Below are 116,858 nucleotides of genomic sequence, written 5' to 3' on the forward strand. Positions count from 1 at the left end.
TTTGAAGATAAAGACTCACTGCTGTTGCTTAGGACTCTCAGGGCTGCTTGCATGTTCTCAGAGCTGGTAGCTCTTATAGTCACTACATACTCCTCCCTGGGTCCTAATATGTGGTGATGGTGGTGGTGGTGTGGTGATGTGGTGGTGGTGGTGGTGTGGTGGTGGCCATGGTGGTGGTGGTAGTGTGGTGTGGTGTGGTGTGATGTGTGTGTGTATACACTAGTGTGAGTGTACATGTGTGTGTGCCTGTGTGTGTGTATGTGTGCCTGTGCCTCTGTGTGTGTGTGTGTGTGTGTGTGTGTGTGTGTGTGTGTGTGTGTGTGTGTGTTTGTGTGCATGTTGAATCAGAGTTTAACTTTGCAGGAGTTGATTCTCTTCCTTCGCCTATGAACCCAAGGGATGGAACTCAGGTCATCTGGCTTGACAGCAGATGCTTTCCCACTGAGCCACATCACCAGCCTTAGGTTTTTTTTAATGTGAGGACTGTGAGAATATCAGCAGGTCTTTTTTTATATAGAAATGACAAAATGATCCCAGAATTTGTATGGAGTAGCAATGAGCTGGAAATAGCTAAATTATGTCAGAAGAATAATAACAAGGAAGATCATGGTACCAGATGACGAGACTTAAAAAGAAGTAGTGATTAAAGCAGTGTAACAAAATGCAGTAATACACAACTGACCCACAAAGCCAGACTAGAACAGAACCTCATGTAGGTGTGACAGAGATAGTATTTCTGGCCAATAAATGATGCTAGGGTAATTAGGTTTCCATGTAAAATAAAATAAAAGGTGACTTTGGATCTTTATTTTACAGCATTGAGTTAAATTGTGAATAAAAATACCAGACTAACTTTTATTTTTTTAAATAAATGAAATTGGCTCATAGTTTTCCTTTTTAACACTCTTTATCTGTGGATTTGAATTCCATAAAAAGTTGTATGTTGATATGGTCATTTGATTTTCGACAAAGAAGCCAAATCCATTCGATGGAAAAGGGATAGCATCTTCAACAAATGGTGCTGGTCTAACTGGATGTCTATGTGTAAAAAACTGCAATTGGACCCATATTTGTCACCTTGTACAAAACTCAAATCCAAGTGGATTAAAGACCTCAACATAAAACCAGAGACACTAAGTCACTTAGAAGAAAAAATGGGGAAGAGCCTGGAACATATTGGCACAGGAGACAACTTCCTGAACAGAACACCAACAGCCCAGGCATTAATGTCAACAATTAATAAATGGGACCTCATGAGGCTGAGAAGCTTCTGTAAGGCAGGAGACACTGTCAAGAGAACAAAGAGACAGCCTACAGACTGGGAAAAGATCTTCACCAACCCTACATCTGACAAAGGTCTAATATCCAAAATATATAAAGAACTCAAGAAATTAAATACCACTAAACCAAATAACCCAATTGAGAAATGGGGCATGGAACTAAACAGAGAATTCTCAACGGAGGAATATCAAATGGCTGAGAAACACTTAAAGAAATGCTCAACCTCCTTAATCATCAGAGAAATGCAAATCAAAACAACTCTGAGATTCCATCTTACACCCATCAGAATGGCTAAGATCAAAAATTCAAGCGACACCACATGTTGGCGAGGATGTGGGGAGAGAGGAACACTCCTTCATTGCTGGTGGAAATGCAAACTAGTACAACCACTTTGGAAATCTATCTGGTGCTATTTCAGAAAAATGGGAATAGGGCTTCCTCAAGACCCAGCTATTCCACTCCTTGGAATATACCCAGAAGATGCTCCAGCACACAACAAGAAAATTTGCTCAACCATGTTCATAGCAGCCTTATTCATAATAGCCAGAACATGGAAACAGCCTAAGTGTCCCTCAATAGAAGAATGGATAAAGAAACTGTGGTACATACACACTATGGAATACTATTCAGCTATTAAAAACAAGGAATTCCCAAAATTTGTGGATAAATGGATTGAGCTAGAAATGATCATAATGAGTGAGTTAACCCAGAAGCAGAAAGACTCAAATGGTATATACTCACTTATATCTGCCAAGGGGCATGTCCCACGAAAGCCTTCACTTACCAGGAAACTGAGACAGAGGGGAGGACATTCTAGTGGGACTCCAGATGAGAGAATCATGGGAGAATGGCAAAGTAGAAGGATCCAGAGGGTCCTAGAAACTTACAAGTAGAACATTATGATAGGCAGATTTGGGCCCAGGGGTCCCGCTCAAACTAAGGCACCAGCCAAGGACAATACAGGCGGTAAACCTTAAACCCCTACCCAGATCTAGCCAATGGGCAGAACACTCTCCACAGTAGAGTGGAGAGTGGGATATTACTTTCTCACATACTCTGGTGCCTCACCTTTGACCATGTCCCCTGGAGGGGGAGACCTGGTGGCACTCAGAGGAAGGACAGCAGGTTACCAAGAAGAGACTTGATGCCCTATGAGCATATACAGGGGGAGGTAATCCCCCTCAGGAACAGTCATAGGGGAGGGGAATAAGGGGAAAATGGGAGGGAGGGAGGAATGGGAGGATACAAGGGATGGGATAACCATTGAGATGTAACAAGAATAAATTAATAAAGAAGAAAAAATGAAAAAAAAAACAAAAACAAAAAAATTTACATTGGAATTTGGAAGCAAAAACAAAACAAAACAAAACAAAACAACAACAACAAAAAAAACCAACCAACCAAACAAACAAAAAAGTTATATGTTGAAAGCATGTTCCCTATTGTGTGGTGCTATTGGGGGATGGGTCTTAGGATGTTATGTGTTGGCACTACATCTGAAGGAAATAAAGGTGTCTCCTTATTTCTCTCTGTCACCTAGCCTCTGTCTCTCCCTCTACCCCCTCCCCCACCCACATCTCTGTCTCTCTCTTCTTTTTTGCCTCTGTCAGGTAAGCTGCTTAGCTTTAAGGAGACTGTGGGAAAAGTGTTTTCTCCTTTCTCGGATATTTTGTCATAGCAAAATAACCACCACAGTTGACTTTTGATGACTTGGGCATGTCTTCTCATTTTTATATTCTCATGCCCATGCTTGTGTAGATTTGGATCGAAATGATTCTTGACTGTGTGCTTACTCACAAAACTTTTAAAGTCACGGACCTCGATGGTAGCCATCCCAGCCAGACCAGAGCCTGCGCAAGCTTGGATGCACACATGCTCAGGGAGATCCAACTTTAATTTTATAAGGATAAGGGAAACCAAGGTATAGAAAGATTAGACAACTTTCTCAAGGCCTCACAGCTGCCAAACGGTAACCTAGGCATAGAACTCGGGCAACTTGGGCCTAGATCCTCTGTTTGTTTGCTTGCTTGTTTGTTTGTTTCTTATCAGATACTTGAACCTTAAGGTTTTAAGTATGAAGTTGTTTTATTTTCGATGATATCATGACCTAAGAAGACACTGAGTCCGAGTGATTTACAATGAAGTGAGATTCGCTTGGGTACCCATTTCTGGAGGTTGGATACTTTAGGCGCATGGTGATGGGAAGGGTCCCCTGCTGCTGTCCTTACTGCAGAAAGCAGGGGATCAAATGGACACATGTAAAATGGAGGATCGGACACAAGGGAATGGATACCTTCCAGCAGCTAATCTCCTGGGAGCTCATAAACCTTTTCAAGAGGTCAGAGGCCTGCTCTATAAAGATCTTAAAGGCCCCATACCCTCCCTTTGGTTTCATTGGCAGCAAGATTTTTACATAAGTTTGGACAAGTACAATCCACTTCTAAACTTTAGCATTTATTATATTTAATTAATGGATATAGGGTTTCTTAGGTTGAGCTCATGAAATTCAGGGCAGGCATTTGAGCTGTTGTGATCTACTGAAGAGTGGACTTCAGGAACCTTTCTAAGAAAGGTGGGAAAGCAGGACTGCAAAAGAGAAAGGGCCCAGGAAAAATATTGAGGGGACCTGGGTACTTCAGGCTGCTCTCCTCTGGGCCCCAGATTAGGCATAGATCACACCTAAATACTAATTTCCAAAACACAGCTCAAATACAAAAAGATTCTTTATTAAGCAAGTCAAAAAGACAAGGCTGCTGAATCTGAACCGGGCAAAACCAGTAGCAAATAGCTCTGCAAGTGTTAATTTTAAAAGGGAAAAGGGGGGAGTCTTGTGTTAGAATGAGCTAAAATGGGTTGGTAGGTTCTGACTAGGTATTTTAATTAGGGTAGCTACATGGGGATTTTGGTTCCTGAAGCTTGGTGTTTTGATAGTTGGACCTTGGTGACCAGCCTCAGGAATGAGTCACATATAATAAAGCGGCCAAATAAGGGAATAGACCTTGGCTGTAAAGTGGCTAGCATTAGGAATGAACTCTAATAGGTTAGCAAGGGAGAGGGAAGGGGGAAGGGGGAAGGGCAAGATCTGCCAGTGCCATGGTTACCATGCTTGGGTCTGCTAGAGCCCTTCAGATATACCCTGAAGGGACATGTTGCATGAGGAGATCTTCAGAGAGGGGCCGCAGAAACAATAAAAGTCACAATGGTATTGTTTCTCTGCAACGCAAGAAGCTCAGAGCTGCCATCCCAGCTTCTGACAGTGACAGATGTAGACCAAGAGAACAGGCAATTTTTTCTCCTATTGATCTGGGAGTAATTTTATTCCCAGAAATACGGAAATGTACAAACTGAGTGGTAAGCACACCTTGGGCAAGAGGGGGGAGTGCGGAAGGAATTTAGACAGGGTCCTTAAACAGGATCAGACACTGAGAACTAGTCTCGGCTCCTTCCGGAGTCAGACTTAAAAAGTTACATTATTTCTAAGAAATTACTCATTTCCCTCCTAAGGTTATCCTTTTTTTTGGCATAAAATTATTCATATTAATGTTTTGAATAAGATTTCCAAAGCTGCTGTTTCATTTTTGACTTTATTTAATTCTCTTGAAAGAGTCTTGTGAAGCACAAACCGTCTCAGCCTGGTAAAGCCCAATTTATCAATTTGTTCTCTTGTTACAGGTTGTGAATTAGGCCTTCTAAGAATTCTTTATGAAGAAGTCCAAGAGATAAAAACTTTATGTTTTCTTCTAGAAACTTTGTGGCTTTAGGCTGTGCATTTAGATCCACATCCACTTGCATGAGATTGTGCTTACGATGTGAGATATGGCTTTAGGGTCACTTTTTGGCATGTTAAAATCCAAATTTTCTGGCAGTATTTATTGTTGAATAAATGGCCATTTTGCATCTTCCCAAAAGGCAGTTGTCCACATTCATGGTCGGGTTCAGTTATACATACATTTTCTAGAAATTAATAAATTAATTTTTTAATTGCTTGGGAATGCAGCAAATGGCCTTCAAGAGCCAATGCAATGTCAAAAACAAGTAGAGATGGAAGGTTATCTTTACATGGCTGTATGCCTTATTAAAAAACTCTAGTAGCCAAGAAAATGTGGTGTTGGCAAGGAGATAGGCAAATAGACAATGGGGCCGATTAGACAGACTGGGAGTAGATGTATACAGAGCATAAGAAGTGAAGAAAGAAACAAACTATTGGCATACGCTAAAACATGGATGAATTTTAAAGTAATTAAGCTGAGTTTAAGAAAGCATGCTAAAAAGAGTGCTGCCATATGATGCCACTTATTCAGATTTCTGGAAAATTCTAGCATTGAGTCCTGAAAAATACATTATTCTGAGAGTGAAGTGGAGGTAGAGATGGCTTTAGAGTTGATGCACATGCTCATTTCATGATTGCGAGAGTGTCTTGTAGGTGTTCACATCTGAAAATTACACATTTAAACACTGTAAATATATTTATGTTGTTGTTTGTAGCTTATACCTGAATTTTCATCGAAACATCTTAATAAGTCTCCTTTTGTGGGTGGTTCATAAATGTTGATTTTTCAACTTGATAGGACCCAAGAGGCAAACCTTCAGGATCACCTGGTGGCATTATGAAGATGATTAGCTTCTGGGGATTATCTTGATTGGTTTGAATGCGGTGTGAAGACTCATTCTCAACAAGGGCAGCACCATTCCCTAGGCTTGAGTCCTGGACTGAAGAAAAAGCTGGGTGCACAAGAGCATTCTTTGTTCTTTGCCTCCTGGCTGTGGGTGTGATGTGACCATCTACTCTGAAGTACACCTTAATGGACTGTACCTGGAAAAGTAAGTCAAAATAAACCTTCTTTTCCTCAGGCTGTCATTGCCAGGGTGTTTTGTCACCACAACAGAAAAGTAACCAAGACACTCCAGGTTACGAAGGAGGAATCCAATGACAATTATATAAAGGGAGCAGTAAGACAGTGTCAAGGGTAGAGAAGAGGGGAGGGGTTACAGGGGCTATGAGTAACAGTGTGTCTCCATGTTGAGTTGGCGAGAAACAGTGGCCACAGACAAGAGTCATGGAGTTGGAAGTCACAGAGTGAAAAAAAAAAAAAAAAAAAAAAAGGAAAATGACAGTTCCTAGGTATGGTGGAGGAGAAAGTTTATTGTATGTATTTTTAAAAAGCATTGCTAGAGGTAGAGACATCTGGGAGAGTCAGCAAAAGTGCGGAGGGTAGAGCCAGGAGACCAGGAGACCAGGAGGCCAAAAGGCCAGGAAGGTGAACAAAAAAAAAAAAAAAAAAAAAAAAAAGGACCAGCATAATTGAATTACTGGATTATGCATAGGGAAGAACCACTCCAGGGCAGAAGTAACCAGGGTGAACGGTGAGGGATTGTGAGGACCCTGGAACGTGATATGAAATGGATACTATCTTTGAACTATTGGTGACTTGTTTTCGCATTGCTTAATCTTTTAGGTCCTTTACATATGTTACTGATAAAGTTTTGTATTCGAGTATGTATAATCAATACAAAAAGCTTGGGGAAGGCCGTTGTAAAGGACCCTCCATTCTTTGAGAATGAGTTTGTTGACTAGTCTATATAATGTGAGATATAATCATAACTGAACCCACTTTACTGTAAGGACTCTGTAGAATCTCTCTGTTCTATCTTTTCCTGATTATTTTGAGCAAAGGCACAGCTTTGGCTCTATTTTGGGTAATGAAAAAGAATACAGTTAAGCTTCATTTCAAACGGATGTTTTACTCCCTACTGTTGGGGATTGAACCAAGGGCCTTGCACAAAGGCAACCACTTACCACAGAGGTGCATTCCCAGGATTCCAACCTGCATTTCAGTGAACAAGGTCAAACTCTATTGAACCAGTGGTAAGAATAGGGATGGCTTCATAGAAGAGCAGGAATTAAGAAAGGTAAGTAAACAAGTTCATTACCAAAATCATGCTGTGGGGACCATCTCCCTAGGATGCAGGCCTGGCACTGGCTCTTATAACCTCTGGACACCCCATGCCATCAGTCTTCTCTGTGTTGCTTGCAGCTCTGAACCACTTTATGATTCATAGGCAAAAGCAACCAGTTGGGGGAGCCTGTGACACGCACTCTTGCTTTGGGATCAGGGAATATCTTTCTCCCCTTGGTTTGGTGATAAAAGATAGGATAGCTTCTTTTAATACAAAGGATGGCTAAGTGACTGACAACTACAAAAACATTGTTCTGCAGATATTGGTAAGACCCAGGAGGGCAGCAATGACACCACCACACCCTATTACCGAGGTTGCAAATAATTCCTACTTTCTCTATTATGTTTGTTTGGCATTGCTTATGGTGTCATGATAATACTAACTTGGTGAATTTTCTATTTGCTTCAGTCAATCCATATAGAGAATACATGGATTTATTTCTTTTCATTGCTTTATGGTTGACATAAGAAAAACCCTAATGTACAAAGTATCAGGTGTTCTTCCTATATTTTCATAATATTTCGTTTTGGTTGACCCTTCCTTCCTAAGCTTTTCTTTCGCCCATCTTCCTAACCCCTATTCATGCTTAACCCCTTCCACCTCCAGGGTTCCTCTTTCCACTTCAATATCACATGAATTCTATTACTCTCAACCTTCCTCAAAGCCTCTTTCCCCATCTCATGGGCCCTTTTCCACATCCATGGGCTCTATCCACACGCACATTTACATAAATACACATACTTATAAATTAGAAGCTGGAATCTGAATTTGAGGGTCAACATGCAGTGCTTGCTTTCTGAGTATGGCTCCCCTCACTTGACACAGGGTTTTTCAGCTCCATCCATATTTCTTCTTCATCAATGGCATGTGTGGATAAATGCTGATTTGGTTTCAAAATCCCAGCAGCCTGTTGGAGAGTGTTCCTGCTATGTGAGGTAAGGATAAAATGGCACAGATAGGCCAGTTCATATTGCCCATTTCACCTTAGTACACTTGTTCACCTTTTAAACTTTTATAACTACGAGATCACACACTGAGAAATTGTAAAACATAAATGAATGATTCAACAAAAGTCATAGTGTGAATCCCTGAGTCACCCTTGGGAAACAGCCGATTCTGGGTTTTATCTTTCTAATGCTTATGCACTTCTTTCTTTCCCTTGCCTTATCTTCTTGCCTGGAATTGAATGTGAATCTCCACTGTAATTATAGACATTTATGCTGTAGCCCCAACTTCAAAGGAAAGGTTTGTGTGTGAGTGTGTGTGCGTGTGTGTGTGTGTGTATGTGTGTGTGTGTGTGTGTGTGTGTGTGTGTGTGTGTGTGATGCACACATATATGTGGTATATGTTCACATCAGGTGCATGTGAGCATTCTTCTGTGTGGGTGAATGCTAGAAGAGAACATTGCTGTCCTGATCTGCCACCATCCATCTTATTCCTTTGTGACAGGGCCTTTTACTGACTTTGGAGATGTGGGGTAGCACCCATAAACCCTGTAGGTTCTCCCGTCTCTGCCCTCCACAGTGTTGGTGTTACAGGCCTAAACATGGCCATGCCCAGCTTTCTTTATGTGCGCTCTGGGATTTGAAATCAGAAGCTCACGCCTGTGAACCAGCATTCATACCCACTGAGTCATTTCTCCAGCTCCAAAGAGAAATATTTAAGTGTTTATTATGAACCATGGAGTTTAGTCCAGTTTGAATGGATGTTAATAGCAAAAGGGAAGTTATCTATTATTCTTGAGCCACTAAGAGTTTGCATCATAAACAATTATTGAATTTTGTCATATGCTTTTCCTGTATCTATTTAGACACTACATTTTAAAAAACAACTTCACAAGTCACCCCAGGAATAGGAAAGACAGATGTTATTTTAGTTTTCTTTAAGAATTTCTTCATTTTAGGACTTCCCAGCACATAGGAAGGGCTGTATAGTTTCAAAGGCACTTCAGAAGTGGTCTCACATTACACTCTGTAATTTAGCTCGTGAACCATCTCTATAGTATCTCCAGTAAATGGCTCTTCTCTTGTCTCTGCTCAAGTATATGCAGGGGTGGAAACTGTGCTACCCACTCATTCTGTTCCTGAAACATTTGAGTTCCCCGAGCTGATCTGAGATACACTGTAGTGCCGTTCATGCTTAGCATGCAGTTTTTCTATGTGGAACATGGAGAAATACATGACTCCGAGGGATGTGTAGAGGCAGTGTGCTTGTTGGGGGGGGGGAACAGGGCTTTCAGGATTGTGTAGCTCTGAGTTCAGCTTCTGGCTTAGCTATTGGTGAGGTGGGTGAATTTGAGTCCTGTCTAGTTTGTTTAACAAATGCCTCCCTTCCCCAAAGGCTCCCCCTATACAATGAGGCTTGACAACTTCTCACCTTAGAGGTAGGGTCTATTCTCCCTCTTCTTGTATCCAGGTCAGCTTTAAGGCTTGATTAGCCAGTAAAATGTATAGAAAAGTGATGTTGGAGGAATTCTGCAGCCTAGCTCTTAGAGAATCCTGCTGTCTGTGCCTGGATCCTCTAGGGATGCTTCTCTGAGCATGCCATGTAAGAAAATCAGCCTTTGAACATAGTCGAACAAATGTCCTTGTTGTATGGCGGAGCATCTTTCGGGTATATGCCCAGGAGTGGTATAGATGGGTCTTGAGGTAGCACTATTCTCAATTTTTCTGAGAAAGTGAATCTGGAAACAACCTAGATGTCCCTCAGCCAAAGAATGGATAAGAAACTGTGGTAATTTACACAATGGAACACTATTCAGCTACTAAGACGAAGGAAATCTTGAAATTTGCAGGCAAAGGGGTGGAACTAGAAATGATCATCCTGAGTGAGGTAACCCAGACACAGAAAGATATGCATGGTATATACTCATTTATAAGTGGATATTAGCCCAACATAGATGTCCTCTGAGAGTCTCCATTCAGTGGGGCATCAGGACAGATGCTGGGGCTTGCTGCTGGAGTCCAGGTGAGAGTGGTATGGCAGAATGGGGGGACGGAAGGACCCAGATGGTTCAGGAGCCCCACAAGGAGACCATCAAGGCTGGCAGATCTGGCCCCAGGGGCGCTGCACAAACTGTTGTATCACCAAGGATAATGCATGCAGTAAACCTAGATACTCTGTTCAGATCTAGCCAATGGACAGCTCATTCTCCACGGTTGTGGGGAGAGCGGGACTGCCTCTGACATGAACTCTGGTGGCCCTGATTTGCCCACTTTCCCTTGGTGGGGAGGCCTGGTAACACACAGACAAAGGGGAAGCAGGCTATCCTCATGAGACCTGATAGGCTGTGGTCATATGGTGGAGGACGAAGTACCCTTTTGTCAGAAGTTTAGGGAAAGGGAATAGGGCAAATGTAGTGGATATAAACATGTTTTGTTTTGAATCCACGTGTGGGATGGGGAACAGACTTGTGAGAGAGCAGGTGATGTTTATCCACTTGGAAGTTGAACCACCTCTTATGAGGACTTGGTTTTTGCCAGCTGAAAAACATCCTGGTATAGACTCAGAGAAGATATGTATGTATGTATGTATATATATCCAGAATAGGAGGTGGGGCTTTTTGGGTCTTGGTATTGTTTGGCTGTTCATCACTGCACTTCAAGATACTCCAAGAGAGAACTGCTTCAGCGAAGTCTTTGAGGCTCTGGGCTCTGGCTGCTTTTCCGGGTTTCCATCAGCAACCTTGGTAGGGTTGCTGGTCTGCTGAAATCCTACCAACTACACCAGGGGAATTGCTCCCAGGAACTTAACTCAACAAGGTCTACTTCTCCTGTCCCCCTAAATCTCCTATAGAGGATAGGTGGGTTGGAAGGGAGGTATAAGCATTTAAGGAACCCCAAATAAAGTAGGTTTGGAAAAGTTGGAGCCCACAGGCAAAAGAGGGAGAGAGGATGGGAACGGAAAGATACAAGTGAGGGGATAACAATCGGGTTGTAATCTGAATAAATTATAATAAAATAAATAAATTCTTAGTTTAAAAGAAAGAAAGAAAGAAAGAAAGAAAGAAAGAAAGAAAGGTAACCTAGCCTACCAGTGGTAGAAAAAAATATATTTGGAAGAGAAACAAGGTATATAACCAGTATCTTTCCCAGACATGCCAGTGGGGTCATCTTGTACAGCCCAGAGGGACTCAGGTTGAATGTAGCTTTGTGAGCAATTCCAGGGAAGACTGACTGCCTGAAGTTCAACTGCTCAGGTGACCTGCAAAACCATGGGAGACTATAGATCACCCCTGCCTTGACAAGTATTACTGAATTAGACATCCTAAGCACCTGTTTCTTCCTCGTCAAATAGGAACAAAGTTATTTGTTAAATACATGGCTGTTAGTGAGGACGAATTAATATAAACTACGTTAAGCTGGATACACAGGTGATTGTGTGTCAGGCACACTGTTAGAGCCAAATAAGGGTTGCTGTTATGTGAGCCCTTAGAGCTAAGGTTCCCTGTTGGTTTTAATTTCCCATGCTAAATCTTCCTTACTCTGGCATTCCCTTGTTGGAGACAGCTTCCTGGCAGTGTTTTATGTTGCCTTCCTTCTAATCACCTTCCTTTGTCTGGCCCCCCAATTTTGTTAATACCTCTCCTAAAAATAGTACAATAGACGGCACCAGATCGTTGTCAGGTAAAGCAGTAATTTACCCTTTAAAAACGCAGGCATCTCTCTTACATGCAGTTTGATGCTGATTCCAATTCTGCCTGCTGCAACTTGAACAGCTGTGGAATCAGGCCTCCTCCTCTGAACTTATGCAGAGTTTTTGTTTTTGTTTTTAACTTAAATGTAGCACTGCATATTTAATATGTAGGAACTTCTGCTCATTGATTTTTGCTATCTTTACTTGATTCTTCTAGTTAGATGGTTATAACTTTCACGTCTTCTTCATTAAAAATGTCCATTTGCCTTCTTTCCCTGCTTTTCCTTTTTTGTTCAGCCAGCCTCCTAACTACTGGGTGTGACGCTATGTCCCGGATTTCTCGACTACAAGATCTGGAGGAACACACTGAGATAGATGTACTGGTCTCCTTGACCCGTGGCAGAATCCATCGGTTTATAAGCTCGGTAGTGCGCAGGCGCAGCGGGAGGGAAAGACCCAGGCCCGCCTCCCGGGTATGCGGCTGCGCACTGGGTCGCCGCCATCCCGGAAGCGCTGTGCGGAGCTCGCGCCACGTCTCTCCAGGGGCCCCTCCCAGCTCCCTGCTATCTCTGTGTGGGAACTGCTGCTCGGAGGACCAGGCCAGAGCATCATGGGCAACGAGGCTCCTCGCGCTTCATCCTTCCAGATGCTGCTCCTGTTGCTTCTGCTCCTGCTCCGGGCCGAGCGACTGCGGGGCGCTGAGCTTACCTTCGAGCTGCCGGACAATGCCAAACAGTGCTTCCACGAAGAGGTGGAGCAGGGCGTGAAGTTCTCCCTGGATTACCAGGTGCGGCCCTAGCCGCGCGTCTCACTCAGGCTTTGGCGCCACTATCCGGAGAGGCCAAGATGAGCCACCAGAGGCTGCTGGGGGTCGGGTGGGGAGCGGGGGATAACCCTAGACCGGTGGACTTCTCCCTGAAATTGATACGTTTGTATCAGCCAGTGCCCACCAGAAGTGGGCCAGGGTGGTTGGGGAGTTAGGCAGGCTACAGGTGCGCGCCTAAGGTGGGGAGGCCTGCCCACCCCCTGCAGCCCCACCCACCCGTGTTCTGCAGAATTGACCAGGTACCTAGCCACAATGAACGTCGTCAGTATTAATTAGCTGGACACAGGCTGGCAGTCTGCCTCAGCTGTCTCTTGGGCTGCGTATTTTTGCAGGTGCTGAAGCCAAGTCCAGTCAGCATCATTTACATTTGGAGTTGGGGTGAGCTAGCAGTTAAGAGGCTTTTGGAAAGGAGGGTTCACACAAGGGAACTCACCCTTCCTCCCACCATGGTGTGGCTACCTGGCTTGCCTTTTTTTTTTTTTTTTTTTTTAAACCATATGGCTCAGTGAAGTCAGGTCCTGCACTTTTGCCTCTATGGACAGATCTCATAGCTAACAGTTGCTTTTGGTAATGAATGGCTCCGTCCCCTTGGGTTAACGAGCAGGTCTAGGGTCGGAGGAATGTGTGACCACGTTAAAGCAAGGCTTCTAGAAATGAGGTGACACAGGCAGTCCAATTGGTGCACATTGAACAGCCCTTTTGCGGTAGAAGCTCTGAGGGATTGCTTCTGCTTGGAGACAACGTCATGTAAGGTGGAGTCAAAGATGAGACCTTTCTCACATCTGTGGCCAACAAGCAAACTGTGTATGTTCCTGCCTTGGCACAGGCAGCCGAAGAACAAGAAGAGCGTTCTTAGTGATGTGGCCAGTGAGGCTCCAGAAGCCATGGGGGTAGGCATTCCTCATCAGTGAGGGAGGGGATCTATAATCGCCAAGGAGACACACCTCTGGCCATATCTGTGAGGGGGTTTCAAAATTAGACAGGAGTGGGAAGAGCCACCTTAAGTGTGGGTACCACCCCCTCCCCCCTCCCCCCTCCATTCCTTGGGCTGGGGTCCCAAGCTGAATTAAAAAGGAGAAATCCTGCAGGACATCAGTATCCATCTCTCTCCCCTTCCTGGCTCTGGATGCCATGTGACCAGCTGCCTCGTGCCTTCTCTGTGATGAACTGTGCCCTCAAGTTAGTGAGCCAGAACAAACCTCTCTCTCTCCCTGAATGGCTTCTGTCATGTGAGTACAGTGACCACTGCGTCTTATTTAACTGCTCAAGCTCAGCAGAATGGGAAGTGTCGTGGCCTTTGTGTTGGACAGTGATGAGGATTAAACAATAGGATACTTAGAGTGGACACTGTTTACGGTCAGCATTTCAAGGCATTGGTTGCCCCCAGTAACAGCACACTTTTTTTTTTTTTGGTTGTCAGGTTATCACCGGAGGCCACTACGATGTGGACTGCTATGTGGAGGACCCCTCGGGGAATGTCATCTACAGGGAGACCAAGAAGCAGTATGACAGCTTCACGTACAGGACGGAGGCCAAGGGCGTTTACCGGTTCTGCTTCAGCAATGAGTTTTCCACCTTCTCTCACAAGACCGTCTACTTTGACTTCCAAGTGGGTGACGAGCCCCCCATTCTCCCAGACATGGGGAATAGGGTCACAGCTCTCACCCAGGTGAGTGGACAGGGCAGGCCTAATGGGTCGGGTCCCTCCTGCTCTCAGCGTGTTCCTGCTTTTCTGTCCCTGTCTTAGCTTACATCTACCTGTAAAAGACTCCATCCCCCTCCTGGTCTCCTGGTTTCAGCCAGAGCCCTCTCATCCCTGAGGTTTTTCCCTCTCCACCCTTCCATCTGCCTTTCTCTGGCCCAACACCTCTTTCAGAATGATGCCACGTACCTGTCAGCTGCATGGTATGCTCAGACGGTGAACACCCAAGGCCTGCCTCAGGAGTGTGCTGATGAGGGTAGCACATGCTGCCATAACCAAACCCACCTGTCAGTCAGTGCCTAGCACACTGGGGAATCTCTTCTCAGCACGGTCTGGAAAAGGCTGTGTGGTGACTTAGGAATCCATGCTCTTTCTTTTCTTTTCTTTTCTTTTTTTTTTTCCTCCTGAACATGTGGCCTTGTCCATGCTAAGCACGCGTTCTATTACAGAGCTGTGTCTTGAGCCCCAAGGCTCGCTCTCACTGTCCTTCCTTCGGGGTTCAGACCTCTATGCCTCTGGATACCGAAAGAAGGCGAAAGGCGCAGCTGCCCCTTCAAACCTTGGCCCGTAGTCAACACACACCACCACTTCCACTCATGTCTCTTCGGTGAGCACCTGTGTAGCAAGTCAGGGTGAGAGGCTGGCTACCAAGTACAGTCTCTGAACAACAGATCCCACTGTGGCAGAGGAATCAAGGCATTTTTTGGAGGATGGGAGTTTTCATTGAGCCCCATGGCTCTCAAGATTATTGACTAACCCCAGTCTCCAACCTGAGTTCTCTCTCTCTCTCTCTCTCTCTCTCTTTCTCTCTCTCTCTCTCTCTCCCTCTCCCTCTCCCTCCCTCTCCCTCTCCCTCTCCCTCTCCCTCTCCCTCTCCCTCTCCCTCTCCCTCTCTCTCTCTCTCTCTCTCTCTCTCTCTCTCTCCTTCTCTCCCTATTTCAGCTCCTCCTTCCTTCTACACCTAGGCTGGGTTTCCCAAGGGCCAGGAATCTGGTATCTACCTACTTTTATATTCTTAATACCTCAGTGTCGGAGGCCTTGTACCCAAGGGAACTCACCAAATGTTTGTCTTGTGACTGATCGCCATGGCCCGGGGAACCTGTAAGACAGGAATAACCATCTATGCCATACTAACTCATTCCAGGACCAAAGCCAGAAAGTCTCAGTTCTCGAAGGAGGCCAACCTTTTCCTCGGCTTGCTCTCTGAGGCGACCATATGTTCTGTTTCTCTGCGGCTCATGCCCAGTCTTTCCCCATCTCTGGCCCGTCAGGGGATAGAGATGCACTGGGCAGCACTGAGATGTACTGTGTACCTGAGGCTTTTTAAGTAAAAGTTAGAATATCCAGCCAAAGGGATGGGTTGTTCTGTTGGTCACTGATGAAACCGTGGAAGTTTAGGAATCCCTCTTGCACCAGTGGGAGAAAGAGAGAGAAGGTTACTGAGTTAGGGCACTGGACAAAGCCTTTCCCAGAGCTTCGGTTCGAATGTGATCCTGTCACAGGGACGAGGGCAGGTGGAATTTGTCAAGTTCCTCTTTCACCAGCCCGTTTTTATCATATGGGTCCTCTTTTAGCCAGTGTCTGTTTTCCCACATCCCCTGAAGCAAGCTAGGGTATTACCTAACTGACAGTCTGTGGTAAGAAGCTGAAGAGCTTTGTGGTAGACTAACAGCGTTGGGAGACCCCAGTGCATGGGGGAGGTAGCGTGCATTTATAGGTGAGTGTGTGTCACTGTTGGTGATAAATTGGTTTGATGAGGGCTTATGCCTTATGTCCTAATCATGTGCTATGTTGGGATATGTTCTCCCCCACCCCTGGGGTTTGCGTGCTGGGATGCTTGGTCTCCACTTAGCAGTATGGAGCGGTGGTGGACGCGTGCTAAAGTGTGTGGCTAGGGCCGAGGCTTGGAGGAATTCCCAGCCAGTAGATCCAATGACCACCAGGTCTCCAAGTGTGCTGGGACAGAAGTGACCTTGGAGAACGGATTTCTAACTTAGAGAACTAAATGAGCCCTTCCCTGCTGCTTAAAAGACAAAGTACCTGTGGATTTATATAAATGGAAGCATGTGTGTGTGTGTTTGCACATATTTACATGTGTACATACATATATGCACATACACAGCCTATGACTGTGAACACACATCACACACGGGTGTGTCTTTATCCATTTTTTTCCCCTTCTAATGATCTCCTTTATTACTGAGTTCTCTGGCTTTAGCGGCCTAAAGTTACCCCAAGCCCACTCCTGTCCAGCACAGGGGCCTTTTTAATGCAGGTCTTCATCTTCTTCTGCCAGTGCTGATCAGCTGTGGGGCACTCTGGAAGTAGAAAGCGAGGAGCAGCAAGTCCATGCATGCTGCCATGGTTTCCGTGAACCAAGAGCCCTCTTCTGGTAGTTGACAACAATGGAGGTGCCCTTTGCAATCACTTCCTTTTTTGTTGTGTATAATTTGTTATTAGTGTTATATGGTTTTTTTTGTATAAAAACATTTTTCAGTTTATTCTTCCTCTTTTTTCCTTGCTTAAACTAGCATACTACATAACTCTTTATCTCTTTATTTGATTTTTTTTTCCTTTTTCTAACTGGCTGTCATAGAACACTCTTCAACCCTTTTTCTAATGTACTTCATTCTGAGACTGCACCATAGTTTATCCTATTACACTGCATCCAGCAGAGCTCCAGGGACTCGGAAAGACAAGTTGGGATCTGCTGGTCTGGGCTCTCTGATGGAGAAGGCTCAGGACCCTGGAAGTTCAGTGTGTTTGTTATATAGAGTTGAGCAGGGAGGTGGGGTTATTAGTCAGATAAACAAGGAGGCAGAGTTGTTACATTCCGCTGAACAAGGAGGCAGATTTTAGTTCATCTTGATAGGAGCAGTCTCTGCAAGGCACAAACTATAGGTTGTAAAGATCTGGGGGAGAAAGCTACAGTGGACATTTTCTGCATAGACTGCCAACATTTGCACTAGGAGCATGAGCGAAGGCTTTGCTAATTTCTCATGGGTCTAACACAGTGGTTCTCAGCCTTCTTAACACTGTGGCCCTTTAATACAGTTCTCACGGTTAGGGCAACCCCCATGAAAATTATTTTCATTGCTACTTCATAGCTGCAATTTTGTCACTGTTATGAATCATAATGTAAATACCTGATATTTCCAATAGTCTTAGGCAACCCCTGTTAAAGAGCTGTATGACCACCAAAGGGGTCATGACCTATAGGTTGAGAACCACTGGCCTGAGGCATTGGAGTCCTTGACATGGCCGTGCCCATGTCAACAGAGCACACTCACTCAGGATGTTATTCACTCATGGCTTCCTCCACTATGCCATTAACATTAGCCAATTCTATTTTGCATTTTTTTTCCTGGTTTTTCGAGACAGGGTCTCTCTGTGTAGCCTTGGCTGTCCTAGACTCACTTTGTAGACCAGGCTGGCCTCGAACCCTCAGCGATCCGCCTACCTCTGCCTCCCAAGTGCTGGGATTAAAGGCATGTGCCACCACGCCTAGCTGCATTTCTATTTTAAAAGATGTATTATTTTACTTTATGTGTATGAATGTTTTGCTGTATGTACTGCTGTGTATCATGTGCATGCAGTGCCCAAGGAGGTCAGAAGAGAGCATGACACCCTCTGGAACTGGAGTTACAGACAGTTGTGAACTGACTGCCATGCGGGTACTGAGAATCAAACCGTGGTTCTCTGAAAGAGCAGCCAGCGCCTTTAACCATAGGCTTCTCTATGAGCCATTTGTCCAGCCCTATTATCACTGTTTTTGTGAGCCAATGGATTTAGCTAGTTAAGATGACTAATAATTGTCCTTAGGAGCATGGGTAAAAAGGTTGTCTTACCTGAACATGAATAACTTACCAATTGCTGTTCCTCTTCCAGTAACAGTTAGCTGCCCATGGCTCTTCAGTTAGAGGCTGGGCCTCTATGATTGAGTGTTGACAGGCCCAATCTTGTGCAGGTAACCACAGCTTCTGGACTGAGGGCTCAGCTGCTCAGCAGGCCTGGCGCAGTGCTTGTCCGTTGCTGCAGACATGGTGGCTGAATGCCATACCTGTCGCTCACCTCACAGCGCTAAGTGCTGAGAGTCTGAGCAGGCTTAGCGGGCTTCTGCTCGTAGTCTCACAGAGCTAAGATGGAGCTGTTGGTCAGGTTGTGAGTGTAGCTAGAAGAGGAAGCATCTGCGCTCTTGTTAGCAGGTTGTTGGTCAGATGCCCTTCTATACAGGTAGATGGCTAAGGACCCTGTCCATTGCCAACCATTATGCTGTCAGTGCCTTGAAACAGCGCGCCGATTCTTGTAGGGGTTTTCTTCTTTCTTCCAGCCAGGAAGAGTCTCTGCTGTAAGGGCTTGCGTGAGTAGATCGGGCTGCAGGATCATCTTCCTCTCTGTCTTAAGGTCGGCTGTTCCGAGTGACAGTGTAACCACAGGAATGGTGGCTTTTGGTGTCTTAAATTCCTGGGTAGGGAGCAAGGCCTGGTGGTGGTGGTGTTCCAGATCTTTGCAGAGATGTGCCTACAGCATAGACTATTTTAGCAGTCATTAAAAATAAATTGAGAAGTGGTGTGTGTTTTATGTGAGCAACTGTGTGTGTGTGGTTGTTTGCACATGAAACTGTAGGCATCAGTTAATACAGTAGAGTAAGCAGTGAGTCCAAAGTCCCGCATTCTTGTGTCTAGTTCACACTGCTTGTTAATTACCTTGTGTGCCTTGGGGAGTTCATATAGCCTCTGAGCTCAATTTCCTCATCAGTGAGGAGAGGTAAGCTCCCCCGATCTGGCTGTCCTTAACTGAGGGTGGTGATGGTGTCTGTCAGGGCATTGAGAGGATTAAATAAGAGACACAGGGTAGGGCTTGCACACATAGGCTGATTCCGTCACTTTTTAAATGTGTGTGATCCTCTCTGAGCTCCCTCCAGGTTATCTGTAGAATTATGAAACCATATAATGTGCTTAACACAGACCCCTTACGGGTATCAGTCGATCATGCCTAGGATTCTGCCACAAACCTTGGCTGCTGGATCCCAAGCTACCTGACTCAGGGTTAACAACTGACCACTTTTCTCTTCCTGCCTAGATGGAATCTGCCTGTGTAACTATCCACGAGGCCCTGAAGACCGTGATCGACTCTCAGACACATTATCGCCTGCGAGAGGCCCAGGACCGAGCCCGAGCCGAAGACCTTAATAGTCGAGTGTCTTACTGGTCTGTGGGCGAGACCATCGCCCTGTTTGTGGTCAGCTTCAGCCAGGTGCTACTGCTGAAAAGCTTCTTTACAGAAAAACGACCCACCAACAGAGCGGTCCACTCCTAGCCATGCAGTCCCATGCCACAGCCCCTCACACCCCTAGGGCCTCTGGTTCCTGTAGGCATGGGGGTGTGACACAGGGCGAGGGAAAGCTGCAGGAAGAACAGAGGCCACACTTTGTTGTTTGTGCACATATCTGATTCTTGCACTCCGGCCACTGAGACTCACAGAGCCCAGGAATCTGTTTGGAGAGAGAGAGAGAGAGAGAGAGAGAGAGAGAGAGAGAGAGAGAGTGTGTGTGTGTGTGTGTGTAACATTGAGCAAGAATGTTTATGGGTCAGCCTAGGGATTGGCCACTATGGGACGGCAGTGATCCAGTATCCAGTCTGTTGGAGAACTCCAAGTACCTGGGCAGCTTAGAGTTCTGCCACTGCTCCATGACACATTGGTCATTAGGTTGTTGTATAGGAAGGGGAGAAAGGAACTCTGAGTTCTTGCCTTCCTGTCATGGGCTGCTCTGTACCTGAAGAAGGCAGATCTAACCTGGAAACAGTAGGGTCAGCCACTCAACCATGGCCCAAATGGAGAATGAGTGCTCTTGGTGATCTGTGTCTCCTGGAGGCAGAACCGTGCTAATAAAAACCAAGTTTGAGCGCTCTGCAGGGGTGTGCCTCTATTTCTTTGCCTCAAAAGGATCTTCTAACTTAGTATAGAGCACGGCTGTATATGTAACCAGTGTGATAGATTGAGTGGGTGGCTGTGTACAGTAGGGGGTAGAGATATGGAGAGGAGTCAGTGAACTGTGCCCCTCCCAAGGGACTGGCAGCAGGAAGACCCCTCCCATTCCTGTCACTCACCAGGCTGTGCTAAGGCTGTGTATAAATGGTTTCTTTTTGTGACAATAACTGAACCCTGTCTGCATGACCTGCTTTCTCATTTCCTGTCCATCAGATGTCATCTCTCAATTAGGGTGGCATCATATGTGTTGTCCTAATTCCCTTCCGTTAGAAGTGATTAATGTCTACTGTGGAGAATGGTGGGTCTGGAAGGAAGATAGGCTGGTCCATCTAACAGAAAGCTAGCGAGGAATCTGGAAACCCAAGCTGACAGTAGCACATTGTGGGAAAGAGGGGCAACGCAATCCTTTGAGAAAACAGCTTGGAAACCTTATTACTTAGCTTGATTGAAAAGAAAATGTGTTTCCTGTGTGCTTTTGATGGTATTTCTTTTGTCTCTTATTTTGAATTGAAGAACTGTGTACACCTAAAAGACTGTTTTATAAACTATAGGGCAGCGTGAGAGATAGTAAACTTTCATGTGCTTGCCTCTCAGATTAACAGCATACCTGGGCTGCTACTTTTGTTTTTGTTTTTGTTTTTTGTTTTTGTTTTTTTATGAGACAGTTCTTGCTCTGTAGGCTGGTTAGCCTGCCCCTCTCAATCCTGAGTGTTGTGTTAAGCGGTGTGCACCACATCTAGCTTTAACCTGTACTTCTTAGATGTCCCCCTAGCTGCACGACCGCTGCCAGCCCCAGCTTCTGTGGGAACTGCCAACCTGAACATACTGCTCTTCTGTCACTCAGGCGTCTCGGGAGCCCACACCATTGCTGTAATGCAACTTCTCATGTCATTCTTCACTGAGAGGGGGGGTGGGATGGGGGAGGGAGAGGGAGAGGATGTCCTCTTAACTTTTAGAAAACAAAATTCGTCTCTAAAACTTTTCATAATGAACACAGGGCTCTGAAAGACACAGTTTAAGCATTAACTTGTCAATAGTCACGACGATTTGGATGCATCAAAAAGCATGGAAGTGACTTGAGATCATCCACCATCCAGTGCCTGCACAGATTTTCCAGCTCTCCAGGTCCCATTCATCTCTCCCACACACCACACAGCTCCTGTGCCTGAAGTTGTTGTATACAAACAAAACAAAACAAAACAAGACTAGAATTGCTAGCGCCCTGTGCTTTATTAATATAACCTCACATAAGTGTCAAGGACACAGACAAGGAGACACTGCCCCCTTCATTCAGTTTTAGAGATAATGTTTGCAATGAAGCTTACAGCTTGCTTATTGCTGGCCAAATATTTTTGATCAGTTATACACTAGTAACAAGTCTAATAATTACCCTGTCCCAAAGGAAACAATTTTTAACCTGCTGAGTTTTACAGTTCTCCAGCCCATGAAGGAAAACTTAAAACAAAAGACCTTTAAACAGAGAAATCTAATAGGATACTGCAACTAAGAATTTCAAGCACAGGAGCTGTGTGGTGTGTGGGAGAGATGAATGGGACCCGGAGAGCTGGGAAAAATCAGTGCAGGCACTGGATGGTGGCTCTCAAGCCACTTCCATGCTTGTTGATGCATCCAAATAGTCATGACTGTTGACAAGTTAATGCTTAAACTGTCTTTCAGAGCCCTGTGTTCGTTATGAAAAGTTTTAGATACAGATTTTAAAACGTGGGAGCCGCCCATTTCACATGTTAGAAGAGGCCTTTTGATGCTGTATCGGAGTAGGAACTACTCAGTTGCTTTGGCACCCTTTGGGATTTGAGCCCAGGCTTACCATGCATCATTGAGCCATCACGGACAAGGTGGTGAGCGGCTTGCTCTGAGCAGCCCTTACTGGTGAAGTGGACATCAGGGAGTGTTCTAACTGGACGGGGGTTGGGCCATGAGCATTGCTGTTGAGCAGAATTCACTCTCTTACAGCAAAATGTATGTGAGTATAAGCCTGGATGCTGCTGTCAGGTGGGTCTTAAAGGCACATCTGTTCTCAGTGTCCCAGGTGGCTGAGAATCCCATGGGAAGAGGAAGACGGCTTCTGACTTCCTGTGAGGGTTAGTATTCTCAAAGCCAAGAGAGGCTTTTAAAAACCGAAGGCTGGCTACATAGACAGTAGAAGGTTGGCACGTTCAGGAACTTGTTTCTAAGCCTCACAGAGGAAGGAGAAGAAATAGAAGGGGAGAGGGGAAGGCAGTAAAGAGGAAGGCAGAGAGATCCAGTGAAACAGGGTGTGCTTCATACCACAGGTTTCCAAATCAAGTGGAGCTTCGGCAGGGACATCTCTAAAGCCATGAATTTGGACAGTCTGAGACTGTCCCTAAGACCGAGAGTTGGCCTAGGGCACTGATTCTGGCTGCCCTGGGGCACAGCCCTGTGCCAGTCACACTACAGCAGTGTGGTATGAAAAAGCTTGGATATTTGAGGCTCATGGCTGTCAATTCGAGGTGTCATTGCTGTCAGACCTCCTCCACAGGACCATCCTGAGTAGACATTTTTCTTTCTTTCTATTTATTTATTTATTATTTTTTATTGAAAAATAAAATCATTCATATTACATCTCAATTGCTATCCCATCCTGTGCATCCTCCCATCCCGTGCATCCTCCCATTCCTCCCTCCCTCCCGCTTTCACCCCATTCCCCTTCCCTATGACTGTGACTGAGGGGGACCTCCTCCCCTTGAATATGATGCCAGGGTATCAAGTTTCTTCTTGGTAGTCTGCTATCCTTCCTCCGAGTGCCATCAGAAAACACATTTTTCTAAACGGTAAAATCAAGAGCCTCCTGCCAGGTGTCAAGTTAATATATACTAAAGCGTTTATTGTGCTCCTGAATCAGTGGGGAATCTGGTCTCATAATGGTTCAAAAGAGAACACCAAGAACAGACATTCAGACAAAGCTATGAAGTAGGTCAAAGACCCTGAGGTGGAGAAAGCAGCCAGCCGACTTTCCTACTCAGCTCACGTCCCAGAAAGAAAAAGCCAAAAAGCCAAAAGCCCAAAAAGCTAAAAGCCCAAGGCCAAAAGCTTGCTGGCTCAGCTGAGGGCAGAGGAGGAAAAAGCATGCTAGCTCACCTGATAGCCCAGGAGGAATAAGCCAAAATCTAAAAAGCCAAAAAGCTGAAGAGCCCTTCTCCATGCTGTCTTAAATACCTTTTTCTCAAAGTCTCTCCTATCTACTTAATCTCTGCCAGCTGGTTTCTTGCTCTTGCCTCTTGACCTAGAGTTAACTTTATTAAATCCTGTATGCAGAAAGCTCTTGGATTAAAGGTGTTAGGGCTGAATCACACCATGATCACCTATTTACAGTTAAAAAAAAATTCTTGGATTAAAGGTGTTTGTTAGGGCTGCACCACACCAAATAAGAAACAGGTTTTTACAGTTCACAATCTCGGGGTTCACAATGGGATCAAATATCCTGCAGGATTCATCTAGCAAGTGGTAGAACCAGATGCAGAGACCCCCAGCCAAACATTAGACAGAGCTTGGGGGAACCTCATAGAAGAGGGAGATGAAGGATTGATTATAGGGGCTAGCGGGAGTAAGGACAGAATTTATTAGCTGGGGTTCATAGGGGCTCAAAGACTGATGTGACAATTATGGGACCTGTATGGGTCTGACCTAGGTTCTCTGAATATATGTTATGGTTTGGTATCTTGGTGTTCTTGTGGGACTCCTAACAGTGGGAGTGGGGGCTGTCTCTGACTCTTTTGCCTACTTTTGGGACCCTTTTCCTCCTACTGGGTTGCCTCATCCAGCTTTGAATGAGAGGGTCTGTGCTTAGTCTTTGGTTGATATCCCTGGGAGGTCTGCTCTTTTCTAAAGGGACATGGAAGAAGAATGGATCTGAGGAAGAGGGGAGGTGAGTGGGTGGGGGACTAGGAGGAGAGGAGGGAGAGAAAACTGCAGTTGGAATGTAATATATGAGAGAAGGATAAATAAAGAAATAAGCAACCCCCTACAGGCATGTTGAAAATAAGAAGATGAAAAGACTTCAGAAAATATCAACCAAGCAAAAAGAGAAGAAATGATTGTGAACATATAACAGAACTCAAAGCAAATCATCACAGTAGGGTGCAGTATTACATGTTGTGTCACAGGCGCTCATGAAAGGAATGATAGGCCAATGGATGCAACGGAGAAACAGTACAACACACAAGGAGCCACACAAGAGGAGGTGGTGGTGATGCAGTGACTCATACCTGAAAACTGAGATTCCAGTCAGAGCTGTAGACATGAGGCATCGTGTGTGTGTGTACAGGGAGCAGGTAACAGCTCAACTTGAATGAAGCAGGTGAGTTGGAAATGAGGATGGGGGAACACTGGGGCACATTTGAGACTTACTTTCCCCGCTCTAAGACATTTTAAAATTTGTTTTGGGCCAACAAGATGGCTCAGCAGGCAAAGGGCTTGGTGCCAAGGAGAATGTCCTGAGTTTGGTCCATGGAACAGACTCCCACAAATTGTTTACTCATCTCCACATATGTGCCCTAGACACATGTGCTAGCTCCCTCCCACCAACTAAATAAATAAGCAAACGTTTAAAAAGTCAAACAGTTGTGTATTTTCCTGTTCACAGCAACCCTACATTAGTATTCCTACCAATAGTCAAATAGTTTATTGCAATCAACAATTCTAAACAACATGGCCAGTATTGGGGGTGGGATAGGATGGGTTGATGTCTTGAAAAGTCAAACCTGCAGTCTCATTCTCCCTTACCACACTTTGCACTCACTGTGTGAGGCTTAGGGTTACCTGCTCTAGTCTAGAGACCTGGTTGCCATTTTCTACAGACTGTCTCTCTCCTAGAACACAGCTGGGCAAGGCTCTGTGAGGCAGTTTGATCTGAGTTCTGTTGTTGTATTGGAGTCATGTACTATGGAGACTAGTAATTTATTTCTCTTATTCAGCAGCTAGAGAGCACCTGTTGCTCTTGTAGAGACCTGGGCTTAATTCCCAGTACCCACATGGTGGCTCACGACCATCTGCAACTTCAGTTCCAAGGGATCTGATGCCTTCTTCTGACCTCCATGGGTACCAGGCATACACACACTACACAGACATACATGCAGGCAAAACACTCATACACATAAAATGAGAAATCTTCTCATTGTATTGTTTTGTTTTTTATTTTTCTCAAGATTTTAAAAATTAATTTATTTATATTACATCTCAACGGTTATCCCATCCCTTGTATCCTCCCATTCTTGTTTTGTTTTTTAAAAGGAGCCTTTGAATCCCAGTTGTGTAGCAAAAAGAGGCAGACTTCCTTGTAGAAGTTATAGTCAATTTGAAGACACCAAAGGAGAAGCTACTGGTCAGAGGAAGAACAACAAGGAAGCCCAAGGAGACTTCCCAGAATAGAGCAGGAGAGGAGCAGAAATCTGTACCATGAAGGCCATCTGTCCTTCGTGCAGATAACTGCTGTTCCTAAAGTAAACAGAACAAGCTTTAATAAAGGCACAGATGCCAATCCTTGGTTTCTACAGGCACTTTGTACTTTAGGAAACAGTGACACAGAGTGAAGCTGCTGGACTTCAGGAAATGAGGAAGGAATGATCAACAAAAATGAGAAGGGAGTCATCTTCTGAGGAACACTGTGGAAACTCAGTTCTGGGACACTTACTGGGAGAAAACCCTAGAGGGCTTTCTAAGAAAAGCTCAACCTAGTACAGACCTGAAATTGTTTCCTTCAGATTTATTAGACAGTCTCTCCATGTTCCTGGTTGTCTTTGAACTCTATAGGTAGATTAGACTGGCTTTGAACTTACCGTGATCCTCCTGCCTCTTCCTCCTGAGTCCTGGGATTACAGGCATGCACCACCAGGCCAGACCCATAGACCAAAAATCTTGTAGTTGACATGCAAAAGCTATGGGTGTCGACCTAGCATTTGAAGAAATTCAGGGGATAGAACACACATAAAACATTCTTCAATGAACTTCCCCCAGAAAAACTCTATTGAATCAGAGTAGGCCATTTTATGCAAGGTGGAAACATCCTGGAAAAAAAGATATACACCAGTTATGTATTATGACATGTAATTGGAAGTGACACTATCTGGGGAAAAGAAGAAGGCTCGTGCAGGGCAGGGAAGAATGCATAGGGATGAATATGATCTTAGCATATGACATAATTAAATAACAATGTCTGTATGAAACCCATCACCAGGTCAATGACTGTAAGCCAATAAGAGAAGGGCAGATGGTGGGCAAGCAAGCATTTTATCTACTAATTTCCACAGACAACAATGGGAAATATACTAAGAATACATTTTATATATCTTAATAATTTAAATATAGCAAAAAGAGAGAATTAAAGGACAAGGGAAGATCGGAGAAAGTATAAATGATAATCTTATTTTTACTGAGGATTTGGGGTAATAGTAATTTTAATGACTGGGGAAAATCAGAACCAGTCCGTGCTCTATACCAAGCTTAGTTCTCCTGCTTTGCATGCAGCATCTACCCACAAACGCTAATAATGTAGAATCTAAACATTCTTTTTTTTTTTTTAAGAGGAGGAACACAGCACAGTTATTTCAGTCAACCACCTGGGGGCCATGTAGCTAGGAAATGTAAGGTGAGGAAAATACTTACCTATCTTTCTAAAAAGTAAAATTAGCTGCAGCCACTCCTGATGTCATCTGATGAGGGAAGTGTAGGGTGGGTCACTGGAGCTGGGACAGTCAGCTCTGTCCTTTATAAGCCTTGTGCCACTGAGATGGCTACCTTTAAGCCTTGGGTAGGAAACTCCTGTCAGGCAGATGTTAAAAGAATTTGAGAAATAGGGACCCAGTGCTGGGGTCATAGCTCAGTGGGTAGAGTGATTACAAATACTTCATGAACAAGCATGAAGACCCAGTTTGGGACCTTAGAAGGCACATAAAACCAAGGGTCTGTGCACTTAATGTGCCCAGAGCTGGTCAGCTAGCCTAGCTGTCTTGGTGAGCTCCAGGCCAATGAGAGTCACTGTCTCAAAAATAGGTGGATGAGAACTGAGGACTGATCACGAATGCTATCTTCTGAGCTCCACATGTGCACATGTGCACATGCAAGACTCTCTTCTCCCTATGGTCCTACATGGTCTTGTGAAATATATGTATTTTTTCACACAAACACAGCTCAGCTCATGACCAGTGGTCCCGAATAGATAACCATCCAAATATCTCAATCTATGTTGCTTTAAAATTTAATTATATTCTAGTCAGAATCACCGTTGTATCAGGTTTGGGCATCTCACAGCATGGCTTAATTATCATTTCTCCCTCTTGTTTCCTTTATGAAATATTGACCTGCACAAATATGCTTAGAGGGTGGAGAAGTTTAATAATGATCCAGTTTTGACTGTCACATGGGAGCTGTCTGAGAGCTGTGTGAGGACAGGAAAATCACACAGTCTCTCCTTTCTGAGCCTCAGTTTCCTCATTTGTAAGTAAATGTGATATTAAGGGCCGTGCATGATGATGTGCATCGCAGCACAGTGCATGGAACGAAACATTGGGCATGAGCCAAATGCCCATCAGGAGAGGATCGGATAAACAAACTGTAAATGACTTACACGTGGGAATACTTTATTATGGTTGGAAACGAATGGACTGTTTCCCACACAGCTATATGAAGTGGTATTGAAGGCACACTGAAGGATGGAAAAACATTGCAGCGTTCCAGTGTGATACCCCCCATTTCTCACTAAAAGCATGAATAAAACTGTATTCTTAGAAGAAAGATATGCTTATGTGTACATATAAATACACTATAAATACACATTAAAATGATAAAAACACAGACTTTGTATAACGGTATCAAATGGAAACTTGTCCCTGGGATGGAAGATGAGAAGTGGGAGCCGGGAGGACTACAAAGGACACTTCCACTTCGAAGTAGACTGTTACTTTCTTCTTTTAAAGAACTGAGCTATATATGACAAAATATTATCACTTGTCAGTTCTAGGTGGCAGGTATGTGGAGGTTTGTTTTATTCTCTTTTGTATTACTTTGTATGAAAAAAATCTCAAAAGCAAAGTAAACAAAATGGTGAGAGTACTACTTGCTTTGTCTCTTAGAACTGCTGTGGGGCTTTGGAAATAAAATATCTGTGGAAGCTTTTAGCCAAGTAAAACCTCCCGCATAAGTGTTAGTTCTGTAGCTAATCTGATCCATTCACTGTTGCTTCTATTAACTTCTAATATAAAAGTTCACATTGTTTGGCAGCTCCAAATTTGGGGTGGTGTTTGCAGTAGTCATGATGAGAGTGGCAGTGAAGATGGCGGACAGTGGTGATTGAGGAGTTGATGATGACCATAGGAACGGGGGTATTCATAAAAAAATCTTGGTGGTGGTGGCACACACCTTTAATTCCAGTACTCCAGAGGCAGTGGCAGGCAGATCTCTGTGAGTTTGAGGCCAGCTGGGTTTACAGAGTGAGTTCTAGGACAACCAGGGTGACACAGAGAAACCCTGTCTCAAAAAAAAAAATCAAACAAACAAAAAAGGGAAGTAGTCATAATAGTGATGACGATGGTGTCTTGTGTGATGGTGGTGGTGGTGATCATACTGATGATGGTAATGGTGAGATGGGGGCAGTATTAGTGATGATGGTAGTGATATGGAAAAATGAGAGGGTGGTGATGGAGCACTGATTATGATGTCTGTGGTTATGGAAGAAGAGATTGTGGTGATGATGATGATGGTGGCAACAATAGAGACAGTGATGGTGGTGGTGGTGGCGGTGAGGGTGATATGTGTAGTGAGTAGAATTAGACTTCTGATCTATCTCACGGCCATATCATGTAGCATAGAATGTAATAGTTTGGGGGCTGAGTATTTTACTCTAGTAAGACTAAACTTTTCCAAGGCTTAATGACTAGGTATCTCACACTGCTCCTAATAAACACTTTTCAAAACTCTGCCCTTAGGGCTATACTTAGGTTTTTCTGCAAATAACTGGTGAATTTTTAAACATTTTCTTAGAACTGCAACAATATGAGGGATGACCACAAGAGGACAGCAGAGAAACAGCAATAGAGCCCAGCTGTGTCTCGGGGCGATGGGCATACACCATGCTCTCCAGGCAGGCTCTGTGCAGGGAGAAGCATGTCTCTCAAGGGACTCATAATTTGGAAATCCCATGACTATTCGAGGTGTCACAGGGTGCCATAGAATTTAAGAGCTGTTTAGAGCCATCTGTTTGATGTTATCAGCCTTAGCCAGTAGCGTTTTGTGTGTGACTTAATAGGAAACCTTGAGCCAGGACCACCTATATGGGTCCCATATGAATTTCCAAGCCACAAAAAACAACCATGACAATTTTAAAAATCATGTCCTGCTGACCTTGGGAATAATGTATGCTTCAGAAAAACAACAACAACAACGAAACAAACAAACACCATCACCTCTGCATGCAGCAAACAGTCAGTATATGTTAATTTTAGTTGCTGTTCACCCACCCATCACCGGTGTTCTCTCATTAAATGCAATAATTTGTACTCATTCATCTCAATTATAATGTGATTTGTAAGTGATAGCATTCATTCATTCATTTCAATATGCTAGACTGCTGTGTAGAATAACATTAGCAAGAAAAAGAAACCATCTCTTCATATACTCATTGAGTGCTTCCTATAGACGTCTACTCATTATGTATATAGGATGATAAAGGTTCAGTGGGAACAAGGCACAGAAGTTTTCTAGTTTACTGCTGTGTCACAGCCCTAACATACAGTTTGCTTTGTCATGGGGCCCCAAAGGAAAAGAAAATATAAATGATGATTTTTGTTGTTGGTTTTTGAGACAGGGTTTCTCTGTGTAGCCTTGGCCAGCCTGGATTTGCTTTGTAGATGAGGCTAGCCTTGAACTCACAGAGATCCACCTGTCTTTGGCTCTCCCAGTGCTGGGATTAAGGGCATGTGCCACCATGCCCAGCTAAAAGATGATTTTAAACACACAAAATTATCTTTATTTCTAGCTAAGGTGACTCTTAGTGTGGAAAACCCAAAGTAGTTAACTAAAGCCATAATGGAACTAACACAAATACAGTAAGGTGACTGGTTTACACACACACACACACACACACACACACACACACACACACCACACACACACCACACAAACACACACACACATCATACACACATACTGTAACACACACACGTAACACACACACAGACACACATACACACATGAGCGAGCATATATTGCATATATTCACACACCACATACATGCACACAAACAGTAGTTTCCTATAATCCAAAAATGGCTTATGCGAGAAATTTGGGGGAAGAAGATCTAATGCTTCTGGCAACAAAATCATATATATTATTTACCACTAGAGGAAAAATGATGCATTATAACATTTTTTAGTGTGATGAAAATGTATGGAGCAAATGACTTGATTGAGAGCCAAAAAGAAAGTTACAAAACACTAATTTTGGGAATAAATACCAAGACAGACAGACAGACAGACAGACACACACACACACACACACACACACACACACACACACACACATTTTGCACTGATAATAATTCCAAAATTTTACCACCAAACTATCAGTAGAGTTTTATCTGGATGACAGATTGTGTAGGACTTGTAGATTTTGTTTTGGTCCATTGCTCATGTGTATTTTCCACTTTAAAATAAACATATATTATTGCCCAATAAAACAAATTCTGAGGAAGAAAATATACTCTTTAATGAGGTTCCCTCCATTTTGTCTGGCCCCAAATTCAGACATGGCCATTTACCTCTAAACAGCCAATGATTCTACCTTCCCCTGGAACTCTTGTCCGGGAAACAATGAGCTGTACTGGGAAGCTGGAGTCTGCAGTTATAATAAATCCAGAACACTTACTAACCTAGCACCTTGCTTATACAATGGATTGTGGATGAGCTCTCTTCATTCCTTCTATATAGGCTGAAAGAAAAGTATATTATTACAAGGAACGATTTTCCACGAATACCTGGGTTATAGTCTCAGGCATTTCAAGATGAATGGAGACTCGTGGCTTCGATGACTTCACAACAGAAATGTGTGAAAAAATTTCATTTGCCTGATGTGAAGCTCTCAGTATTGTCACCAACTTTTAGAAAACGAAAGTTATGTTTCAGCTGTTCTCTGAGGCCAGTGGGGAAAATGGTCAGGCAGGAATTTGGATGCTTAATTTCTCTCCTGACAGTGACTCCAACTTGGAGAGATCTTGGGGGGATGTTTTGTTACAAAGTGAAAATGCCTCACTTCAGTACTACATAGGCTTTTCTCTAAACTCTGACTGGAGTCCCCACGCAAGGAGCTTGTGAGGAGCAGGCCATGTGGACCGTCTGTGACCGATGTGTGATGAGCAAGGCTTATGCACCTTCCATCGCTTCCATCTGGGTTCAGTTACATCTTGCAGTTCCCTGCAAGAACACCTTGAGAGGGGGAAAAGAAGACAACAGTAAAATGGCTCAAAGAAAGGTGCCTGAGGGAAAGGGTCTTTCTTAGGTAGCTGCAGGACCACTTGTTCTTTCCATCACATGCAAAATAGAATCACTGTGAAGATTTCAGAACTCTTAGCTCAGAATAAAACAGGGCTACTCCCTGTGGAAGCTTCACTGAGCTCTCTACGGTGAATCTATTTTTTGTTTAATCTTCCCCTTCACATCCATTTTGGCTTAACTCTAATTTATTTAGGAGGGAGTAGTGATGCAGGAGAGAGATGACATTGTGTTACCCTTGGAGCTCCGTAGCTGTCACTGAAGAGTTATTTCTTTTTACTGTGGTGAGTTGCGATGGGCATCAGTGGGCTATCAGTAGGCCTTGCTTACCTACTTTACCAATCCATATTTTGGGCATTTACATACCCACATGGTATCGGAAACACAGGAAGTTTTCTTTGAAGTTTTTGTGGATGCCTCATTATTGAGGACTTGAGAAAATGAGCTAGGAAAAACCAGATCATTTAAGTGACATTTCACAGAACGAGTGATCTGGAAGTCAGACTTGATGTCTGAGAGGCCACTTTTACCATGCAGCTCAGCAGTTACGTCACCAAACTGATGAAGAGATCCCGTAGAACCGGTTCAGAGCTTGGAGGTGGTAGGAGTGGGAACGTAGGCTGCCCAATCAGAGGGCGACTTGTAGTGGACGAACTTTGTGACAGGTTAGGGGATGGCCTGATTGATGAGACAGGATTCTGTGCAGAAAAATGTCACACAACTCACCTAAGTGAGTGACACAACCGGACAAATGTTCAGAGTCCTAGAAAAGCAGTTAGCCACCAAAGGCAGAGCTTTAGTTCCAAGTGTGCTGGGCTTTTAAACCAGATAACCCCCATAGCCAGTTATCCAATGTTATTTTGGCCACACTAAGTATTTATGCTTGGCTTGGCAGACAGCTACGATGCCAGACTTGCAGGTGGGAGAAGGAAGCTCTTGGGTTTTCACTCCTTTGTTTGTGCAGGATGCGGGGCTTGGGGCTCAAATGCCAGCAGGTGTGAACCATCCACAAACCCTGCTCAGAGGAGCCAGCCTCAACCCTCCCCTCTGTGGCACGCCCTCCCCTTCCCTCTCTGAACCTTCTCCATCTGTGGCTTCCTGAGTAGCATATGTTGCCCACAGTTGCAGCTAGTTTTTAATGGATTAAGTGATGATGTTTAAAAAAAATTTTTGAAATGAGAGGCTTAATTTTAGACGTCTGGGCTTCAGTAAACATCATTATTACAAGTTGGGTGTCAGAGACGTCAGGGAAATAACTGGTCCCATCCAGCATCTTTTCATTAGCAGGAGGAAATGGCTGTCATGGAGGATTCTGATGAGCTATTTTCTGCATGGCTTGGGCAGCCACGTATACAAAAGTAGACAGCCTTTGCACCCAGGATTGATCCAGAACCATGTGATTTTTTTTTTCTGCAACGATGGAACAATTGACCAGGATTTTGTTAGACGGAAGAGGAAATGGAATGGTCTTTGAAGTGACTAAAGAGTTTCCCAGGCATCTGTGTTAATAGAGTTCTCTAACGAAGCAAAAAATAAATAAATAAAATTGTTAACAAAGGAATTACTAGACCCACTGACAGGTCTCGTCCAGGTAGTTTAACCTGGATTAATGGCTAACAGTCTAACAGTCTAATGGCTGTCCCATGACAGAAAGACTGAGAATCCAGTAGTTGCTCAGTCCTGTCGTCTGGATGTCTCAGAAGTCCCAGTTTAGTGCTGGAGTCTAACGCAGGGGTGAGAGGGTTTTCCTGGTCTCTTTAGTACCACCTCCCCAGAGTTAGGAACCGTTGGCATGAAATAAGTGCTTCCTTCTTCCCTGTCCTTTGATGTGGGCTGCCACTAGAAGATGTGGCCCAGATTTTGGATAGATCTTTCCGCCTCAAATAATCTGATTACTAAAATGCCTAGCATCCCTGGTTTCAGTTGATTCCAGATGTAGCGAAGTTGGCAACCAAGATTAGCCCTCATACCACTCAAGATAAATCCCCTTTATCTGTTTAACGAAGGGGTGAAAGGTGTTTGTCTGGTATCGTTAGTACCACATCCGTGGAGTTTAGAATTGTTGGCAAGAAGTAGGTGCTCAATGTTTTGTAACAGATATGTGAAGGAACAAGTACAAATGGCATATGTTTATTTAGTAAATAGATTCAGGTTGTGGGCCAGTGAGATGGTTCAGTGGTTAAGTGCTTGCTGCCAAGCCTTGAACTTGAGTTCTAGCCCTGAGATCTACATGACAGAAAGAGAGAAGTGACACCAAGAATTGTCCTCTAACTACCACAAAAATACCATAGCACGTGTGCATATACATGGTCACACATGCGTGTATGTGCATGCACACAAACACACACACACACAGACACACACACACACACAGAGCAAATATAACAGTGATAATCAGGTTGTGATGGTGAACCAATAGTCAAAGTTAACTAACAAGTGAACCAATAGTCAAAGTTAATGGAAAAATAAACACCTAGCAAATAACTCTCTGCTACTGTTTCTGATGGTGGTGAATGCCATGATAGAAAATGCGAAACTCCATGTAAAGGGCTGGAGAGTGGGGGAGGTGCAAAGGCCTTTCCTGAGAAGACCAGGGGAAGCTATTCCAAACCCGAGTTTAACGTGCTCATTCATTTTTGTTTGTTTCTTTTGGAATTAAATTTTTTCTATTAATCCCTTGTGAGTTTTATATAACATATTCTGATGACGTTCACTCCCATGCCTCCCCCTAACTCTTCCCAGGCCCATATTTACCTCCTTACCCTCCTCATTTGTGAATTTAATCTACCAGACTCAGCAATGCGTGAAGACCCGTGTGGAGATGTTCACTGCAGTGTTATTATGGTTTCCCAAACAGCAACTTAACACCCAGGAACAAGTTCAATAAGGTATGAGAAATGCTAGACAAGAATTAAAAAGGAAGGACATTAACGTGTATTCACATAGATACAAATTCATATGAATCAGACAAATGTGATTAATATGTCACATGAAAAATAAAACAAAATTGCAGAGTAGAACATAGAGCAAGAGCCACATATACCTCTCTGTCTCTGTCTCTGTCTGTCTCTGTATCGCTCTCTGTATCTCGCTGTCTCTGTCTCTCTGTCTCTGTCTGTCTCTCTCTCTCTCTCATGTTCACATGTGTGTGTGTAGGTGCTCCTGCCTGGGTATGCACATCTAAGAGGCTGTAGGTTGACTTTGGGTATCTTTCTCCTGAGCCCTGCATGTTATTTTTGGCAACAGGGCTGGAGCTCATTAATTAGCTCCCCTGGGTGGCCAGCAAGACCTGGAGAGCCAGTTGTCTCTGCCTCCGTAGTAGTAGGGCTGCAAGTGTACATCACATGTCTGGACTTTTGTGTGGGTACTGGGGACCAGAACTCAGGTCCTCATCTTTGCACAGCCAGTACTTTACTCATTGAGCCATCTCCTCAGTCCACAAACCAATTTTGAATGAAAAATGTGTATGTAACATATACAAGAATGTGCCCTGTGTGCAGGCATGTGATATATATGTCCCACTGAAGCTTCAGATATGTGAGCTCCATTTCTAATATCCACAGAGGTCAGTCATTTAGTAATTGGGGGTGTTGGTGGGAGGTCCTTTCAAGGGAGGGTAATTAAAAAAAAAAGCAGTTGAGTGAACAGTTACAGAGAAATGGAACAGAAAGGGTTAAAATAGGGTTGGGGACAAGAGAGCAGGGTAGAGGAGTTCTCTGGCCCTATGGTGGTGAGTGACAGGTAAGTGGCTCTAGAATCAGATCTACTGACTGGCTGACTTAGAGCTGTCGAATTCCAGGCTTATGCTCAGTTGATGAGCTCTGGTCAGCTGCCCCTGAGGGAAGGGAGGAGCTACCTCTCCTAGGCCCCTGGTGTGTAACCTACCTCTCTCTCTCGCTCTCTCTCTCTCTCTCTCTCTCTCTCTCTCTCTCTCTCTCTTTTAAGTAGTCTCCCTCAGATGGTATAAGCTGAGTCCAGAGAGAGAGAGAGAGAGAGAGAGAGAGAGAGAGAGAGAGAGGGAGAGAGAGAGAGGGCGCACTTTCTCTCTACCATTAACCCAATAACTTGTCTGCCAGAGGAATCTTTAACCCATTAAAACATGCAACTGGCTTTGAGGCCTGTAATACTGTGGCCTTAATCTGAAAGCAGAACTGTCTGACTTTGTCTGGCTCACACTTTGGATATGGGGACTGCCCTGGTGACTGGGGCTGTTTGGCTGTCTTCTCTGGTTGCCCACCTTTCCGTTGGTGTGCTTCCAGGATCCTTTTACCTCCTTTCTGGGTTTCTGAAGCTCATCCTAATCTCTTTTTTGAATATATATATATATATTTTTTTTTCCCCCCATCACAGTTTCTCATCCCCCAAACTCCTCTCAGATCTTCTCCATCCTTCTACCCACACAGCTTCATGCCCCTCCCCCCCTTTAGAAAACAAACAGGCAAACAAAAATTCTGACTCTCCCCGTCACAAGCTCACACAGGGATCAGCCTCTTGGCTACCATCTTACATGGGAACCTGTATTTGTTCTGTACCTCTGTGAGTAGATACTTGACGCATGCGATCTGAAGTAGAGGGTTTCAGGAGCCCTCAGTCTGATCGGTCATGGTAGCTGGACTGTGAGGCAGAAGTTGTTTCATGGCTGTGAACTAGGAAGCACAGCTGGAAGCCGGGAGGCCAGACTACAACCTCTGAAAGTTCACCCCACGTGGCCCACTTCTGCCTGCACAGCCTCGCTAAACTCACTATTGCTTGGGGGGAAAAGAAGCTCAAAACGTGAGCCTGTGAGGGAACATTTTAAATCCAATCCATAGCAATGTGCAATAGCTTAGGTCAGACAAGAGGCATATTTTTTTTTTTTGTGGGCAACTTTTTACAGTGGTGATCAGAGCCCAGTACTCCTGTGTGGCAACAGGTCGGAAGTTGGAAGTGTAATGCTTTCCTGGCTAGAAGAGGCAGCTTTGCTTTTTTTTCAAAAGGAAGAAAACTAGTTTTCATCCCACACCTGAAGTCCCTTTTTAGCAAATGGCAATTACAGCTGTGGCTGTCTTGCGCAGGCTCTAGGGATCTGTTGAAGCACTTGTAATAGCAGCTGAATTCTAGTCCTAGTAGGAGCAAAATCTGGTGGCCTCAGGCCCGGGGCTTTGTTGTTTCCAAAGATGGAAGACTTTTGGTGTTCTGCCTATCAGTGTAAACAGGAACAGGATCTCAGTCTAAATGAGAGAACTGAATTATCGATGCAGTATTTTTCAAAGTGATGCCACGTATTCCCAGGGCCCCAGGAATCTATGAGTTACTAAGTGAGAGGCGTGTTGCTGAGCTGTTTGGCTTCTGGTGCTTCTATGAGTGACAGTCATGTTTAAGATATCTGTGCTCGGCATACACAAGGATCACATTTCTCCTTTGGAGTTGTCTTCTGTTTTCCGAACATCCAAGCAGTTCCCCCATAGAGCAGAGCTCAGGTCCTATGAAAGACATCTGTGAAGTTTTCCCAGCTGACTTCTCCAGGAAAGCACATGAGCTGCAAATGGTTTGAGAGTAAAGAAATGAAAGTTTACGAATCTAGATCTCCTGAAATTGCATTAAATATTAAAGTTTAGAGTTGTCAAGACTGTATCTATTAGGTCCAAACAAGACCTATTGCAAGGACATTGAATACATACAACGTATGTATACATAAAGGGGTTGGTTTAGCTCTGTATTTGAAAACACCCCTAAGGAGTTTTAGAGGATGGTGTGATAAATAAAAATAAATTTAATATGCAAGTCTCCAGAGGCATGCTGATGTTAATGGACTCCACACAAAATGCTTTCATTTTACTGATGAGAGTCTGGGACTCATGCTCTTTTGGGTGACAATGAGAAGTGGACCCAGGATGGGTGGGAAGTCGTGATATGTGGAAAGCTTATTGATGAAGAGGAAAGCATAGAGATAAAGTAGGGAGGAGTAGCTGACCAAAATAGAAAATACATATTTTACGGATCCAGGTGAAAGAGAGAGTGAATTAAGCAAAACGAATTCTTATTGGTCTGAAGGCTTTTTCTTCTTCACAGAGCTTTCCCTCCACACTCGTGGGATTAGCTGGGGAGTCAGTTAAATATTGTGGAACCTCCCCTTTGCTTCTGTAGTTCTGGAGATTGACTCTAGGGCCCTGGACACGCTAGGCAAATGCTCTACCCCTGGGCTATGCACTATTCACTAGAATTCTCCTTTCTTGTCCATGCCCCCATTTTACCTATAATGTATTCCAGGTGGGTTTATTTTTCTAACTAAATTCCAGGCTATGGATTCTCTTCTTAGTTGTCCCATCATGTTTAAAGAATTCTCCAACCTTTCTTGATTTACTTGATTCTTTAGGGCCAAGGCTCCCTTTAGGCTACACAGATGAGTGGAGTTAAATTCAGTATAACTGGCCTTATGTTGTGTCTTCGATCCATTTGGGGTTGAGTTTTGTGCAGAGTGACAGGTATAGATCTGTTTGGAGTCTTTTACATGCAGCAGTCGAATTTGACCAGCACAATTTGTTAAGGATGCTGTCTTCTTTTCTAGTATGTGTTTCTGGCTTCTTTATATATAAAAAAAAAATCATACCTATGGAGGAGTATGGACTTAACTCTAGGGCTTCAATTTGATTCAATTTATCCATGTTCCTGTTTGTATGTGAATATCATGCTGTTTTTATCACTATAGCTCCGTAGAACAATTTGAGACTGGGCATGGTGATACCTTCAGTACTCCTTTTATTATTCAGGATTGTATTAGTTATCCTGTTTTTGTTTGTTTGATTGTTTTTCGTGTGTGTGTGTGTGTGTGTGTGTGTGTCTTTGTGTTTCCACTTGAAGTTGAAAATTGTTCTTTAAAGTTTTGTGAAGAATTGTGTTGGAATTTTGATGAAGATTACATTGAATCTCTAGACTGTTTTTGGTAGAGTGGCCATCTTACTATATTAATCCTACCTACCCATGAGCACTGGAGATCTTTCTATCTTCTAATATCTTCCTTATTTTCTTTCTTCATCTTCTTAAAGATTTTATTACCTGTCTTTCACTTGCTTGGTTAGAATTAGGTTTTTTCCCAATGAGGATATCGTGAAGGGTGTTGTTTCTCTGATTTCTTTTTCAGATCATTTGTCTTTTGCATATAGGAGAAGTACTGATTTTTTTTTTTTTTTAGATAATTTTGCATTCAGTGACTTCGATGCAAGTGTTTATCTGCTGTAGGAGTATCCTGGTGAAGTTTTTGTTGTTGCTGTTGCTGTTTTGTTTTGTTTTAGATTTATTTATTATGTATGCAGTGTTCTGCCTGCATGTACATCTGCAGATCAAAAGAGGGCATCAGATCTCATTATAGATGGTTGTGAGCCACCATGTGGTTGCTGGGAATTGAACTCAGGACCTTTGGAAGAGCAGCCAGTACTCTTAACCTCTGAGTCATCTCTCCAGCGCCCTTGGTGAAGTTTTAAGGATCACTTATGTATGTTATCATATCATCTGCAAATAAAGATACTTTGACTTCTTCCCTTCCTATTTGTATCCCCTTGATGTCTTTCAGTGGACAACCTTGTCTTGTCCCTGATTTTAGTGGAAATGCTTTGAGTTTTTCTCCATTTAGATTGACGTTAGCTGTGGGCTTGCTGTAAATCACCTTTTTGAGGTATTAGCCTAGTATCATATGATAAAAGCCTCTCCAGGTCTTTTACCATGAAAGTGTATTGAATTGTCAAAGGCCGTTTCTGCATCTAATGAGATGATTGTGTGTTGTTTTTTGGTCTTGGAGTCTGCTGATGTGGAAGATTATATTTATCGAGTTATGTATGTTGAATCTGCATCTCTGGAATGAAGCCTATTTGATCATGGTGAATGATTTTTTGATGTGTTCTTGGATTCAGTTCTCAAGTATTTTACTGAATATTTTTACATCTGTGTTCATAAGGAAATGAATCTGTAATTCTCTTTCTTTCTGAGGTCTTTATGTGGTCTGAGTATCAGGGTAACTGTGGCCTCATACAAATAATTGGTCAATGCTCCTTCTGTTTCTATTTTGTGGAATAGTTTGAGGAGTACTGGTGTTAATTCTTTGAAGTTCTGTTAGAAATCTGCATTAAAACCATCTGACCCTGGGCTTTTTTGTCTGGGAGACTTTAAATTACTGCTTCCATTTCACTAGGGATTCTAGGACTGTTTCAATTGCTTATCTGATCTCAATTTGCCTTTGATTGGTTGTATATGTAAAGAAAATTATCCATTCCTTTCAGATTTTCCAGATTGGTAGAGTGTAAGTTTTTAAGTATATTCTTTTGAGTCTCTGGATTTCCACAATGTCTGTTGTTATGCTCCCTTTTCATCTCCAATTCTCCAATTTGGTTCTTCTCTTGTGCCTTTTAGCTAGTTTGGTTAATGGTTTGTCAATCTTATTGATTTTCTACAAGAGGTAGCTCTTTCTGTCATTGATTCTTTGCACTGTTTTGTTGTTGTTTCTACCTTATTGATTCCTATCCCTGACATTGATTGTTTCTTGACATCTATCTCTTCTTTTTGTTCTTTTGTTCTAGAGCTTTCCAGTGTGCCATGAAGTTACAAATAAGATGTTTCCATCTTTATGTAAGCACTTAGTCCTATGAACTTTCATCTTAGAACTCCATTGTGTTCCATAAGCTTGTGTATGTTGTGTTTTCATTTCTATTCAGCTCTAAAATGGTTTATGTTTATTTCTTAATTTCTATTTTTATCTTTTTGTTGTTGTTGTTCAGTAGAGTTGTTTAGTTTTTATAAGTTTGTAAGCTTGTTGTTGTTTCTGATAGCCAGCATTAATCCAGGGTGGTCAGTTAGGCTATAGGGTGTTATTTCAATTTTCTTATATCTGTTGAGACTTGCTTCATGTCAAAGTATGTGGCCAGTTTTGGAGACAGTCCCATGAATTGCTGAGAAGAAAATGTGTGTGTGTGTGTGTGTGTGTTTGAATGAAATGTTCTGTAAATACCTATTAGGTCTATTTTTTTTTCATAATGTCATTTAGCTCTAGCACTTCTCTGTTTAGTTTTCTTCTAGATACCCTGCCTATTAGTGAGAGTCAATATCGCTACCTGATTCCCAGGCCAGAGGAGGGGAAGCTGGGCCTAAGAAGAATCTGCTATTATGATCAGGACTCTCAGGTAGCTTCGAGTATCTTGGATGACTTAAATTACAAAGAAAGAAGAGGCTATTTGGAGATACTCTCTATATCCTATTATTGGTCATCCTGTACATGGGCTGTACAATTTTGTTAACTTGACAAGTAGACTCAGAGCTCTATTCTCACCCCACTGCCTTCCCATGACAGTGCAACTCTGTAACTACCTACCTATGTCTTCATGCTGAAATGAGAGCTGGGATGGGGTTCTGGAAGCATCAGTTTATCAGAGCCGTTTGCAGAGTGTGGCATCCAGGGCAGAACACATCCCCAAAGTCACTATCTGGCCAGCTCAGGCATTACAGCCCTTCAAGGCTCTGTCCCAGAGCTGATGCTTTCATTAACATCTCAAACTGCCAACGGCTGGTGGGCTCACTGAGCTGCAGACACATTGAGTCAGTGTCAACCAGGACCCCAAGTAGCCTTTTGTTTAGCTTTTTAATTGTTGTTTTACTGGGTTTTGATGTGTATATAGTTTGCTCCTTGTTGACATTATTCAACCAACCATTTTATGGTTCTTGTAGAACTCCAAGATTCAAATGGCTCCTGGGTACTTGGCCAGTCTAGGTGTACACTGTGGATGTCAATATGAGGTGGGCTCTTTACAAAGCTCAGGCTATCTGGGATTAGCTATTGCCATGGCTATGTTGGAGAGAGCTAGAAAAACTATTATGAGAATAGATTATAGTTATCCCACAGAATGTCTGAATGAGTGTTATCACTTTTCTTCACATATATTGGCTGAGTCATTTTCTTTCTTACATAGGTCTGTTTTTTCTAGGTGAGGTACATGTTTTAGTCTAGGTTTTCAAAATAGCAAATCTGTGTGTGTGTGTGTGTGTGTGTGTGTGTGTGTGTGTAGGGAGAGAGAGAGAGAGAGAGAGAGAGAGAGAGAGAGAGAGAGAGAGAGAGAGAGAGAGAGAGATTTAGGTTTAAATAGAATGTAAATGATATGCATAGTGAAATAATCCTGGTCTAGATGTGGTGCTGCCCACCAAAACCACATTGTCTGGACTGTAGTCTCATCTACAAGGTATTCTAACAAGTTGTCAGAAAGGTGTGAACTCTCTTCCTGGGAAACAAGGTCTTTCTCTGCCTGGCTGGCACCAGGCTTCAGCCTTTTCCTTCTAGTAACAGGAGACTCTTTGGGGGAGGGGAATTCATTTGTTGCCGTAGTTCTATAGTCAAAGGGAGACGCACAGGTGTCTCTCTTTGTAGAATGTCTTCCTCACCAGCATGGTTACAGAACCCTGTAGTTTTCCTTACCCTACATGGTATTGGAATGCTAAAGTTCATACCAGTGAACAGAGACAGCCTTTTAATTGTGTTTTATTCAGAAAGCTGGCAATCTGGGAAAACAAAAACACAACATCCCAGTTAACCATTCTAAAGTTTAGTCTTCTTCTGGTCTGGTAATCAATTCTTCCCCCAGAATAAATTCATGTTCTTGCTTCTTTACTTCCTCCTACACTTCTTCCTCATTAATTACCCCACCACCACCACCACCATTTAGGAGTTCCCAATTGCCAATGATACCCAGTCTCACATCTCTCATAAGGGACTATAGAGGTCAAAGGTTGTCTAAGAACAAATAAATGTTCTGAAATGGATATTAGACTCTGGAGGGCTTCTGTACCCCAGCTAGTTCCCAAATAACTGACACAGAGACTTTCTAGAATTATAAAAGCTTTAAGGCACTATAACTGGGCAGGTATCAACCCTCTAAGCTATTTTGATATTGCCTTAGCTGTATACCCCAAGTTACTTGCTGTAACTGTTCCTGCCTGGGCTGCTTCTGTTCCATCAAGGCATGTCTCATGGCCACGTGGTCATGGTCCATCCTACCCCATGGAGACTTTCTTCTCTCCAGCTTCTTCTCCTCCTGCAACATCTTCTGCTTCTTTTCCCTCCTCCAAGCCTTGAAGTCCTTTGGTGACTTTAAGCCCAGGAACCTAAACTCTGCCTACTTCTTTTCTGCCCAGTCACAGGTGTCAGCAACTTTATTAACCAATTAACTTTAAAGTAGGTAGAGTAAGGTGTACACAACAAAGACTTGTGTCCATGACGATGTACTCGTCTCACTTGCAACCAGGTCTTGGGGGCCAGTAATTTAGCATCTTAATGCACAGCAGCACACCAATCTCCAACAAATAAACTTTTAGTACTGTATGCATGCAGAGTTATTTATAATGTATGTGTTTAGATATCTTTTTAGAATATGAAATGACAAATGTGTAATTATTATATAAACTGAGTCTCTATTTGTCCCTCTTTCCCATGCCATTTCCCACTGTCAGTAGTAACTATTATATCTGTAAAACCAGGGTCATATGGAAGATGAAAACCTGCCACTATGGGCCCCATCCAGTCAATTGCTGGCATGGCTTCTCACTAGGAGTGGAGCTTCCTGGCATAAAGCTGTGCACATCAGAGCACACCATATGCTACAGGAAACAGTTAGGTTGATAATAAATAATAAAATGGAGAAGGATGTTTCTTTTTCTTACCAAAAGTTAAGAAAAGATATCAAAACTGAAGAAATTCCTCCCCTCCCCAACATAATTTTAAGTGCTGTCTTAACATTTTGTTAAATCTAAACAAGTTTTAGTACATCTGGTGAAAGTAACTCAAATTTTGGCAGATGAGAAACTTGTCACATCTCTCTCGCTGCTGCGGTGCTTGCATACACTGTACCTCAAATCGGAGCATCCCTAACCCAGGCCAACCCAGCTAGGCTCTGACGCCCACTTCACCATCAGAGAAACATATCCAAGACTTGAAGAGAGAACAGAGCTTTAAACAAGTCTATGTGGTTCCTTCATTAAAGAACTCATCTTTTATGATGCTATTTCAATTGTTCCTCTGCCTGTCACCTTGAGTAGGGTGGAACGCTGGGTGTGTTTGGCTCAAGACAATGCACATTCAGGCCTCTTTTTCCTGTGTGTGTGTGTCAGTAAAAAAGCTTTTTTTAAAAAGGCACTCAAGGCCGCAGGTGAGGCCTTTCCTTTGACTCTGAGGCTGAAGCCAGCCTTGCAAAGTTCTGATTCCTGTGAAAGGCGATTCTCACCACCAGGTGGCAGCAGATCTAAAACCCTGGCTAGTCTGTGTATCCAGTCTCGCTGAGCAAAGGCAAAGTTCCAGGTTCAACAGTTCTCTGGAGTAATAAGGAGGTAGCAGGTGATCCATAAGAACGTCCCTCCCCCTCCCCACTCCTTGGGAGGACCAGACTGCATAAGTGGCACTAAGCATCCCCCTTGTGTGTCTTTGGCCTAGAACGAGTGCCAGGGAGCCCAAGCTGGGAGGTCAGGCTTGGTGGTCCATCAGGATGCCTCCCGGAGGACTGGAGTTCCCGCAACCCTCTGGCCTGCCTCTGGTCTTCCATAGGGATGATCACATCACTTGCCTAATTCTTCTCCACTGCATGCTGTGTGATTGCAGAACCAGTGCACACTTACAAGCTCTGATTTAGCATTGGGCAGCTCTTCCTGTTTCCAAAATACCTCCCTTCTTGCTTGGAGGGCTCACCAAAATCTTGATGCTATCAGAGGCAGTGTGCTTAGGAACATCACACTGCTCACCTGGTGCTATATACAGTTCATGCCTGTAATCCTGGCATTCAGGGAGACCAAGGCAGGAGGATTGCCATGAGATTAAGGTCAACCTGGGTTGCATAGTGAATACCAACTCAGCAGGACTATATAGAAAGATGTTGTCTCAAAGACTAAACAATAAAGAACAATGTACTCTAACCAAGAGGTGACCACTGCTATTACTAGGCAGGAGGTGGCTTGTTCTGAGCTTCAGTTTCCCCATCTCTAAAATCATTTGCATTGTGCCCAAAGTAACTCCTTGAAAGGAGATCCTGTCCTCAATACCTCTTACAAGACCAGAGCTTAGATTATTCTAAGAAGTCTCCTCTAAAGCATCTAAGCCTTCTGGCAAGGTAAAAGGAAGGGTAGGTCTGCTCAGGAAGATGGCCAGCGAGGCCACTATGCTGGCATCCCTGCAGCCTGCAGGTTCCCTATGCTGATGCCTTCTGTCTCTGTACTTGGGAACTGGAATGAAATGAGCAGCTTAGTAGGTGCTGTGCCTAGAGGCAGCTTCTTTCTATGGAGGCTGGCGGCTAGGAGGACCACAGGCTTTCCCCACGATTATTCTAACAGCGGCAACAATAACAATAATAAAGTATGCCATGATGAGCCCTATCTTCTCATTGCTGGCGCAACATCCACTTAGAGCTGCTGCCTGCTGATGCCCACATCAGCAGCGTGCCACATTCATAATAAACCTACTGTTGCACGGTTGGGGGCAACCTTGCTGTGGGCCTCTAGTCTGTACTGGTAACACCAACTTTCTCACATACTCTGGTGCCTCAACTTTGACCATGTCCCCTGGAGGGGGAGACCTGGTGGCACTCAGAGGAAGGACAGCAGGTTACCAAGAAGAGACTTGATAACCTATGAACATATACAGGGGGAGGTAATCCCCCTCAGGAACAGTCATAGGGGAGGGGAATAAGGGGAAAATGGGAGGGAGGGAAGAATGGGAGGATACAAGGGATGGGATAACCATTGAGATGTAACAAGAATAAATTAATAAAGTAAAAAAAAAAAAAGAGGGACCCTGGCTTCAGGGAGCCTCCTTTTTAAAAATTATGTATTATCTTTCTTGGACACCATGTACCATTGTTCCTACCCAAAAGTGTATTCTTTCTTCCCATTGATCAAAGTCAAATGCAAGGTCATCAGTGTTGCCGAGTTTCTTTCCACGGACCCCAGTCCTTCACAGTGCCAAGACCATCCATCACAAAGGCTCCAGGAAGATCAAGTGGTAACCATCGATCCGCACTGCTTCCTGGCCTCCTGTGTGATCTCCGTGGGGTGGAGTGTTAATTTTCTATTCCCGAGTAAAGCAACATCTTAAGTTGTGAGGAAGCCTGAGGCCAGACATAAGTCCTGCACAAGTTCAAACCAGACAGAATCCTAGCATAGATGAAAAAGTCGGCACAAAGTCCCACCTCACATCAGGAAGCTGTGGGGAAATGGGGGGAAAAAAGTCAATTTTCTTCAATGGAGTGACACTGGGTTTATCAATCACCCTTGAGGGCAGAACCCATATCCAGGAATCGGGATTATTGTGCTTGTTTGTTTGCTTTTCTTGTGGTTTTTTTTTTCTTGTATTTTTGTCTCCTTTATTTGTTTTGGTTTTCTTTTTTCTTTTAGAGAGAAAAGATATTAAGAACATGAAGTTGGGTGGATAGGAAGTGGGGAAGATCTAAGAGGAGTTGGAGGAAGGGAATGAATATGATCAAAATATACCGTATAAATAATTTTAAACAAAAAATATTTTCATTAGTTCCTTGAGAGTACTCAGTGTATTTTGAAGTTATCTTCTCTGTCTCCATCTCCTTCCAGATATATGCTCACTTCCATACATACCCAATTTTGTGTTCTTATTTTTTTTATTATTTAGCTTTTCTTTTTTAAAAAATTTAAATGTAGGAGTGCTCTGTCTGCATGTCTGCCTCCATTCCAGAAGAGGCATCAGATCCCTTTACAGATGGTCTTGAGTCACCATGTGTTTGCTGGGAACTGACCTCTCGAAGAGCAGCCAATACTCTTAACCTCTGAGCCATCTCACCAGCCTCATGTTCTTTAAACACACACACACACACACACACACACACACACACACACACACACACACACACACACGGAGACCCACTAGCAATGCTCATATACTCTTAGGTATGTGATCAACTCCATTGTAAAGGGAGGAAACTGGGAAGAACCGGGGTTGGTGGTGATTACTAGGAAACAATGCTTTCCAGATACAACAGGGCAGCTGCACATGTGAACCCCACAGCTGTGGCAGCAGCCACAATACCTGCACAAGGGCAAGCCTGACAAAATCACAGCATGGAGCAGGGAGGTGGGCACAAGCTCCCACCCCTAGCTGAGGAGCTATTGGTCATTGATAGTTGCTGGGAGAAGGAGAGTGACTTTTGCTTAATAGAAAAGTTTGAGAGCCTTTTACCCTATACCATTAACAAATAACCTCTGTGAGTGTCAGAATTAGCGCTTTGGCTTTTCATGTCCCTTCAAGGTTTCACTCTAATAATTTTTTGTTTATCACTTCCCTTGAAAGACTGGCTACTTAGATTTTTTTTGTTGTTGTTGTATTTAGTGTCGGGTGGTTGAACCTAGGCCCTTGTTCGTGGTAAGAGCAGATTTTATCAGTGAGTTATACCTCCATATTGTTTGATTTTTGAGGGATTTAGGGGAAGTTTTTGCATAGAACTTTGGGATTATTTGGCCTATGAACAGAATTGGAAGTTATTTCTCAGCCTGAGTTCCAGGGAATGAAATGGGGCACAAGTAGTTGTATGCGTTGGGCATTAAAGCTGAGTCGTCTCCATAAACTACCGTGACTGTCTATAGCTTCCATGTGCAGGCTCCTCTGCTAAACGCCGCAGGCAATACGGAAATGAATCTGCCGCAGCGCCCATCCTCCAAGCCCTGTGGACCAGCTTGGCAGCCACTGCACACATCGCTGGTATAAAGCCAAAGATCCTAAAAGGCAGGTGTAGACAATAACCTTTGGAAGCTTACCTTCCGCCTCGTGGTAGGAGGGAGGCTTCAAGCAGAGGACACTGTGAGCCCAGGTGTGGAAGGAAGGAGGGACAGGGCTAGTCGGATTCAGGGTTGGAGACACAGAGAGCTCAGCAGTCAGCAGATGGTGAGTTCTTCCAGGGGACCCAGAGAAGCCAGAAGCGGTTCACTCAGGCCTTTCACACATGCATGCCTTCTCTGCTACGTCTGATTTCTAACAATTCTGGGATGTAGGTCTGGCTGTGAAGGGAACGTTCCCCCACAATGTGTGCTTAACTGTACTGCTAGGCTGCTGCATGCTACCGAGTGATTTAGCCAGGAGCAGAATGAGGAATGTTGATTTCTGCAAGTATTTCTGTGGGGATGGGCACACGAATAATGCATACTTGGCATTCTAAGTGGCATTTCTATGGCATATCAGTGGAGGTGTTTTAAGTTTTCAGAGGATTATTCCAGGCCTGGAGAGATGGCTCAGTGGTTAAGAGCACATGCTGCTCTTTCTGAAGACCTGAGTTTGAGTCTCAGCACCCGTACTGGGTGGCTTACAACTGCCTGTAACCCCAGCTTCACAGGAATATGACACTTTCTGACCTCTGTGGGCACTCGCATTCATGTGCATACACACAAACCCATACAGATAATTAAAATAACAAAAATAAAAAATTTAAAAGAATTACAACAACAACAACAACAACAACAACAACAAGGCACTCTTGAGGAAGTTAGTTGACCTACCGATTGTCAGCCAGTCTGTGTGGTAGGCCTAGTAGGATGCCAGCTCCTGCAGCCAGCCTATGATTCGTATGTGTTTTCTGTGACATGTTTATCTTGGCTCTGGTGTTTCTCTGGCTCAGAAGCCTGTGAAACTGACTCATATTTCTGTAGTCAACTTGAGAGTTTCTAAAAGAAAAAAAAAACAGGGGGAGGAATGTTTGCAAACCGAGTTTGCAGTTTTAAGTCCAACCATTAGCGCAGGAGCAGTTCTGAGATCCATAGGCTGGCATTCCTGTCTGACGTCTGTGCCATTGTACCTGTGAAATACCAATACCCAGACTCTGTCTCCTGAGGTTGGGGTTAGTATAGGAGAGTAGAGAAGAGGACTTGCTTTGCTTTCTCTTGCCATGTTGGAACCGAGACTATCTGCATACCAGTTGCTACCACCAGGACACTCTTATTTCCACAGTGGTCAAGTGTAATCATCAATTTAAGAATCCTTTCCAAGCCAGCATGGTGGCATGTGCCTTTAATCCCAGCAGTCAGGGAGGCAGAGGCCAGCCTGGTCTAAAAAGTGAGTACAGGAGAGCCAAGGCTACATAGTGAAACCCTGTCTCAAAAAACAAAAAACAAAACAAAACAAAAAAATCATCTCCAGGTATGTTCTTGTATATTTTTAGTTCATGTATGTCTTCACAACTGTTATAAAGTGTGGTGTTATTATAGGGTTTAAAGTTATATGAATAATGCTAATGATAATATTAATTGGACTTATTTTTTTCCCACCGTCTTTATTGCTTGCTTCTTTATTTTTTTTCTATTGGTTTTTTTATTGTCTTGATAATGCTTTCTGTTTTTCAGTCTGGCTTTGGGAACAATAGATGCTTCCATTTATAAATGTTTGTATCTAGTTTAAATATATATGTATCTACAGTGTATACAGATTTAACTTTGTTGAAAAATGGAAAAGTTTATTTCTATTGTTCACAAAAACATGACAGGTGGCATAATGCATCATGATATCTCCTGAATACCCACTACTTTTTGCTATTATTATGTAGAACTGTAGTTTACCTCTTACTATGAAACAGGAGATTTAAAAGTAGACATTCCATCAGGTTTATCAGCATATGTTATCAACTGTGTTTCATCCTTACTTTCCAACACAGCTTCCGTCTATGTTTAAACCTATTCTTGAAGACATCTTATAATGAAATGTGTACCAGCCTCAGCCTGAGAATGTTTATAATGCCTTTGTTTTTATCCTTTCTTTTAAAGGATGCAGTATTTACCAAGAATAACAGTTTCAGGTGAACACTTGGAATTTGTCACTCAATTCTCTTCTGGATCAATTGTTGCTGAGAAGTCCTGACCAGTCTGCCCATCAGCCTCCTGGGAAGGTATTTTTTTCTAGTGTTCACTGATATTGCTTCTTTTTAGGGAGCTCCTCAAGGAGGCAAAAGTTCATCATCCCTCTGTCCTCGTCTTTCATATGTAACATCTTTATTGCTTCATCTCTGTTTCTTTTCTTCCCCTGAACTTCAAAGCAGATTCTCAAGATTGCTGTCCACTGACATGTTATTTCTGGTAAAAAAAAAAAGCATTGCTACTCTTTATTATTTGTGTGGCACAGATATCTATGGCTGTATAAAAATAACTCCCTAAATTTTGTAGTCTAAGACAATGATTATTTTATATAATCCTTGCTGATTCTGAGTCACACGTTTCTTCAGGGGAGTGGATTTTTCGTGAGTCCACCAAGTCTGAGGTCCAAGCTAGGAGGTATTGAATGCCTGGAAATGCCTTGGCTGTTGAAGAACCAGAATCCTCAGTCATGTGCCTCAAACGTGGGAAAATTAAACAGTAGCACTAGATAGAAAATTTACCCCAAACATCTGTTTTTGACATCTTTGTAAGGCTTAACCCGTGTCACAGAGATGTATCCCAGCGCTCCCAGCCACACCATGGCTTTACTCTACATACAAAGCGCACATCCTATAGAAGTTAAATGTACATGGCCCATCCTCTCCATGGAGTCCTCAGAGATGCCATCATGGTCACCGGCTACTACTTGGGCTACCCATTTTGATCTTTATAAAGGGCAAAGCAGTCCAGCATCCATCATTAGGAGTCAGCTATTCTGTCATTAAAATTAGGACAGATCCACAGATAGTAAAGCACTGTACAGAGTGCATTCTCTGCTTTTGGTAACATCCTTTCATTTAAGACGATTTGTGACTGAAAATGGCTCCAAGGACTTAGGGACTTGTACACTGTGATATACACAGGAAGCAGGTGAAAGAGACATTGAAAAGCTGAGTGAGAGGCTTGCAAATGCTTGCATGGTGCTTGTTAGATGATCTAAGTCTCATAAGGAATGAGGAGCAGAGCTTGGAGCTTGGGCAAATGTGTTTACCAATGTGTATATCAAAACCTGGGCAACAGAGATGGATGGTGAACACCTTAAGGGTGCCTCTTGTAAGCGTGGAGCTGTCTGTGGTGTCCTCATCACGACTGATGAGGATCCTAAAGCTGTGTGTGTAAGCACAAACACAGCGTGGGTGAGACGGAAGGTGCTCAAGGGGAAACAATTCACCTTAGCCAAACCAAGAAAAGTGTGAAACAGGAGATGAAACCTGGGAGCAAATCAGAACAGAAGAATCAAAAGAAGAGCACCAGATGCCTGTGTAATTTCTTCCCTGAAAAATCTGGATACTAGCGGCATTGATAGGAGGTGCCTTGGGAAGTTTCTCTACTTAGCGAAAGCACGAGACAGTGCAAGGGCTATGGAGGAGCGTAGGTGCAGCAAAGGGGATGATTTTGTGTCCTTCTCTTTCCCCAAAGAAACCACCAACACAGTTGTGGAAATGAATGGTAGAGCTGTGGCCATGGAGCCACTGTAAGCAGCTGTAGCTTAGGGCAACCAAGAGTTTCAGGACTGCTTCACCAAGCAGTATATGCGGAGGATGGCAAGAGTGGGAGCTCTGCCCAGTCCTTCCATCAAGCCTCAGCAGCCAGCATTTTCAGTGGGTTACTCCATCATCATAGTTATTCCGTGGACTCAGAACAGAGCCCCCTCGTTATCACTCTAGCCAAACTGCTTAACCAAGTCCTCACTTGACTAGTTAAGGCGCCAAACATCACCATTCCAAGCCTTGCCCAGTGCTATCTGCCCAGCTGCTGCCAGATCTCTGTTTTGTAGTGTGAGACCAGTTCCCTCACAGATTCCATGGGTCACGTTAATGCAACATGTTACCAACGCTTCTGCAGTTATTCCTCCCTGCCCACACCATTTCCCAGTATAAATATGCTATGGGATTCTGCAAACTCCAGTAACTTCTTCACATTCAGCTGCAAACCGCTGTGCAGCGGGATGCCATTGTTGTCCAAGGTCAGGAACCTTTGACTAATGTCATGTTAGCATCTGTCCCCCACCAAGGGCAGAAGCTGGGTGAACAGCTGTTTCCTCTTCCTCAAGCCGCACACTCTCTTCTTGCTGGTAAATCACTGCCTCGCTGCTGGAAATTGATGGCACCGAACTCTAATCGTATACTTGAGTTCCCGGAGTCTCTCCACAGAACGGGTGACGTAGCTGCACTGCAAGGCCACCGAGCAATGAGTCTGTCTAGAAAGCGGTCAGCAAAGCCGCCCATAGTCCAGCTGCTGCAAGTTGCTCAGGGGCTAGGAGAGAGACTTGGACTTCACTGAAGAAAAACATCTTCAGTTTCAGTTTCAGGGAGTACTGAAAAACAACAAAATTATGAAAAATCACTGAAACTATAAAATAAAATTGAGCTAGAAAGGAAATGTTGCCCCCTTACAATCTGAGGAAATACCAGGTCCAGCAAACAATGCTAATTTTAGAATACTTTATTTAAGCTCAAATAAGGGGGTTTAGGGGTTGGAGACATAGTTCAGCTGTCAGGAAAATGCACTATTCTTGAAAAAGACTGGAGCTCAGCTTCCGGAACCCACGCTGGGTGGTTCACATCTGCTGGAACTCCAGCTTCAGCGGGATCTGATGTCTCTGGGCATCAGCGCTCACTTGTACATACTCATCCCCTGCATCACAAACACATAAAAGGGAAGGAGAAAGCCATGCAATTACATTTAAATAAAAAAACATTTAAAAGAATTAATTAAAAATAAAATAATCTTATAAATAAACCAAAGAGACAGAGGTCTAGGAAGCTGATTTAGTGAGTAAAGTGCTTGCTATGCAAATGTAATGTAAATGCATAAACACCAGGTGGGTGTGGCCACCCACTTGTAACCTCAGCACATAGGAGACAGGGGCTCCCTGGAGTAAGCTCTGTGTTCAAATGAGATACTTTATCTCATATGTAGTATGACATGTAATATATTTATTCCATATAAATATATGGAAAAAAGTCCCAGAGAAGCAAACAAGCAAACATCCCCACAGTAGTATAAGAAAATGAATGCTTTACAGTGTCTAGGGAAAACTTTCTCAGTGGTACACGCATATTTAAAATATCCTGTCCTGCATTAGGTTGGCTTACACAGTTGGAGGCACGGTGGGATAACAGTGGCTATCTGCAGGGTGGAAAGATCTCTGTAGTTCCTCAGGATAAGAAGCTGGAAGCTCCCAACAAGCGGATCTGATGGTTCACTCACTCTGGAAGAGGAGAGCTGGCAGGCTCTGGCTGGCTTCCTTTCTTCTCTTTAGTCTACCTGTGCACCCAGCCTACTGAATCCTGCGGCCCACATTCCGGGTTGGCCTTTCTCCCTCAGTCATTATCCGCCAAGTGTAGACAGTATCTGGAAACACCCTTGCAGGCAAACACAGGAGCGCACCGCTACTGTCTGCTGTGCCTCCCAACCTAACCAAGTTGATCAAGGTTAATCACCAAAAGCCTGCCTCTTGTCAACTTGACACCTGAGCCTGTCGCCCTAAACCATAATTAATCTCCAAATAAAGACAGCGACGAGGTCATCAGGCCATTTGACACGCTATTACTATCCCACGGGTGACAGAAAGCTTACTAATTCTTTCCTTGAGTTGGTAGGAAACGTTCTGCTGGATGCTTATTCTGTTAACACATTAGCTCAGTTGACATTATGTGATAAAAGAGTACAAGGAAAAGAAATGAGGGTATCTGCTTAATATAGCTATATACGTGTACAAAGATATTCTTAACAAATAGGGAAGAAACACAACCACAACCCTCACGTCTATAGCTGGTTGGGAAGCCATGTGTCTGAGTGCAGGTGCCTGCAGAGTTAGAGTTGGATTCCCCCTGGGCCTGGAGTTATGGTCAGTTTGTTGTGAGCTGACCGATGTGGGGTCCTCTGTAAAAGTAGTACGGAGTCTCAACCACTGAGATACCTTTCTAGCACCAGTTTTAAAAGATTTTTAAAGACAGGGCTTTGACTATGGCCGAGACTGACCTGGAACTCACTGTGTAGACTAGGAGGCCCAAGAACTCCAGGCAATCTTCCTACCTCAGCCTCTTGCATCCCCAGGGTTACAGATGTGGGCCACCATGCATGAGCCTGGCTTTAACAGAATTTTTTATATGATTCCATTTTCTCTCATCTGTGAGTGAGCGGACTATTATTCTCTTAAAACCCCTTTCAGTGGTTGCATTAGAGTTTGCAAGATACATTTACAGGGAAATTCACCTCTACTTTCAAACAAGAGTGCACTGCTCAGGGGTGAATAAGCCATTTTATAACAAAATATTCTTAACTCCCTGCTGACCCCTCTTTCAATGGTGCCATTTACTTCATGTAATCCTTAGCACACACAGCATATGCGTATTCATAAATTTAGTTATGAAAACATGAGCTTGAACAATCTTTTATTTATCTAATCAGTTAAAAATAATGTCTTATAGTATCATCACAGACTTGTCCTCCAGCACCATTCCTTTTTCTACAAAGATTTTATTTTTAATTATGTCTGTACATGTGTGTCTGTGCATATGAATGCTGTTACAGCAGAGTTCAGAAGAGCACATCAGATGCCGTGGAACTGGAGTTTCAGGTAGGCGTGAGCCACCCAGCGTGGGCACTGGGAACCAAACTCCAGTCCTTGTCAAGAACAGACTCTTATCCACTGAGCCAGCTCCCCAGCTCTGTTTTTTTTTTTTTCTTCTGATTCCTTTTTTATGTCATTTTTCTTCTTTCTAAAGAATTTATTTTATCACTTTATTTTCTGTCTGAGAACACCTATTGTGTTTCCTCCCTCTCCCCACTATACACTTGAAGGACAGTTTCATGAGGTTCAGAATTTTGGGTTTGTGGGTGTGCTTTCTCTCTGAACATACCGGCTATTTCTTAGCACCCTCTTCTCGCTCCCTATGGGCAAGTCAGGTTGACAGCGTTAACTGTCACACTGACCCACCTGATGTGTCCAGGATTCAACTTTGGAAGGTTTGTTTCACCCTGTGTATGCATGAGCAAAAAAAAACCAAAAACCAAAAACCAAAAACAAAAACAAAAGCAAACAACAAAAACAAACAAACAAACCAAAAAAAGCAGAGAATTTGAGGCTCAGCACCATGTGAAGTGTTCAAAGGAATTAGGAGTTCAAAGTTTGGAGGTGGGCATTGTACTGAGGGAGCATGTGCTGGAGTGACTTGGGTTCTGTGCCAGGCAACGTGTCCTTTTCCCAGCATATAATTAAGGGCTCTGAGCAAGGAGGGTGCACTCAGATTTGCATTTTGGAAAGGTCTCCAACCTGCCTTCCTATATGGGGCAGAATGCTCTCGGTATTCATTACCCAAATGTCAACCTAAATGGGCACTGGAAAGGCTACATCAAAATTGTTTCTGTAAGAACTGTCAAATATAACCCTGCTCTTATCTGTGGTGACAACTGAAATCTGGGATGTGCAGAGCCACAGCGGCTGGCCCGGAGTGTTCTTCAGTCCCTAGGAGATGGGCCCTCCTGTTATCTGGGAGCTCCATTTAGAGTGTGCAGTGAGCATGGTTTTCAGGTAAACTGTGGGACTCTGCTGGATAAGGTCTGACGTCTCTGGAAAGCCATTTTTGTGGTTGGCCTAAGGCTGTGGACTCCCTTTTTTGGAGTGGGCTCCTCACTCCACCTGATCTGGTGGTGCCAGATCTTGTAAGGAAATGTCACATAGCCTTCAAGGAAGATTACAGGCTGGACCCTTTGCAGATAAGGAACTTGTTCAGCAAGCACAGGAATTCCTCGAAGTACCCCACCCTATGCTGAGGAGATCCCAGCCTCCTCCCAGCAAATGACCTTTCATAGTACCTAGAAGTTATCTCCTCATCCATAGGATAAGTAAGTACTGTTTTCTCCTTCTTGTGATAGGACCCCGGCTTACTGCCTGTAAATAAGGCACTGTACCACTGCATGTAAATTATTTAACCTGCCACCCTTAGCTCCAGTGGACCAGATGCACTCATCCTCACAACCCCTCCCCACTGCCCAAGATTTAGAAATAAAGTCTGGCTGGCTTGCTCACTCTCTCTCTCACCATTCCTCTACCATGACTGTCTGAGATTCCATTTATTCCGCGGATGGGGTTGGAGCCTGGCGGTCAGGCAGCAATGGCACAACTGCCTTTGCAGCCTTTGGGAGCCTGCCTGCTCCATCGCTGCTGCTGGCTCAGTGCTGACCGCCATGAAGCATCCGTGGGCCTGCATCTCACCGGACGTGCCTGAAGGTTTCAAATGCCCACCTGTTTCTTGTGCCATGCTCAGCACAGAAGTTCAAGCAAGGAGCTGTAACACTTTTGGTATCATCACGAGCTTGTGGAGCTCCAGAGTCGCCGCTGCCTTTTGATACCATCGATCTCATTCTAAAAGAGTTAAGCTGTAACACGCCATGGAAAACTCATTTTCCACCTCCCCAGAGAGACCAGGAACCTGGCCTAGTCCCCGGGTCTCAGGCCTCACCCTGAGTGCTCTGAGCTGCCCCTGAGCAAGAATTGGGACCCTTGGGACCTTTGATCTCAAGGTCTGTTGGATCCAGGCCACACTGCCAGATGCAGAAGGACAGTAAAGCAGGTCAGGAGCTGCTCCCTCCTGTTCTTTCTGTAACTTCCGTGAATTCCCATTGCGTCGGGGACTGCGGTCCACGCACTCTGCACATCCTCTTGGCCAGACATGGCTCCCCCTTTCTCTCTAGTCTTTATCTTGCGTTCTGGTCAAAGGAGCCACTTTCTGTCCAACTTCATGTTCTTTCTAGATGCAGTTCTTTTGCCCCACCCCTTTCCTTGGCCTGAAGCATTCTGTTCCCGTCACTCACAGCAAGGGTTTCTTCCGGTCTTTCCTGCCCCAGCTTCCCTGTCACCTCACCCAAAGAGTTCCCCTCAGACTGCATTGTCTAAGGAAGTCACTTGTTTATTTTTTCATCAGAGTTTTTGCTTTTCCTCTTCTTGGCTCCTTTGGTAATCTGTAATCATGTCACCAATGCTGAAACGTAGTATCACGAAGGCAGGGACAGTGACCTGTCTTGCTTACCCTCAAGTCTCTACCAGACAGAATATTGCTTAATGAGAAATAAGCACCTGATTAACACTTGCTGACTAAATGAGCAATACCAAATTGATATTCAGCCTGAAGTTGATGAGAGCCGCCTAATTATCACTACAGTTAAATGTTCACTATTAGACATGACCAAGAGGCAGAAAATTGGAAAGGGAGAAATAATTGCAACATTGTCCAATTATATCACTTTTACAAATATTAGCTTATCTAATGAGAAGTGAGTAGATCATCTGCAGACTCACATTTCTTTGTAAGCGATTGGTGTTTTCTTCTGTATGCCTAGAGATCAGAGAGCTTAATGTCAAAGGACTCTCTCCTCTCACTCTCCAACAATGGAGTAAACATCTGTGATTAGTAACAGCCACGTCCAAGTCGTGAGCACTGCCTATGCCTGAGTTCTTCATATATTGGCTAGCTTGCATTGTAGGCATTGCAAGTTACCTGGCTGGAAACTAAGGCTCATAGAAACTAAATGCTGAAGGTGACAAAAGTGAAATTTGAACTCAGGTCTGCCTACTTTAAAAGGCCACACATCTTTTACCCTGTCATGTAGAGTAACTACGGCCAGATAGCTTTGGAATTTATGTTTTTCTTTTTCACGGATATATTTCTGGTGTATAGAACAATTCCAGTCATAGAATTGTTCAGTAACTATAGGTGAATGAATGAATGAATGAATGAATGAGATCAGTCCTTAGGGACCAGTGTTTCCTAATGGAATGTTTGATATGTATTCTGCGACATAACAGCTACTTCACATATATTTGCTGTTATTTATTATTAATTTTTTAGGAAATAAAATAAGAGAAAGTTTTTTTTTCTTTTATTACAAGAATACAGGAAAAAGACAGAGGCCTGGAGAAGGACCAGGGCATGTGTGTGTGTGTGTGTGTGTGTGTGTGTGTGTGTGTGTGTGTGTGTGCATGCATGTGCGTGCAATTGCTGGTCCTCTCTCAGGAAGGGCTTTTGCCCCTAGAGGATGTTTGGTAGTGTCTGGAGACAATTTTGATTGTTGTAACTGGGGACTTGGCATCCGATGGGTAGAAGTGAAGGATGCTTTAAACAGCCTGAGACATGCAGGACAGCCCTTAACAGATCAGCATCCACCAAGTGTCAGCAGTGCTGGGACTAAGGAGGGAAGGTGCAATGGTGGCGAACAGGACAGAATGGAGGAATGGAGGAGGTCCTTCTCATTTCTGCCTGTGCATGTCAATGTGCGAGAAAGAAAGAAGGTGAGAGGGAAAAAGAAGGGAGGGGCGAATGTCCAATGATCTTTCTGTCAAATAGTTTTTATTATAGAGGATGTCAGGTGCAGATATTTCATGCCACTTCCAAGCAGACGTGGTCACAGACTGCAAACCAGCAGTAGGTTTCCAGAGAAAGTTAGGGAGTCACTTTGGAGAAGGCATTTTTTTGTTAAGAGTATCCTCCTTGACTCTTCACTGGGAAACAGAAGCAGTGATGGATGTGGAAACAGGAGAAGGAGTGTCCTGCCTACAGTGGCCCCAGAAAGAAGAACATTCAGTTAGCACTTATGAGAAGAGGACTCGTTTTTGAGACATGATCTCAGAAGAGCAAGGGGAAGGAGGAAAAGCTGCTGAGCACTGTGCTTTTGAGTTGGCCATTGCTCCACTGAGACCTAGGGAACAGGACAGAATTAATTTATTAATATGTCCAGAGTGTGGGATTTGTGTGCCACTGGACAAGAAGGAAAAGAGTTACTTCATTGGCAAGGATCAGTGTCCCTGATTATCAAGACACACTGGACACATTCTGAGGTCTCTGGGCACATTGTGTAGAACGTGTCTGCTAGATGCAATGAGGAGCTTCTGCTCCTCATTGGACAGGGTTACCCTCATCAACTGCTAACATTCTTCTAACCCAAGGTTATACATGGAGGTGAGTGCTGGGTGAATTCCTGTGCTGAGGCTGCAGAGAAGCCCAGAGCCAGTCAGGACCAGCTCTGTCATAGCCCAGGCTGGATTGTGTTAGGTATTTGTATGAATTATTGGGGCAAAATCTTGGTCAAGAGAAGGTAAGTGGCTCCAATACAGAGGTGTTGGAAACATCCCAGACTGCAGGCCTCTTGTGTAAAAGAACCTTCACATTGGTGACCAGGACTCCCCTTGTTAAAGTGAGATAGATAACTGTTCAGGTTGATTAAGCAAGATGAAGTCCCTGCTTCAGTAACCTGCCCTCAAATCGGTATTGATGTGCAGTATTATTAATTTTTATTTTGTGTATTATCCAGAATTCCCAGACCTTTATCTAGTGGTTGCTTGGTGGGGCGACTTATTTGGTCATCCCAAAGCAGTCTGCACCCTTACTTCTCTTGCTGTATAGGCTGGGTCTTGCAACATTTGTCCTCTTACCATTATCTCTTGATGCTAAAGCACTAAGAGTATCCCAGCATGCCTCTGTGTTCTGTATATACTCCTCTGAGATCGAACCGCTATAACTCCAGTTTCTAGGGACTACCAGGGAAAATATACCCTGCCAAAGTGGAGGCTGTTTTCCTTACTTTCTAATCAATTGGCACACGAATCCAAAAATGGCTAGATCATTGTCTCAAGGTGCCAGTTTAGTGGAGTCTTAACATACTTGTGATTAAGTCTACTCTTAGACGTAATCCTGACAGCCCAGTTTAGTTATAGAAGCACAAGACTTGCCAGAATGTCTTTGGGAATGAAGGTGAATGAGATCTTTATTACTTCTGCCTTTAGGATTCTGGAATACATACACACACACACACACACACACACACACACACACACACACACACATATTCTACATACTCGGGGACATTACACCAGGTGTGGCCCTTGGTTTTGCCCAGATGCTGCACTGAAGAGGGAAGGACACCAAACTATACAGGTGTGGTCCCAATTCTACCTCTGGCTCAGTCTTTTAAGAAAACTTTCATTGTCTTCCTAGGATGTAGTAAATGGGCACCACATAGTCAAATGTCTCTTTTATCATTAAAAAAAATAATACAAACTTTGAAGTGAAATAATATTATTTAAGGTGGTTTGTACCAGCCTAATGTCCTGTGAATATTTGCATGTGCCTACCGTAGGAGGTACATTAGGTAGGTAAACTAATCTACTGTATGAGCTAGGTGACATTTCAGTAAGGTTGAATTTTGGTACCCTGCAATATGGAGGGGATTGTTATCATCACCCCAGTACACGTGGTACATGGATAGTGGTCACAACAAAGGCCCTGTCTGATGACAGGACAGCTACTCAACTGCAGGGGGAGTCATATTGTGTTGGTGAGAGAAAGCCCAAGCTGAGGCCTATCTATAATATCCATCCTTGCTTCTGTGCCTTCTTCATTTGTGAGCCATTGCTTAAACACAGATGAGAAAAGCTGGCTGCCACTCATGAGGCAAAACCTGGTGGTTGACTCGCCCTTTGGTGTGCATTCTCTGATGGGTGTTGATGTGAAACAAAAGTCTACAAACTGTGGGCAATGGCCTGTGAACCTCCTTAGACCTGACTGTGAGCATAGCATTTTCAGTGTAATTTAGTACATGTAAAAGCACAAACTTACCCCAGCTCTACCTTCATAGTTGCTGGAAATCCTGGCAGGAATCCAGACATGCTGGGTATTTTGCCAGAAGATGAGTTTCAAATGGGAAGTGGTTCGCTGCTGCAGGTGACATAACTTAGACCTAGAGAGCTAGAGGTTCTAGCTGCAGCTGTCCTGCTGGGCCTGCTAGAAATTCCAAAGAGCAGCCTTGCTCGCCACAGATTCTTCCAGCCCTATTGGAGTTTCCCAATGGGCATGAATATCTGCGAGCTTGCTACAAATTCATGTGAGCCAGGGTCTGCTAGAGAATCCTCTTTCATTCTTGCTTCACTCAAAGAAAGAACCCTTCTAGCATGTCTAATTACTAATTGGGCTGAAAAAATGTTCTCAAGGGCTCTACATGTTTCATTCAAAATAAAACAAACAAACAAAAAACCAAACCCCTCAAACCTCCAAAAAACCACTATCACCCACTACAAAGAACATATAAAAACACAATATCAGTGTTAGTGTGGGCAACAAACAACAACCTTGGAGGAAATAACAGCTTTGTAGGGTGGGGATGGGTTGAGGCAGGGTTTCTCTGTGTAGCCCTGCTATCTTGGAACATGTAGACCAGGTTGGCCTGGAACTCAGAGATCCACCTCTCTCTACCTCCCAAGGGCTGGGATTAAAGGTGTGTGCTACCACATCTAGCTTGGATAAGAGCTTCTAAGGTGATAATTTTTGTTGATTCTTTTCTGTATACCTACATTTCAGAGAATGGAAGGGGGGAGTTAGGAAAGGAGGGGAAGAGAGGTGTCAGGAAAACATATGGAAAATGGTTTTCAGTAGCTGGAAACCAGGGACTAGCTCTCCAACTGGATAGGTTTGCTGTGTGGCTGGATGCAAACCACTTGGATTCTCCCCAACTCTTGAATTTTCTCACCTCTAAAATGGAATTGGTGAGAATTCTTGCCTCTCAGGATTGTGAGACTCCAAAGGGAAAAAGATGCAAAGGTGTCACTGGTAGGGGCAGAGAAATCAAGTGCCCAGGTCTCTCTCTATTTACATTTTCACCAGGCTGGCCATCTCTCCTTTGGTCTCTGTTAACTACATTGTCCCAGTACAATGCAAACTAGGAAGATGAAGGGAAACTCAGTCTGACATCAATTTCCTTGTTAACTCAAGTGCATGGCCGCCCTCAGAAGCACTGGTCTGTTTTTTTTTTCTGCATCATTACTAAGAAGACAACAGGAAGGCCCTGGTGCCTAGCAACCCATCTCCAACTGTACTGTGAATCCTGTAATGAGGACAGGGTGAGGGGTTACATCTGCAGGTACGTGCAAGGCATTTCTCAGGAGCAAAGGCTCATTTACACACCGTCAAAAACCACTGTCTAGTTCTCCACTTCAGGGCTTGGATAGCCAATGCCAAGGCTGTTAGCCAAGGGACGTCTCTACAAGTCTCTATAGATAAAAACATTATAGAAAATCAATGTGCAATCTTTATTTTCCATTACCACTCAGGTACACTGCCCCAGATACAGCCAGCAAACCAGGCGCTAACAATTAGGGCAGCAGTGAGTGCAAGTGCAATCCAGGCTGTTTGCAAAGTCAGAAACAGTGCTCAGGGTTCATGCAGATGGGCCCACTCAACATTAATTTGCTGGATGATTATCCCCCAAACAAGTCTCAGTTTTCCTCATGTACAGACTGAGATTGTTAGAACAGATTTTAATACATGGCTTTCAAAACGAATGTTCCACACGCTTTAATTGAGCGTTTGGCCAAGTAAAAGCACTTCGGATGTTTTCTCCAGCCTTCTGCTTTCATTAGAAAAATCTTGAGTTGTACTATAGGAAAAGATGACTTCTTTTTCCCCCTTGTGGTATGTTGACAGCCACACACTATGGATGAAAGTGTGTTGCAGTGGTGAGGCCAAGCAAGGTTCTAATTTGGCTGGAGTTGAACTTTGAGTTCTAGTTGGCTGCATGTAACTGCAGAGGAATAATTTTTCCTGTTCCGAGCTCAACTTTCCCTAACTGTAAAATAAGCCATAGCAGCTACAAGAAATTACTGACCTTAGTTGCTCTCAAAGAGATAAAGTAATTACCTAGGAACAAGTTTTAGGACATTATGTGCTATATCTTATTGAAGCTATGCTTGATTGGACTGGTACTTTTCCAGATACCTTGTATACCATTTTTTTTTAACCTTACAAGTTTTACACAGTACATATTTGCCATCTATGCAAACAAATATTTAAAATGCAGTAAGCCCACTGACTATAAGCCTATACATTTCCTTCCCAAAGAAAAACCTAACCTATAATGTTATTTCTAGTCCACAATTCTATATTCCTTCATGACGTCTCCTTCATTTATCATCCTCCCAGACTAGTAAATAAGATTTTAGATGTCCTATCTCTCCAGCAAGCCAAGTGAAGTGACGGATGAAGCATTCCATTTTCATTCAGGTCATTAATAAGTGTGAAAAGGGCCAATTCTGATGGTCAGAATGTAGCATCCATCCTTATTAGTGGAGGCACCGGAGATGGTGACAACTGTCATCTAATTGCATCTTCTTAATCCGTGACAGCACTTGCAGGGATGGCATCCGAGGTGTGCCCAGCCAAGGACTGCCTTCAGTTCCAGGACAGCAGACAGGATTTTTATTGCCATCAAATGGAAATTGGTTTAGTTAATATAATAAATTATACCACTAACTTAATTTAGCAGGAAATGCCTGTCATTTGGGACCTACAAAATGCTGAAAATTTCAGCACACATGTTTGAACTTTGGCTTGTGGGGGAGGATAGAAGATATGTATGTGGCGTGCACACACATTCTCACAGATGTGCAATAGATAGAGATGGGGCCTCGTACAAGGAAGAAACAAGATGATGAAAACTGGTGGCAGTGTCTCAGAAGCAATGATTTGCAAGAGACTCAATCTAAATTATAATTTCCCATGTCTATCACACTAAGTTTTCAGAAGCACACCCTGCATTTTAAATAAGAATATATGGAAATAAACAGGCATACTTATGTCAGTGTGTGTGTGTGTGTGTGTGTGTGTGTGTGTGTGTGTGTGTATTTGCACATGCACATGTGTGCATGCGTACATCCTTTTGGCTTCTTACCTCAAACCATCCTCTTTATATTTGTTTCTCTGATTTAAAGGCCAAGAGACATTCTGGTTGTTCACGATTAGCACTGACAATGACATTTGTAGAATCTCAGAGCCAGTAATTTTGTTAAATCAAGTAAGGTGTGTGGAAAGAAGCTGTTTTAAAGAGACTGGGTAACTCATCTGGTGTCTGGCAGACACGAAGGGGCAAAGCGTAGAGCCTGTGCTGTGTGCCTTATGATTCAGAAGAACTCTGGTAAATGAGGGAACTTCCCAGCCATGGGAGAGACAATCTGAGGTGCTGTAAAGGTAAAGGAAAGGTCAAGTTCTTCCTAGAACAGCCTGAGAAACCAATAGAAGTAGAGCCTGCAAATGGAAGGCTTTTTCCTGGGCAGTTCATGTCTCCAAATTTCATTATATAAATACTTTCATCCTTTTGAATGGTGATACACCTCACAGAGGAGATATAGCTGTGGACCCAGGCTGCTCCCGCAGCACCGGCAAGTCGATCATGCTGCATCAGCAGCAGCTCTTTAGAGCTCTGAGTCACCCTGTCACTGGACCACCAAAGAGCATAGCCCACGGCAGGTGGGCTGCTCTGCAGAACTAACCAGGAAGCTTGGATCCAAGAGTCTGTGTCGACTCTTTCAATGCACGTCTTGGTTAGAAGAATTATCTCCCAAACATAACAGACCCAGGATGCTCTGAGGAGAGGAAACTGCCACTCAGAAAAGGAGCCTTTCTTTTGTCTCAGTTCACTATTGGTTATTATGTTTTTCTAGTGCTAAAATGTATTTATTGAACATAGATCACGTGTTCACCTACCAGACACTAGGAGGTCATGGTAGAGTAGACTTCATGTGCTTCCTGTGGAGCTGCAACTTTAAAATCATGTTGGGATGAAGAGATACGTGTAAGACTTGGGCAGCACTGACCAGTCCCCTCTGAGGTGAGGAAGCCTAATGTCACTTTGCCATGATTGTACAGTGTCAGACATAACTCACAGAACTGGACTCATTACACTGTTTTTAATATCGTGATCTTAAAAGTTTTGATCAGATTGCTTAGTTTTAATAAAGCAACCAATAAAACATCTTAAGATATTGTAAAACTTGAAGGAGCCTACACGTTGCTCAGCTTAGATCTCTGTATTTCTGCACTAGCAATTTCCTATTTATACTTGTTATTCTGATTTTGAGATAAATTTAATTAGTTATTGTCTCTCTGCTAAGGGAGGAGGCTAGATCTTTCGGAAACCACAAGTCAAAATCAACAAGAGTAGCGTCTAAAACGTTTGCACAGTGGACTTAATTAGAGGAAATTAGTGATGAATCTGGGCCAAGGCTCTACTCAGTTGGCGGGTGAGCAGAGGTAAGTCAGTGCTGGTGTGTTGAGACGAGACCAGGATCTTGAGGCCACTGGTCTCTTCCTTTGTCATTGATCTGGGGTGTGTGTGTCTCTATTAGCCATCATCAGAATAAAAGCAGTATTCCCTAAACTATGAGTCCTCAACTTTTATTACAAGGATGTATGTTGAGAACATAGTTGGACGTCTGGAGATAGTTGGCAGGGCTTAGCACACAATTCTCTGGTGTGGTGGGGAAGTAAGGTCTTCCTCTTTTAGTCCTCTTCCTAGTCTTACTCTTCTCACAGTGAGGTAATTCTTTTAGAAAACTTTTGTAAAAAAATCTTGAAACTGTTATGTTTTCTTCTCTATATGCTCTGATTCTTGCCCATATACTAGGGGAATTTCTTTGCATTTGGTTTCTTCAGTAGTTTGTTATTTTTTTTCAATGGCATATCATTCAAATCGTAGCTGTTTCTCTGTTTAAATGTCAGTCTTACTGGAGTGGGCCAAGAACTCATCGCCCAAGTAGGGGTACCGTACTTTTCAAAAACCCTTTCTTTAGCACTACAAACTGTTTTCTACCACAGCTAAAGCTGTTCCACACATTTGCCTCCCCTACATTCCCTTAAAAAAATAGGTCTTGCAACTCTTAGTTCAACTCAGAACTGGCAGCTGGTATTTGTGCTTCTCACTTGACACATCTGGAAAGGAGGAACTGATTTGTGATGGAACAGGTCTCTTGGACCCAGGCCAGTTAGTATCAGCTGCCTATAATGAGAAACTCAGCTTTCTAGCTCTGTCATCTCTTTCTAGGTGACACAAGTGTCTCATTTCTCCTGAACAGACCACCTTATTAATGACGGCTTCATTCTCTGATGGAACATTCCTTTCTTTTTTCCCTTTAGAGGTTCTCCAAACCTCTTGTGGACTTTGAACTTCAAGGTGAACAGTTGAAAGGGGTAAACCATCACGGAAATAGCTTGAGGCGCTGAAGGAAGTAAGAACAGAAAGTGGTAAAAGTAAAAGGAAGTCGAACCAAATGCCTCTGATGGTCATAAACTCATGATATTCTGCAAGACAGGCTGAGAGCATGGTAGCTGGCTAATGAAGATCACACAGGAACAGACACCCTAGTCTCAAAGGACATGGACCATACCCTACCGACAGATAAGCCATAGGCTTTCTATTCTCAGCATTCTTCCCTACCCATCAAACACAGCAATGGTCTGTGACATTGTATCCAAAAACACCAGAGTTCATGCTACTTGTTACCACAAAGGCCAATGAATAAAGACAAGAATTAAACTTTCAAGCCATGTTTTACCCAAAGAGCCAGTGATCTTAGAGAAGCCAGTAGGTCTTAGAGCTAGCCCATCTTTAGCCAGTAGATCATAAAAGGAAGGGAAAGCCAGTCAGTCATCCAAAATCTCAGTCTTGTCCCACTAGTTAAGTGGTCAGCCTTGTCCCCGAGATTCATGGCCTTGACCACCCTCTCCTCCTCATCCCATGTATGTATCCTTCATTATCATCTGCCCGGGCATCTGGGTTCAGAGACCCACAAGGATGCTGAGTTGGCATAGTGTGTGAAGTCTCAGCCTTACTGTCTGCTTGAGTGGGGTTTAAGTCAGAACAACAAATACATTAGAAGTGTGTGTTCGCTAAACTACTCATAACCTGTATGTGCATATTCTTTTCAATAACATGGAGTACAAATGTACCTTTATAGAGAGAATATAAAAGTGCCTCTACCTGTCCTTGTGATCCTCTATCAATGCCAACTACCAACGAACATATGTTTTAAACCATGGAATCCGGTAAGTCTGCATCTTTTCAGAAAACTTAAAAATCTCTGCTATGGAGTATTGTCCTTGGGCATGACATGGCCAACATGAAAACGAGGTAGCTGTGATCACTACTTGTGATGTTAGCTGACAAGGGGATTCCATTTATACAGTTTTCAGAAGGTCATCACACATGCTGGGACAGAAGATTTTCATGTGGTGGTCATTCTGGGGCCATCCATACTCGTGTAAATAAGCCCAATATAATCATTAGCTTAGCTGGATGTGTTTCTTTGGTCTATCGTCAATGCCATATCTAGGGTGAGTAGATATTTGTTCACATCTCCCTTGGAAAAGTAGCACAATAGTGATCTGCCCTTGGAAAAGCAGTTGGTAGACATTGCATGCAGCATGTGAAACTTTGAGTGAGCTGAACTGAACTTGTTCATCCCAAGAGTGAGGCAGCAGGCTCCAATTGTGCAGTCGCCTTATTATGCTCATTTCTTGATGGGGAATACTTTTCCTTCATTTGCACTCCAGATGTGAGGGTTTGAGTTTCAAATATTGCTCAGTCCACACAGTTCAGCCCTTAGTAGTCACACATAGGTAGACTACAGAGGAACCTGTTAAACTTAAGCACCTGTCTATTAAACTCAAGTAGGTCCAGACATCCCTGCAGGCTTGTTTTATTAAGTATAGTTAATGACTCCTTCTAATCAGCACCGTAGTTCTCCACAAAGGTTGGGCTGAGAAACCATCTATGGTACTTGTAACATATGGGTTTTGCAAACAAGCTTCTTCCTCTTTAAAGCTGAAAGGCTTTACTGTTGGGTTTAGAAGGCCAGTGCCCTCTGGAAGGGCTCTTCCTTCATCACTAGTGATCTCCTTGGCCCATTTCCAGTGTCTTCTCTCAGCTTCCTATGACCTTCCCATTAAGCAGGGGCAAGAGAGCTTAAAAATCTGTTTGTTATTGTGATGGGCAGATCTGGGCCCAGGGCTCCTGCTCAAACTATGGCACCAGCCAAGGACAATATGTGCAGTAAACTTTGAACCCCTACCCAGATCTAGCCAAATGGACGGGACATTCTTTACAGTTGAGTGGAGAGTGGGGTATGACTTTCACATGAACTCTGGTGCTCCATATTTGACCACGTCCCCTGGATGGGGAGGCCTGGTGGCACTCAGAGGAAAGATAGCAGGCTACCAAGAAGAGACTTGATATCCTATGAGCATATACAGGGGGAGGAGGTCCCCCTCAGTCACAGTCATAGGGGAGGGGAATAAGGGGAAAATGGGAGGGAGGGAGGAATGGGAGGATACAAGGGATGGGATAACAATTGAGATGTAATATGAATAAATTAATAAAATACATTAAAAAAATCTGCTGTTGCAGGCCCAGTGGTCCCTGTTTGTTTAATTTCTTACTAAATCTTCTAGGTGGTGCAGAATTATTTTCTCTTTCTGAAAACATGGAAGAAGCACATAGCAGGACCAAAGGACAAGAGGCTAAGTTTCCATCAGACAAAATCCTGATCACCAGACAGTTGGGGTGGTGGTCTTGGTTAAAAGCATACCCATGGTAGACAGAAATTCACACACTGAAAATGGTTTGCAGGGCCCTGCAACACAGCTGTTTCTGATTGACTCTTACTACTGGGTTATTGGTACTATTCATAGTTTATCTGCACACCTCATGAAGGTATAGCATACTAATAAAGATGGCTTTGGTGTAGTCACAGAATTTTCATATATTTTAGATTAATGTCACCCAACTTGATGAGTTGTTTTTAAGTAATGCCAAGAACAAGCTTAGCAATTGGGAAGTGGTAGGATTCATCCTATGATTCTCCTTAGAGATAAAGGACATCGAGGTTAAAGGTATTTATGGAAACAATTTAATAGGTGTTGTTGAGGTCCCCATAAAGGAATTGGCAGCCATGTAACTATTTGATTCATAGGAGGCTTCTAAAATGGTGACACTATGACGCCAGCCAAGCCTAATAGTGTATCTATATTAAAATAGTGCCATACATTTTTTGTTGTGCGATATAGTTTTCACATTCGGTTTCTTCACCTGATATGTTTATAAGATCTTTCGATGCAGATATGGCTTGGTTACCCTTTAGGGATCTGCGGTGGTCAATGGTAGTTGTTCAATTGCCTGGATTTAGAATCACCTGTGTTCTGTAGTAATTTCCTTCAAATGGAAACATCGCCCCCAGGAAGCTGATAAGATTCAGGAAGAAAGTAGAAGTCCCAAGTCTCAGAGACCAGAGACTAAAGGACTCACAAGGCTTTCCCCTAAGGCTGTACAGGCATGAACATTGCCTAGGGAGAGGAGCTTCTCTGATGGATCAGTTGCCTGATCCCAGTCATGCAAGGATCCCAGGGAGGCAGCTCTCATGAGTCCTCACCCAACCTGGGATGGCTTTTCTGGTGATACAGCTGCTTTTAAGTCATTCATATTCCTGTAAGTAAGTGATTCTCATCCTAATGCTGTGACCCTGTAATACAGTTCCTCATGTTGTGGTGACTCCTAACCATAAAATAATTTTTCATTGCTACTTCATAACTGTAATTTGGCTACTGTTATGAATCGTAATGCAAACAGCTGGCTTTCTATGGTCATAAGTGACCCCTGTGAAAGGGTAATTTGATGATCCACAGGCTGAGAAGTAGCCACAATAACTGTAACTGCTGTAAGTAAGCACAATAAATTCACAAGTTCACTAAGCCTGACTCAGGTGGGACTGTTTCTTTGTTCTTTCACTAGGGCTCTGGGATGGACAGACATTTGATCATATCTCCAGTAGAAAGGTCTCATAGCAACCCAGGAGACCTCTATCCATGTCTCTGTGTTTCCAGAGAGGTTTAAATGAGAACGGAAGACTCACTTTGAATCTGGGTAGGATCATGTTATGGGCTAGGGTCTCAGGGTGACTAAAAATAGGTGAGGAGAAAGTAAACTGAGCAGCCTAATCCATCTGTCTCCACTTTCCCACTGAAGTGTGACCAGCCACCTCCTACCATCATGACTTGTACCCCCTAAACTGTGAGCCACAGGAAACTCTTAAGTTGCTTGCTTTCATTTTGTCAAAAAAGTTTTCACAGTAACAAGTTGTCCCTTTAACTAATGCACACAAATAGGCCAAAGGGCAAAAAAAAAACAAAAACAAAAACAAAACAAAACAAAACAAAGCAAAAAACAAAAGAAAGGGAAGAAAAAAGAAAAGCCACCCTCGAACACTTCTTATCTAGTACTAGTGCTCGACCTTGACCAGTCTATTAACTTTTTTCACTATTGAGTTTTTAACTTCATTAGTATTCAATTTTTTACCGACACACACACACTACCTTCTGTGTGATAAGGACCAAGCTTAATACTGCTTTTGAGTTTTGTTCACTCCCCCAGTGTCAGAGGATCCCCTGTCATCCTCTACTGAACCCACAGAACAAACCATGGCACGGATGCCATATCCTTTGAGGTTGGGAGATCTTATGCATCAGCGAAGCACAAACGGTCCCCTTTGAAAAACCACTGTGTTTTTAAAGTTTCTAATTTGCTCAGACCAACACATTAACCTATTAAAATAATAAGCATGTTATTAGAACAGTAATTACAGTGATCATAAATATCATGAAAATTAATAACAGTAAAAAAATTATAATAAAATCAAGAGAGACATGCAAAAATAAGACAAGTTTTTATCAAAATCAATACACACATGCTGAGGTGTTAGGAAGTTTTCAAAGGCTTACTGTGGTCCCTCTTTCCTGTGGTGGCAAGGTGGCAGTCCAGGTTACAGCACCCTGCATGTCACTCTGTAAGCGACAGTGATACAGAGGCTGCAATGACCCTGCCTGGCAATACCCTGAGTGACCAGCAAAGAAAGGTTTTAAACATGTGCTTTCTCCTTCTAAGTCCAGGAAGGTTTTTGTTCCTTCTGCAAGTTTGTCACTACATGTGCCTGAAGACTGTCTCTCTTTCAGCCAGGGTAGAGTTCCATGAGATGTGCCCAGCACTTTCACTCCAGCGATGCAGAAGTTCTAAAGCTCCCCATCTCCTGCTTGTACTTGGAGAAATGGCCTCCAAATTGACAAAAATGACATAGACTCCATCTTTGATGAAAAAAGTAACAGAGCCAGGCAGTGGTGGCACACACCTTTAATCCTAGCATTGGGAGGCAGGTGGATCTCTGAGTTCTAGACCAGCCTGGTCTATCAAATCAGTTCCAGGATAGCCAGGGCTACCCAGAGAAACCCTATAAAAGGAGGGCTTCTAAGTGCCACATAGCTAAGATATATGAGTGTGCCCCACAAAAAAAAGATGTCGAGACACATGTACCCTTACATGTCCCATGCAGAATTAGACTTTCTCCAAGGCAGACAAGACAACCCAGTCCAAAGCTGACAATCCTGTGGTTGGAAGAAAGCAGGACAGAGTGTAACCTACAGCTTCTGGTGAAGGCTTGTTTAAACTTGCTTTGGTGTTGAGAGCACTAGTGGGGATCTGAGTATATGGGGACACAACCCCAGCTCAGTAAACAGCTTGTCACCAGAGGGAAGGAGCAAGACTAAACAGCACAGCAGCCTGGCAGGGGATGATCTCTCCAAGAAAACAGGGACAAACTAAAACATCTCCCAACCGTAGCCTTGTGTCTCCTCCAACCTTGTGAATAGCCTCCAGCCACATTCCTCAAGCAGAATGTTCCCTTTTGTCCACAACCAGGTAACATCACTTGAAAAGGTCCCTTCCCAAGTAGTAGCATCTCAAGACAAATTTCAGTCCAAAATGAACAAAAGACAAAAATCCACATGGTGAGGAAAGTAAGAAAGTAGGATACAGAACAGAAAAAAACCAAAACAAACAGATCCACCCAACCAAACACACAAACGACAAGCAAAGAAACTTAGTGGAAAAAAAAATAACATCACAAAATTGGCCTGTGTACATATCATGGTTTCCAAAATAAATGTAACATATCAAGGTCTTATAGATAAGCAGAGCTCAGAGAACAGAAGAGAAGGGTTAGAAAAGTGTGCCCAAACATTCGGAGAAGATAAGCTTGAGCCAGGAGAACACAAAAGCTAGTAGAGGAGAAACGAAACAGCTGCAGAACTGAAGTCTCAACCGAAGGACAGTGTGTGTTGATAGAACCTCAAAGAAGGGTAAAACTCCAATATTGATACATTAAACTTTCATATGCCCTTTGCCTCAGCAGTTATACTTGCAAGGACTTTACCTGCAGGCATTTAACCACTAATCTGTGAAATGCTGTGCACAAGGGCATCAGTCGCATCAAAATTTCCAGCAGTAAAAATCTGGGAATGATCTGGATATCCAATGAGAAAGAGTCATTAAGTAAAGGATGTGACCTATGCACTGGAATGTTAAACAGCTATAAAAGCAATAAGACAAATGCACCTCAATCAATCTCAAAATAAAGTTTAGGAAAAGAATAACACAGCTTTAGAGTATATGTACTATATACATATATTTATACACACATGTAAAATTTATACATATATGTATATCTATACATACATACATACACACACATATGTTGCTTATACAGCAAAGGAATTTATTGGAAGGAGTCAGAAGCTGACAAATCAGTACTCAGGTTGGAGAAACAAAGGAACCTGGAGGAGAAAGGAAGGGTGGCTGAAGTGTGTGTGTGTGTTGTACTCATATATAATACTCAAAACATTTTAGTGGTGGTAAAATTAATTTATAATTAATATGTAAATAATGTGTATAGGATGATTACCATTGGATAAAAATAACACTGCATTGGCTTTTATTTTATTAGTTACCTACGGAAGGGCATATAAAAAGTTGGCAAAGTGGTTTTTCCAGGAGAGGATAGCTCTTTTGGTAACTAATACTCGCTGCAAAATTTTATAGCATTGTATCTATTACCTATTCAAAACAAGAAATCAATTATCAACAAAGTGACACTCCTTTCTTTCCCATGACCCTTCAGGTCTTTCACCACAGCATTCTGGATTTAACTGATAACCCTGAGGTTTAAGAACTGTCTTGGTGTCTATCTCTCCCTGTGCAGGGTAGACATTTTAAAGCAGGAACCCTGTGCCTCTTACCCTCTCTCATGTGCAATAAGCTTCTGGACAACCCCTCCCCCACTCCCCCAAATAGTACTACCCTAGACAGGAAGCCGTCAAAGAAAATTCTTGAAAATTGTAATAAAGATATTGATGTGTAGGTCTCCAGAACTGATGGTTTCTGGTAGGGTGCAGGTGGGGAAGAAATCACTTTTCTTTTAGGGGCTGGCCACTGGGAGTTTGACCATGCTCTAGTGAGTATATAAGCAACACAAATTGAACTTGTGGATTTTTTGTTTGTTTGTTTTTATTGTTTTCTTTCTTTCTTTCTTTCTTTCTTTTTTTTTTTTTTTTTTTGTAGTTGGGGCAGACCTAGGAGGTCTGGGAAGTAAGTGTGAAAGGGGTGCATCATATGAAATTCTCAAATAATCAATAAAAATATTGTTGAGAAAAAAAAAGTAATGAGACAAAATGAAAGGCAAAAAGGAAATGCCTTAAAAACCTGGGCATGTCTTGTCCTGTTAAATGTTGTTCTTTGTGATGTTAAAGGGGGATTTAATTATTCAATTATTTCCTAGGGAATGAGATATGGTTAATATTATGTTTCTAGTAGTGGAAGTTGTTTATTGTTGGTTTTGAAGTTGCATTCCTACTTTGCTGGTCAAAAAGTAAATGATAAGAATATCTGTATCTTGTGTTGCTCCAATAGCGCATGGATATAACACCAAGATACATCACATGTACCAAAGGAAATATGTACCATATAGAAAATAAAACTTGTCTCCCAAAACTTAAAAACAAAAAAAGACACACGATAAAAGATACAGGACAAGTTCTAGAGCAAATCAAATATTTACATTCTGATTCATAAAAGCAAAAAAATCACAGTAATGAAAATAAGAACAAAATAATTTTAAGGCGGGGGGGTCACCACAACATGAGGAACTGTATTAAAGGATCACAGCATTAGGAAGGCTGAGAACCACTGTCTTAACTTCCTGTGCTCAAGTCCGTGGTCCAGTGTTTATGAACAATGTGACCCTGGGGAAAGAACTAAACTTCTCATTGCTTCATCATCTCATCTGTGAAATGGGACTGAGGACATGACCTGATATATAGGATTTTTTGTAAGGATTAAGTAAGATAAGTCCTAGGACAGATGTTCCACATATAATATGTTCTAAATAACCATTAGCTCTTGGTGACATCACTGCATTCAGAGTGTACTCAGAGTGTCTGTGGCTACCCTGAGGTCTATGCTGACAAAGCTGCTTTCCTTTTGCTTAGCTCAGAGATGATTCTGGGTAAAACAGGCTGAACAACAGCCTCAACGTTCTGGGGTGACAGAGTAACTGGTTATTTCAGCCTTAGCCTGGAGACACGTACCTTTGTGCCAACCTTTAAAATAGTCTTGTTTGTCTTAAAGATCCAGAGAACCCTGGGGAAATAGCAGGAGTCTCAGAGGAAGGCTGATGGAGAGGCCAGGCTTTAGCTGACCATGAAACACCACTCACTGCACCAGCAATCCACGCAGAACACCATGGCACTTTCATAGCTATTCTTCCGGATTAAGCTTCCTTTTGTTGACTTCTGTGAAGACAATCGTATTTAGTGTACTGAATTAAGTTATAGTTTCTTTTTGAAGTTCAGCCTAGTGGAGAAAGTGTCAGATCAGCATTTGACAAATGACCTTGGTAAAGTCTTTTTATTCAGTGTGTGGATTTGTTCACCCATCTGTCACATCATGATAAGAAAACAAGCAAACAGAACTTCCCCTTCAGGAGGATATTGTAAGGTTAATGCTAGGCTCACGGGGGAACTGTCCAGATGGAAATACAGAGATTAGTCTGCAAACATATGCAGAGCACCTCTTACACATTGCGCCTTGCACTCTATTCTGGGTACTTTCGAGTGATTTGTTTGAAGTAATTTATACAAGGGCATCTAAGCCATGATGTAAGTATTTATGGAGTGTCGATGCTTCAGGCACCGTTTTCCTGCTTAATATATATTGACCAGATCCACACAAAGTCCTTGGTTTGGCTTTCCAAGTCCCTCGGATGTTCTAGAATAGTTGGGAGCTGTTGAAATTAAATAGAAGAAAGTCCTAGCAACTTATTTTAGACATTCAAGTTTCAACTTAACAAAAGCTGTATCTATGAATGACACACCAACGAGAGGAGGAGCTGTGGATTCCCTCTAGCACACTGTGTGGCTATGGCCCCTTTTGGACACTGCTAATTAACAAGTTATGAGAATTTACTGCTCCCCAAAGTGCATTGCCTTACTCTTCCCTACATATTCTCACCAGAATGGCAATTCTCCCTCTCTTGTCCATCAGACGTGATGGGATTAAATATGGCATGGAAAGACCTCTTTCTCTGCTTCCTCCCCTTGTCTCTTCTTCTTGAGCCTCATCAAGGAGCCTTACTCATTTGATTATAAAAGGCTAGAAGCTGGCGTGTTTGAGGACTCTCTTCCACACAACCAAGAACTCTTAAACTCAGAGCAGCACGGGTCTCTAGAAACATTTGGTGCAAATATCCTCCTCGTGGACCAAGTAAGGAAACAGAAGGCCAAACATTATAGCATCGGACAAAGGAGTCAGAGATGCTAGAGCTAGGACTGGAAGACAAGCCTCCTGACTCTTTGCTCATTGTACCACACTATGATACTCCTGCCGTCCAAATGCAGTTCTGACACTGCATTCCATCACAGGCTAGAACAGACTCCGCGCCCCCCACCCCCCCAGGATTTCCAGAGCACAGGAGTTTCCAGGAGTGCAAAGCCAATCTTTCCTGTACTAGGCAGTTGGGATCCTGAGTTGCCACCATCAGACACTGGCTCTGCCTCCTTGGGCTGCAAAGGAATGTATTGGAAAGAGTCAGAAGCTGACAAATCAGCAGCCAGGCTGGAGAAGAGATCGAGGGGCCTGGAAGAGGGAGAGAGAGTGGCTGAAATCCTGTGCAATGCCATGCCACAAAAAGGGCTGTTAATACTCCATCACTTTCTTTTTTCAAAATTTTACTCCATTAATTTATTCAGAGTACATCTCAATTGTTATCCCATCACTTATATCCTCCCATTCCTCCCTCCCTCCTGCTTTCACCCTATTCCCCTCCCCTAGGTCTAAGACCCAGGGGGGCCTCCTCCCCCACTATATGGTCATAGGCTCTCAAGTCTCATCTTGGTAGCCTGCTTATTCTTTCTCTGAGTGCCACCAGGCCTCCCCACCAAGGGGAAGTGGACTCCATCACTTTCACAACTCCCCAGGCCACTGAAGCATAGACACCACAAGGGTGCGGAACAATGTCTAAACTTAAACATGAAGCTGGCTTGAAATTTACAACCTCAAGCAAGAGAATGGGATTGGCCACCGGAGGCCACCTGTTCATAGTCTGGCTGCCAAGGTTCAGGAGTGCAAGCATCAACATTTCACAACGTCAGCTTCTTCCAAAATAAGACAATAAAAATCCTGGACAGCCTTAAACAGTAACAGTAATAATATTAATAACAACAAGTAGCCTCTGACCTTCCAAACACATTGCCTGTCTCCAGCTGGACTCGGGGAAGCTCCTGGACAGAGTGGAGGTGCCTTGGCTGTGCACCTGAATGTGACTGAGGAAATTCACAGAGGAGACCACTGTGAACCCTGCGCTGCACTGGAAAGGGCTCTATTCTATTTTCAGATCTGCAGAGTCTCGTTTAGAAGCCGATAGCCCCTTCTGGGCTTCCCTTGCATGATCAGCAATCTACTAATATCAGCCTCTATACATTGGACTCACAGTCAAGTACCCCAGGCTGGGAAGCCAGTCTGTTCACTTAATCCAAAACATATGTCTCATAAGCCTATTGCTGTACATTCCTGACAGTGATGAAGGTCCTCTGGGAACAGGTATTAGAGCAAAACCCTTTCATGGGGGGGGGGGTTAACTTACAGGATAGAAGCTGCTTTTCTATTGTTTTGAAATAGGTGTCATAATCTCTGAGATTTCTTTCTGTTTAATATATATCCTTTTAAGTCCTTAGACATAATACAGGGCTGGTGAGGTTTAATGGGATGGGACCTAGGAAGCTGCAGGCAAGCGCTGTACTGACAGGTGACAATCCTGGAGCCCACAGGACCTGGGAGGACTCAATGATTCTTGGGCTGCCCAGAGGGTGCTGTTGAGCCTGCCCTTTGCCCTCATGCCCTTTTTAGGACTGTGCTACCTGACATTTTAAGCCAGCCAGGGGCCAGTATCTCTCAGGAGACAAAAGGATGCTACACTTTACCTTTTCATCCCAGAGGAAGGAGAAGTTTCCCCTCTCATTGGTACAGTCAAGCTTTTGCCTAGCTCTTTGAGATACAAGGGCTTTTTTTTCCTTCCTTCTCTTTTCTCTTCCCCCCCCCCCGTTTCCTCTTCTCTTTTTGTCTCCTCTCCTCCATCTCGCTGCTTCCTTATTTCTTTTCTTTCCCTTCATTTCTTCTTCCCTCCCATCCTTTCCTTTTTCACACCCTTCTCTCATCTCTCTTCCTCCCTCTCTCTTTCTTCCTTTCTTGCCACACGCATGGGCTGAATGTCTAGGATGAAGCTTACACATGCATTTACTTAATATTCTCAGCAACCCTATGAGGGGTCCGATTTCACTTCTACAGTCGCAGAAACCAAAGCCCAGGAGAGGCTGCGTGAGAAATGGTATCAAATGCCTATGTAGTCATCAGGTAAGAAGAAGTAACATCTTTGTGTAGCGATGCTACGGCCTATGTCCTTTCTAATACTGAAGTATATCTACAGCACACCCCAAGAAAATCCAATTATGACGGATGAAAACACATTCGTGTATGAATGAGGCGTAGCATTTGCCTATCCCTAAAGAGAATTCTGATTTTGTTCATTTCTCTCTGTCCTCAACTTTCCCCTGAAGTAAAGGGAGAAAGTATGTACACGTATAACGAAAGAAAGTAGAGAGAGGACAGGGAAGGGACTATGTAGAAAGACTTGGCTATGCATTTAGAGAGAATCTGGGCCATATTAGAGACAAAGTTTTTGAAAGAACTGAAGTGAGAAGGGACTAGAGAAAAGAGAAGATGTTAGTCTCAAAATTCCAAATAAAAGGCGTGACTATTGATGCAGGTCCTTGTGTGTGCTTCGGTGGTTGGGACACCTATGGAGGCATTTCAGGGACTCCAATAGATTTGTTGGTTTCATATACAACCACAGGTTCCATATGACTGTAACTAGCCATGTTTCTCAATTCAAACACTAAGGTAAAGTGCAACATATATAAATGATTTGTTATGATCTGGGCAGTGCGGTGAGTGGTATTGGAAAATGACCTTCATGCTCAGATAGTCCCAAAGGTGTTTGCATGAGAACGTTTAGTTTGTATAGGGATGTATGGGGAGGCAAAATCCCAGGCTTTTCCCTGGGAGAGAGTCCCAGGCGAACACCTCTGACTTCAGTGTTCCAGCGCCTGTGTGCATCAGTCATTTTCCTGCCACTAGGCAGAACTTTGAGAGAATTAACTTGCGACAGAAAAGGTTTGTTTTAGTTCATAGTTCTGGATGCTCAAGTCCAAGCTCGGAAAACTTGCTTAGGTCTCTGGATAGCAATGGTGGTGGGGTATACCTTAAGGACTTCACTTCAACACCAAGAAGCACAAAAGAGAAGAGGTCAGAATCCCATGAGCTCCTTCAAATGCGTGGCTCCAGTGACCTAAGGATGTCCTACTAGGCTCTTCCTCCTAAAGACTCAACTACCTTCCCTTGGGTAGCACCCACCAGGGTACCAATTATTTTTAAGACATAGGCCTCTGAGGGGACAGTCATCCTAAGCATCCACTCTCCCAAACAGAACACAAGTAGAGTTTTGCAAGGCCTAAAGTCACTTGAGGGGTTGATTTATAGAATCTGGCTCGACCTGAGGCAGTGTAGGACCAGAGACATGTCTATACATGCCTCTACACTGCTTAAAATGTAAAAGTTCATACTTTTGAATTTCCAAAAATGTTTTTACAGGGAGATGGGATGCAATGAAGCCACACTCCCCCCCACCCCCCACCCCCTCCCCCATTCTAAGCTATAGCTTTGTTTCCTTCTGGAGTTTGGCCTCAGAGATAATCTTTTAGGAAGAAATGGAAGAGGGAACCGCTAAAAAGGTAATAGTCGAGAAATAGGTAGGTGCTGTGCAACTCTCATTCCAAATGCTTTATTTCTCTGGGTTTTACCAGTCTTGGCTTGGGGAGAAATATCTTTTTACTTAAGAGCTGGGATGGCAACAAGGCTGCCATAGCATTCAGAACTCTCTACAATTGTCTCCAAGTGGACTCTTTACACTGCATGGTCGCCCCCTATTCTCCTGTCCTCCGTAGTTGGGCTCCCCTCTGCTCCCCTTTGCATTCTGTATAAGTTAACAGATCTTTCTTATAGTGACAGAAAGCTGACTAGCCCCACAGAATGTTTGGACCAAGACACTATTATTTACAAATTTAGACTACGCAGGCAAGCACGGCACAGTGGATTAAATGAACGTCACCTTTATGGTCACCTCTTCAGACGCTACTGTCCTCCCTAGATTAGTTTGGTCTTGCCTGGCATTAAAGTAATAAGGTCAGAATTCTGGGAAATCTAGCTGTCAACTTATTACCCTGATAAGGCTTTATCTAAAGTATCCATGTTATGGCAGGCTCACTTTTAGAAAGCAGTCACTTCCGGTCATAGCAGGAATCTCACCGCAGGGAAGCTGCCACAGAGACCTGCAAACCTCCGCACCCCAGACCCCTAGGCCAGAATACAGACCACAGGTTACAAAGCTAGCCAGGAACCTGCATTTGGCATCACTCTCGGAAAAGCCTGGACCTACTATGACCCAGAGAGAGGGTGCTGCACCTTAGCTACTTATTTCCCAATAGTAGACTTTTTCTTTTCTTTTCTTTAGATTCCATGCATACCATGACTCCGTTTTTGTCCTATTATTGTGCTTTCAGGGGAGGAACATGGTCTGTATAGAGAGGGTGGCACCACAGGCAGTCTGTTGTGCTTCAGTCCCACTGCAGCACACAGGGTGACTTGGGAAAGGCCTCCAGTCCCGACTGATGTATCCAATTGGACTTTTGGAAACCTATTTGGTTGTGCGTGTGCCTGTGTGTTTGGGGAAGGCTAATCACGTGGCCTCCAGTCGCTCCAATCTGGGTACTAATGAAGACCGACCAAGAATGAAAAAAAAAAAAAAAAATCAATGGGCGAAGGGACCACTTTGCCCTGTTCTGGAGATACACTGCAGAATCTGAGGCCCCCAAGGGCGAGCAGAGCGCACCGGGAGAAAAAGGAGGCGGACACAGTGAGCTTCTGCTTCGCCACTGGGGGCCGCAGTCACCTTCAGCGTTGGGAAATAGGGAGAAGCAAACCCCGGGGTGGATCTGGCCCCTAGGCTCCCTCTAGCTCCAGCCTCTGCTTGCTTTTGCCTTGGCGCATCAGGAGCGACCCAGAATGGAGCAGAGGCCTTCTTAGGACTCTGGGGGCGCAGGCACCCACTCTTTAGGTGGCTGCAGCCTCTAGCAGGGCACGCCCTCGGCGCTATCGCCGCGCCCCTCTCGGGCCCGCCCCTCCCGTCCCAGGGAGCGCGCACTCACTGCTGGAAAGTCCTGACTGTCTCAGCTTCCCGGGCTGGAGTCGATGGAGAAGCCAAACTGGGTCTCCGGTTCCTGGCCCGAGCTGCCCATGGTATCCAAGCCCGTGACTTGAAGGCACGGGCTGAGCCTCAGAAACCGAGGTTGGGGCCGATCAGGACGCTGAGGCCGCATCCGTCGGCCGCTAGAGCCCCGGCATCATGTAAGTGGGCATTGGCTGCAGACTACCCACGGAAGCCTGGGTGCGAACCTAGCCTATTCTGCAGATTCCGACTCCGCGCTGTGGGGCCGAAGTCGCCCTACGCCACGGGTGTTGCCCGAAGTGCAAAGCTAAGGCTGCCCTGGAGCCAGGACTTTTTTGGTAGGCAACCTTCGGGACCACGGCTTTGGAGGCCGTGTGGACCACCACCCAGAGCCACAGGAGACTTGCGGAGAGCTGGGAGCCAAGCGCCAGAGCAGCCTCAGAGGTAACTTCAGAGAGCGGCAAACCGGTGGGGACCCGAGCGCACATGTGCGTGCGTGTGTGTGTGTGTGTGTGTGTGTGTGTGTGTGTGTGTGTGTGTGTGTGTTGTGATCGCTATGTCCGGTTGCTAGATACACAGGAGCTGTGTGTAAAGTCCTGGGTTGCTGGCGCTCTTCCCAGGCTCTGCTAGGTTCCCAACTGCTGGCCGCCTGGGAGCAGAGACCCTTTCGCCGAGCTCGGTACTATAGTGGAAAAGAGGTGTGCGTGTGCATGTGCGCGCGCATGTGGTGTGTATGTGTTCGTGTGTAGTGTGCATGTATGCGCGCGCGTGTGGCAGGTGCTAGGCTGGCCATGCTGGTGGAGGGAAAATAAATGAAGAGAGACAACAGCCAGAAACACCACGTAGTTCTGGGCAAGTTTTCCTGATTGAGAATTCGTTTCAGACAATGGTGATTTGAGGGTAGCTGTCTGTGTGAAAAACCCCCGACATTTCAGAAGCGCAAAGTAAGATGGAAAACTCGACAAACCTTAGAAAACTGACCAGTGTATATCCATTCTTAAATTGAGATTTTTCAGTCACGTTGATGTGGAAGCGGCGTATTTCCTCTCGGAGATGTTCAACTTCACCTGCCAGAAAACACCAAAGCCAGGCCTGGCTGGTGGAGGCGGGGAGACTCAAGTCCATCCACTTGGGAGCTCACCGCTCTGCAGCCTTTCCCACCTGCTCTGCCGCCATCCCTGCCAAGTCCGGTACTCTGTGGGGCCACCAAACAAGCAGAGTAATCATTGGTCCTCACTGCAGGAGTGCGGGGGAGCACCCGGGGAGGCATTTAAGTAGCTTGCTCAAACAGCATTCAAGCCAGCATTGTTTGTGAAGTAGTGGCTGTATTCAAAGGTTGTACACACGAGGGTGGGGGGTACGGGGGGGGGGAGGGGGAGGCAGTTGTGGTCCGGTTGTCTTTTCAGTGGGAATTAAGTAACGTTTGCCACATCGAGTCCGTGTTGTAGAACTTACCTTTTCTTTTACGGATGGGATGATTTAATTGGGAGCTGGTGGGACTATGACAGCTGCCCTTGCGGCTGCGATTGGGGGGTTTGACTAGCTCTTCTATGAAGTTATGCAGCGTGACAGGAGGAATTTCCAGGAGTAGTTGAGGGGCGGTACACTCGACTAGTCATTTACTCCAATGTCCCTCGAAACAAGCTTCCATCACCACCGCTTCCTTGCAGAGGTTATAGAAGCCTGGGATGATGTGCCCCACGCCAGCAGTTCATTGGCAGCCTGAGAAGGGGGGCGGTATTTCAGGGATTGCTCAAATAAGAGTAGTGGGAGAGAGTCGGGTGGCTGGGCTCGAACAACCTCTGAACAGTAAGAATAGATTTTCTTTTTGTGCATCAAAAGATAAATGTAGGATGGGAAAGGCTGGCTTGTCTGCAAAAGCAAGCAGTTTAGAGATTTTTATTTTTATTTTTTTAGGTACTGGAGGAGCCTGCAGGGGAAAACCTTAAATGGCTGGTTAGGAAAAGTCTGCTATTTATTGTGTGTGAGAATGATTTGTATAGATCTGCAACTATGTGAAAATAAACGTCAGTTGCCAGGGAAAGTGCAGATCAAACAGTTCATTTGCATTTCTGATGAATTTGGTGTGTGAAAGTGTTGCATAGCTCTTAATAGTTGGAAGAGAGACAAAGGTTTCATTGTCAGTGTCGTATTCCTTTGGACTTTTTGGATGTAGAATGTCATTATTTTCTTGGCCAATACTCGAGGCAAAATTAATGTGTCTTCCCAGCATTTAAAAACCCTAATGTTCCCTTTGAAAGATCTGTGCTTCTGGCAAGTTGGTCTGTTCTTGTCTCTCTGTCCATAGGACAAATAAGGAGTACAGGATTCTGTTCTCTGCCTTTTCCTCAAACAGGCTCTTTGAAAACCTTGGACAACGTGAGGCAGAAAGCAGGGCTGCAATCATGGCCTGTGGCCTGTGCATGGGGAGCTGGGATGTGAAGGCCAGGAGGGGAAATGGGAAGGCCCTGTTTGCTGCTCTAGCCAAGTGACAATGTGATACGAATTCTCAGACTAGTCTGGGAGAAGAAGGTTCCAGATTCCTCTGTGAATATGGTGCTAATGCTCGCTGATTAGCTTTTCCCGCTGACATTCAAATGTTTGTTTTTGGAGCTTACCCTGCAGGCTCAGTGTAAATTAAAAGGAGAGAGAGAGAGAGAGAGAGAGAGAGAGAGAGAGAGAGAGAGAGAGAGAGATTTTGAATGTAAGGCAGGCAGAAGCAGCTGTATGCTTCTAATTCATTGTGCAATCTGGATAATACTTAACTCTTTGCATTTTTGTATATATATTAAATATGGAGAGAGAGAGAGAGAGAGAGAGAGAGAGAGAGAGAGAGAGAGAGGGAGAGAGAGAATATCAAACCAGATTATTGAATCGTGTCGCTTTCTTCTCTCTTTGAATAGAACTCTTTATATTAAGCTTACATAAAACGTAAGTGGATGAAACTGATTAAGAATTGGAGGAGGGCCATGGCAGCCTGTTCAGTCTCAGTGTGGTGTCTGGCTTCCTTTGGAGTGCTTAAGGGCTCCTCAGAACACAGTTTGTGAGTCACTGGGAAGCTTCTCTCAAGAATGTGGCGCACTCTGTCCTTTCAGCATTCCAGGTGAAATGCTGTGGTCTCTAGTTCAATGTAGTCAGTGTGTCACGTGCCTTTCATCTGGACCTGAGTCCTTCTTAACCCAATAACAAGGCTCAAGGTGGTATTTATACTCCTACCCTGGCTCCTGTGAAATCCTGTCTCGTCCAGTGCTATGGGAGTGAGATAAGATGAATGGGCCATGTCATATAGCTGTGGCATACTGATTGAGTTTTTAAATTAAATTAAATTTTTATTTATTTATTATTTTTTTCATTAAAAATTCTTTATTCAAGTTAAGAGAATGACCTTCAGAATGGACTGTGGTGTGTGTGTGTGTGTGTGTGTGTGTGTGTGTGTGTGTGTGTGTGTGTGTGTGTGTGTGTGTTGATGTCATCATTCCAGCATGATTTATTGAACCTGACTATGTGGATTTTCTGATGCCCTGAGTATTTTTCCATGCCCTCTGCTAATGAGAGCATCCATGGCAGACTTTTCTATTGCCTTGGTGGGGTTTGCCAGTGAATGATCTACTGCCTTCTGCTTTGAGAGGACTCCTCAGTGATGCCCGTTCTCTGTGCCTGCCCTTCCTCCCTGCTGTTTACTTTGTGTTTGGTAATTTTTAACCCACAGTGGTTACTCTGTTATGATGGCCACAGTGCCGCATCTGGGATAACTCTGGGACTTCAAAAAAAGAGAATCATTTCAAGCAGGATGATTAACCATGTAGCTTTATGGGTATCCTAGGAAGCCCAAAATAAGTAGCTGAGAAAAGAAACCAACATTTTTATTAAAGGTCAACAGACTTACAGGGACTGGAGAACTTTAGAATGTCAGGGCAGCTTACGTGACCGGCACTGTGAGAGGTCACCATCAGGACCGAGGGAAATGTTGGAGGATTCATCAGAGATGTAGAAACGGAAGTCTTTTGACTCTATGTGTGTGTGTGTGTGGGGGGTGGAATAGGTAGGTCATAGGGGTAGAAGGGTAGGAAGTGTGGATCCTAAGTCTGGGTAAGTAATGTGTAGAGGATAAATAGGCTAGGAAGGGTATGGGTACATGGTGTGTGGGCTGTTGGTAGGTAGTGGGTGTGGCGTGAAGAGGTGTAGAGTGTAGGATATGGGGAGGGTGTTTGTGTAGTATATGGGTAGGTGGTATGTGTTGGTATGGGTAAGTGTTGTGTGTTGTGTACGGGTAGGTGGTGTGTACAAGGTGTGGTGTTTGGTTTTGGGTAGGTACTGTGTGTTGGATATGGGAAGTTGGTTTATATGGGGTTTGGGTAGCAATGTGTGTAAAGTATGCTCTATGGCTATGGGGAGATAAGCATAAGTGGCTTCTACCCTTCTGGCTAAAGGTTCTACCACCTTACAGTGGCGCCATAGACTTGTGAGTAAGCCTTCAACACAAAGTTTTGGGGACAACTTACGTGAACTATATCAGGAAGCAAACACCTCCCAGTATTTAATGCCGTTCTACGTCGCAGAAAAGTATTTTATGCCCCTTATGTTTATAAATAATAAAACAATCAAACAAATTGCTGTTCTGCTCTGCTTCATTTGTTATGATATTATATGCTTTCTTTTTCTTTGCCTTCTTTCCTTTGTTAATTGACCATTTTGTTTTGGGTTATTTATTCCTTATTAATTTTTAAGAGCTCTCAGTTAGATCAAAGAAGCATCTTCTTCCTGCCTTTCCCAGGTTTTATAAGAGATGGGGTGACCAAGCACTTTTCATTTATCTAAATGAATCTGTCCTTTTTTTTTTTTTTTTTTTTTTTTACTAATTTGAGTGTTAGGGATCTTGTAGAACCAGAACATCCCTACAGAATCTCAAATTCTTTAACCCTTGACTCAAGCTTTTGCTTTTTTGTTTCAGCTTTTAATGTACAGGCCATGAGTAAAGATAAAGTCAATTAAAAAAAACAATTGGTTTACTGTCTATTCCAATAGTAATTAACCAATATTCCACTGACACATTTACTTTTATTGACCAAACTGCTGTCTTGTCGCTCCATTCCTTTGATTTATTTAGGTTTTAATATTTAGCTGTGCAAACTGTTTTCTACTTCGACTAGAATGCGTTTATAATTTACTTTTATTTATGTGTTTGTGTGCTGGTGTCTGTGTGAACATATACTGTATGCCCCAGGAGGCCAGAAGCGGATGTCAGAGGCCCTGGAGCTGGGGATACAGACAGTTATGAGTCTTCAGTGTGCGTACTGGGAAAAGAATTCAGATTCCTGGGAAGAGCGGTGTCAGTTCTTAACCAGCGAGCCTCCTCTCCAGCTCCACCAACCAGGATACTTAATTAGCTGCCTTGAGCAGATAATTATTTTGTGTTTCCTTGAACATGAAGGGCTTTCCTCATAAAATGAAACAAGAAAACAAGGAAAGTAAACCAGAAAACAGAAATAGTATCAAACCAAAAACAACAACAACTACAACACCAACAACACCCAAATGTGTGCCTTCAGTTCTTTTGTTTTTAAACTATTTATTGATTGATTGATTTCATGTATATCAATGGTCTATCTGCATACACACCTGCATGCCAGAAGCGGGCATCAGATCACGTTATTGATGGTCAGAAGCCACCATGCGGTTGCTGGGAATTGAACTCAGGACCTCTGGAAGAGCAGACAGTGCTCTTAACCACTGAGCCATCTCCCCAGCCCTGCTGTCAGTTCTCTTAGTGGCTCTTGCCTTTGTAGAGCCTTCTATGTAAAACTTTACATTAGCTCCAAATTTAACATGTCTCAGCCAAAAGGGGACAAGTAGAAACTTAGTCTTCTAGTTAAAAAAATTTTTTTTTAAAAGATTTTCTTTGACACTGGGTCTTATGCAGGCGGGTTTGCAGCTTTGTAGCCCAGATTGGTGTTGAACTCCTGACCATCCTGCTTTATGTCTCAAGTGTACTACCATGCCTTATTTATTTATTATCTGTACAGTGCTCTGACTCTGCAGGCCAGGAGAGGGCATCAGATCACATTATAGATGGTTGTGAGCCACCATGGGGTTGCTGGGAATTGAACTCAGGATCTCTGGAAGAACAGTCAGTGCTCTTATCCTCTGAGCCATCTCTCCAGTCCCTATTTTTTTTAGTGCACATTTTCAAAGCATTAAGATGAGTACATAACATAATCTAACAGATGCTCATGTGCAAATGAGATTTCAAAGTTGGTAATGGTTGTCATTCTTGTTTCAGGGCCTGGCTTTTGTTTGTTTAAAGAAAGGGCTGTTAGTGTGTTAACTTTTTATTGTAGTCACTTGCTGTTCTTCCCCTTAGTGAGGGAAGATGCCCACCCCCTAAATAGCTGAAGAAGTGGCAGTGGCGTGTGACACTGGGATTGACAATGATTTATGAAGAAACCCAGAGAATACTGCATACTGCCCAGCACCACATGGGGATGGACTTGGGAGCAGTGTGAACTAATGGGCTTTGGGAGAAAGGTTCCTACAGGAGGACATGATGGCTTGTTTGAAGACATATAAGGACTGAAGGGAGCCAAACTGTGCTACTGAGGGTTAGGTAGAAACCATGCTGTGTCCTTTAGTAAGGAAGATTGTCTAAGGAACCTTATATATGGGGCAAAGTATAAACTTGTAGTTAGGTTATCCAAGGCTCTCCTGATTTCACCAGATGCCAAGGTAGTCCATAGCAGAAGCCTTAATTTTAGGACTTTCACTATATCTTTTTGTCTCCCCTGTCCTAAGTCTGCTGTTTTATTTCCACCTGTGCTTCTATATATTCTTTATTATTTTAAAATTTATTATTACAATTTTATTCACTTTACACCCCAATCATAGCTCCCTCCCTTCTCTCCTTCTGGTCTCATCCTCCCTCCTTCTTCTCTCCATGCCCCTCCCCTAGTCCTCAGAAAGGGGGAGCCCTCCTCCCAAACAACTGACCCCAGCCTATCAAGTCTCATTAGGACTGCCTGTATCCTCATCCGCTGTGGTCTGGCAAGGGTACCATGGCAGGGGGAAGTGATGGAAAAGCAGGCAGCAGAGTCCATGGCAGGGACAGCACCTGCTCCCCTTACTAGGGGACCCACATGGAGACTGAGCTACCCATTGGCTACATCTGAGCAGGGGGCTTAGGTCCTCTCCCTGCATGGTCTTTGGTTGGTGCATCAATTTCTCCATGCCCCCCTGAGCCCAGATTTGTTGGCTCTGTTGGTCTTCTTGTAGAGCTTCTGTCCTTTCTGGATTCTACTATAAAACTCTTCCACAAATTTCCATATATTCTTTTAATATAACACTCCTACAATATATTTGGGTTCTGTTTTAACTTACAATGATGATGTGATAGTGACACATGGAAGCTTATTTTTCCATGCATTCTATAGTTTTGGAGGTTTATTCTTAAATTTAATAGAAATGTATGGATTCATATTTTGAGTAATTCTGAGTCAATTCCTCCACTGTGTTTGTCTATTAAAAGAGAACCTGGGAATGGTTTTATTTGTGAACCCATGCTAGCACTTAAGTTAAATATCTTACCCTTACCTTAAAATCTTTCTCTCTCTCTCTCTCTCTCTCTCTCTCTCTCTCTCTCTCTCTCTCTCTCTCTCTCTGTGTGTGTGTGTGTGTGTGTGTGTGTGTGTGAGAGAGAGAGAGAGAGAGAGAGAGAGAGAGAGAGAGAGAGAGAGAGAGAGAGAGAGAGAGAGCTCAAGATGAGATCATGAGCTTGGCACGTTTCTTTTGTGAAATTTGCTTCATTTATTTTTAAGGTGAGTTTTTTCATCACTTTTTGTGATAGTTGCTGTGCATACTTAGTATTTGCCAAGTACTGCTACAACCATAACTCGGTCCTATGAGATAGGTGCTATGTCGCCCATATGTTAAAGCTAAGAAGACACACACAGAGACACTTGTAAGTTATGACTCACATATCTCGAGGACAGAAGAGCTTAGATGAAAATGTAGGCAGCTTTTTCCAGCCTGTGATCTTTAAGCAGTATGTCATTTTACCTACAGTGAATGTAAACCATGTTCTGATTTTGTTTGAGTTGACACACCTGGCTTCATATTTTCACTATCAATGGGATTGTATTTGTGGATACATCTTTTACAAGTAGTACTTGGCTGTTTTACTTTAATTTTTTAGGAGTGTAGCTTCAGAGTCATTGCCTTTTAACTAGCAAATTCATACTCTTTATATTATTGTTATCTATATTGGATTAATTCTGCCCTCTGGTTCAGAAACTCTATATAAAATGCTACAGTCGATTTCAGGTCTTTAAATGATCACCTGTAATGTTTCCTAATGAATTTTTAACTCATTGTCCGGACTTATTTGACCTCCTCTTTCCCACTCCAGATAATAGAAGGAAACTCACAAGAAGCTTAAACTCTCACCTGGCCCTTTTTCATTGTTCTTATAAAATAAGTAATCTATCATTTTATGTTTGTAGTATTACAATATCTTTGCTTCTTTTATCTGAATTCAATTTCTTCCTGAGGAATGTAAACAAGAAACTCTTGAGTTTCTCTTTAACTCTTTAATTCCTAACAATATCTATCTTATAATAGAATTATGAACATTTTATTTTCTTTAGCATGTTAAACACTTTATTTCTGCTAATTGATCTTTGTTTCTATTCTTGAATGCTAAGAATTTTAGAATTCAGCCTTTCCTCCTCCTCCTCCTTCTCCTCCTCTTCTTCCTCCTCCTCCTTGTTCTTGTTCTTCTTGTTCTTCTTTTCAAGGCAGAGTTTCTCTGTGTAGCCTTGGCTGTCCTGGACTCACTTTAAAGACCAGGCTGGCCTCGAACTCATAGAGATCCACTTGCCTCTGCCTCTCAGAGTGCTGGAATTATAGATGTGTGCCACTGCACCCAGTTCTAGAATTCAACCTTTTAAATTTAGGTTTTCTTTTAGTTTCTGGAATACTTGAGTTTTAATATAATGTGTTTGGGTATCTAAGGAATAACTATTTTTTAATGTATTCTTTAGCACTTATGTAGAGTTCTATTGTTTTTGTTTCTTCTCTTTGAAGGTTTGTATTTTAAGTTCTAGAACATTCCTACACATTATACTTTTTCTATTATTCTCTTTCTTTTTTCATGGAATATCTATTAGATATTTTCTGAAACTTCTCTTCCTATGAGTGTGTCTTTTAGCTCCAATTTCATAACTTTTATCTTTGTTTTCTTAGTCCTGCCTGTGCTATATTCCTCTATTCCCCTAGATTTTCCAGGTCACTGGTTTTCACTTCACTTAAGCAGCATATTATTGAATCTGTTCATTGTTTTTTAAGGAATGATTATTTTTCTAAAAGTACAATTATTTATTTTCCAAATTATATGCTATGTCACCAGTGTTGTACTTAGACTATTCTATATACATTTGTGATGATTTATTTTAAATATATTTATACCTTTTAAAACGGTAATTGCCTTTTGTGAAATTCTTGACCTTCAAATCGTGTTAGTTATTTTCTGTCTTGAACATTTTTTTATTTTGTGTTTAATTTTTAAAATCATTACTACTATTTCTCCTCTAAGACAGTGATCTCATACACCTGTGATTGTCGAAGGCAGTTTTATAATTTGGTATCAGGGAGACTGTCAACATGGAACCAGTTTTCATTTCTTAGACTAAGAATTGTTGTATCTTGAGGCAACAACTTTAGATGGGAGAATATTTTATATGTTGACCTTGTCTTATGTTTTTAAGACACGCATGCGCAAGCGCGCGCGCGCGCGCACACACACACACACACACCATTGTTAAATACTGAACCTAAGCAGAGGGTGACAAATGTCTTGGTTTCCTGTTTTGGCCAACAGACACCCCTACCCTTTTTTATCCTTTAATTTGAGTATATAGAGAACAGCTGAATGCCCTCCAAGTTCTTACTCTCCGCCTTGTGATACCTCTTCTTCCTCTCTATAACAGAACTTCTCCTGACCTTCAGCTTAAATGCTTCTCTGACTCCTTCTGTGATTTCCAGCTTTATCTCCTCTTTGGTTTTTCTGAGCATTTATCTTGCTCTCTTGCAGGGTTAGCATTACATGTTAACAGCAAAAACTTCCCAGCATCAAAAATCCTTTCTAGCATCTCTAGGAGATCAGCATGGGAGCTCCCTGGTGTTAGGAGTATACCTTCCTCTCGGATCCCGGGATGGTGATCTAACATTTTGAATTCTAAGCTAAGGAAGGGCTTTAAGCCAAGGCTAAGCTTCTGAGGGCCACACTAGGCTAGTAGCACAGCTGTACTTTCCCCAGTTCTTTAATGCCCTATTCAGCAGATCTATAAGGAAAACCCAGGACTCTCTTTTGATTTGAAATTTAAGTTAGGGGCAACGCAAAGAGTGGAGTAGCTCCACATCACAAAGTTTAGATCTGAGGGCTTTCTTTTACAGTCCTGAGTCCATACGTGAATTAAATCACATGAGCAACCATCAACTTGGGGAAAAAAGAAGCAACAGAGCAACAAGACAGGATTTACAGTCACTCTGTGAGTGAATTATCTCTCGGTGTGCTTCTTATCAGTGTGAGGTGAGAACATCGTGGCTACTTCATTTTGTGTTTGGAAAGGATATGGGAAGGCCGTACTTTACATACTTTTCAGCTGACTTTTGTTAATCCAGTTCAAGGCTTATACTATTCATCCTCATCAGATTTCTCAGCTGTCAGTGACAGAGGGATGAGGATCATACCTTGAAAGGAGGGAGGAGGAACGGCGTTCAGAGCAGCTTGTCTTCTGTCCAGAGATCTCTCTCAGCACTCCTAGAGACTGTTAGCCTAAACCACACCTCTCATCTGCTCTGTTTTGATTAAGATCAGATGTCAGCGCGGTGAGCACTTATGCCTCAGGTGGAGAAGGGGCAGACATTCACTCCAGCCTTGTAGGCTTCGCACCAGCCTTTATAGCTGCAAGAATGTTGCTTGAGAAGTAACAAGATGCCACAGTGTAATGGGGGAAAATGTCAGGCATCTGGTTCCTGCCCTTTCCAAAGCTGCAGACTGTTCTATAGTGAGAGCAGCCATGGACCAGGAAAAAAAAAAAAAAAGAACCTGGAATTCTCCACTTGTCCAGGCACATCAGGACTTCTGAAAGGTAGAAAAGAACGTTAGTCCCACCCCTGTGCAGTGTCATTCCAGGACTGCTCTCACAGCAACTACCTTTGCAGTGCTCTGCTCCCATTTCCTGCAGCCTCCTTCCCTGGAGCCAGCATCCTGCCTGGCTTACAGAATTGTGCTATTGTCAGAGTGCTGGAGATGGGGTAACTTAGCAAGAGGGTTAACTTATTGTTCATGCTCCTGGAAGATTGGTGGTCCACATGAAGGCAGCAACTTCTAATGTCTAGTGAGGGCTTTCTTGCTACACCCTCAGCCTGGCAGAAGGCAGAAAAGCAAGCATGAGCAGGCTGTATGAAGTGTCTTTCAAAGAGACCCTAATCTCCCCCATTACACACCCCATGGCCTAACCATTTCCTAAAAGCCCATTTCTTGATTATATCTGAACTTTGAAGGCATCTCTTCAAAGCACGCATGCCCCACCTAGAGCCTACCTGTGTGTCCATTCCTTCCCCATTTCCTCGTCCTGATCAAACTTATAAACTCCACGCTGTTGCCACTCACCATCTGGCCACCTTCCCGTTGCCAAGAGCACTTCTTGTCCCTTCCTTCTGAACTCAAAAACACCCATCTCTTCTAGGTCATTGGAGATGGTACCCTGGCTACAAATTCATCTTCTTTTCTCCCTTTTGGCTGGATTCCACCTCACCATTCTACCAACTGGAGTACCCTGATTAAACTCCCCTGGCCTTTGGCATTCACCACTGGTGTGTTGTATAGAAGCTTGTAAAATTAGGATGTGTCAGGAGCCCCGACCAGCACTGATCCTAAAGACTGTTTTCTGCCCCGAGACCACGGGCTCCAGGACGAGTGTCGCCTTAGCTTTTCCAGCTGATCCTATCACAGCATTGTGTACAGGCCGGATACTTAAGACATAGGGTTTTGTGTCTGTGTATGTAATACACATTCATGTGTGCGAGCATGCATGCATACAGAGACCCAGGAGTTGACGTGGATTGTCTTCAGTTGTTCTCTCCTTATTTTTTTTGAAATAGGGGACTCTCACTGAACTTGGAGCTCACCAGTTAGCAAGTCTGGCTGGCTAGCAAGCCCCAGGGACCTACCTGCCTCTGCTTCCTCAGCACAGGGATTATAGACATGTACCATTGTGCCTGTCACATAAAAACACGGCTTGTGAGTGGTGGAATTCAGTCCTCCATGCTTACGCTATAAACACTTCATCAATTGATCTGTCTCCCAGCCTCAGAAAAAAAGGGGCTATCTGGCTGAATAGTTGCAGATAAAAGTCAGGTACCCAGGGTGGGTATCGAGCAGCAATGGTTGGGTAGCAGGCTGCCCTTGGGAATCACGTATGTTGAAAACTGAGAAGACAGACATCCCCGCTTACTCTGAGTAGAGACTTCATGCTTGGCTCTCAAAAACTTCCCTGTGGAATGAGTTTATGATCTTTCTTCCTATTTAATAAGGGTTGAATAATGAGTCCCAGGACTAGCTTGTTATTTTGCCTCTGAGGAGATGTGTAATCTAGGCAGAGGCAGTAACTCATGGGACTAATGAAGGTCCCTGGAAATGTGTGATTGAGGATGGAGCTTTCCACAGTGGGAAATGAGAGGGCTTTAAAGAACTTGGGAAATGAAAAAAAAAAAATAAGGAGGCTAAAATCACACTCCAGGCAGGCATGTCCTGCTGGATTTTATGCAGAACGGAGTCAGTTTTCAAGGTTGATGTCTCACAGTAGCTCTGCCCCACAGGGGCTACTTCCCTCTACCTCAACACACATGGACATATTTTCTCCTTTTAATACAAGGTTGAATCTGGTGCAGTTTCAGAAGGCGTTGGGCCTCTTATTCATTCTTGGGCATCGGACTTAGCTATTTTCTCTGGCTAGTGTACGACCTGTCTGTCAGTTCTGTAGGTTCCTTATCTGTGAGCTGAGGGTGATCTTCTTACCCTGTAGAGTTATTAGTGTGGTCAGAGAGATAGCCTGCCAATGGCTGCATGTTGCACACTGGTCCCTGTTATCACACAGGGAGCCTGGGAGCTCACTGGTCAGTGCATCCCGCCCTCCCACCCCCACCCCCGGCTCCCCATTTTTTCCTGTTCCTCCCTGGGTGTCTTGAAGTTTCATAACGCATCTTATAGCTTCTCTACTGATTGGTCATCCTTTGTGTGGTGGCCACACCCAAGTCCAGGCACCTGGTTTCATCCACCGGCATCTAATGCCAGCTGTGTGTACGGTGTACGTATGTGTTCATGAGGGCATGAGGGCACGAGGGCATGTACATATGTGTTCTACTTTGCTTTCTGTTGCTGTGATAAAATATCACAATCAAGATCAACTTGGTGAGGAAAGAGTGTATTTCATCTAACTGCTTATAGTCCATCATGGAGGGAATCAGGGCAGTAGTTTAAAGAAGGAATCTGGAGGCAGGCACTGAAGCAGAAGTTACTGTATGCTTTGAGCTTTTTCAAACCTATTCTACTTAGGGTTCTTTAATGCTTATACCTCCTTCCTGACTACCTACTCTACATAGGAGAGAAAAGAGGTTAATGGGAACAGGAGGGCTAGACTTTAGACTCATTTCTTTGGAGTGATTCCACTCTTCATAGTCAGGGTTTCAGCAGACCCACTAAATAGAAAACCAGTAATTCAGCAAAGGTGACTGCAACCTCAGCAGCCAGAATCCGGAACAGTAGCTGGAACCCGGAACCTGGAAGTGTTCTCTGGAGCACTTCTCTCTAGGAGCATCTCGAAGTGGAGTGATGAACAGCCAAACGATATGATGCCAAGACCAAAACCCAAAAACTCCTGTTTTGGGGCATATATATATATAATATATATATATATATATATATATATATATATATATATATATATATATATATTCATACTAGGATGTTTATCAGTTGGCAAAGACCATGCCCTGAAGAAGGCAGGTCCCTTTCTAATGGACAAACACCACACGTCCTCTCACAAGTCTGGTTCCAGTGGACAAACACCACATACTGTCACACATGTTTGTTTTACATCCCACTCTTGAGATCAAAACAAAAACACGTTTACATCCACTACATGTCATAGAGAAATTTTGTTTACTTGCTCTCCATGGTTCACTCAGGTTGCTTTTCATTAAACTGTAGCCACCTGCCTATGGGGTGACACCACTCATGCTGGGCCCGGCTCTCGAAAATGTCCCAGAGCTTTGGCTAAAGCTCAGTCTGCTGGATGCATTTTTTTTTTCAATTAAAGTTCTCTCTTCCCAAATGCCTCTAGTTTGTATCAAGTTGACAAGAACTAACCAGCACAATATGTAAGCACACACTGTTGACATTGGTTTATTTCCTCTATCACTCTCCATCTTATTTTTTGAGACAGGGTCTTACACTGAATCTCGAACTCATTGCTTTGGCTAGGCTGGCCGGCCAATGAGCTGCAGATATCTGTCCATCTCCTACCTCCTCACCCCCAGCACTAGGGATGCATATGTGCATGGCAGTACCTGGCTTTTTTACGTGGATGTTGGGTACCCAAACTCAGATCCTCATGTTTGCCCAGCAAGCACTTTCCTACTGAGCCATCTCCCCAACCCTCTAATGTCAGGTTTCATAATAATAAAACAGTGACCCAGGCTTACCCATAGGACTTGTTCTTTCATCAGGAGACAATGAGTGTCTGTTTTGTAAATAGGTTTTTGCAAATAGATATTTTGGGGATGCATTTAAGCCAAGTAAAGCGTCAGTGAGAGTCGGGAAGGCCTCACTGGGGAGCCATATCTTGGGGCTTTCCTGAGAGGGACACGGTGTACACAGTATGCGGTAAGCTCAGCTCGGCAACGCCTGGAATTGTGTCTTATTGCTCTTCAGTTGCTGCAGCCCTTTAAGTTCCCCAGTCCCATTTCGTAGTCTGTCAGAGAGTAATTGTGAAAGTAAAAGAGGTCTCTTAAGGTGGTTATAGGGATTAAAGTAAAAAAAATTGCTATGAATGCGATTTGTGCCACCAAATCTATAAAATATGATATGCATTCGCTGTACACTGTTCTCTAAATTATATTCATTTGTCCTCTGCTCCGGTAGCTACACCCATTTATTTACTTCAAGACCAAGCGTGACAGGTTGTCCTCGTCTCTGGCAAGCCAGAACATCCTGACACAGAATGTTTTTATCCGAGGGAAGCAAGGACCGAAGCAGTGCAGAAGCACTGTGTGGGTGAAGTCTGTCTCCAGGTGGTTTGTTCCTGGCAGGAAAAAAAAACCTGTTAAACTTATTAAGGGCTAGCTATGAGTCTCCAGACATTCATGGCAGAGACCACACGAAGATTTATAAAAAGCCTAATAGGAGCTGCCCTCGGGACGTAGAAAGAGCCCGTGGCCTCCTGTTTTTGAAGTATAGTCTGAGGAAATGAATTGCTTTGTTTGGAAACAAGCTAGACCTTCCAGAACAGTGTCAATTTAAAAATCAATGGCAATTAAAACATGTCTAGAGTTTGGGAGACAGAATTTTGCTGCACTGGAACTCCCTATGTAGACCAGGCTAGCCTGGATCTAACAGCAACCCTCCTGCTTCTGCCTTGTGGGTGTTGGGATCGCAGGAGGGTAACAAACCTGCTTTTGATGGGTGCTTTCTAAAAAGCATGGGCGCAGGGAGGTGACACACAGTGGGTGTCACTGATGGATGGTAAACCTCAGAAGCTGTACCTATGGTTACTAATAGAGAGCTTTCTTTTATTTGATTGGATGTTTTTAATTGTCCTGTTTCAGATTAGTTCACATAGTGATTCTCTTTCCTTTCACCTTCCTCTTCCCTGGTTGGATTTAAGGCCGTGATGGCAGGCACATGGTGGCTGCACATGGTGAGGAGGGCTTACACCTGCCAGTGGACCCTTGAGAGCGAAGGCTGGAGGCTTTGTTACCTCTCTTAGGAAAACACTGGCCTAGGGATGGTATGGGAAGCATGGCTTCTGGACCCAGGATCCACTTGAGGATTCTAGAGGGCAGCCACCAGGGTGGCCAGTGTGGGGAGAAAAAGAGGGGGACGCTCTGCACTGATGTAGCCATTACGAAACAGTAGAAACAACAGACCGTAAACAAGGTGCTCAACAAAACGACAACAAAACGGATGCCTTGTCCTGCAGGCAGACTGGACTGGCCTCCCTGGTTGGCAACTGACATCAGCTGCTGGGGTTCAGAAGAAGCTTGCAGGGCATTTTTGTTTGGATCTCAGGGCTAGAGGCAAGCCTTAGAGTGGGACTGACAAGGGGCTTTGCATATCTCCCTCCAAGGCCTGCAGAGCAACTGCAGCATCACTTGTGCAGGGCAGCCCTCCTTTTCAGGCTAGATGATGATGATGATGATGATGATGATGATGATGATGATGATGATTTGGTGATTGCATAATATTTGCTCATGTAAGAAATTTAGAAAAGATGAAAATCACAAAGAAAATAGTTGTTTATAAAATAAGAACAGCATTTGGGATTTTGTGAGGGAAGCAATGGGAGAACATTCTAGATCAGTGGTTCTCAGACTGTGAATTGCAACTCTTTTGGGGACTCCATGATTCTTTCACAGGGGTTGCCTAAGATCATTGGAAAACAGAGAGATTTACATTACGGCCATAACGGTAGCAAAGTTATAGTCATAAAGTAGCAATAAAAACAATGCTATGGTTAGAGGTCAGCATGGCATGAGGAATTATATTAAAGGGTTGCAGCATTAGGAAGGCTGAGAACCACTGTTTTAGATCTTTCTATAAGAATTGGTTGCGACATAGGCATAGATATTTGTCAAAACCAGCCATGGTACCATTAATATTTGTGCTCATCTCTGTATGTAAAGTTTATAGAAAAAGAAAATCATAATCACTATTGAGCTTGCAACAGTGATGTACATTTTAAAGTATTTAGGTGCAAGAGTATAGATGCCTGCAAGTTACTCTGAAGTATATAAAAAATTAGACTGCTTGATGATGGATAGATGTGTGATCAGCCAAATATAGTAAACCGTTCATGGTTGGATCCAGATGGTGAACACGTAATTGTTCATGATAATATTCCTTCAACTTTGCTGTAAGACTGAAAATTTGCATGATAAAATATCTAGCTAAAGAGAGTACTGTTTCAGAAAAAGATCCATATTTAAATCCCAAATTTAACTACTATTTAGATTTTAGTGCACATCATCTTCTTTGGTTTTAGTTTCTAGGAATACATAATTTCATGTCATGAAGATTTACTTTATGCAGATTTATTTTCATATTCTTTACTCAGTATATCATATTTTATTGTAAAAGTTTTATATAATTTTTAGTTAAGGCATCATTTCTATGCAGCAAAATTCACACTTTTAAGTGTGTGTTCCATGCACTTGATGGATGCACACAGCTACCACAATGTAGGATATCATTCTAAATAATTTCTCCATGTTCCTCAGAGCTTGCTCCTGGCAGCTACTGGTCTATATTCCAGAATGAGAATAAAATGGAATCCTATAGTACAGTGTGTGGTATTTTGACTCTGACTTCTTTCATGTTTTATTTGTGTTGCATGTCCTAGCAGTTTTTTTAAAAAGCTGCATCATAAGAATGTACATTTAAGAAATTTTCAAGTTCAAGAAAGCTTATTGTGTGTTATAACTTGTGTTATTTATGTATTTATTATTATTTGGATATTTTACAGTAATTTCATTGCTAGTGGGAATACCATAGAGCGAACATTGTTATGCCTAAACAGTTTTAGTCACTACAGTATTTTCCTTGTGTGTCTTCAAATCGTTCAAACAATCTGGACTCAGAACACTGCTGCTGTTTTTAACTGTCTTTCCTCCCTTTCTTTTCTGCCACTGTCACTATAGAACCGACGGATGTTCCAGTGTAGTCAGTGAGCTTGCAAATTCCTAATCATGGAGGCCAATCAGGAAGCATCTCTCTTTTTGGTGAAGATCTTAGAAGAACTGGACAGTAAGCAGAATACCGTCTCCTATCAAGACCTGTGCAAGTCACTGTGTGCCCAGTTTGATCTGTCCCAGCTTGCCAAACTGAGAAGTGTGCTTTTCTACACGGCGTGTCTCGACCCCAACTTTCCAGCCACTCTATTCAAGGACAAGATGAAGTGCTCCGTAAATAATCAACAGTCCAAAAAAATCATGGTGGCGGCAGATATTGTGACCATCTTCAACCTGATCCAAATGAACGGGGGCACAGCCAAGGAGAAGCTGCCGGCGGGTTGCCACAAGGTGCGCAAGAAGGAGGCATCCTTTGAATCTTGCAGGCCCGACACTGAGGTGTGCAGCCCAACAGTGTGTGAGCCTCTGAACTGTGAGCTGAGCGAGAGGCCCTTCAGCCGAGGCTACCCCACTAGGCAGTCATCCAAATGCCGAAAAATGGACTGCAAGGAATGCCCACAGTTTGTCCCTGCCTCTGAGCCCAACTTCCTGTTGGGTGTCAGCAAAGAGGGGAAAAACCGGGCAGCTTCACTGGACAGACTCCAAGCCCTGTCCCCATATTCTGTGGCCAGCCCTCAGCCCTGTGAGATGCAGAGAACCTACTTCCCCATGAATATTGAGAATGAGACCATTTCAGATCAGGACTCTCTGCCCATGAGCCAAGGCATCAAAGAGACCTTCATCTCCAATGAGGAACCGTTTGTGGTTCAGTCCTGTGTTCAGAAAAGGAACATATTCAAAGAAGACTTTCACAATCTCATGCCTGTATCCCCCAGTTTGGTTGGTTCCACTAACAAAGCAGAGGGGGATCATGGGGAGCCCCACAACCAGAAGGAGATGCACAAGACACCTTTCTTCAACCACAGCTTTGAGATGCCTTACCACAACCAGTACCTGAATCCGGTGTATTCCCCCATCCCTGACAAAAGGCGTGCAAAGCATGAAAGCTTAGATGACCTTCAAGCCTCTACCTATTTTGGACCCACCCCAGTGATGGGAACACAAGATGCTAGGCGCTGTCCAGGGAGGTCCAGTAAACAGACCCCATGGCCCGCCAAAAGCTGGAGCCTAAACACGGAGGAAGTGCCTGACTTTGAACGGTCCTTTTTCAATAGGGATCCCTCCGAGGAGAAGCTACGCTATCCAAATTCTGGCAGTCAGACCCCCAATTTCTCAGGCCCAGAGAGGCATCCAGCTTACCTGGTGCCAAAGGAGCAACAGAAAGTTCTCCCTGCCAGCTATGCAGTGAAACCAAACGGACTCAAATCTAAAGAGATCTCATCCCCCGTTGACCTGGAGAAGCATGAAGCCATCAAGAAATTTAAGGAGAAAAGCATCAGCTGCACCAGTGGCCAGCACAGCTCAGACACCAGCAGTGTGGGTACTCAGACAGAGCAACATGTGCTGGACCCCCCCAAATGCAAAGACCTGTGTGCTTCTGGTCAGGCCAAGTACAGTGACAGGCATGCCATGAAGCACTCGGATGACGACTCAGAAATTGTCAGCGATGACATCAGTGACATTTTCCGGTTTCTTGATGACATGAGCATCAGCGGCTCCACGGGGGTGATACAGTCATCCTGCTACAACAGCACTGGCTCCTTGTCTCAGCTTCATAAGTCAGACTGTGACAGTTCGCCAGAGCATAACCTCGCCAAGATCACCAACGGGGTCCCCAGTGGCAAGGCAGACAAGTGTAACCGGCCTGAAAATGTCCACCACTCTGAAGAGGAGTTGAAGACCAGTGTGTGCAAACTGGTCCTCAGGATTGGTGAGATTGAGCGGAAGCTGGAGTCACTGTCGGGGGTCCGTGAGGAAATCTCCCAGGTCCTTGGAAAACTCAATAAACTGGATCAGAAAATACAACAGCCGGAGAAAGTGAATGTGCAGATTGACCTCAACTCCCTGACTAGCGAGGCACCTTCTGATGACAGTACCTCTCCTAGGGTGTTCCGGGCACACAGTGGATCCCACGGACCCAAGGTAGAGAACAGCCCAGACTGGTGCTGCTCCGATGCCAGTGGGAGCAACAGTGAAAGCCTGCGCGTCAAGGCTTTAAAGAAAAGCCTTTTTACCAGGCCGTCTTCAAGGTCCCTGACTGAGGAGAACAGTGCCACAGAGTCCAAAATTGCCAGCATTTCCAACTCTCCTAGAGACTGGCGAACCATCACTTATACCAATCGCATGGGCCTCAGCGAGGAGGAGATAAAAGATGCAGGCCCAGCTGATAACAAAGACTGGCATCGGAAATCCAAGGAGGTAATGGTGATTTAAGTTCTCATGGTTGGTTTCAGCACTGTCACAGCCTCAGACATTCCATGAGAAGCCTTGCCTCTTGCTGGGAACTGTGCCTTGCTGGTTCCCCTTCCAGAATTGGCAGGCTCTGCACATCAGACCAGAGAGGGCAGCGTGAGCAGGCTGTTTGTTCTGCCAAGGTGCCAGTCAGTTGGGTGGAGCTCACGCTGTGATGCTGCCGACAGTAGACAGTGCAGTTTGGATATTGGACAGGTGGTGTGAGATTTTGCAGAAGGGGGAGTGCATCAAGGCAGGCAAGCATCACCAAGGTTATCTTTTTGTCCTTGCTGAAGTAGTGGGACCTGTACCAGGCAAGCATGGGTAGAGGCTTGCTAGTGTCCTTGATGTTAGGTCTCTTGCATGAATTTTGTTGCATGCATTATGTCACTTTTGACAATATGAGCCCATTTCACTATAAGATAAATAAGTAATAATAAGGAAACAATTTTATTGTTCCACTGTGGAAAAACAGCCAATCGTAAACAATGTCCCCTTTTCCTCTTTAGTTGTCTCCTTTTCCTACATAATGGGTGCTCTGCACATCTTATGTGAGTGCTAGTTTTGCCCATTTATCAAAGACCTCACCCCACCAGCTCTGGAATCCATGCTTGTATGTGTTCAAATCCTTCCCTTTTCTGTCCTGTGGTGAAGGGGACAGTTCCAGGGGACATGCATCCAACCTGCTCACTCTGGATAGGTTCCTGGGGTTCCTCCCTGCCAGGATGATGTAGTCTCAGTCTGTAGCTTACTGTCCTGCCACCATCAGCTTCAGTGTCACTGGACAGGCCATGAGCTGACCTTCCAGGGTCTCTGAGGATTGGACTATCAGTGGGAGGGGAGTAGTAGGATGGGCTTCCAGAGTGCTGAGCCAAAAAAGAGGTGTGGGCTTCCCATGTGATGTCAAGAAAGACAAACTTGCAAAAAAAAAATAGGTTTGAATTCAGGGTTTAGAATGAGAAAAGTGAAGGAGCATTACTTTTTTTTCTGATGCCAAAGACACCCTTGTACCCCATGATGCTTTTTCCCCTAAATTGCTTGCCATGGACACCAGATTTCTGGAACCCAGGGTTCCATTAGAGAGTTTGCATGGCTAGTTGATTGTATATTACCAGCCTGACCTCCAGTGCCTCACCAAACCAGCAGGACTAGCTACAACCTTAAGTAAGATCCACTTGACAGGCCTCACATCGGCAGGCAGCTACCATCTAAAGTAAGCCCCCTGAACTGCGGGACTGTTTTTATTGTGACCTTTTCTCTTGGCATTAGCTACCTCTTATATTGATGATCCCTGCTGGGGATAACCAGCTTTGGTCACTGTCTCACAAATTGCTGAAAGCCGGACCCTCCAAATATTTCACAATGCCCAGGTCTCAAAGTCCTCAGGTCTCAGATCAGACCTTCTATTCTTTTGTAGCCAGTGTTTCTCCTCCATTTCCATGGTGGGGGATGGTCACCACCTTGGCAATGTTCCCGGCTGACAAGCTGCCCATGAGCTGTGGCTCACACTTGCCCAGAAGCTGCCAGCTCCTACGTATTTACCTTTTGTGAAGTCTCTTGCATTTCTGTCTCATTTGCCACGAGGCCTCCAGTCCAGCCTTCACACCCTACTTGGGGCTTGGGGAGCCCCCCTCCATCTCCCACTTCATCTCATGGGCCACTTCTATGTTCACCTCCCCAAATCATCCTCTCTATAGGTGTGTGGTGCCTCCAGCTTCTAAATCCCCCACAGATCTCCTTTGCTTCCCCCAAAAGTCTCAAAGTTCTTACCGTGTGTGTGTGTGTGTGTGTGTGTGTGTGTGTGTGTGTGTGTGTTTCATGCATGTGGCTGTAAGAGGACAGCTTGTAGCAGTTAATTCTATTTTCTATCATGGGGGGTCTGGGGGGAATTGAACTCCTGTCATCAGGCTTTGTGGCAAGTGCCTGTACCCACTAAGCCTTCATTTCTACACATAGTTCTTTCTAGCCAGAATGGCTGTTTTACCCAAAAGCCTGCTTTGCCTCAGTGAGTCTACTTGTATTCCACCACCACCACCACCACCACCACCACCACCACCACCACCACCACCATCACCACCATCACCACCACCACCACCACCACCACCACCATCACCACCATCACCACCACCACCACCACCATCACCACCATCACCACCACCACCACCACCACCACCACCATCATCACGATCACCACCACCACCACCACCACCACCACCACCATCACCACCACCACCATCACCACCACCATCACCACCACCACCACCACCATCACCACCACCACCACCACCACCACCATCACCATCACCACCACCACCACCACCACCATCACCATCACCACCATCACTACCACCACCACCACCACCACCACCACCACCATCACCACCACCACCACCACCACCACCACCACCATCACCACCACCACCACCACCACCACCACCACCATCACCACCACCACCACCACCACCACCATCATCATCACCACCACCATCACCACCACCACCATCACCACCATCACCATCACCACCATCACCATCACCACCACCACCACCATCACCATCACCACCATCACCATCACAACCACCACCACCACCACCATCACCATCACCACCACCATCACCACCATCACCACCACCACCACCATCACCACCACCACCACCATCACCACCACCACACTACCACTATCACCACCATCACCACCATCACCACCACCACCACCACCATCACCACCACCACCACCACCACCACCACCACCATCACCACCACCACCACCACCACCACCATCACCACCATCACCACCATCACCACCACCACCACCACCACCACCACCACCATCATCATCACCACCACCATCACCACCACCACCACCACCATCACCACCATCACCATCACCACCATCACCATCACCACCACCACCACCATCACCACCATCACCACCACCACCACCACCATCACCACCACCACCATCACCACCACCACACTACCACCATCACCACCATCACCACCACCACCACCATCACCACCACCACCACCACCACCACCATCACCACCACACCACTCCCCCAACCCACCCCTGCCTCCAATACTATGTTTATTCACTTAGTCACCTACTTAGTAAATACTTAAGTAACTCTAATGGCCACTTATGGCCAGGCCTTGTTATGTGATCAAACTGTTTTTCACATAATTACCACATCAGGATAGCCTGATCTATAATGGCTGGTGCTGATCTCTGCAGTGTCAGGCCTCTGGGTTCTGTGAGCTGAAGGTCTCTTTATTCTCACACATCTGGACACTAGTACAGGGATTGCTGCCCATCTCTGACCTCTAGCTCTCCACTCTCTTTGTTCAGATGTGCTAGGCAAGAACATTTGCTGAGACATATAGATGATGCATATACATATTGACTGCTGTCTTGGAGGTTGAACTCATCAGTAGAAGGATCAAGGCTGGGCCTCCGTGAGATGTTGTTGTTGGGCATGTGAAAGAGTCCATGTTTGCCATTTCTACTTGTGCAGCATTGAGTCTATCTCTTAACTTCTCTGACCTGATCTTTTACATCCACGTGGGGATTGTTAAGGAGAAGGTGGTACAGGATGCTACACCTCAAGCACCAGGCAGTGTAATGGATATACAGTCAGCCCAGAGGCTACCACCGACATTATTGTCATGGGAATTTCTGCCATCCCTGGCTTTGTGTGAGATCTGCTTACTTTAGGAACTCTTGCAAGGACTGGGGAGTGCTATGTTAGCAGACTAAATAAAACCAGTGGATCCTTTTAGAAAATCCCAGGCCTTGATGAGTTAGAAAAAAAGAAAACCGACCTTCTTATTTGATTTACCTAAATCTGTGCCTCTGTCCATAGCCTTGATGGTTTTGAATAGCCTAGTTTCACACTTTGCCTCTGCTCATGAGCCAGAGGATCAGGTGTGCTGATATATGTTACTAGCCCACATCCAGGTGTGCGATATGCAGGCACAGCCACACACATTTTCTCATTGTGTGTCCACTTGTCACATCCCCTCCACTTATATTCCTCCCCACCCCTTTCTATTACTTTTGTACAGAATATTTTTGCTTTCTTTCTTTTATGCCAATTGCTTTATAATTGGTTTCTATGCCCTGGACAAATCATGGTGGGGTGCCATTTTGTTGGAGCCAGAAATAAAAGGCAAACAAACTATTCCTTGGAGGAACTCAAAGTCTAGTGGAGGAGACAGTCTGGCAGACAACCATTATAGCTTAGCATGACAAATTCTGCCTGAAAGGCCTGTACACAGTCCTATAAGACCACAGAGATAAACACCATCCTGTTTGTAAGGGAGCACTTGCTGGAGAGTCATCTACGTGGAAACCTCCAGGTGAATAGAGAAAAGATCAGAAGCCCTGCTCTTACAGGTTCCCAGAGAATAGACTGTGATGTGTCACACAGCCTGAGGACAGAATTGACATCAAGCTCTTTTTGACACTGCCACCTCCACACACTGCTTTTTCATCTTAAATGTTGTACAGATACTTTGAAAGGGCCACCCGCCACCATGGACCGTGTCACTAGAGACTCCTCATGCGGGCCTTCCGGTTTAGCTTCTCCCTTCCAAGGCAGGTCGACACACTCTGTGCAGAATGATCTGTGCCTTTTACTTCTTGAGTCGGGGTATAAAATGGGACAGAAAAGAAGGGTCATTAAGATGCTGGAGCCAAGAAAAGACTCCAAAAACTAGCTTAATAGGTTTGAAACCCTGCTCAGCTGTGTGTCTGTCTGTATAAGAGGAGTCAGCTGTGAGGACCGTGTAAAGATCAGGCTATAAGGAGCAACCTCCTGATATGGAAACATGCCCTCCTATCAATCAGGATCAGAAGCTCTCTTTAGAGGTGTCTCCCCAAACAAGCCGACTTTGTGTGTGTTGCTAAGTAAATGCATGTTGCTGCTTGGGTGACTACCTGGGAGCCTCATTGATTAAAAAGCTGGCTGGCTGCTCAAATGGACTGTGAGACCTGATGCCACCTCTGTGGCTTTTCTGGATGTCTTTGTGCTCCCCTGCAGGCAGACAGACAGTACGACATCCCCCCACAGCACCGACTGCCCAAACAGCCCAAAGATGGCTTCCTGGTGGAGCAGGTGTTCAGTCCTCATCCGTATCCCACGTCCCTCAAGGCCCACATGAAGAGCAACCCCCTGTACACAGACATGAGGCTGACTGAGCTAGCTGAGGTGAAGCGGAGCCAGCCTTCCTGGACCATAGAGGAGTATGCTCGGAACTCTGGTGACAAGGGCAAGCTGACAGCTTTGGACCTGCAGGTGAGCCTCACTGTTTCTGGGTGGGAGGAGCCCAGCCATGGGCTGTGGATAATGTAAATCTGGCCTCTCCCTCAAGGAACTCCCTTGGTCTCTACTATGGAATTCTGAAATGTAATAAACATGAGATCTTTTTTTCTTTCTTTCTTTTTTTTTTTTTATCTTTTGGTTGTGGTTGTTGTTTTAAACAAGGGGGTTTATACCTTGCCAATTTGACCATAAGCCTTTAACAACAAGGGTGCTTGCTTTATATGTTTTTGTTGGCCGTCTGATTTGCTAATGATGCATTTTGAAACAAAGTGCAAATTCTAATCTTTGCTCACAAGACCTGAGCCAAACTGATTAATGAAACACAAGCTGATTTCTCCTTCCATATGTAGCACGTGGGATAAGCATGTTTGTGGGAGCCAAGCTATGGATTATGTTTCCATATGGAGCCACCCCAGGTAAGAGCCATTCCTGGAAGGTCTGTGAGTGCCATTATGGCTAGAGGGCATGCTTTTTTGTTGTTGTTATTGTTTTGGTTTTTTTGTTCACCCACCACAGGGCTGGTTTTGGGTTGCACTTTTTATTTTGGTGGGCAGCTCTTTAAGGTTCCACTCACAGCACAACTGTGTACGTTTCCTCATCACTACAAAGCAATCACCATGGGCACCTTTGGCCTTGGCTATAAAGACAGTAAGGCCACAGCACCAAAGGAATGAATTAGCCCAAGCACTTGAAGTGTGGTTGGTGAGAGCTGTCTATAGATCCACTATGGCAGGGCTATCGTGCCATGGCCTTATTCTAAACAAAGACAGGGTTGGAGGGGCAGCATGCGGCCGAGGAAAGACACTGGGATTGAGCACACCAAGTTGTAATCCAAAGCTGCTTAAGAACGCCGTGTGACCTGGAGCACTTATTCACCTGCTTTTGCTTTGGCCCTCTCACTTGTGAACTGGGCATAAAAATATCTATCTTAATGGCATTGTTGTGAGAGCTGGAACTAATACATACAAAGGACCTGGCACTGAGTAGGTACTGAGAGACAGTACTCACAACTTGGTAGTGGACGCTGAAGCCACTCAGTGGACATAGTACTTCGCACATCCATCCCTTGGCTCCAGACAGTTGCCCTCGAGGCAGGTATTGCTTTGACCATCTCCAAGTTACAAACCAGGAAGCCATGGAAACAGGAAGTGTAGTGAGTTGGCCCAGGTCATAGATCTATCCTGGACCCTTTGGACAGTAAGTCCTGGTCTTCCTCTTCTCTTCCCTCTGTAGAATTTCCTTTTTTTTTTTTTTTTTTTTTTTTTTGTTGTTGTTGTTAGTTTAAGAGCGCTTCATCTCAGACTGAAGGCTTGCAATCACACTTGCATATCTGGGCCCTGAAATGGTAGCAATTCAAGGGAGCTCTGGCCCAGTCCTAGATAAGAAGAAAGTAGTGACAAGGGGAACATTCTAAGCTTCCCTTTAACTATCCTACTCCATGTATATAATATCTGTGTGCATACCACATGCCACTTGTCCTGTTGGGCTGCTGTCTCTCCCGTCATCTTCCTGATGACAAGTAGGCTAGACCGTGGTGACTTGAGTCTCCCACAAACAGACTTCTGTACAACTATATGTGTTACCCTTTGACCGGTGTGCTTTAAGTTTATCACAAGCTTCCAGGCAGAAAACGCTCAGAATTAGAAATGACTCAACAGGTTGTAATAATCAATACTTCACCCTGCCCTGGAGGTAATTTTGAAAATAGATATTTGAAAGTTGAGAGAGAGAGAGAGAGAGAGAGAGAGAGAGAGAGAGAGAGAGAGAGAGCGCCTGAGGGATTCTGTGGTTACAAATGCGTGCAATTTGAATGTGTCAGTGTTTTTAAGTATAAAGATAAAATTAGAAAGAATAAAATAAAAACAGACATTTGAGTTACAGAGCCTTAGGTGACTCTGCTTAACAGGAAAGGACAGAGTTCCCAGCCACATGTTCTGAGGGGATAGAGAGCCTATTGCCTTTTGATATGTTGACAGCAAGGAAGACAGTGGAGGCAGGTGGGGCCAGCTTATGCATTGGCATTGCTTTGTAGAGATTGGAGTGCCGTTCCATGTTAGCCTTGGAACAGATTTCTCAGGGCCCATATTTGCCCATCCATACATGCACTAGTGATATACACGGAGGGGGTAGGTACTGGTGTATGCCTGGCTTTGATTTCATCACTTGGCAGGCCTAATTAACAAGTGAGTATATGTGTGTTGTCCCTGGAAACCCCGGTATTACCTCTCTGTGCTGTGGTGCCCATGCCGTTACAGCTTGAGGTTATTGCAAACAAAACTAATTAAAATAGTTTATTTCACAGGAAGACTCTAAGCCCGTAAGTGTAGATAGCTCTAAAAGGAGGCTGATTTCCCTCTCTCTGAGATGGAGAGAACGGAACACAAGATCTGCTGTGCCCTGTGTGCTGCAACCCTCCTGGGCCAGCTCAGCGAAAACTGGGGGAAAGAGCAGTGTGTTTTGACCATAATGACAAGAGCTTGCCTTCAAGGTTATAGGGAAGGGAAGGCTGCCTGTCTGGCCTTCCACCTAAAGTTAATCTTCGTGGTCACAGAATTCACATGTTAGGGCAGTATTCCAATAAGACAGGGCTATATCTGGATAATTTCCTCTCTTCTTGAGTGTCTATTCAACTACTGAAGGGTTTTCATGTCAGGGAGAGCAAGTGGGGCCCAACTGTGTCCATGAAGGTCAGAGCGCTCTCTCTCTCTCTCTCTCTCTCTCTCTCTCTCTCTCTCTCTCTCTCTCTCTCTCTCTCTCTCTGTATTATACATACACATGCATATAAATTGTATGTGCATGTATGTGCATATACGTGCACATATACAGTCTTGTGTTTGCATATATGTGTGTTTGGGTGCATGCCTATGACACAAATATGACAACACAGATTCTAAAACAGTAGAGCTTTGCCACTATAGAGCTGTTTAGATCAGCTCCAGGGAGAGGCTTCTAGACTCCAGAAGTTGACACTTGGACCTAGGAGTTTCTTTCAAGGACATTTACAGGCCTTCCCTATGTCAAGAACACTTGGGTTTATATTAAGGGTATTGCTATCATGGATGACTAGTACTGCCTTCTGCCCTTCTATCTAGCTTGCAGAATTTATAAGCAGTGTTAAAGTCAGCCACACTAAGTTCTGTTCTCTTGGCACTGTACAGTGTTGTTCAGCCTGCCCTGCCCAACCGCTATAGCACTGGAGTGGCCCCAGATGATCTGTAAATGAATGTGTCTGACTACTCTGATGACCTTGGTTTTGGACATTTCATACTGCTTTTTAAATGTCATCAAATTTTATATTCACTTGATTCTCTGAAGTGATTTAAAAGTAGAAAAATAAGACAACTGGAGTTAGCCTGCAGTTCACAGCCTGTAGACCCCCTCCTCCAAATATATGATGGTTATCAACAGGGCAGTGATGAAATCTTGATACGAAGTGGCAGTGGGTTGTCGGCACCCTGCAGTAAGCAGATGGCATGCCCAAAGGGATGATGGGAAGCTGGTCAAGAGGATCTTTCACTGTAATGTGAGCAGGTTAAGGGACAGAAATAGCCAGTGAAATATCCAGAGAGCAGGACTGAAGAGAGAGAAGAGCTGTTGCCTTTCTTGGGTCTTGAAGGGCCATGGGCAAGTCACTGTTTCTGAAACTCACCAGGGCACACACAGCTCTGCAAGTTACAGTGTGGTAGGAGCCTAGCTGTTGGAAGGGGTAACCCAGAAGGAAGAATGCTGGGAGAACCACCACCCTACTTCTCTCTCCTCTTCTTTCCCTCAACTGAGCCTAGGGAGCACAGTGCAAGGTGCAAAAGGAACTATCTAGAAGGTCAGATGGGAAATGGTGAGCATGCTTTAATCATCACTACTCCGTAAACAGTGTGCCATGGCTGAACTATCTCAGTGCTGCAGGCCTGGGATTTCTTTCTTTCTTTCTTTCTTTTTTTTTTTTTGATTATGTGTGTGCAACTTTAATGTGCCCATGTTTATAAAACAACCCAAGAACTCTTCTCACAATGGATATTTGGTTTGTGATTTAGAGATTTAGGAGGCCTCACTTGGGACTGTAATGTGTTTTTGCCTTTTTGCGAGACACGTTATTAAACGTTTGCCATAAAACAATAACACAGCTTTGCTTCATGAAAATAGATTATAGCCATCACTGTGCAATGGGGTTCATGGGGAATACAGGTTAAATATGATATTTTCTCTGCAGACAATACATTAATCCTTGGTAGGCATTTGCAGTAGGAGCTGGCTTTGGGGGAAAAGTGCTACTTGCTCTAGAATCATCACCAACCATGGTGGGGACAGTCTGCTGTGGGTCTGCAGTCCTTGACTTTGAACAGTGTTCTAACCTGCTCATGCAGATGCTTGAAATGGAAATATTTTACATTTTGATTAAGCTGGAGGTGCCTTTGATTTTTTCAGTAGAAGCTCTGAGAAATGAGCTGACTGAAAATTACAAGGCAGTCTTGGTTCGAGCAGATCTGCTCTTAGAGGCTTCTGGTAGAAAATATTTTTCAATGACTTTTCTTGCATCCCTTTACAGTGAAGCCAAACTACTTTTGGTCATGTAACCTTGAAGCTGAGTCTTGCTTTTCTTGGCCACTTGGCTTCCTTATGTAGAGATGACCCCTGGCTCTCCCCGTATCGAAGCTGTTGTGTCAGTTTTAGAGAGGGAGGAGCTGCTTCAGGGTGTATGCTCACTGTGATGTATGGGGTGGACCCTCGGCAGTCTATTGCTGCCACAGACCTGGTCGGGGGAGCATCTTATGATGCTGTCTTTGCTGGATACCAGCTGCAGACAACTTTTAAGTGCTCCGGAAGTGACAATCGTCAGGATGTCTTAGACCTGGTTTCAAGTATTAACCATGTTTCTAACATCTTCTCTTGACTTCTAGACCCAAGAATCCTTAAACCCAAACAACTTGGAATACTGGATGGAAGATATTTATACTCCAGGCTATGATTCATTACTAAAACGGAAAGAAGCCGAGTTCAGACGAGCCAAGGTCTGCAAGATCGCTGCCCTCATCACGGCCGCAGCGTGCACACTCGTTCTTGTCATCGTTGTGCCCATTTGCACGATGAAGTCCTGAGCCTGTGGACCCAGCGTTCATGCAGCTCATGGCACGCACTGTCCTCCTCTGTGTTTCAAAAGCTCACCCCAGTGTGGCTACAGTTTGCTGAAATAGAAACAAAAATCCTGGATGCTTTTCTACAGTGCTGCAGGTCATCTTCGGAGAATGTGTACTCTGGGAAGAAATCTACCTAGCTGTTAAGCTTTAAGATGCAGTTACACCCTGATATATTTTCAAAAGTACAATAGCTTTGTTCCACCTAAGGAATGCCGTGGATTATCAGTTAAAAATAAAAATTGGGTTCTTTCCTTTGGATAATGATTCATGGTGAGCGTTAAGCTATCATTTAAGTTATACAGAGCAGATTTACTACCTGTTCTTTGGAGGAGCGGCTGGTGACACAAAGATAAAAAAAAGCAAAGGGGTGGGGTCTGTTTCCTTAATCCTCTAAGACTGTTGTTGATGATGTAACTGGATGTGCGTCCACAAGAATGTGGCTTCTCCCCTGACTTTTATCAAGGGCTATTGACTTTCTTCTTGCCCTTCTGTCATCGTCACGGTAGACCATCTGAATCGCTGCAGCTCTTGATAGCAGCATTCTGAAAGTTCTTCTTGGGCCTAGGAAAGAAGGAGCTGTACTTCCCAAGCCAAGCATGATAGACAGTATCCTGTTTTTTTATTTTTTGTTTTTTTCAGAATGGGCCAAGATACTCAGGATAGGCAACCTTCCTGTTGTCCCCAACAAGATGTGGGGAAGCTTGCCGGCTGGGTGTGCTGAACACCTGAAGGTCGCAGCCACCCCAAAGGATCTACTGTTCTAGCTCTGGCACGTGGCTCTGTTCCTTGATTTTCTAACTCTGAGTGGTACCTGATGCTCAACTCTGAAGAGTCTGGAACTTGTTCTTGTGCCTTGAAGAGCAGAGACAATGGTGACACTTTACCGTTCTAACTATAAACCGTGGATTCTGTCCACTACTGGTACCAGTACCAACCATTTTCAATGGCTTTAAAAATATTTTGAATGCGTATTCAATAATGTGACAAAGGTACCAAGGTCTCCTCAGCCACAACAACATTTACTCTAGAGTTTTAAATATTTGTCAACAGCTCAAAAATAGTATCTATTTAATCATTTATCTATTTACATGTCTAAATACCTGATTTTGGTTTATTTTCTTCATTGCTAAGTAAATCAAGAGCAAGATTTTTCCAAGTGTACAAGAAGCTGTTGTAATTTTATTATAGTTTGATCTTTGTTTCCATCTGATTGGTGCTTGACAATAATTGGGCAGAAAGACTTCTTATCAACATCTGTGTCTAATGTCTTACTACAGATTAAAGAAAAATTGTTGCCAGAAACTAGCAATCTTAAATTCATTGAACAACAAACTAAAATACACACACATTTTGGTTGTAAGAATAATCACTTTGGAAAATATGCACACTTTCTATAAGTGGAATCTGAGAAGCCTTTTAATTTCTAAAGCAATAGGAGTCTAGCATCCATCCTAACTATTTCGAAATAATGCTGAGCTTGCAGCACTGGATCCTGTTGTTAGTAGTCAAGACTGGTCAGTGCATTTAATGATGCTAACAGATGAGGATGGATTCTCCCACCTGTAGGGGGCCTTTGTTTTAGAGGTCCTCGTGGTATCTATTTCTATTGATATGTTTACTAATGGATCTTCAATTAGGTGACTGAAACTTTAGCCTTAGAATGGAAGACTTGCCGTTGAAAATGATTGAAAATGAACACATACATGCATACACACACACACATATATGCATGCAAACACACAGCCATACATGTCTGTTGTTAGAATTGTAGTCTTTTGGTGCTCTGTTTTAGATTGGGCACTTCAAATAAGGTTGTTTCTTTCACTCCAAAGAGGCTACTAGGTTACATCCTTTGGAGTCCCCTTTTCACCCCTCCCTTGTCAACAACGACTCTGTCCCACATTCTGATGTCACTATTCTGCACCACAGCACAGATTAAGCTATCAAAGAATCAGGGAATCAACTTCCTGGTCTGTGGTTTGCTGCACAGCAGAGATGTTCTCTTCCAGGATAATAAAAATTTTGTCAAATCCCAACTGGACTCCTCCATTTGGCAGGTGGGATTATGGGGGTCAGATGGCACTCCCTTGATTAAACTGCTGATATAATGAAGCCAACCATACTTCATCCATTGCCACTGCCCTAGGGTAAATCTATTTCTAATAGGCCCTTATGTGGGTCATGTGCCTACCTAGGGAGGGCATGACTATAGCCTAAGTCAAGCATAAAACTGAAAGAATCCTGTAGAATTCTCAATGCCTTTTTCATTTCTGGGAAGGTGGTAAGAGCAATCCAACCTTGCTCTAAGTCCAGGATAGGTCTAACTCAGTGTTGTCACATATTGAAAACATCTAGACCCAGTAATAATCTAGGAACCAGATTATGAAGGGCAAAGGAAGGAAGGTTTTCTCTGGAATGTGGCCATCCTCAGGCAGGTTGTACAAAGTCTGGTGTTGGAGGACCACACCTTTGCTACATATATGAGCTCATGGATGCCTAGAGTTTCAGAACCCATAAAAGATTATGTTTATAGTTAGATATCTTTCTCTTTCACCCCACCTTGATTTTCTTAGATCCCAGACCCACTCTGGTTCCCTTAACCCCTCAATTTTCATAACGAAGCAAGACAGAGTTTACCTGACAGAAGTGTCTGCATCCCTCCAGGTGATTTGTGTCCCTTATTTGCTATTGTAATGCATGCCTTCCCCAAGGCAAAGGTGACTGACTGGCCTTCTGTACTGAGTGCCATGTTCTACCACTCAGGAATTTTTACAGAAAGTACATGTTTTCAGACCCAAATGAAAGTCACTGTATGTTACAAATTACTTCATTTTTGTTGGCTTTCTTTTTTCTTTCTATCTTTCCTTCTTTCTTCCTTTCCTTCCTTCCTTCCCTTCTTCCCTCTTCCTTCCTTTTTTCTTTCCTTGTTTTCTTCCTTCCCTCTTTCTTCCTTTCTTTTTTTTTTTGTACTGAAAACTAATCATAGGACTATTGAAGGGATTAGTTTGCAATCAGATCTCTCTAGACAATTATGAAATTCAGAATCACCTCATTTTATTTTTACTGATATGACATTGTTTTGAACATAGCCTTGCAGAAAAGCAATCGCCAATCAAAACAACTTTTCAGCTCTCTGATTCCAGGCATTGTACTCCAGCACTCCTTTGTTTAAACTAGTGAAACAATGAAGCCAATCAGACATCATGTGCTGCCAGCTAATCATAAATTATTATTTTAGGGCATGCAGCCATGTGAATAATACCTGCAAGGCTAGCTTAATAGACATGATAAAACAATCAGTGTTTCGAATATCTATACTATTGTTGCCTTTGTCTTAATTCCTTGTCGGACTTAGGCAGTGTGGAGTTTGTGAGCAGTAACCCTTTATTTGTTTATATTTTTTTTTGCACAAAGCCCCTCTGTTAGTGGTTAAATGGTATGAGAATTTATAAACGTTGGAATTGAGTTTAACATGCTTCCTATTATTAATATAACCAAACCTACAAGAATATTGTGGTCAATTGTGTGAATACCAAATAATTATATACTGTATATTGTACTACAGAAATTTGTATTTTAGGGCAAAGATTTGAGTAACTGTTGGTATAACCGAAGAGTATGAGATATTTATTAAGTGACAGTGAGAAATGCAACAACCCTTATTTATGCCTTATGAGCAACGGAGTGTAAAGTGTAAGGAAGAGTTTTATGCGAAGACCCTAAAGGGACGGGTTTCCATGAAGGCAGGGATTGTGTCTTTCTATGTTTGTTCTGTACGGCTCTCAGCACACTCTTGGTGCTTGATAAATGTTATATAATACCAACAACTAAGCACATTTTTAGATCTTTTTTCAAATGGCTCGTGTAAAATTTGGTTAATGTGGGTTTGAAGCTATCATGTAAAATCTGCCTCTCCAAATATAATCAAAATAAATGGAAAATATGCAGTCACTTGTAATGAGATTTTATTTTACCCATAAACTATAGGGTTCCAGTTTATGGACATGTTACAAACTGTCCATCCTGGTTATTTTTTCTCAAACTGAATGATTCTGAAGTAAAAATCAAAATATGTGAGTAACCGAGCCCCCCTCCTGTCTCACTTGCAGTAACATCTTACTGAAAAATCACCATCAATCACTCAGTATGCTGCATGTGAAGAATATCCCCACAAGCAGTTTCCTAAACTTGTGAATATATTACCATTTCTTTAATCTTTCTACCTGTGAATGGATATTCAGGTCCCATATGCAAGGGTACTGTGGCTGATTGAAATTGACCCACAATGCCAGTCACTATGTACTGAAGGATGCATATTGGTGGTGCTCCTGGGTGAAAGGGTTGCGGCTATGGATATTCTGGACATACCTTTTCTATAGTACTGCTGGGTCATGAAGGATGCTTAAATGCTAGATTAGGACATGAAGACTTTCTAAATACAGTTCTGCAGATATACTCTGTTTCTGGGCTTCTAGGTAGAGGCCCAATTTCCGCATCCTTCCTAAGAGGGCCTAGCGCTCTTACATTCTAATAAGTATTCAGTGATCTATCGTTATTCTCAAAATATTCCCAGGCTGGAGAGATGGCTAAGTGGATAAAACACTTGTTGCACAAGCTTAAGGACTCAAGTTCAAATGCCCAGAACCAACGTAAAACCGTGCATCATCTATGATCAGTCCCACTCCTCCTGCAGTGAGATGGGAGGGAGGCTGTGTATTACCCCTGGATGCTCACAGGCCAGTTAGCCTGGTGTACAACAGAGTGCTAAACAACAAAGATCCTGCCTCATACAGGGAAGAAGTTCAGCAATCTGAGGTTCTCTTCTGAGCTCTACATGTGCACCGTGGACACACATATATCCATTCACAAAATGAAATAAAGTATTGTTTTTCTGATGGATAATGAAATTTGCTGATTTTTGTGTTGTTAGCCCAATGAGTATCCTATTTTGTGAGGTGTTCCTTTAGATATTTTTAATGGTACAAAAATCTAAAATAATTTTTATGGTAGCATACAAGGCAGTAGGTTTTGCTATGACACATTCGTGCTTGTATGTTAGGATGGGGTGCTGTCAATCATTCCTTTCCCATCGTCTTTTCCTGTGTGTCTTCTCCCACTCTGGTTGATTTCCATATGCCAGCTTTTCCCATTTGCCCCTTTCTACTTTAATGTCACATTTTCCCCTTCCCCGAGATATTCTGCTCCTTTCATGATCACCTTTTTAATTTCATGACCCATACATGCAAATACATGTGTGTGTACAATTTTAAAATCAAGAATCTGTATATGAGAGAAAATGCAATATTTATCTGAGCGCGGCTTCATTCACTTTACATAATGATCTCCAGTGCATCCATTTTCCTGCAAAAAAACCTTTTTTTAAAGAACTATACTGAATAAAAGTAGAAAGAATGCACACCCCTTGTCTTATTCCAGATTTTAGATAAAATGTTCTCAGTGTTTCTCCACTTAATATAATACTGGCTGTAGGCTTGTGACATATAGCCTTTATTAGTATGTTGAGGTATGAGCCTTCTATTCTTAGTTTATTCAGGGCTTTTAATAATGAAAGGATGTTGAGCTTTGTCAAAAGCCTTTTGTCCCTCTATTAATAAGATCATCCAATTTCTATTCTTAAATCTACTGAAGCATTTCACTTATTGATTTGTGCATATTGAATCAAC

General features: G+C 43.7%; 2 protein-coding genes and 1 long non-coding RNA gene across 4 annotated transcripts; 2 read left to right on the plus strand and 1 right to left on the minus strand.

Moving 5' to 3' along the window:
- The first annotated feature begins 12,347 nt into the window (after nucleotides 1-12,347).
- On the plus strand, nucleotides 12,348-20,313 carry TMED3 (transmembrane p24 trafficking protein 3). The gene is made up of 3 exons (XM_084753432.1): nucleotides 12,348-12,661; nucleotides 14,121-14,369; nucleotides 19,485-20,313. Exons 1-3 carry the CDS (start codon nucleotides 12,350-12,352, stop codon nucleotides 19,719-19,721), a joined length of 798 nt encoding a protein of 265 aa, XP_084609558.1. The 5' UTR covers nucleotides 12,348-12,349; the 3' UTR covers nucleotides 19,722-20,313.
- Nucleotides 20,314-51,331: 31,018 nt separating this feature from the next.
- LOC311581323 lies at nucleotides 51,332-80,419 on the minus strand. The gene is made up of 4 exons (XR_014773746.1): nucleotides 80,347-80,419; nucleotides 74,119-74,322; nucleotides 65,728-65,873; nucleotides 51,332-52,121 (listed from the first exon to the last, which is right to left on the minus strand). It is a non-coding gene; the product is annotated as an uncharacterized lncRNA (long non-coding RNA).
- On the plus strand, nucleotides 80,283-116,049 carry MINAR1 (membrane integral NOTCH2 associated receptor 1). 2 transcript variants are annotated; one of them, XR_014773745.1, is made up of 5 exons: nucleotides 80,283-80,810; nucleotides 98,337-100,685; nucleotides 105,761-106,015; nucleotides 106,393-106,458; nucleotides 110,938-111,045. XR_014773745.1 is itself a non-coding variant. In XM_084753433.1 (4 exons), exons 2-4 carry the CDS (start codon nucleotides 98,385-98,387, stop codon nucleotides 111,133-111,135), a joined length of 2,754 nt encoding a protein of 917 aa, XP_084609559.1. In that variant the 5' UTR covers nucleotides 80,283-80,810; nucleotides 98,337-98,384; the 3' UTR covers nucleotides 111,136-116,049. The 2 variants fall into 2 exon arrangements, 1 of the variants encoding a protein (XP_084609559.1); XM_084753433.1 differs by lacking the exon at nucleotides 106,393-106,458 and having other exon boundaries at nucleotides 110,938-116,049.
- Nucleotides 116,050-116,858: the final 809 nt, after the last annotated feature.

Source organism: Acomys minous (assembly GCF_964271855.1).
Source record: "Acomys minous genome assembly, chromosome: 13".
Lineage (NCBI taxonomy): Eukaryota > Metazoa > Chordata > Mammalia > Rodentia > Muridae > Acomys > Acomys minous.

Bases quoted from the DNA above. Each gene is read 5' to 3' on its own strand.
- TMED3 (XM_084753432.1), top strand. From the start codon at position 12,350: ATGCGGCTGCGCACTGGGTCGCCGCCATCCCGGAAGCGCTGTGCGGAG. The intron at 12,662-14,120 runs GTGCGGCCCTAG...TTTGGTTGTCAG, and splicing joins AGTTCTCCCTGGATTACCAG to GTTATCACCGGAGGCCACTA. The intron at 14,370-19,484 runs GTGAGTGGACAG...CTTCCTGCCTAG, and splicing joins GGGTCACAGCTCTCACCCAG to ATGGAATCTGCCTGTGTAAC.
- MINAR1 (XM_084753433.1), top strand. From the start codon at position 98,385: ATGGAGGCCAATCAGGAAGCATCTCTCTTTTTGGTGAAGATCTTAGAA. The intron at 100,686-105,760 runs GTAATGGTGATT...GCTCCCCTGCAG, and splicing joins GGCATCGGAAATCCAAGGAG to GCAGACAGACAGTACGACAT. The intron at 106,016-110,937 runs GTGAGCCTCACT...CTTGACTTCTAG, and splicing joins TGACAGCTTTGGACCTGCAG to ACCCAAGAATCCTTAAACCC.